The following is a 144,179-nucleotide window of genomic DNA, read 5'->3' as shown; positions in this document are numbered from 1 at the left end:
TCTTTATCCATTCATCAACCGAAGGACATCTAGGTTGCTTCCACAATCTGGCTATTGTGAACTGAGCAGCTATGAACATTGATGTGGCTGTATCTCTGTAAAATGCTGATTTTAAGTCCTTTGGGTATAGGCCAAGGAGTGGGATAGCTGGGTCAAATGGTGGTTCCATTCCAAGTTTTCTAAGGAGTCTCCATACTGCTTTCCAGAGTGGCTGCACTAATTTGCAGCCCCACCAGCAATGTATGAGTGTACCTTTCTCCCCACATCCTCGCCAACACCTGTTGTTGCTTGTATTCTTGATAATCGCCATTCTGATTGGGGTGAGATGGAATCTTAGGGTGGTTTTGATTTGCATTTCTCTTATTACTAGAGATGTTGAACATTTTTCCATATGTTTGTTGATTGCTTGTAGGTCTTCTTCTGTGAAGTGTCTGTTCATTTCCTTAGACCATTTGTTGATTGGGTTATTTGTAGTCTTGGTGTTGAGTTTTTTGAGTTCATTATAGATTCTGGACATTAGTGCTCTATCTGAAGTATGATTGGCAAAGATTTTCTCCCACTCTGTAGGCTCTTTCTTCGCATTGCTGATAGTTTCCTTTGCTGAGAGAAAGCTTTTTAGTTTGAATCTATCCCAGTTATTGATTCTTGCTTTTATTTCTTGTGCTATGGGAGTCCTGTTGAGAAAGTCTGGTCCTAAGCTGACATGTTGAAGATCTGGACCTACTTTTTCTTCTATAAGATGCAGGGTCTCTGGTCTGATTCTGAGGTCCTTAATCCATTTTGAGTTTAGTTTTGTGCACGATGAGAGATATGGGTTTAGTTTCATTTTGTTGCATATGGATTTCCAATTTTCCCAGCACCGTTTGTTGAAGAGGCTATCTTTTCTCCATTGCATATTTTTGGCCCCTTTGTCTAGTATGAGGAAATTATATTTATTTGGGTTTGTGTCCGTGTCCTCTATTCTGTACCATTGATCTACCTGTCTATTTTGGTACCAATACCATGCCGTTTTTGTTACTATTGCTTTGTAGTACAGTTGAAGTTCAGGTATTGCAATACCCCCTGCTTCATTTCTCCTGCGAAGGATTGCTTTAGCAATTCTGGGTTTCTTATTCTTCCAGATGAATTTCATGATTGCTTGTTCTACTTCTGTAAGGTACGTCGTTGGGATTTAATTGGAATTGCATTGAATCTGTATAGCACTTTTGGTAGTATGGCCATTTTGACAATATTAATTCTGCCTATCCAGGAACATGGGAGATCTTTCCATCTTCTAAGGTTTTCTTGAATTTCTTTCTTTAGTGTTCTGTAGTTCTCATTGTAGAGGTCTTTCACCTTTTTTGTGAGATTGATTCCCAAGTATTTTATTTTTTTCGAGGCTATTGTGAATGGGGTAGTTTTCCTAATTTCTCTTTCTGCAGATTCATCACTTATGTATAAAAATGCATTGGATTTATGTGCATTGATCTTGAATCCTGCTACTTTCCTGAATTCACTTATGAGTTCTAAGAGTTTTCTGGTGGAATTTCCTGGTTCCTCTAAGTATATAATCATATCATCAGCAAATAGGGATAGTTTGAGTTCTTCTTTTCCAATTCGTATCCCTTTAATTTCTTTGGTCTGTCTAATTGCTCTGGCTAGAGTTTCAAGGACGATATTGAAGAGAAGTGATGAAAGAGGGCATCCCTGCCTTGTTCCAGATTTTAGGGGGAATGCTTTCAGTTTTTCACCATTTAGAATATTATCCATGGGCTTAGCATAGATGGCCTTTACAATGTTAAGGAATGTTCCCACTATCCCTATTTTTTCTAGTGTTTTGGGCATGAAGGGATGCTGTATTTTATCAAATGCTGTTTCTGCATCTATTAAAATAATCATGTGATTCTTGACTTTAAAGTCTATTGATAAGGTGAAATACATTTATTGATTTCCTGATGTTGAACCAACCTTGCATCCCTGGGATGAAACCCACTTGATCATGATGCACTATCTTTTTAATATGTTTTTGTATGCGATTTACTAAAATTTTGTTGAGAATTTTTGCTTCGATGTTCATTAAGGATATTGGTCTGAAGTTTTCTTTCCTCAATGTGTCTCTGTCTGGTTTAGGTATCAGGGTAATATTGGCTTCATAGAATGAGTTTGGGAGGGTTCCCTCCTCTTCTATTTTATGGAATACTTTGAGGAGTATTGGAATGAGCTCTTCTTTAAAGGTTTTGTAGAACTCGGCTGAGAATCCTACTGGTCCTGGACTTTTCTTTGTGGTAGGTTTTTGATGACTTCTATTTCATTACTTGAAATTGGTCTATTTAAATTGTGTATGTCCTCCTCGTTCAGTTTAGGCAATTCATATGTCTCTAGAAACCTGTTGATGTCTTTGAAATTTTCTATTTTGTTGGAGTATAGATTTTCAAAATCGCTTCTAATTATGTTTTGTATTTCAAACGTGTCTGTTGTGATTTTCCTTGTTCATTCTGAATTTTAGTGATTTGGGTTTTCTCTCGTCTTCTCTTAGTGTAGCTAAAGGTTTATCAATTTTGTTTATTTTTTCAAAGAACCAACTATTTGTCAATTTTTTGTCTTGTTTCTTTTGTTTCAATTTTATTGATTTCAGCTCTGAGTTTAACTATTTCCTGTCTTCTACTACTTTTGGTGTTGGTCTGTTCTTTTTCTAGGGCTTTGAGCTGTAGTGTTAGGTCGTTTATTTGTTGAGTTTTGCTTCTTTTATTGAATGCGCTCCATGAAATAAATTTTCCTCTAAGTACTGCTTTCATAGTGTCCCAGATATTTTGATATGATGTTTCTTTGTTCTCATTTACCTCTAAGAATTTTTTAATTTCCTTCCTAATATCTTCTGTTATCCATCCATCATATAATAGCGTATTGTTTAATCTCCAGCTGTTGGAGTAATTTCTGTTTTTTATTCTTTCATTTATTTCTAGTTTCAATCCATTATGATCTGATAAAATACAAGGAAGTGTCTCTATCTTCTTGTATTTGCTAACATTAGCTTTGTGGCATAATATATGGTCTATTATAGAGAAGGATCCATGTGCTGCTGAGAAGAAAGTGTATTCACTCTTCATTGGATCATATATTCTATAAATGTCTGTTAAGTCTAAATTATTGATTGTGTTATTGAAATCTATGTTTTCTTTGTTCAATTTTTGTTTGGAAGATCTGTCCTGTGGTGAGAGAGGCGTGTTAAAATCACCTAGTATTATTGTATTGTGGTCTATTTGGTTTCTGAGATTGAGAAGGATTTGTTTGACATACATGGATGAGCCACTGTTTGGGGCATAGTTGTTTATGATTGTTATGTCTTGCTGATTTATGGTTCCCTTCAGCAGTATGAAATGTCCTTCTTTATCCCTTCTGATTAACTTTGGCTTGAAGTCCACTTTATCTGAAATGAGGATGGATACCTCAGCTTTTTTGCTGGGTCCATGTGCTTGGTAAGTTTTTTCCCATCCTTTCACCTTTAGTCTTTGGGTATCTCTTTCTATGAGGTGAGTCTCTTGCAGGCAACATATTGTTGGATCTTTCTTTTTTATCCAATCTGCCAGTCTATGTCTTTTGATTGATGAATTCAGGCCATTAACATTCAGGGTTATTATTGAGATATGATTTGTATTCCCGGTCATTTGACTCATTTTATTCATTTATTTGTTTATTTTTGACACTACTTGGTTCCTCTTTATTTGAGAGTTCCTTTAGGATATCTCTTCCCTTTGCTGATTTGCTTCTTTGTTTTTCATCTCTTCTTCATGGAATATTTTGCTGAGAATGTTCTGTAATGCTGGCTTCTTTTTTTATATTCTTTTAGCTTTTGTTTATCATGGAAGGATTTTATTTTGTCGTCAAATCTGAAGGTAAGTTTTGCTAGGTATAAGATTCTTGGTTGGCATCCATTTTCTTTTAGGGCTTGAAAAATGTTATTCCAGGCCCTTCTAGCTTTTAAGGTCTGGATTGAAAAATCTGCTGATATCCGTATTGGTTTCCCCCTGAATGTAATTTGGTTCTTTTCTCTCACAGCCTTTAAGATTCTGTCTTTATTTTGTATGTTAGGTATTTTCATTATAATGTGCCTTGGTGTGGGTCTGTTGTAATTTTGTGTATTTGGAGTCCTATAAGCCTCTTGAACTTGATTTTCCATTTCATTCTTCAGATTTGGGAAATTTTCTGATATTATCTCATTGAATAGGTTGTTCATTCCTTTGGTTTGTTTCTCTAAGCCTTCCTCACTCCCAATAATTCTCAAATTTGTCCTTTTCATGATATCCCATGGTTCTTGGAGATTCTTTTCATGATTTCTTACCATCTTCTGTGTTTGTTCGACTTTGTTTTCGAGGTTAAATATTTTGTCTTCAATATCTGAGGTTCTGTCTTCCAGGTGTTCTATCCTATTGGTTGTGCTTCCAATGGAGTTCTTAATTTGGTTTATTGTTTCCTTCATTTCAAGGATTTCTGTTTGTTTTTTTTTCAATATCTCTAACTCTTTGTTGAAATGGTCTTTTGCTTCCTGTATTTGCTCTTTTAACCGTTGATTGGTGCGTTCATTCAATGCCTGCATTTGCTCTTTCATTTCATCGTTTACTTCCCTTATCATATTGATTATGTACATTCTGAACTCCCTGACATTCCTTCTGCCATGCTGTCATTGGATTTTATTGATGTAACATCCAGATTTGTTTGAGGCATTTTCTTCCCTTGTTTTTCATGTCGTTCAGGTGTCAGTGGACTGCAGAGATGTTGCAGATTTCCTCTATTGACTTATAATGTCCCTGAAGATTGCTAGTGTATCCCCTCTTATCCTTCAGTAGCCTGAAGTCTTAGAGGAAGTTGATACTGCGGTGTTCCCCTAGGAAGCTGTCTCTCTAGGGTTGGTGACCCTCAGGTGGGGTATATTCCCTGATAGTGGGCAGAGGTGCCTCTACTTGTTGACCAATGGCCATCCAAAGGGGAACTAGGCTGCGGACTGAGGCAAGGCCTGTTTGTGCCTGTGTCTCTGGTTTTACCGTCCTTGTGGGAAAACCTCACCCGGTGAGGAAGACTCACCCGATGGGGAGGTCTCGCTGGTCAGTTCCCCTCCTAGAGGTTCCCCTCAGTCCACAACTACCACCTGGGCAGGGCAGCCTTCCCAGGCAATGTTCCCAGGGGCCCGGACCTACCTCCTGGACCTGGGAGCCCTGCCCTTCGCAGACGAGTCTCCCCAGGTAGCCCCTCCTCAGAGAAGCTGCCTGCAGTCCTGGAACCTTCGTTCCGCCCCTCAGCTTGTCTCTGTGTAGCTCTTTCAAGAAAAGGTGCCTAGGTCCCCAGACCGGACCGTGCTTTGCACCTAATCGCCTGGCTATGTGACCCCTCCTCTGAGCAGTCACTTGGAGCCTCGTACATATGCTCCAAGCCCCAGTGACCCGCTGCTCGTCTCTTCCTCCAGGCAGCCACCCGGTGTTCTGTGTGGGCGCTTGGAGACCAAGCAACTCACTGCGCACCTCCAACTCCTCAGGACAGCCCCCTTCCCATTGTTCAGGCGGTTGCTGGGTCCAAATAGCTTGCTGCCCAACTCTTTCTCTGGCAGCCGCCAGGGCCCCGGCAGATTGCTCCAAAAAACCAAGCGGCGGTGTGCTGCTCCGCCTCCTCTGCAAAGTTCCCCGCTTTCCGAGTTCACTGCTCCAGCGGGGGAGGGGTGTCTTGCCGCCTGGGCAGGGCAGCCTTCCCAGGCAACATTCCCAGGGGCCCGGACCTACCTCCTGGGACTGGGAGCCTCACCTTTCCCAGATGAGTCTCCTTAGATTGCCCCTCCTTAGAGAAACTGCCCGCAGTCCTGGAACCTTTGCTCCGCTGTTGTTTCGCCCCGTTTTTTCGCTCCGCTTTGCTGTCCGTGTTTACCGCTCCAGCTGGGGGAGGGGCGTCTCGCCGAGCAACTCTACTTCACAAAGTTCTCTGCGTTCAGGGGCTACTGCCCCATCCGGGACGCCTCCCCAATGGGAGAAACTCACCCGGCGGCTTTGAGTTGGTCCCAAGTCACTCACTATCTCCTCTTTTGAATCTTGAGTCCTGTAGCAACATGAAATGCAGCAGCCCTCTAGTCCGCCATCTTGAAAACCTCCCACCATGCTGTTTTTGTTACTATTGCTTTGTAGTAGAGTTGAAGATCTGGTATTGCGATACCCCCTGCTTCACTCTTTCTGCCAAGGATTGCTTTAGCTATTCTGGTTTTTTTATTCTTCCAGATGAATTTCATAATTTCTTGCTCTATTTCTGTAAGGTACATTATTGGGATTTTAATTGGAATTGCATTGAATCTGTATAGCACTTTTGGTAGTATGGCCATGTTGACAATACTAATTCTTCCTATCCAAGAACATGGGAGATCTTTCCATCTTCTAAGGTTTTCTTTAATTTCTTTCTTTAGTGTTCTGTAGTTCTCATTGTAGAGGTCTTTCACCTCTTTTGTGAGATTGATTCCCAAGTATTTTATTTTTTTCGAGGCTATTGTGAATGGGGTAGTTTTCCTAATTTCTCTTTCTGAAGATTCATCACTTATGTATAAAAATGCCTTAGATTTATGTACATTGATCTTATATCCCGCTACTTTACTGAATTCACTTATGAGATCTAGAAGTTTTCTGGTGGAATTTCCTGGTTCCTCTAAGTATATAACCATATCATCAGCAAATAGGAATAGTTTGAGTTCTTCTTTTCCAATTCGTATCCCTTTAATTTCTTTGGTCTGTCTAATTGCTCTGGCTAGAGTTTCAAGGACGATATTGAAGAGAAGTGGTGAAAGAGGGCATCCCTGCCTTGTTCCAGTTTTTAGAGGGAATGCTTTCAGTTTTTCACCATTTAGAATATTATCCATGGGCTTAGCATAGATGACCTTTACAATGTTAAGGAATGTTCCCACTATCCCTATTTTTTCTAGTGTTTTGAGCATGAAGGGATGCTGTATTTTATCAAATGCTGTTTCTGCATCTATTAAAATAATCATGTGATTCTTGACTTTAAAGTCTATTGATAAGGTGAAATACATTTATTGATTTCCTGATGTTGAACCAACCTTGCATCCCTGGGATGAAACCCACTTGATCATGGTGCACTATCTTTTTAATATGTTTTTGTATGCGATTTGCTAAAATTTTGTTGAGAATTTTTGCGTCGATGTTCATTAAGGATATTAGTCTGAAGTTTTCTTTCCTCAATGTGTCTCTGTCTGGTTTAGGTATCAGGGTAATATTGGCTTCATAGAATGAGTTTGGGAGGGTTCCCTCCTCTTCTATTTTATGGAATACTTTGAGGAGTATTGGAATGAGCTCTTCTTTAAAGGTTTTGTAGAACTCGGCTGAGAATCTACTGGTCCTGGACTTTTCTTTGTTGGTAGGTTTTTGATGACTTCTATTTCATTACTTGAAATTGGTCTATTTAAATTGTGTATGTCCTCCTCATTCAGTTTAGGCAATTCATATGTCTCTAGAAACCTGTTGATGTCTTCGAAATTTTCTATTTTGTTGGAGTATAGATTTTCAAAATAGCTTCTAATTATGTTTTGTATTTCAATCGTGTCTGTTGTGATATTTCCTTATTCATTCCGAATTTTAGTGATTTGGATTTTCTCTCATCTTCTCTTTGTTAATGTGGCTAAAGGTTTATCAATTTTGTTTATTTTTTCAAAGAACCAACTATTTGTCAATTTTTTGTCTTGTTTCTTTTGTTTCAATTTCGTTGATTTCAGCTCTGAGTTTAACTATTTCCTGTCTTCTACTACTTTTGGTGTTGGTCTGTTCTTTTTCTAGGGCTTTGAGCTGTAGTGTTAGGTCATTTATTTGTTGAGTTTTGCTTCTTTTATTAAATGCGCTCCATGAAATAAATTTTCCTCTAAGTAGTGCTTTCATAGTGTCCCAGATATTTTGATATGATGTTTCTTTGTTCTCATTTACCTCTAAGAATTTTTTAATTTCCTTCCTAATATCTTCTGTTATCCATTCATCTTATAATAGCATATTGTTTAATCGCCAGGTGTTGGAGGAGTTTCTGTTTTTTACTCTTTCATTTATTTCTAACTTCAATCCATTATGATCTGATAGAAAACAAGGTAGTGTCTCTATCTTCTTGTATTTGCTAACATTAGCTTTGTGGCATAATATATGGTCTATTTTAGAGAAGGATCCATGTGCTGCTGAGAAGAAAGTGTATTCACTCTTCATTGGATCATATATTCTATAAATGTCTGTTAAGTCTAAATTATTGATTGTGTTATTGAGATCTATGATTTCTTTGTTCAATTTTTGTTTGGAAGATCTGTCCTGTGGTGAGAGAGGCATGTTAAAATCACCTAGTATTTTTGTGTTATGGTCTTTTTGGTTTCTGAGATTGAGAAGGATTTGTTTGACATACATGGATGAGCCACTGTTTGGGGCATAGTTGTTTATGATTGTTATGTCTTGCTGATTTATGGTTCCCTTCAGCAGTATGAAATGTCCTTCTTTATCCCTTCTGACTAACTTTGACTTGAAGTCCACATTATCTGAAATGAGGATGGATACTCCAGCTTTTTTGCTGAGTCCATGTGCATGGTATGTTTTTCCCCATCCTTTCACCTTTAGTCTATGGGTATCTTTTGCTATGAGGTGAGTCTCTTGCAGGCAACATATTGTTGGATCTTTCTTTTTTATCCAATCTGCCAGTCTATGTCTTTTGATTGATGAATTCAGGCCATTAACATTCAGGGTTATTATTGAGATATGATTTGTATTCTCAGTCATTTGGTTCATTTTTTAAATTTAATTAATTAATTTATTTTTTTGACACAACTTGGTTCCTCCTTTATTTGACAGTTCCTTTAGGATAATTCCTCCCTTTGCTGATTTGCTTCTTTGTTTTTCATCTCTTCCTCATGGAATATTTTGCTGAGAATGTTCTCTAATGCTGGCTTTCTTTTTGTAAATTCTTTTAGCTTTTGTTTATCATGGAATGATTTTATTTCATCGTCAAATCTGAAGGTAAGTTTTGCTGGGTATAAGATTCTTGGTTGGCATCCATTTTCTTTCAGAGCTTGAAAAATGTTATTCCAGGCCCTTCTAGCTTTTAAGGTCTGGATTGAAAAATCTGCTGATATCCGTATTGGTTTCCCCCTGAATGTAATTTGGTTCTTTTCTCTCACAGCCTTTAAAACTCTGTCTTTATTTTGTATGTTAGGTATTTTCATTATAATGTGCCTTGGTGTGGGTCTGTTGTAATTTTGTGTATTTGGAGCCCTATAAGCCTCTTGAACTTGATTTTTCCATTTCATTCTTCAGATTTGGGAAATTTTCTGATATTATTTTATTGAATAGATTGTTCATTCCTTTGGTTTGTTTCTCTAAGCCTTCCTCAATCCCAATAATTCTCAAATTTGGCCTTTTTATGATATTCCATAGTTCTTGGAGATTCTGTTCATGATTTCTTACCATCTTCTGTGTTTGTTCAACTTTGTTTTCAAGGTTAAATATTTTGTCTTCAATATCTGAGGTTCTGTCTTCCAGGTGTTCTATCCTATTGGTTATGCTTTCTATGGAGTTCTTAATTTGGTTTATTGTTTCCTTCATTTCAAGGATTTCTGGTTTTTTTTTTTTTCAATATTTCTAACTCTTTATTGAAATGATCTTTTGCTTCCTGTATTTGCTCTTTTAAGTGTCGATTGGTGTGATCATTCAATGCCTGCATTTGCTCTTTCATCTCATCATTCAATGCCTGCAATTTCCCTTTCATCTCCTCATTTGCTTCCCTGAACATTTTAATTATGTACATTCTGAACTCCCTTTCTGTCATTTCTTCTGCCATGCTGTCGTTGGATTTTATTGATGTAACATCTAGATTTGTTTGGGGCATTTTCTTCCCTTGTTTTCTCATGTCGTTCAGGTATCAGTGGACTGCTGAGATGTTGCAGATTTCCTCCATCGACTTATAATGTCCCTGAAGATTGCTAGTATATCCCCTCTTATCCTTCGGTAGCCTGAAATCTTGGAGGAAGTTGATAATGTGGTGCTCCACAAGGAAGCTGCCTCTCTAGGGGTGGTGACCCTCAGGTGGGGTATATTCCCTGATAGTGGGCAGAGGTACCTCCACTTGTTGAACAATGGTCATCCAAAGGGGAACTAGGCTGCAGGCTGAGGCAAGGCCTGTTTGTGCCTGTGTCTCTGGTTTTACCGTCCTTGTGGGAAAACCTCACCGGCAGGGAAGACTCACCCGATGGGGAGGTCTTGCTGGTCAGTTCCCCTCCTAGAGGATCCCCTCAATCTACAACTACCGCCTGGGCTGGGCTGCCTTCCTCTGCAACATTTTCAGGGGCTGGCCCTACCTCCTGGGCCTGGGAGCCTCACCCTTCGCAGGCGAGTCTCCGTAGGCTGCCTCTCCTCTGAGAATCTGCCCGCAGTCCTGGAACCTTCGATGCGCCCCTAAGTGTGTCTCTGTGTGGCTCTTCCAGCAAGAAGTCGCCTAGCTCCTGGGACCCTGCTCTCCACCTAATCGCCTGGCTATGCGGCCCCTCCTCTGAGCCACCACCTGGAGCCCCGTACAATAGCTCCGATACCCAGAGACCCACCACATGCCTCATCCTCTGGACAGCCACCTGGTGTTCTGACACGGTCACTAGGAGTACAAGCAACTCACTTTGCGTCTCCTCCTCCCACCAACCACCTGTAGCCCTAGGCAGTCACTCCCAGTCCAAGTGACCCTCCCTGTTCCTCTTCCTCGGGGTAGCCCCCCGGGTGTTCAGGAGTGGTTGCTCCGAGACCAAGAGACCCACCGCGCTCCTCCTCCGGGCAGGCCCCCGGTGTTCAGAAGCGGTCGTTTTGAGTCCAAACAACTCACCACTTGCCGCCTCCTCTGAGCAGCCACCCGGAGCTCTGATGCAGTCACTCCTAGACCAAGCGACCCGCCGCGCTCCTCCTCTTCCTCCGGGAAGCCCCCCAGTGTTCAGAAGCAGTCTCTCTGAGTCCAAACAGCTTGCCACGCAGCTCCTCCTCAGGCAGCCGCCCGGAGCCCCAGTGGTTGCTGTGAGTCCAAGCGCTGTGCTGAGCCACCTCCTCTACGATGTTCCCAGTTGTCCATGTTTACCGCTCCAGTGGGGGGAGGGGCGTCTTGCCGGGCAACTCTACTTCACAAAGTTCCCTCCGTTCCAGGGCTACCACCCCATCCGGTACGCCTCCCCAATGGGAGAGACTCACCCGGCGGCTTTGAGTTGGTCCCAAGTCTCTCACTATCTCCTCTTTTGAATCCTGCGTCCTGGAGCAACATGAAATGCAGCCACCCTCTAGTCCGCCATCTTGAAACCCCCCTCCCCAGAAAAAGCATTTGATAAAATACAGCACCTCATTCTCAAAACACTAGAAAAAATAGGGATAGTGGGAACATTCCTTAACATTGTAAAGGCCATATACGCTAAGCCCATGGCCAACATCATTTTAAATGGAGAAAAACTGAAAGCATTCCCCTTAAAAACTGGAACAAATCAGGGATGCCCTCCTTCCTCACTTCCATTCAATATCATCCTGGGAACTCTAGCCAGAGCAATTAGACCAAAGAAATTAAAGGGATACGAATAGGAAAAGAAAAACTCAAACTATCCCTATTTGCTGATGATTCTATTTTTAGAGGAACTGGGAAATTCCACCAGAAAACTTCTAGGACTCATAAATGAATTCAGTAAAGTAGCAGGATATAAAAATCAATGCTCATAAATCTAATGCATTTATAGTTATAAGTGATGAATCCTCTGAAAGAGAATTTAGGAAAATTACCCCATTCACAATAGCCTCAAAAAAAAAAAAAACAAAAACTTGGGAATCAATCTAACAGAAGAGGTAAAAAATCTCTACAATGAACTACAGAACACTAAAGAAAGAAATTAAAGAAAACCGTAGAAGATGAAAAGATCTCCCATGTTCTTGAATAGGCACAATTAATATTGTCAAAATGGCCATACTACCAAAAGTCCTATACAGATTCAATTCAATTCCAATTAAAATCCCAGTGACATACCTCACAGAAACAGAGCAAACAATCATGAAATACATCTGGAAGAATAAAAGACCCAGAATAGCTAAAGCAATCCTTAGCAGGAACAATGAAGCAGTGGGTAACACAATACCAGATCTTCAACTATACTACAAACAATAGTAACAAAAACGGCATGGTATTGGCACCAAAATAGACAGGTAGATCAGTGGTACAGAATGGAGGACACAAACACAAACCCAAATAAATACAATTTTCTCATACTAGACAAGGTGCCAAAAATATGCAATGGAGAAAAGATAGCCTGTTCAACAAGTGGTGCTGGGAAAACTGGAAATCCATATGCAGCAGAATGAAACTAAACCCCTATCTCTCACCCTGCACAAAACTCAAATCAAAATGGATCAAGGACCTTGGAATATGACCAGAGACCCTGCATCTTATAGAAGAAAAAGTAGGTCCAAATCTTCAACATGTCTGCTTAGGATCAGACTTCCTTAACATGACTCCAAAAGCATAAGAAATAAAAGCAAGAATCAACAACTGGGATAGATTCAAACTAAAAAGCTTTTTTCTCAGCAAAGGAAACTGTCAGCAATGTGAAGAGAGAGCCTACAGAGTGGGAGAAAATCTTTGCCACTCATACTTCAGAGCACTAATCTCCAGAATCTATAAAGAACTCAAAAAACTCTACACCAAGAATACAAATAACCCAATCAACAAATGGGCTAAGGAAATGAGCAGACACTTCACAGAGAAGATCTACAAGCAATCAACAGATATATGAAAAAATGTTCAACATCTCTAGTAATAAGAGAAATGCAAATCATAACTACCCTAAGATTTCATTTCACCCCAATTAGAATGGCAATTATGAAGAATTCTAGCAACAATTGGTGTTGGTGAGGATGTGGGGAAAAAGGTACACTCATACATTGCTGGTGGGGTTGCAAATTAGTGCAGCCACTCTGAAAAGCAGTGTGGAGATTCCTCAGAAAGCTTGGAATGGAACCACCATTTGACCCAGCTATCCCACTCCTCGGCCTATACCCAAAGACTTAAAATCAGCATACCACAGTGATGCAGCCACATCAATGTTCATAGCTGCTCAATTCACAATAGCCAGATTGTGAAACCAACCTAAATGCCCTTCAATTGATGAATGGATAAAGAAACTGTGGTATTTATACACAATGGAATATTACTCAACCATAAAGAAGAATAAAATTATGGCATTTGCAGTTGAATGGATGAAGTTGGAGAATATCAAGCTAAGTGAGATAAGCCAATCCCAAAAAACCAAAGGACAAATGATCTCTGATAAGCAGATGACAATACATAATGGGAGGTGGGAGAGAGGCAAGAATGGAGGAAGGATGGAATGTATAGAGCAAAAAGAGGGGTGGGAGGCGTGGGGGGAAGGAAAAATAACAGAATGAAACAAACATCATTACCCTATGTACGTGTATGATTACACAAATGGTATGACTCTACTTCATATACAACCAGAGAAACAAGTTGTACCCCATTTATGTACAATGAATTAAAATAAATTATTTTTAAAAAGAATAAAAATTATCAAGAATATAAGCAACAACAAATGTTGGTGAGGATATGGGTGAAAAGGTACACTCTCACATTGCAAATTGGTGCAACTGTTATAAAAAGCAGTATGGAGATTCCTCAGAAAACTTGGAATGGAACCAACTTTTGACGCAGCTATCCCACTCCTCAGTTTATACCCAAAGGACTTAAAATCAGCATCCTACAGTGATGTAGTCATATGAATGTTGCAATAGCTAAACTATGAAATAGCTAACCTCAACTTGCTATAGCTAACTCAACTTGCAATAGCTAAACTATGAAACCAACCTGGATGCCCTTCGACAGGTGATGGATAAAGAAAATGTTGTATATATACACAATGGAATATTACTCATCCTTAAAGAAGAATGAACTTATGGCATTTGCCAGTAAATGGATAGAGCTGGAGAATATCATGCTAAGCTAAAAAAAAAAAAAAAGCCAAACCCAAAAAACCAAAGGCTTAATGTTTTCTCTGATAGGCAGATGCTTATTTACAATAAAGAAGGGGGCTAGAGAAGAATAGAGTTACTTTAGGTAGAGTGGAGGTAGGAGGTATCGCAGAATTAATCAGACATTATTACCTTATGTACATATATGACTACATGACTGCTGGGACCCTACATCATGTACAACCAGAAGAATGAGAAGTTATTCTCCATCTATGTATGATGTGTACTTTCTACTGTTATGTATAACTAATTAGAACAAATTTTAAAAACTTGAAGAAAAAAATGTGGAAAAAACAAAGCAAAACCTAAGAACAGAAGATGACCCTCATTTCCAGGCAGACTGGGAGTCAGTATCAGGCAAGTTTTTCTGAAGTAGTGTGATTTACTCCACTGAGCTATGACTGAAGGGGCAAAACTCCAAATTGCTCATCTATCTTCTAAATGCCTCATTAGTCTCTGGAAAAAGCTGCCACATCTGTCAATGCCAATCTAGTCCCTTTCCTCTTGGTTCACTAGTTACTGTAATTGTGACCTTTTTAGTTCATCAATCCCTGATCTGGACTTGGCAGATGTGGCCCACACTCTGCCTGAGTCAGTTAGTTTTGTAACAGACTCCTGGCTTCGACTTCGGTCTTGTGTCTGCTCACCACCCTGGTCCCCACCTCTCCTTCACTGTGATACTAGACAAGTCCCTAATGGCACTCAGTCCTCAGCCTGACTTGTCTCCCCTTCAACTGGAGGGAAAGAGGATGAGAGGGAGCCAGCAGGGATGTTGGATCCCCTGCTGACCCTCAGTCATGATAATGAAGTTCCCTTTGCCTTAATCCTTACCCATAAAAAGGTAACCTGAAGTAACCTGATGTTAACCAGTCATTTTTCTATTGTTCAATCTCCAGTTCCTGCATTACAGGGAAATAACTTTGAATGACCAAGCATTTCTTGCTCTTTGTTTCTGATTTTTACAAATTGTTTAATTGATACATTCTAATTATACCTAATAGTGAAATTCAGTATGCATTATTTGAACATGCACATAACATAATTTGTTATGCACATAACATTCCTCAACATGTTTCTGATGTTTTAAAAGCCTTGAACTGTGTATAAAACCAATCTCTTCTGCTCAGCCCATCAAAACATGTGTTCTATTTTATGTAATGAACTGTTGCCCAATTACGGAATTCAAAGTAGACCCAATAAGATTCATAAATGAAATTTTCATAATTTTGTCCTTGAAAACACTAAATACATTTGCTAAAATTTCAGCAATGTTTGATACTCAAGCAAACAGTGACATCAGCAAAGATACATTTGTATAGCTGGGTGCCTGTGGTGCACATCTGCAAACCCAGAGACTCAGGGGCCTCAGGCAAGAGGCTTGCAATTTCTGGACCAGCCCAGGTAAATGAGTGAGACCCTATCTCAAAACAAAACAAAAATTCTAGGGGTGTAGTACTATGAAAAAAACAAAAAAGCTCATATGCAAAGATATCTGATACCAGATAAAGTTAGCAGGGCTTGGTAAAGTTTCTGGGTAAATCTCTTTTTATTGGAATGAAAAGTTTATAGAAAAGTCTATCGATCATAGAGTGAGTTACATTTGGAATCTGTATGTTTTAGGGTCTCAATGACTCAGTATTTAGTGATATCTTTCTGTTTTATTTGTACCTTTTTTTTTTTTTTTGATACTGGGGATTTAACTCAGAGGCGCTTTACCACTGAACTACATCACCAGACTTTCCTACTTCTATTTTGAGACAGGGTCTAAGTTGCCCAGGCTGGCCTCAAAGTTGCGAGCCTCCTGCCTCAGCCTCCTCAGTAGTTTAGATTGCGGGTGCGCATCACTCTGCCTGGATTAAGTATTATCTTTTCTAGAAGGAAATGAATTGTGGTTTCATTAGTTTGCCCTCGGAATACCACAGACTGGGTGACTTAAACAACAGAAATTTATCTCTCATAGTTTTGGAGGAGAGAAGTCCAAGATCAAGGTATTGGCAGGTTTAGTTTTTCTTGAGGCTTCTCTTGGTTTGCAGATGACTGCCTTTGGCCTTTTCTCTTGAAGGTGACCCCTGGTGTCTCTTTGCCTGACCAAGTTTCCTCTTCTTATAAGGGCACCAGTCAGACAGTCTTATTTTAATTTAATCTCCCTGTTTCCATATAACAGGCACATTCTGAGCAACTGGAGATTAGGATTTTAAAAGTGACACTTGGAGAAGAGGAGGACACAATTTAGCTCACAAAAGAGGTCAAGTTTATGGGTTTTAGCGTCGGTGATACCTGGTGTCCAAAGTCATGCTGCAATAATAAACCACTACTAAATAGACAAAGATTTACTTCCTGCACATATTGCATGTCCAGTGTGAATGGCTGGGGTCTCTGCTCTGGCTTGTCCCCATTCCATAACTCAAGCTGACATCAATATCTGAAACACTAATGGCAGGTGAAGAAAGAACTGGGACAAATTTCACATGGTCTCTTCAAACTCCTACTCAAAATGACATATTTCTTAAGTTTACCTTTCACTAACCACAGAAATTTAGATGGCCTTGCCTATCTTCAGGGAAATGAGGGGGCTACAAAAATAAAATCTGACTAGTGCTTTATTCATTTAGTGCTGCCTTAACATAATACCAGAGCCTGGGTAATTTATGTGGAATAGAAGTTGATCTGACTCATGGTTCTGACGACTGGGAAGTCCAAGGTGAGGGGCTGCATTTGTCGAGGGTCTTCTTGCTGTGTTTGACATGATGAGAAGGCCTCATATGGGTGAGAGAAAAAGCAAAGGCAGAAGAACTCATCTCAGCAGGAATTCACTCCAGAGATAGTGGCTCTCAATATTGCTGCATTGGGGATTAGGATTCCAACACACGAACTCCCAAGAGCACAATCAAAACAAATCCTATTTTGAAAGAGACCTCAACTGGTATATTTATGAATAACCACAATATTAATGAAAACCACTCACTATTGAGTAACATAAGCAAGTTATTCAACCTCCTTAGACTTCATTTTCCTTAATTGAAATGTAAGGTAATGCTAATTTAATACCTACCATAAAACATTCTTGTGTAGATTAAGTAAGGAAAAGAATGCACTTAGCAGTGTCTGGGAAAAGGTAAGTGTTCAAAAACTGTTAGGCATTGTTACGATTACTAATAAGACAATGCTAGGATTTTCCTATGATATGGGAGAACTATGGAGTTGTGCTCATCCCTTCTTTTTGCAAATGAGGGAGCAAAAGCCAAAGCAGGTAAAAGACTATCAGATGGACAGAGCCGAGGCATGAGTACTCCCTACTGCAGCACTCCATTCTCCATGCTGCACTGCTGTTATATATTCATGTGCCTGAAGGACTGTAATAGTGATTTTGAGTTTGGAAAAGTTTCAGATCTTGCAATATTCTGCTGAACTGGAAGATGAGGTATGCTTTAGGCCCAGCCACTTTATCCATATGTCAATGACGATGCCCCACTTCTAGGAACCCATAAGGAAGAAACCAGAAAATGAGGGGGCAAATGAGAAGAAAAATGAGCTGCTGAATCTGCCCACTGGCACCTCTGTTCAAACACAAGAAGTCACTTGAGCTGACAGTTGACTATGAACTGGCTATAGAAAATACCAGTGTCCACAGCTGCCCTCCTTATATGCAGGATTCCTTCCCAAACATATTTCCTGACCTAATCACTCTCAGCAGGGAAGTGGTCTCTGTACTGGGAATCACAACCTAGGCATTCTCTGTAACTTTTGTACTTGGCACAAAGAACTTTTGCTTCGGAGGGTCTGCTCTCGCCTGTATTGTGCAGAAAGTGCAACAGAGGAACACTCAATTATCTCGTGCTTCTTCCAGCACATGGAAAATATTACTATTGTAATTTAGAAATAAAATCTATTGGAAAGAAGTGCTAGCAATAAAAGTTTAAGGAATGATGCTGCAAAATGCAGAGTTTCTTAGCTGGGATTATCTGGAATAGATTAGGCCCAGGCATCATTTCTCAATTGAGAACACAGATTATGCAGTCTGTCCAGGTGACCTGATCATAACTCTGGCTCCCACTCTTTCAATCATGTGACTTTGTACAGGTTACTTAATGTTCAGAAACCTCCGAATCAAAATGCAGTCTGTAAAAAAACTTAAAAAAATTTTTTTTAAATAAAATAAAATAGGGAGTGATAATAAATACCTTAGGGGGCTGCTAAGACAATTATCCTCGTCATTTCAAAGTTTTTCAGACCCAAACTGAATATGTTGAGAATCTGGTCTTTAAAATAAAATCTATCTTTTCTTTGTAAATTAAGAGGGTATAAAGCTCTTTGAGTCAATGCTCAATGTTTTTGTCAGTTGAATAAACTCTTTCAGCATCCTAAAATTATGTTGATATTCATAAAAATATTGAGCTGATTCCTTTGGTTAGAAATTTGAGCATGATTATAGTAAATTCTTCCAGCATGAAGGTAAGTTAACTCAGTGAAAACAACATGAAATCTGACCATCAAGAAACCTAGAGGAATGAATCGAACAAAATCATGCTATCAGGGAATTCCACCAATCAAAAATAAAGAAATAGCCAGGCATGATGGCACACTCCTGTAATCTCGGTGGCTTGAGGCAGAAGGTTCACAAGTTCAAAGCCAGTCTCAGCAATTTAGCAAGACTGCAAGCAATTTAGCAAGACTCCGTCTCTAAATAAAATGTAAAAAAGGGCTGGGAATGTGGCTCAGTGGTTAAGTGCCCCTGAGTTCAATCCCTGGTTCAAAACAACAAAACAAAAATAAATAAACACATAAGTGAAAGCAAGGAAGATCAGTAGAGGAAGGAGAATGGGGGAGGGTGGAGGAAAGAGGAAGCAGGGATGAGAACTGAAATGGAGTAAATCAAAGTCCATGCATGCATGATTTTGTTGAAATGAACCCAACTACTATGTATAACTACAATACTCTAACAAAAATAAATTAATTTTTAGAAAGGAACCTGGATTTTATCCAACAACCTTGTAGTTAACTGGTTCATCAACAAACTACAATGCATGCGTTACAAATCATCTTGTTGGGAATTGATGAGAAAATAAATGATGAGGAAGTGGAGAGAAAGCTGAGCTCAGAAATGAAAAGGACAGACCTGATGTGACAGCCAAAATGACAAGGCAGGTGAGGGAGAGAAACTGCAATGTATGGAGACAGAGAAGGGAGAGTGGGTTGAGGGGACAGTTGACATGAGGCCACAGGGCACTGTGTAATCAAGTGAAGTTAGCTTTGAAATGCTAGTCTGAAATAGTAACTATCCTTTTATTTTTATTTGATTTATTCTTTCATTCATTATTTATTTTTCCAGTACTGAAGACTGAACCCAGGGCCTCACATATGCTAGGCAAGAACTCTACCACTGAACTACAGCCCCAGCCCTCTATTTTTAAAATACTCACTTATTTGGCAGAAAGATTAACTTAGAAGCAAACTGTTAAAACCAACTCTCCATTTCTAGAATTTATTCTTATTATTTTAAATAAAAATAAACTGCAGACTAATTTATTAATGCATTGATGTTAAAAGGTGTGCAATTACCTTATTGATTTGAATGCATGGCCTTTATTCCTCTTAATTTTTAAATTTTATTTAGCCAGTTCTGTCAATCCCTGGGGAGGCTCGATTTGCTCAGCAGCTTCCTCTGATGCAGGCACAGGGTGACCTCTTCCCAACCTTTGGCATTCCGCCTTTAAGTAAAGGGGAGCTAACAAACTAATTAGACTGGCAGCTTAAGAAAATATCAATTGTGCTACACACCCAGGCCAAAAAGGCTTACATGCACAAAAATTGAGTACTGGGACCTCCCCAGCCATCCAAGACTGCTAACCTCCGATTTTATCTCATACTTGGAAATTGGTTTTGTTTTGCTTTGTTTCACACTTTGGCATAAGCCAGAGAACTTCAGCAAATTTGTGGAGTACAAACCTCATGTGGAATAATGAGGTCTATGCTGGGACAACCATGTCCAAGCAGATGTAGAGATGTTACTCAAGCATTTGTCTAATGGAAATATGCAAATGTGCAAACTAGCAAAATCTGCTTTGCTGCTGGAATTTTGAGACCAGTTTAAAAAGGGGTTAACTTTTTGTGCCACATAAAGAAAAGGCCACATTCATCAATGGTTGGCTTGCAAAATATGTTTTTCTGCTAGCTCCTGGCACTGCCCCAGACCACACATTGATGGAACTGGAATTTGAGGCCTGTGGCTTTTGATCCAAAGCTAAGATTGTTTCCACTACAACTTGCTATACCATATCCATCCCTAGCAGCCCCACCAAAGTAAAAAAATAAAATTAAAAAGAAAAGAAAATCCCTCATGCTGCTTTTGCCCCCTTTATCTAACTGTGTAGATTTTATTCTGTTTACTGTTATCCTGAGAGATAATTGGGGATAACAAAATTTGCTCCAACTGAAGACGAAATTTACAACCCAGGTTTTACTTCATGTACTTGTTACCATATAATATTGTTCAGTTTCACATAAGAGAAGATTTTAGAGTTCCCCTTCATTTAATCTAAATTCAAAAAAAACTTTGTCAGCAACTACTTTGGTAATGCAAAACTCTCACTCCGTGAGAAAATGGTTCTGGGTCAAAGTTGTCCATTTTGACTTAGTAGATTATATAATCAATTTTAAAAATAAGTCCGTCTTTCCTTACAGATGCATTACAATCCAAACGAACGCCATGTTTAAGATGAATTCACCTCCTGTCTTATAGAAGTTAACAATCTGGAACTGTGACCTAACATGTAGCCTATATTTCTGCCCTTACTCATTGGTATTTCACTCTCAAACCTTGGCCGCTTTGATTCTCTGACCCCAGAATTCTTAATCCGTGCTAGTTTCTCTGCCTAAAATTCTTATCTCCATATACCCCAATTCTACCTATCCTCTAAATTCCAATATAAATTCTATTTTCCCAGTGAGGTCTTTGTTCATGCCCACCATCACCTGGCTTCACCCTCTTTTCTCTGACATTCCCATGGCATTTCATCTGAATCATTCCTAGAGGTGTCTGTTTTCATTTTAATTATTAATGTATATGGTGTATCCTACCCCTAGTCCACAAGGTCCGCAGGGGCAAAGTCTGTATTGGATTTATCTCTGAATGTGAAATGATGCCTTTCCCTCTTTTAGCAGAATGTCTCAAAATAGCAAGCATTCCAAGATGAATTTGCTTTTCTAGATCCATTCTACGCCATTCTGTGCTTGTTCCAGGAAACTGACAAGTTAGGTGTGACTGGAGGAGGGAGGGTAGAGGTGAATTCGAGGTATTTATCCTCCGGCTTTCTCCCCTTGGAGTGACTAGAAGTTTGTCCTTCCCTTTATCAAAGGGCACAGTTCTTTTACAACAGCTGGTCCCCATAGCCTCAGGTCCCCATAGCCTCAGGTCCCCCATAGCCTCAGGTCCCAGCAATCACTCATAATCCTCCCTGTCTTCAGGTTCAGAGATGCAGTGATCCTCCTAGCCTTGTAATACAGCCCAGTCCTTCATGTTTTTTTGACAGCCGGTCAGAGCCGCAGTACAGGTAGACATGAGGGACTAGTATTACCGTATTTAAGAAGAGTTTGAAAGAGTTCTATAGAACAGAAATGGACCACACTTTGTTTTTCAAAATGAAGACCAAACTTCCTAGGAAAATCACATTTGTAGCCTGCAACCATCATTAAAATGACTCCTTTGCCAGGCATCGTGGTGCATGCCTGTAATCCCAGCGGCTTGGGAGGCTGAGGCAGGAGGATCGTGAGTTCAAAGCCAGCCTCAGCAACTTAGTGAGGCCCTAAGCAACTTAGCAAGACCCTGTTTCAAAATTTAAAAAATAAAAAGGGCTTGGATTTAGCTCAGTGGTAAAGTGCCCCTGGGTTCAATCCCTGGTACAGAAAAAAAAAAAAGAAAGAGAGGAAAATAAAAAAACACAGCATTAACTCAAAACAGAAAAGCAAACAATTCAAACTTCAACTGTAATCATAAATGCATAAAATGTGTCATAAAAGATTTTCATTCGTTCATTGCTAGTTAATGAAATGAATCACTACTTTGAGATTTTAAAAAATTGCCAGTATTTAAAATGAACCCCAAAGTAAAGTCGAACAACATGTTTTTTTCTCTTTTATGTCATGCTTGCTGTATTATCATTTCACTAAAGCTGATGTCTCCATTACAAGCATTGCTTTTTAGTTAAAAAATATAAAAATATGTAAGAAAAAAATGCACTGAATTTGTAAAATATAACGTGGAACTTAACACCATAAGAAATATGTCCATATAATTATCATTAGTTTGCTATAAATATGAGAAGAGTAGCATGCGGATGACTACATAGCTGACTAATATTAACCTCTCCTTGAATATTTACCAGGGGCCATGTTCTGGTTGCACTATTTGTATTATCTCACTGATTCTCCTGATACCATGATGAGATCAGTCTCTCTGTTACCATGACTTTAGAGATGAAGTAACTGAGGCTTGAAGAGATTAACTTATTTATCTGAGGTCTCCTAGGAGATAAGCAGTGCAGCCAGGATCCAAGTACTTGTGGGCCCAAGGATGTCAAGATGCAAAACTAGGACAAATCATTAACTCTGAATTGGGAACATGAAACCACATCCCCGGGTGGTCCTCCATCTCCCTCTGTCAGAATTTTGAGAAGCACTACAAACCAAACAAAAACTTCTACACAAGCCTGCCTATCTTTGTAGATTTCTATTCTTTAGGTCTGAGATGATATCTAGACACCCAGAATTTTCAAAGTTAGCAAAGGTGACTCTGATGTACACCCAGAACTGAGAACCACTACCATTATGTATAGTGTTTGCAGAGGTATGGAAACTTTTTTTTTTTTTCCTCTTTTGGTAGCAAGGATTGAACCCAGAGGCACTTAACCACTGAGCCACATTCCCACCCCTTTAATATTTTATTTAGAGACAGGGTCTCACTAAGTTGCTGAGGCTGGCTTTGAACTTGTGATCCTTTTGTCTCAGCCTCCTGACTGCTGAGATTACAGGTGTGCACCACCCAACATTTCATTTTAATTACATAAACATTACATGAGATTTCCATCAAAAGACTCAAACAATAAAGAAAAATACAGAACCAAACAAATATGCATACATTTCCATTGCATCATGCTTTGTTATTGTGTTTCTGATATTTCCATCACATATTCTTTTTTTTTTTTCTTTATGCAGCCCTGGGAATTGAACCCAGGATTGCTCTACAACTGAGGTACACCCCCAGCCCTTTTTGTTTTGAGACAGGTTCTCTCTGAGTTATCCAGGCTGGCCTGGAACTTATGTTCCTCCGACCTCGGCCTCCCAATTCCCTGAGGTTACAGGCATGCACCACCACACCCAGCCTCTAGCACATGTTCTTATATCCACTGATGAAACTAATTCTTATGATGTAAGAATTAGATTGATTAAAAGACAAAATGTCACTTCTGCCCAGACAGATCACACATGTCTATTGGTGGCTTTTGGATCTTAATTATTCTGTTCCCACCCCAAATTGCTGTCACTGTCTATCATACTCAAGAGCTGCAGCTGATGGTGCAGGTGCACAAAGGCTGCAGTCTGCTGTGTGACCTGCAGGAGGTTCTTTCATAAATTATTCCTTGCTAAGTCATTCGTGGCAGGACCCGTCCCTGCTTGCAGCTCTGCCTTTTCCCCACAGGCTGTTTGGCTTAAAATAACTTGCCTTTCCTCTGACAGTTGTAAGATGAATTGATTGGTCTGCCCAGCAGTCTCCCAACCTTTCTTGCTGAAGACCTGATCTTGATTTTTCCAGAACTTAAGCTCCATCCCACATTAGAACTGGGAATAGAGACATTGAGGTATATTTGCAGAGAGAGTCAGTCCTGAGGAGACTGTGACTGCACTGTCCTAGGCAGCCCCATACTGAACTGTGTTCCCTGAAAAGTTTTCCTAGTGCCATGGGGAGGGAGGGAGACTCCTGCAGCCCGCTTAGAGACTAATCTGGTAAGGGCTCAAGAACTGCCAGTTGATCACTTGTGACCTATTACTTCTGAGTGCAGTGACTCTGGGTCTTCTACAATTCACTCATTCATTCTACTCTGAAGGAGACTCTCTGGTATATTATAGTGCATCTTTATAGTAATATATGGTTAACAAACAAACAAACCTTGTTAAAACATCTTTCCGAAAGCAGTATGAAGATTCTTCAGAAAACTTGGAATGGAACCACCATTTGACCCTGTTATCCCACTCCTATGCAAATAGCCAAAAGACTTCAAATCAGCATATTATAGTAACACATCATTGTTCATGGCAGCTCAATTCACAATAACTAAACTGTGGAACAAACCTAGGTGCCCTTCAACAGATGAATGGATAAAGAAAATGTGGTACATATACACAATGGAATATTGCTCAGCCATAAAAAAGAATGAAATTATATCATTTACCAGTATATGGATAGAGCTAGAGGCTATCACACTAAGTGAAATAAACCAATCCTCAAAACCAAAGGCCGATGGTCCTCTCTGATATGCAGAAGCTGACTCACAATGGAGGGGGAGTGGAGGAATGAATTGGACAGGGGAGTATCGGGGGACAGGAGCAGGGATGGGAATAGGAAAGACAGTATAATGAATCAGACATAACTTTCTATGTACATGTATGAATTCATGACCATTGTAAGTCCACATCATGTACAACCACAAGAATGGGAAGTTATACTCCATGTAAGTATGACATATCAAAATATATTCTAATGTCATGTATAACTAAAAATAACAAATAAAAATAAGTCTTTTCAAGAAGTAATGAAGAGGCTCAAAGTGCTATTATCTCAAATATAAGGTAGTCTAATGCAATGAGGGCGTGTCCTTGCCCCATCCAGAGCTCCACAGCATAAGAGCTTCTAGCTGCCTCTCTAGACCCATTTTCCACCCTCCTCCACCTGCTCGGTGCCCTGGGAAGCTCATTGGTAGGACTATGTCCTAGCTTCCAGATGTCACTGTCCATGAGGACCACTGGTGGGAGAGCCACATGAAGCAGGATCAGGAAGGTGGGGCACTTACTCCCTCAGATTCTTCTCTTTGTACTTTCTATTATTTCTTTTTTATAAATCTAATACTGATCAAAAATAAAACCTATTCTTGGGTGTGGTGGCATATGCCTGTAATCCCAGGGACTTGGGAAGCTAAGGCAGAAGGATTTCCAAGTTCAAGGTCAGTCTCAGCAACTTAGGCCCTAAGAAACTTAAAAACACAAAGGACTGGGGATGTGACTCAGTGGTAAATTTACTCTGGGTTCAATCTTCAGTAACAAAAGTAAAAATAATAAGATAAGTGAAATAAAGACTGTTAATGTGTGGCAAGAATGAGCTGTATTTTCAACACGCTGAATGTGTCTTAGGGTGAAATGTTCTTAATATTGGTTTTACTGGGCTTCTCAGTTAACTTCACTTCATTTAGTCTCATTAAACTACACCTGCTTTAACACAGCTGACATTAGGGTCCATATCCCATAAGAAGACAAAGACCATTCCTTTTCGGTATCAGAACTGAATCACTAATGTGCACCCCTATGATGAGGGTTTCAAGAACTTCCTAATTAAATAAAAACAGTTTTCTTAAAATATTTTTTTGTTGTCCATAGACTTTTATTTCTATTTACTTATTTATATGTGGTGCTGAGAATCGAACCCAGTGCCTCACATACGCTAGGCAAGTGCTTTACCATTCAGCCACAACCCCAGCTCCCAAAGCAGTTTATGTAACAGGACGACCCAGGTTATTTGCCCTTGGAAAGATCAACATGGTTTTTGCATTGGGTGTCTCTGCTCTTCAACCAAAGACTCTTTCTGACAGCAAGTTCTAGCAGAAGGGAAGGTACAAGGTACACTGCAAGGGTAGTCATAAAATATCCATAATAGCCTAGGGCCCAACGCAGGAGTTATCAGGGACAGACTAATCCTGAGGGCCCTTGGTGACCTCTGTGCTCAGTAGAGCATATTTCCCTCATCAGGCACCTGTGTCAGGCTACAGGCACACATGGAAAGCCGGACATCTTTAAGCCATTAGCTTATTTCACTTTTCCTTTCAAAGTCTGGTTGAATCATGTACATTATGAATTGGAAATTAGAAAGAAGGGAGGAAAGTTAAAGAAGGAGACTGAGTGTCAGTTGAGAGAAACCACAGAACACACACTCACACTCGGGTCAATAAGATTTTGTCTGAGACATACTTAAAGACCCGCCTGAAATTAAAGGTTATAGGCATGGGGAAAGTGATGACAGAAGGTCAGAGGTGTTAAATGAAGGACTGGAAAGAAATAGGAAGATTCCATTATCAATGTTTTGGGGGTTTGTTGTTTGTTTTTTAAGCAGGGTAGGGTTGGGAGAGTGGGATACAAGTTCTTTCCTAAGTCATGTGCATTCTGCAGTGCTGGAGGGGGCTCTTGAGCTCTTTTTCAGTTCTTGGATTTCCAAAATATATTCTGTGCAGCCCAAGAATTTTCTGAAATTCCTCTAGGGTCGTTTTTCATGGACAAATCTAGGTAAAGTTAGTTGTGGGCCTCCATAGTCACACTTCACCCTGAACAGCTCTACTTTCTTGTTTTGGGTATTGAGGGTATGTAGAATTTATTTGTGTACTTGGAAAAGGTTTTCACCTCTTCAAAGAAGATTTAAAAAAAAAAAAAAAAAAAAACACCGGTTTAGTTGGGCTGGTGGTACACACCTGTTATCCCCAGTGGCTTGGGAGGCTGAGGCAGGAGGATCATGAGTTCAAAACCAGCCTCTGCAACAGTGAGGTGGTAAGCAACTCAGTGAGAAATACCAGGTGCGCTTGAAAACTGAAATTTTTTGTTAAAATGGTAAATTTAAATTTTAGGTTATCATCTTTTTAAGGAAATAGATGATTCCAGATTCTTAGCCTTAAAGATAAATTTACTTTGCCTCTGTTTGTATCTATTTTTTTAAGAAAATAAATGAGTAGTAAATACTGTTCATTTAATTCGATGAAATCTTGTATGAAACAAAGTCTTACTGTCTTCCAGTCCTCGCTCTGAAATCAGCCCCTGCTGTACCTATGTAGTTGTAAATACAGAAAATGAGAGAAATTTGACTAAATTTGTATTTTTCTTGGGCTATATCTTGCAAAGTGACTTTAAACCCATACAAATTCTTAAGAGTTTTTCTAGAATGGAAATGCTGATTATAGGACATTCTCATCCTCAAATTTACTAAACAAAGCAGCTAAATAGTTCCTAATTTTCTTTTTCCTAATGTATAGCTTTATTGTATTTTGAAAAGCAGATTTTTAAATAAAGTTCATTAACTTTTTTCTTTTGTACTTAATAATTTTTTGTGTGTCCTAAGAACTCTTAACCCCAAATATTTTCTTCCAGAAATTCTATTTTTTAATTTTTTATTTAAGTTTTTGATCAATTTAAATTAATTTTTGGCATGGTATTTAAGTGAGTCCAAGATTCATTTTCTTCTATAAAACTGATACCTTCTATCCAGTTATTTTAGCATTATTTGTTGACAGAAAAGAGAAATGAAGAGACAGAGAAAGAAAGAAAGGAAGGAAGGAAGAAAGGAAGAAAGAAAGAAAAGGGAAAAAAGGGAAAAGAAGAGAGGGAAAGAAGAAAAGAGAAACTATCCTTTTCTTATGAAGTACTTTGGTCTTATTGTCAAAAATTAATTATCTATACATATGTGGATTTACCTATGTCTAGTTTTTTTCATTCTATTTTGTCATTCTGTATGTTTTTGCTTTTGTTTTTTGGTACCAGGGATTAAACCCAGGGGTGCTTAACCACTGGGCCACCTCCCCAGTCCTTTTTAATTTTTCTTCTGAGACAGGGTCTCTCTGAGTTGCTTAAGGCCTCACTAAGTTGCTGAGACTGATTTTGAACTCCCAAGCCTCCTGCCTTAGCCCCTGCAAACCACTGGGATTACAGGCCTGCACCACCACACTCAGCCCTGCCTTTTTATTGACTTTCTCTACTTGATGAATCTTTCACATTTGTCTTAGTCTTTGTGCTGCTATAACAAAACACCGTAGCTTAAAACAACAGACATGTATTTCTCATAGTTCTGGAAGCTAGAAGTTCAAGATCAGGATGTCAGCATGCCCAGGTTCGGGTGAGGGTTCTCTTCAGGGTTTTAGACTTTGGACTTCTTGGCTGTGTCGTCCCATGATGCAAGGGACCAGGCAGCTCTCTGGGACCTATTTCATACGGGCACTAGTCCTGTTTACAAGGACTCTTCTTCATGATCTAATCACCCCAAAAGGCCCCCATCTTCTAACACCACCACATTTCTGATTGGGGTTCAACAAAGGAATTTGTGGGGAAAACAAATATTCTGGCCACAGCAGTATCATACTTCCTTTAATTCTTTAATCATAGTTTTCAGTAGTTTTAAATGTAATTTATAATAAAATTTTTTGAAGATTTTATCCAGCATCTGGTCCCCTCAAGACAGTTTCTATTAAGCATATTTTTCTCCTACAAGGGTCATACTTTTCTAGGTTTTTTTTCCTTGTTGTTTTTCATTTTTTGTTACATTGTTTTCATAAGTCTGGTTGGAAATTGGACGTTTTGGAGAGTGTATTATAACAACTTTCTGTTTGTATTATCTCCTTGTGGGAAGTGTTATTTGCTATTTGTTTATCTAGTGATTTCCCTGGATGATTTCTTTAGGTCTATCTCCTTTGGAGCATGTAGCAATTGATATCTACTTAGTTCTTCTTTTTTAAAACCTGCTTCCTAGGATTTTTCCTGAATATGTGTGTCTCAGTAGTTATCCCTTGATTATTTAGAAAGTTTGCTTAAATACCTTGAATCAGTAAGGATTCTACCCTTTGCCACTGGCTCAAGGGCTTGGTGATTTCTTTTAAACTTCAGGGAGTTTAGAGTTTTGCCCCAGATTTCACTTTCTGCATGCACAAGGCCTGACAGCCAATGACAGTTAAATTGCTGCCTCTCCAGCCTCTCCTGTGGGTTTGTGTGACCTTTGCATGCATGCAAACTTCTTGAGCCCCAGGGACACATGGGAGTTTTTCAAGGTCCTCTAAGGCTATCTCCTTCATTTCCCAAATCTCCTTTTAAATTTCTCCCTGATCTGCTGCTCTGTTACTTGTCCCAGTAAGCATGGCCTCCTGGTAACTGCATTGTTGCCTTCCCTACTCATTTGCCACAGAGATCATTAACATATTCATCAGTGTCCTTGGGCATGTTTTCCTGCATTTTGTTCCTCCCAGAGGTTACCTGTCCTTGTTGCCTGCCCCTTTCTGAGAACTCAGTGCCGTGGAGCTGATGGAGTGGGGTGCAGAAAGGCAGTAGCCCAAACTAAAAGTTGTGGGAGTTCATAGACTCCCACAGTTTTTATAGAGGCCCAGTAGATATTCTTTTCTTTTCCTCTTTTTTAATTTGTGATACTGGAGATTAAACCCAGGGGCACACAACCATCTGGGTCCTCTTTATTTTATATTTTGGGACAGGGTCTAAGTAAGTTGCTGAGGCTGGCCTCAAACTTAGTATCCTTCTGCCTCAGTCTCCCCAGTTGTGAGTATTATAAGTGGGTGCCATCATGATCAATTGAGGCTTAATAGTTTTGTTTTAAGTGCTTTTCAATTTGTGTCCTTGGTCAACATCCAGAATCTTAAAATTATTGTTTTTGAAAATTTTGTCCAGTTTTATCATTGTTTTGGGGAGTGAGTATGTGGCTAAGCTTCTCTCTCAGCCCTTCTGGAAGTCATATCCCTTCAAGGCCTTTTAAAATGGAGCCTTTAAGGCTACACAATTTTAATATTTTTTAAATTTGTTTTACTACTGGATATTAAACCCAGGAGTACTCTACCACTGAGGTATATCAGCAGTTCTTTTTTATTTTGAAACAGGGTCTTGCTAAATTCCTAGGCTGGTTTCAAACTTGCAGTCCTCCTGTCTCAGCCTCTAGAGTAGCTGGGATTACAGGTGGGCCCCACCACAGACTCATTACTTCTGTTTCATTCTATTAACCAACCCAAGTCAAAAGGCCAGCCAAATTAAGAAAATGGAGAAACAGACTTCACCTCTTCTTGGGGAAAGTGGCAGGAGGTCGAAAGGCTAAGTGGCAAGTATAGAGGACAGCAGAATTGACTCAATCCTCCTGCCAGCAATCTATCACAGTGTGAAAAGAGATGGAAACAGAACAGATGGAAATATGGATACAGATACGGATCTGGATACAGACACAGGCACACATTCGGATAATCAGAAACGTTGTGCCCTTACCAGTGAGAAACAAAAGACAAGTTAAAGAAAAGACAGAATAAAAGGAGTCATTGAAAACAAAGCTTCTATTTTAGATCTAGCATGCAAAGTTTTTGCGATGCCCAAATTAAAATAGATTTAAGTAAAACATAATGTACTTTTTTTTTTTTTTTTTTAAGTGAAACTGTTTGGGGCAGCAGAGTGTGCTTAGAAAGGGATTTTGTTTTTAGTTTAGTTTTTTGAACCAAAGCCTGCTTAACCACTGAGCTACATCCTCAGCCCTTTGTAATTTTTATTTTGAGACAGAGTCTGGATAAGTTGCTTAGGGCCTCAATAAATTGCTGAAGCTGGTCTCAAATTTGCAATCCTCCTGCTTCAACCTCCTGAGTAGCTGGGATTACAGGCATGTGTCACTGCACCCAGCAGGAAGGAATATTGATCACTAGAATTTCATATTCTGATTCACTAGCACAGTTGGCTGTAGCTGTAAGTAATCTGGCCTCCCCACAACCTGTCAATCTGTGCTCCGCCAGCCTCTCCCCTTACAGGAGTTTCCGGCCTCCCCATCATCTGTCAATCTGCATTCTGCCCGCCTCTTACATTACAGGAATTTCCAGCTTATGCTGCCGCCATCTTGCTGCCTCCCACGTTAAGTCCATCAGTCAGCCTGCAAGAATTCTCCTCCCCAACTGGTTCCTCCCAGCCCGCAAAATTCCAATATCTGGGAGAAGTCATACGCCATCTTTTCTTCTTTTCTTCCCTTCTTCCCCCCTACCCCAAGCGGATGTGAATCGCCCACATAAAATAAAGTCCCTTGTGTGAGATCTCGTGTCTGCGGAGCATTTTTCTGGGCGCTATCTACAAGCCACAACTGCCCCTAACAGTAGCATAATCCTAATAAAGCAAAATCATGAGATAGTCTCCTGTGCAGAGAGATCCTCCTCCCTCCTAAAAACTTGATGAGGTAAATACTGCCAGTGAGGGAACCAAGAGATGAAATAAGTTGCAGGCATTGCTGATAAGCAGTAGAGTCAGAATTCAAACTCAAGACTGTTTCTTCAGTCTATGCTGGATCCCAAACTGTATCCTCTATACCAAGCTCAGTCTGGATTCCTTTAGGTCCTTTCAAAGTCCCCCAGTCATATCTAGGGCTATGCAAGTATGTGGCCCACACCCACAGCACTCTTGTCTGTGGCATGGTGTCTACCACTTCCTCCTCTAATGTCTCTTTCTCTCTCTCTATCCCTGAGGTCATGGCCCTGAGGCAGACAGGCCCTATAACAGCGATGCTGTTGTGTTGCTCCTCTACAGCTGGCCCCAGCCTGCCAATGGCCCTCCATGCCATGCTGAGGCTGCCCACAGATGCAATTGCTAATGCCCAGCTGGCGCCGTGCTGCCAGCCCTGGCAAATCTTCTGTTGGTGCTATCCGATGTCACAGTCTGCCAGCAGGAGTGCTGCCAGAGCCAGGCCTCTCTGCTCCCTCTCCTGCCCCACAGGCTCAGGCTAAAGTCAAGGTGGGCAAGCTGAGCTAAGAGACAGAGAACTGCTGTCTTCAGAATTGGAAATCCTCTCCAGAGCCAAACAAAAGCTACCAATCAATTATCCAAAGCTTGCCTTGTCTCTTAGAGGTGTTATTCTTAAAGGAAAACAGTTTTCGTACGTTCAACTCTGACAGCAAGGGCTTTTAAACATACTGTAGATTATGAAACACTTTGTCCTTTCCCATGATGTTTTTCTTGAAAATTAAAAAAAAAATTTTAAAGCCCACTCCCTCTGCAAAAAAGAATTGGAAACCCTCCTCCTCTTCCCAAATATTAGTATATTTGCTAAGTTATTGTACTTTTAAGTCTCATGCTTTTCAGATTATTCATATAGAAATCTATTCTTTGAGTCTAGTGGGAACATTGAGAATGATATTTTTAAAAAATAGCTAAAAAGAAGGTAAAAGTTGGCATTTTTTCTTTGTGCCAGTAGGATAATTAGGGAGTATGGATTTTTTTTAAAATTTGCAACATGGTTAGAAACAATCTCTGTTGTAATGAGGTAGAAGACTATCAGTCAGAAAAAAGACTTACTTCAAAATTATAAACTGTTGGGATTCTTCCTGAGATTTGCATGCATGAGCAATTCTATTCAAAGTGAGGCAACCTGTCCTACCAACACTGCTCTCTCTTAGTCTCATTTCTTTCATGTGTATTTAGGGGGAAGAATTTTCATGGAACTAATGTTTTGCATGGATTCACATCCAGTTAAAACTCCTTTGTTTAACAGGTCCTAAATCATGGCATTCGAGTGTAAGCTTGTCTATGTGTCTGAATAATTAGGTTTTTGCAAAAGTCAATCCAAATGAAGTTCCATCATGGCATTTTTTGTTTTTGTTTTTGCAGCCCTGAGGATTGACTCTAAGGCCTAACACTCTACCACTGAGCTACACTCCCAGTCTTTTAAATTTATTTAGTTATTTATTTTGGTGCTGAAGATTGAACCCAGGAGCATTCTACCTCTGAGCAACATTCATGGCCCTTCTGTTTCTATTTTGTTTTGAGACAGGGCTTGCTAAGTTACTGAGGCTGGTGTCATACTTGCAATCCCTCTACCTCAGCCTCCCAAGAACTGGGATTACAGGCATATGCCACCATGCCCAGCTGGAGACTTGTTAAGTAAGCTACATTTAATGAGTTAAGTGGCTGTGCAGAATAGAATTTGACACATACTAAATCCATGTGTGAATTACCTTTGACCATTCAGAATATGGGAATAGTAGACAAAAATAACATAGTTAAAGTGTGGGTAGAGTTGGATAATAGTTACGTACTCATCCCAATAATCCCTCCTATGTCATAGTGCAGCAAGATGTCAAGAGGTGAGGTTAGTATAATTTGAAGGGGAAGTTTCAATTGGGAATAACTTCTAAAAGTTTTTATTTTAGTACAATTTGTTCTTGTTTTGTTACTTACCTTTAAATCATTTTAGCAGAAAAAGAGAAAATACCTATGACTTCCTCTATGTAACTGGTATGTCCATGCATCATTTGGTACAAAACTATCCCCTGGGAACAATCCAAAATATAATCCTCTGACTGCAGAACCTGGAAAAGCTGTTGCTGCTATTGATGCATAAGATATAGTTACCACTGGTCTTTTTATATAAATATAAATACACACATGTATATATTGAATTTTTGGAAACTTTAGCTGTGCTATCAGCTTTGGAAAAAGTATCCAAGTTTGTCTTTTTTTTTTTTTTTTTTTTTTTAGGTGCTAGGGATTGAACCCAGGGCCTCGTGCTTGCAAGGCAAGCACTCTACCAGCTGAGCTATCTCCCCAGACCCTAAGTTTGCCTTCTTGATTTGTCATTGTACAGCAATTAACAACCCCATTGGATAAGTGTGGTGGTGCACACCTGTAATCCTAGTGGCTCAGGAGGCTGAGGCAGAAGGATTACAAGTTTGGAGCCAGTCTTAGCAATTAAGCAAGGCCCTAAGCAACTTAGGGAGACCTTGTCTCAAAATAAATAATAAAAAGTCCTGGGGATGTAGATCAGTGGTAAAGCTCCCCTGGGTTCAATCTCTGGTACCAAAAAAAAAAAAAAATACAGAAAACTTATCAGTCTAGAAATACTAAACTTAATTTTTTTCCCATTTGTACAGGGGTTAACACCCTATATTAAATATATGTCTTATCTACAAGGGTTTGATTACAGCAATTAATAAGTTATCTCTACATAATGAAAAAAAAAGTATAACCCTCAAGCGTGTGTGTGTGTGTGCATATACACACATTCTTTTTTTTTTTTTTTTTTGGTTGTATTGGGGATTGGACCCAGGACTTTGTGTCAGGCAAGCACAGTACAACTGAGCTACATCCCAGCTCTCCTCAAGCACATATTAGCAGGAAGCAAAGATTCTCTTCCCCACTAACTTCTCTCTCCCTCGATCGGTCCCAGAATGCTCAGAATGCTTAATCATCAGGCAGGACCACCCATGTCTGTTTTTGGCTTGCTGCTAGAACCAGAACTCAGTTCATACCCTCTGAGAATGATGACCTCCATCATTCTATGAGAACTCCATGAAAAGCTGGGTGTCCGCAGCATGCTTCACTGCTCTGCTTGCTGTTGCAGCCGAAACCTAGGTGGACAGTGTGAGCAAGTTCTCCACTCACACAGCTGGCATCCCACCCTGTCTCTGCTCCCTCCATAGAGGTGGTTGCTGCAATCAGCAATGGTACTGCAAGGGCAGGATAGTTTCACCACAGACAAGAATGTTAGAATCAAAACTGAACCACGTCTCCAATGTGACAGTCCTTAGTGTCACTCAAACCTCCAATTTCTAAGTACGAAAATTCCCACATCCCTACCACCATGGTGGATGACTAATTTGGGAGTGATTCGAATTTCCAACTGCCACCTCATAAACCAGAACTCAGTTTCCCTGACCAAATGTCAGCTCACAAATTCTCTCTTCCACCCTCATGGAAACTTTTCCCTCAGAAGCTCAGCTTCGGGGTCCTTCCTCAACTTAATCAGGGCATGTGGGTCCATCAATTTTGGGTAGTTTCTATTGTTGTGTCTTGAAATTTACTATTCTTTGCCTCTATTATTCCTATTCTGTGTAACTTTGAGCTCAACTGCTGTAGCTTTCATCTCTAGAAGTTCAATTTGACTTTTGGTTCTTTAGAACAAACAAACAAAGAAACCAACTTCTTCCATGTCCACTTAACTTTGGGGAGAGGGTACTGGGGATCAAGTGAGCTACATCCCCCAGCCCTATTTATTTGTTTACCTATTTATTTAGGCACCGAGAATTGAACCTTGAGTGTTCTACCTCTAAGGTATGTTCCCAGACCTTCTGTTTTTACTTTATTTTGAAACAGGGTCTCACTAAGTTGCCCAGACTGGTCCTTGAATTTGCAGTTCTCCTGCTTTGGCCCCCACGTAACTGAGATGACAGGCATCTACTTAATTTTTTGAACCCAGAATACAGTTGTAAAAATTGTTTTAGTAATTTGCCTGCGTATTTCAACACATGTGGCAGTTCTGGTTCTATTGATTGATCCCCCCCCCATTTAGGACATTTTATTTTGCTGCTTCTTTGAATACCTGGTAAATTTTTATTGCATGTCAGACGTTGTAATTTTATTTTGTTGGATGCTGGATAATTTTGTATTCCTATAAATATTCTTGAACTTTGCTCTGGGGTACAGTTAAGCTAATAGGAAATAGTCTGATCTTTTGGGGTCTTATTTTAAAGATTTATTAGGTAGGATCAATGCCATGTTATTTTCCAGCTGTAATTATTCCCCTCTACTGAAGCTAAACCCTTCTGAGCACTCTATCAAATGCCCTGTGAATGATGATATTATCCAACATGGCTGATGGGAACAGGAACTTACTTAGTCCTGTGTAAGTGTTCAGAGTCTCCCCTCTAAGCTGACTGATTGGTTCTCTTGCCTCTGAGAATTTCCCCATGTGCATGGACTATTGAGTATTCCCCTGACTATGGGGACACCTTGTAGATCTCTGGGTTTCTTTGTCATTGAGTTTTTTCCTCTTTGGTATTCTGTGCTGTGACCTCTTGCCACATTGGTCTCCCTGGATTCCCAGCCCCATCCATTCAACTCAAGGAGTCTGCCAGCAACTCTTGCATTGTACTTCTTTGCACCACATTCTAGAAACATGCTCAGAAGGATAAAATGGGGAAAATATAGGGCTCATCTAATTTGTTTCCTGCATTTCAAGGATGTCTGTTAATTGCTGCCTTGTGTCTAGTATCCCCAAACCATGTACTTCAGATTCTCCCCACCCCCCCTTTTTTTTTTTTTTTTGGTGTTTCAGATAGAAGGATAAATCAGATCTTTGTTATTCCTTGACAAGAAGTGTGAGTCTACCCAAAGCCATGCAGACAGATCAATAATGTTTCATTTTGGAAAGGAGAATTAGGGGAAGCAGTACTCTGAGAATGTCAAAATAAGAGAGATTTATGGATGACAATTTATTGAAATAAATAACATAAAGCTATTTTTGTATAATACTTCACAAAATATTGGGGAAAATAGACATTATGCCAAGCAAAGAGAAAGATTGGGGGAGAAAACCAAACCTGCTCCTGGTGCTGGTATTAGATTGGAGTCTTAATTTTTTTCTGTCAATGAAGCTCTTGGAATTTTTGTGCAAAATTGTCCTAAATCTTCTCAACATGTTCAAATGCCATATTTGAAGTTTGTGTGTGTGTGGGGGGGTGGGAGGTTGAACCCAGGGGTACTTTACCACTCAGCTGTGTCCCCAACCCTTTTAATTTTTCATTTTGAGATAGGGTCTAAGTTGCCCAGACTAGCTTAGAACTTGTGATCCTCCTACCTAAGCCTCCTTAGTTGCTGGGATCATACCATGCTTCCTTATTTGAAAAGTTTCTACCCATACAATTAAGTTTCTACCCACCCTCCTCAACTCTTTAACCCAGGGGAAGGAGAATACCTGGTAGAATATTTAAAAATAATAGTAACAGCAGACCCTCCTGCTCTGGAAATCACATAGTCTGGCTTCTTACATGTGGATCTGGGAATACAGAAGGGAACACCGTCTGACATAGGGAAGGAGAGAGAGAAAACTAACAGTCACGCCCCAAGATGATATGTCATCACATTTGCCAGATTTATTGCACTATCTATATATCAAGTGGATATAAAGTAGTCTGGCACATAACTATGAAGCCTGGGTGGTTCTCCAGAAAAGGGTTATGGGAACCTTCAGAGAAAGATAGAGGACTTAGCCTCCCTTGTATAAGTAAGAATAGACTGATTCAAGAAATCCTTGTTTCCTGAGTTCTAACAGAGACTACTATTTCTGGTACCTCCAAAGTAAAGACCAGATATTTCAAAAACGTATACTCACCCACATGGAAATAAATTCAACTTTGAATTTTTAAAATAACTTTGTGAAAGTGACAGCTTTAGATGTTGTATGGAACATAGAAGGGCTGAAATGGAAGTACCTGTGATCTAGTGGGAAAATAAGTCATGCATTTATTATTAAAAGTTAATACAAGGGAAGGAGTAAGTCACAATATAGTCTCAACAGAAGAAAAGTCACAGGTTAGCAAAGAATAGTAGGGAAAAATCACAATATTTTGCTGAGTGTAGTGTTGCATGCTGGTAGTCACAACAATTTGGGGGGCTGAAGCAGAAGGATCCTAAATTCAAGGTCGTTCTCAGTAACCTAATGAGACCCTGTCTCAAAATAAAAATAAAAAAGATCTGGGGTGTAGCTCAGCAATAGAGGTTCAATCCCCATTTAATATTTTTAAGTTCAGAGGGATCAGAGAAATATGCAATCACTAGGTTAGGTGGTCTTAAAATGCCCCATAAAACTTGTGGGGTTCCTGTTGTGATTGATGGGATTTCAACGAGAATAGTCCCCCACCCCAAACTCATGGTGACTTACTCCCATATAGCTTTTTACTTCACGACAATACTTGCAGAGGTAAAGTTTCAGGAAAACAAGATGGCAACACGTGTAAACTTCAACATTCCCCTTAGCGGGAACTCTAAAACTTTACATCCTCCTCATGGGTTCTCCAACTGGGATATTGGCACAACACTACTTCTAAATTCTTACCTCATCAAGGAGGGGAGGGTGGGAGGGTCATCGCTCATAAGTCTGGCCTCAGTTCATTGAGTACATAATAGTGCGAGGAATCGCCCCTCATCTTATCATTACCTGGTTCAGTGAACATGACTAATGAATAAGCGATAAAGCTGTTTCAATACTGCTGCATGTGTTCCTGTAAGATTGGTAGATCATTTTCCTGCTGCCTCTGTAGAAGTAGTTTATAGATGGATGCAAAGAAAACTGCTGAATCTGGGATTGCTGCCAATGCAGCAGAGGAAGAGTGATGTTGACCCCTGCAAGGACACAGAAGAGCGATGGTCCTCTATGTCAAGAGAAAAAAGTTAGTGCAGTTGAAGACTCATGGGATTGGACAAATGAAGAAAAATTAGACCCATAAAGAGGGAAGATACAATGCCGTGTGCTTTTTTAGTGCAAAGGTAAATCAAGGCAAGTTAAGAGAAAGGAATGTACTCCCAGTGAGGTGGGAGTCGTGGCAAGTGGAATTACAGTTAGAACTAGTATCTGGACCCTCCATTTCATAGATAATAAGTGAAAAAACAATTCCCTGTAACCATTTCCTGACTTCATTGTGTCATTCAAAATAGAAAGCATAAATTTCAAAACATTCCAGATAATTTGGTGTTTTATTTTACAAAATTATAGTAACCATTATAATCACTCTTCAAAGATCAGGCATTCTTTATTTCATTTCCTACTTCCCATTACATTGTACTTTTAATATCTATTCCCATCACCCTGTGAATTTATCAAATAAATTCTTAAATACTATTATCACATGAGGCGAGAACTCAAATTTTTTTAAGTATGGTTCCAAAATCTGTTTTTTATTCTTTACTACTCATCAAAAATTTTTAAATATTTCTACCTGAAGAATATGGATTATTAATTTTTTTATACTGGGATGGAACCCAGGAGTGCTTGACTACTGAGCTGCATCCCTATCCCTTTATATTTATATTTAATATATATTTTATTTTGAGACATGGTCTTGCTAAATTGCTAAGACTGGCCTCAAACTTAGGATCCTTCTGTGTTAGACACCCAAATCACTGGTATTATAGGAGAGAACCACTCTGCCTAGCTGAAGGATTAATAATTAAATGCAAGACTTCCAACTTAATTTATTTTGTCAAAGGACAAAATTGCAATTTGGTTTTAAGGTCTTAATTGACTTTATTTTGCCTTTTTGCAATGAGAAAACACTTCCTTCTGTAGCTGAAAACTCAGTCCTTGTCCCTGATGCCAATCCAATAACAAGGACACAGTTTTTAGCAAAAGAAAAAAGATAATTTATTGCTTTGCTAGCAAAGGAGAAACACAGAGGACTCCTGTCCCTAAAATTGTGATTCTGCCCATCAGCAGGAAGAAGGGGCTTTTATAGAGGTGATTCAGAGAGATAAGATTAGGGAGGAGAGATGAGGAAGGAGAAGATCAGGGAGGAGAAGGTTAGGGAAAAGAAGATCAGGGAGACTGTCAGAGAAAAGATTGGGAAAAAGAAAAAAACCATGAAAACTTCAGAGCAACAAAGGATATAGTTAAAGCATCAAGTGAACCCCTGTTGCACTTCCAGAAAACAGAATAAATGTTCCAATGAGCCAAGCAGAGAGGTTGGTTTCATGGACAGAAAAGGGATTTTAAAAACAAAAGTGACTTGGTCATTTCAAAGTTACTTTCTTTGTAAGGTGGGGACAGGAAGACCAACAACAGAAAAATAACTGATTAATTAACATCAGGTTACTGTTTTTGTGTAAGGATTAAGGTAAAGATAAATTCATTATCATGCTGGTTGAAACTGACCAGTTTAGCAAATTTGGCTATCATCTCTCTAATCCTAGTTTCTAGGAAGGTCAGATAGACTGCTTAGTTTCAGGTTGGTAACACAGAATTTAGCATAAGTGATTCCATTTTCATATTTAGTCTGTTCAGTTAAGGCCAGTTAGAACTTAGTTTGAAAGCATGTTCTCCTATGTGAATTGAGCATGGTGGCACGCGCCTGTCATCCTAATGTCTCTGAGGCTGAGGCAGGAGGATCCCAAGTTTGAGGCCAACCAGGGTAACCTATCGAGATCCCTTTTCAAAATAGAAAACAAAAATGGTCTGTGGATGTAGCTTAGTGATCGAGCACCCTTGGGTTTCATTCACCCACAGCACTGTAAAAGTAAATAAATAAATAACATTTTTTAAAAGTTATTCCATAATTTTTACTTAACTTTTCATTTTAAAATAACAACCAACAGCTGGGTGTAGTAGTGCACGCCTGTATGCCAGAGGCTTAGGAGGCTGAGGCAGGAGGATCACAAGTTCAAAGCCAGACTCAGCAACTTAGAAAGGCCCTAAGCAACTTAGGGAGACCCTGTCTCTAGATAAAATATAGAAAGGGCTGGGGATGTGGCTCAGTGATAGAGTTCCCCTAGGTTCAATAAAAAAAAAAAAAAAAAATTACTGTAATATCCATAATGGAATTGCCTACATTGCATTGTAAATACCAAATTGGATACACACTTCAGTGTGTTCATTAAGCAGAGGAGACTATGGAATGAAGTATAGAGAGGTAGATAACCATACAAATTAATATTAAGTCACTGTGTAGGATAGTCATGCTTGTGTTTTACGTCCTCAAAAGTCAGGGATAAATGAAAAGTGAAGGATATGGAATACAGGTCCCAGGGAACTTCCCTTATATACAACTGTTCTCCTATCCTCCCTCTTGCCATATGTGTGGGGAGATGTCTGGTAAATCGGAGCTTTTGTCATTGCAGCGGGATAAAATAGAAGCTGAGGCCTCAGTGCGAGGGAAGGCAGGAAGGGAAAATGGGGAGAGCACAGGAGGGACTTGCACCTGGCTCCCACCTAAGGACAGGTCCCAGGGAACTTCCCTTATCTACATCTGCTTCCCTACCCACCTGCCTGCCTTGCCCTAAATGAGCCCACCACCAGTTGCCAACAAACTCCTCCCATGACCTGACCCTGCTAAACCCAGACCCTGGTTGTAGCCCATCACAATTTTCCCCTCTCAAAATTGTGCCCCTCCCTTGCTTAATAAAGCATCGCTGATCCATTGAGATCTACCTCCCTTTCTTTTTCTTTTTGTATTCTCTTTCATTTGCTTTCAAAAGCACCAAGACTCTATCGTCAGCATTCCAATTGAAGTCAAACCCCTAAACTTAAATGTTTTAAAAATCTTTTATAAAGTGTTGATTCATCAATTGCCAATTGACCAATTGCTATGGCAGAGAAAATACTAATATTGCAAAAATAGTTAGGCCTATAACTAAAAAACACTCAATTCAATAAAAAAAAAAACATTTAATTCATTAGATGTAATGAAAAGAGTACTGATCTGGGTATCTAAACTGACTCAGAGTGACCTTTGGAAGGTTCCTTAGGCTCACCCTGGGTTTAGTTGTCCTATCTGTTAACTAGATTATATCTAAATTGCATTGCAGTTCTATGTACCCATGTTCTTATGAAAGATAAACTTCTGTTTATTTTTAAATCAGTGCAAGTATAGGTGTTAAGGTTGAATACATTTTTAAGATGAATTAGAAAAACTGGGTAGGTCTTGAAGATGCTCTGAATTCCTATTCTGGTCCAAGATGTAAACCAGGCAGTACCCTTTGTCTTATTGACCAGCCTTGCCAATGAATAGTGATTCAAGGTCAGGGCAGAGGTGTGGGAAGAAATATTAAAGGAACTTGGCTAGATAAGAGACAATTTCCCTAAAAGCACAAACTGCTGATAACACTGCCATTTCACCTGTGTAGTCTGAAGGTCAACAGAAAGATTCATTGAGCAGGCTGATTTCCCATTACAGGGACTGGTAGGAATCTTTGCAAAAATCTGGTGAATGTTGGAGGGCGGGGGTGGAATCAAGGCCATGGGCAGTTTGAAAGTGGCCTGAAAAGTCACTAACAGCTTGAGAATGATGTCGAAGAGAAACCGAAGGAACTGGGAGGAAGGGCTTTCTCTGCTTAAAGGAGGAGGGAATCTTCTTATTCTTGAAGCCAGGTAGCCTTTGGAGGAGGACCAAGCTGAGTGTTGTGGTGCATGCAATTTAGGAAGGTCAGGTGCAGGTGATGTACATCCTCAAAGGTAGTTTTAATTTAACACCCCCTTCCTGCCAATTTTTATGTGCCTACTGTAAACCTGGCATACTTCCAGACAATGGAGATACAAGAAGAGTCCTCAATGAGTGAAACTTACATTCTAATTGGGGAGACAGATAATACACATTAAGAAAAGAATAGGCGAAATAACTTAGGATGGGGAGAGGGCTCTGCAAAATATAAAATAGGTTAATGGGGTGGAAGGTGCTAAAGAGAGTCAGGAGCAGAGGCAAATTCCTATAGTCCCAGCACTTGATTTGTAGGCTGAGGCAGGAGGATCACTTGAGCTCAAGACTAGCCTGGGCAAAAGTCAGAACAAAACAAAACAACAAAACAAAACAAAATGGGCTAAAGAGGAGGGAGAATGGGCAGTAATAAGAAAGTTAATGAAGGGGCTTGGTTTGTGGCTCAGTGGTAAAGCACTTGCCTAGCATGTGTGAGGCACTGGGCTTGATTCTCAGAATCACATATAAGTAAATGAATAAATAAAGGTCTATCTGTAATATACAAAGCTGCTCTCCCTGCCCTTTCTGTTGCAGCCATTTCCCCGCCTCCCAACTACTGTCAGTCTGTGAACATCCAAGCTAGCTATTGGTTCATCAGTCAGCTTGCAAGTATCCGTCTCCGTTATTGGTCCCCTGTAGCCCAGTGGAATTCAACTACTTCACGGTAGCTACCCCGCCATCTTTTCTCTTGCTTTTTCTCTCCTCCTCGCTTTTCCACTCTCTCTAGCATACGCCCTTTCTCTTTCCCTTTCTTTTCCTCTCATTTTCTCTCTTACCCTGCAGGGAGACACTCTGTTTGCTTAAAAAACTCCCTTATGTGATTTCCTGTGTCCAGTGTGGTTTTCTTGGGATCCCTTACACTATCAACATCTAAAAAATATTTAAAAAGAAAGAAAAGAAAGCTAATGGAGTCAAAAACGTCCTCCCTGAGGAGGTGACATTGTTGTGGGGCACAACTTAAGAACAGACTGATCACCACTGAGAAGTCCAAATTTGAGTGTCTTTTTTAGCCGGCCGGCTGACTGTCTCACACAATGCCCAAAATGGCTATAGGGAGAACAGCCCCAACCATAGGGTTGAAGGGTTTTTATACCGGAAGTCAGAACATCAATCATAGGTGTCTGTTGCTATGATTCAAAACAAACTAACATATGAGATCTAAAATTATAAGCAGAATGGGAAGTGGGTCAAAATGACCTTAGTAAGGTACAAGTTAAAGAATAGTTACTGGGGTTGGGGATGCAGATCAGTTGGTAGAACATTTGCCTCACATGCACAAGGCCCTGGGTTCTAATCCCCAGCACCACGAAACAAACAAAAAGAATGGTTACTAACATCTAGACAATCATTGCTGACATTGTACATTGTCCAAGAAAAATAGGAACCAAAAAGAGAACAATTTTACATTATATGAGAATTGCCATGCTATGCTAAGCAATTATTGATGGGTACAGAGGTGGAGTGGTCCCACAAGAGAAGCATTTCCTACATAACATGGAGTCTTAGGGTAAAATGGAGTCTGTTTAGTCATTGCCCATATAGCCTGGCCTATAACATTCCCATGGAGTCAAATATGTCAACCTGTCACAACATTTGAGATGAGTCACAGATGTTGGGGAAATATATCTTAAGCAAGCAGAATGGCCCAGAGATGGGACTCTGAGTGTTCAAGGAACAGAAGGAAAACTGAAGGGAATGGACCGCTGGGGATAAGAAGAAAAGGGATCTCGTAGGAAAGTGCAGGCCTCAGAAAAGGGTTTCCATGCTGCTCCAACTGCTTTGGGAAGCTGTGACCTGGTAATGGGTTCCTTGGTTCTTGTCTGATTCAAAGAAAGATTTTTGAGACACAGGATAAGCATAAAGTGTTTGTAAACGAAGTGAAAGTACACTCCAGCTGACTGGAGTGGGCAGCCTCAAGAGAGGAAGTGGCTCACCCCGGGCTTTCCACACTGCGGGTTTTTATATTTGGTCTGGAAATCTCCCTCCTCATGTATCATATGCTTGGGGCCCTTACCACTGTCTTCCAGTGGCTCAGTGGGCCTGCACTGATTTCACTGAATTAGAAAATTTCCTGTCAGCACCTAAGTGAAATCTTGTGGAGTTAGTTTTTTAAAAACTAGTATGGATGCTGTGTATATTATTTTCATAAAGCATTTCTTTAATTAAAAAAAGTCAGATTTAAAAGTATGAAAGAGTTGCTTTACCTGCTGATGTACCTGAATGACAGGCATCTATAATAAAGGCTTGATCAGTCATGTTTGTTGACTGACATGTAATCCATGCTCTAAATGCAATTTCCCCAAGAAGGAGTAATGGGCAATAATGTACGAGGCTCAGGAGGGACCGGGTGAGGTTGTGGTGGTGGTTGCGGGGGAGGTGAGAGAGATAATCAGAGGAGAGTAGCTATCTCCTGGAATGGGAATCCCAGGACAGGCTCTCCTGATTCCAGGAAGCCTTGTAGCCTTGGTAGGAGCAAACAAGGCACTGGTGAGGTGCTTTCCTCAAAGTTGAATTAAAAAGAAAAGAAAACAAAACAAAACAATAAAAAACAATTTATGGAAAATTGCAAAGGCAGGGCAGCCTAGATAAAGAATTAAATTTCCCTTAACAAAGGAAAAGTACGAGACAATGATGGGAAATGGATTTGTATTTTACTTAGAAATAGCGTAAACCTCTCTTCTTGTTTAAAGCGTCAAAATTTGGAGAAGAGTTATTATTACAATATAGGAAAGTGACAAATGCTAATTTCCCCAGAAAGTGACAAATGCTAGATTTTCCCAGAAGAATTTTACAAAGATTTTCCCAGAAGATTTATACAAAGATATATGTGTATGTAAGGAAAAGTATCTAAATCAAAGTAAAAGCAATAACATAAAACTACAAAAGAATGTTTCCGTAACTGTATCAGACACCAAAGAAAACCAGTTTTAACATTGTATGTTTTCCTGTCTTTTTACAACAGCAATTTCATATAGTATATATCATTTTGTTTTTTATCACTTTATTATGTATATTATATATTTACATTTTCTTCTTTTGTACAAAAATCTACATTTAGTTAGTAATTAAAACAGTTAAATGCAGCTTCACATTGAAAATTGGTTAATATGCTATAGAAAAAAAGGTGTTTAAATGCTGTTGTATGAACTAATTGTGGCATTGTTAAAATTTTATATATGGTGTTAAATGTTTAAATTTATAGCAAAAAGAGGAAGAGTTTTCTTTCAACTTAAATTTTATCTGGCCCTAATGTTATCCACTCATTCCACCTGTATAATATCTTTATGAAATTGGTGTCATTCAATGCAGAGTGGGGAGTAATGAAGAAATTAGAAAACCCACTAAATGACTCTGATCTCAAAATACTATATGGGGAGAAAAGATACATAATATGTCAAAGCAAAAAACAGATTTAAAGTAGCAAATAAGTCTGATACATTGTACACATAAATTCTATAGAACTTTATAAAGAGAAACTAATTCCAAGGAAGGGAGGTTAATTTCTTTGGCAAACACATGTGCACCAGATGCTCTATCAGATATCATGAACACAAACTAGCATGAGGCAAACCCTAGACCTCTGGAGCTATGCATCTGCTAGCAGCCAATAGCTACATGTTAATATTGAGTTCTTGAAAAATATACTCCAGGTAATGGTGGACTACCAAGTGGACATAGCTAAGCAAAGTTTTGACCTTGAATCTCAGGAGAAAATTTAGGTTAGTGATTGTTGGGGGCTATGCCATGCGGACTACGCCAAGATGGCGCCTGGCAGCCAGCCAGAAGTTGTTTTGATCACATCGGTGGTGAGGAAGTCGGTTAACATAAACACACTCAGGTGCTTTATCATTGACCGTATTCAAGTGAGTCCATGCATACAATGCATGCACATGTGTTCCCGAGTGCTCCTGCTCGTGCCTGCTCGTTTTGACCTTTGCTGTGATAGGGCAGCTGGCTCCTTGCCTGATCTTCGCTTAACTGGCGTGGCCCTACCCTCCACCTCCTGGAGGGAATATAAGCAGGCAGTAGGCAGAAGGAAAAAAGCAGCAGTAGCGGCAGAAGGCAGCAGGCAGATGGCAGATCGCAGAGCGGAGGACTAAGAACACACCTCTAGGTCGCAGATCACAGATTGCAGTACGCGGGACGCGCCACTAAGAAGCACCTCTGATAGACAGCACCTTTAGCACGCACCTCTAGCACGCACCTTTAGTTCGCAGGATGCACCTCTAAGAAGCAGCAGCAGAACTCTAAGAAGAAATAGATCTCTGAAAGTGTAGCAAGCTTTTTTCTCTAAAATTTCCTCTCGAAGCCTCTCTTCCTCTAAAATCAAGCAAGCTTCTCTTCCTCTAATAGCTAGAGAATAAGCAAGCAAGCAAGGAAGCAGCTCAGGAATAGAAGTAGTTTATTTCCAGTCCACCTCTGATAAATACCCGCAAGATTGTTGCTGCAGGCGGTAACAAATATCTGCGGGATTGTTGCTGCGGGCAGCGACAAGTGATGAAATCTGGCATTCTTTGAACAAATGATTGAAGTTGTAAGATGAAGTTATGGAAAGGTTAGAAAGAAGGAAGAGAAAACATCTGACTTGTGGAAGAAGATGTAGTGGACAAGAAGTAAGGATGTTGGAGCCGACAGAAGGGAGACAGAATGGGGTGAGAAGAACCAGAGCAATGTGGCATCAAGGAAGCTAAGGGGAGGAGAGCTGGGGCAAGGGAATTATATTATTTCACTCTTCATTCAGTAAATATTTATTCAATACCTACTCTATGCCAGGTATTGCAAGAATTTATGGAGATACAGCAATAAATATATGGTTTGGAAAATAAGGGGGAGATGACTGGGTAAGGATAGTTGTGGATGAAAGTAGGAAGAAGAATCTAGAGATCATTAAGCTTTGTACAAAATGACAAGTGGTCAAAGTTATAACATGACCAAAACAAGAGTCTAAATTAATCAGGCAGGAAACTCTGCTTTAGGCTGTATCTCAACTTTAGCACCATTGACATTTGGATTAGATAACACATGGAGAGGCTGTCTCGTGCATTGTAGGGTATTTATCAGCATTGAGAATTTCTATCCTCTAAATGCCAATAGTAAACCGCCCTACCCCAGTCATAATAATCAAAATGTCTCTGAATATTGCCAGATGTTCCCTGGGAGGATGACAGTTACCTTTAATGAACTGGTCTAAAGTAAAACTTCAGTGATTCAATAAAACTAATATGTATGGTAAAGAGTATTAAAGTCATGCTAGTAAGTAATTCCTTTGACTCTCAATAACTCAGTACTGTGGAGTTTTTATTTATTGCTTACATAAGGATCAGATAGTATGTGGAGTTGGAAGGGGGCTCTATTCGTTCAAAAACCCAGAATGCTGATTGTGGGCTCAGTGGTGTATATCTGTAGACCATGCAACTCCGCAGGTTGAGACGGGAGGATTACAAGTTTGACGTTTAGTGAGATCCTATCTTAAAATAGAATTTAAAAAGAACTGAGTGCCTCTACTGGATTCACTCACTCCCCAGTGCTTGGGGGAAAAAAAAAGGAGAAAAAAGGGGAGGGGAGGGGAGGGGGAGGAAAAGGAAGAGAGGAAAAGAAAAAGGAAGGAGGAGAGAAGAGGAGGAGGAGGAGGAGGAGACCCAGACTCCTTCTATCTTGTGACTCTTTCAACTTCACTATTTGCCTGTTGTGATTTTCCTGGGTATCAACATATAGCTGGCAGGCAGAGTAAGAGAGAACATAGAACTACAGAGGTGGCTTCACTGGACCAAATCTGGAAGACACTATTACTTTTCTTCACATTCCATTAGCCAAAATGGAGTTATAATTTCCACAGAAAAAAAGGCTGAGAATTGTCTTACTGTGAGTCTGGGAGGAGGGAATATGTGCTTCAGGAACAAATACCCAGTCACTACTAATATACCAAAGTTACCTTGTATCTTGATATCTTTTTTTTTTTTTTTTTGCAGTGCTGGGGAATGAACCCAGGGTATACCTTGATGTCTTTGATTATCAAATTTGATTGTCTATGTATAAATAAAATTAATAAAACTATAGATGAATCTTCATGTGTTTATTGCTATATAGACACTGTTTCTTTAGAGATAGCAATACTGAATTTCAGTTGCTAATGAAAAGCAAAAAAATAAAATAAAGAATTCTATACCGAATGATACATACTCATTATGCAAATTACTTCATTAGCAATGAGAAGAAATTAGCCATGCTGGCCTTCAGAGACACACAGAACAGAATGATTAAGTATTGAGACTGAAGTCACAAGATTGGTTCAGAACTTGAACTCATTGCCAGAGTCAACACAGAAAAATGATATACATGGTCTACCCCTTGGACATGGATATGGGTGAAGTTACTTGGTGTTTGAAAAATCAAACACCAAGAAAATGAAATCGCCTTTTTAAAAAATTATTTGAAATGAAAACTCATTTGACTTCTCAAATCACTGTCTTGTTTGAAAAAGAGACTAACAATCAATTTGTATTATACATGCATGCATGATAACTTTCTAGTCTTATTCTCTTGTTCTTTGATTAGGTTAACATTTGTACTCATGTACTAATAAGCGAGGCAACACACTACCTAGTTACAAGACTACTTTCTGAATACCGCAGGCAGATGGGGCACCACTGGAGTACAAAGAGTAATTTGATGTCCAGCCAGCTCAGCACATGTTTCTCAGGGTACTGAAAGACTTGATACCCAGATCAATGTCTTATATGTTGGATCTGGCAGTACATTCTTCTTTAGAAACTATTATATGTGTTATTTGTTAGCTAGGCTATCTGCAAAGGTCTATATAGGCCATAACATACCAAAACCACAAAATTATTCATGGAGAGGTCTGGAGTGGGCCATAAATAGTACCAAATTCCTTCTATTTGATTCGGAGTCAGCATGGTGTGGTAAGTGGCAGCTGGGGCTCATAATAACTAATTCATAGCATTGTTGGATATACTAAAAAGACAGCAAATAAAAGACATCTGGCCCCAAGTATGTACCAAGAAGGCTGGCTCTGTGTCATTCAGTCTCCTTTCTGTCTTCTTCCACCTGAATGCAATTACCTTTGCCTATATTTGTTTCTGTGGTATTCTGAAGTGCAAATAACATGATCTTTGGGAAAATAAAATGGGGAGCTGCTGTATCTAAGCCATCTCTAGAAGCAGTGTGGGGCCAGGGTAAATCACTTGGTATATTTCTCTCAGAGAAAAACAAGCCTGCTCCAGAAAGATCAAGTTGAAGTAATATGCTGTACAACCATAACGGAAAATAAATAAAGCCAGTTTTTCTATATGTGTAAAGAGAGTATATGTGTAAAGGACTTAGCGTGTTGTTGGGGCAGGCCCCAAATGACTGTAGTTAGGCTCCCTCACTGAGACTTCCAGTGGGCTATGTTGTGTTTTTATTGTGTAGCCAGGGTTGGGAGCTGGCTATGCTATGGTTAGTCAAGGCCAGAAACACTGATTCAGTGTACAGACTTATGGTCATTAACTTGTGAGCATGTCCCCGCTCCCACCGTATGTAACCTGTTGGCAGTGTGCCTTTTTTTTTTTGGCCTGTATATAAAAAGGGTCTATGGAAAAGACTTGGGACCAAGAGGGGTTAAAATGGGACTGACAGGGGACTGAAGCTGAAGCTGGGGGCTGGCTAATGGCTATGGCCACCACTGAATAAAGTACATCTATTATCCTAACTGCATCTTGCAACTTCTTTCACCTGAATCTGTTTCCTGGGTCAGAACCTCTGCAAGGCACTTGGATATGGCCTTAGGCTTCTATCTGAAGTTTAGCAGCAACAGCATTTTTCTATTTATGACTTGTCACTGCCCTGCGCCAGCAAAATAAGTCCTATGGTGACGGGAGGCCAGAATGTGGCAGAGATGACTAGTGAATCACCACAGACACAAGTTCCTCTCTCTTAGGATAGGTGTTTGAAGCCCATGTGTCTTGGTTCCCCTGATATTAAGAGCAATCCTATGACTAGTGTGGTCAGTGGGTACGAGAGAAAATAGTATCTGTGATTAAGACCCTTGCAGTGCATGCATATAAATATCTTAGGCCCAGATTCAAAAAAGACCAGATAAAGCAAGATGGAGTTGACTACCTGAAACCTCTTTAAATGTTAAATGGAAAACATGGCTTCAAAGGAAAGAATCTAAATGTGTAAGTCAAATAATTTGCCATGTTGGCCATTGGTGACAAGAGTAAAAATAAACGAGACCAAGCATTCAGAAATAGTGTTACTTGCCTTGAACTTTTAACAACATTGACCAAAAAAATTTAGAATTAAGACTTCAAAATCACAAGTGAATATAAATTTTTTCCAGATATCAGCTTAATAAAGGATTCAAGTAAAATCAGTGGAAGCATATTATTTATGTGGAACTACAAACATCCTAGTCACTGAACAAATAATTGATCAACCCTGTTAACAAAGATTCCATAGTGAAGATAATTGGAAAGAAAATGCATAAAAGTCCTTTGAAACCTTGAGCAAAATCTATTATGTTCCAAAGAACAAAAAGAAAACTCTGAAGGGTATCTGCAGAAAATCAGAAGCAAATGAAAGAAGAAGGTATACTTTTGTGTAAAAAGATAACCCTCTACCTTATCCTGACCCTCTTTCTACTTGAGAAAAACTACTGTCCTGAAAATGATGTTTTCACTTGTTTTTATTCAGCATCTTTTTACCAATTTAAATACCTAACACATTCTGGTTTCACTAAATGTTTGCTGAATTAATGTATAAAATATGTTGTATTCACTTCCTGTGACTGTTGTTACAAATTGCTACAAAAGTGGTGGCATATATTAACAGAAATTTATTCTTCCACACTTTTGAAGACCAGAAGTCCAAAATGAATGCTGCTGGGCCCAAATCAAGGTTTTGGCAGGACCACAGCCCCTTTGGAAACTGTAGAAGAGAATCTGTTCCTTGCTTCTTCCAGCTGCTGGTGACTGCCAGCACTTCTTGGCTTGTGGTCATACAGCTCCCACCTTTAAGACCCACATCTTCAATTCTCTTTCCACTCTGTCTTCACACTTCCTCTGTGTGTCAAATCTCTGTCTTCTTTTCAGAAGGGAGTATGAGGTGTTAAGGATCTACTCTGATAATCCAGGATAATCTCCCATCTCATGATCCTTAACTGCAAAGACGCCCCCTCCCACTTTTTTTAAACCATATAAGATAACAGTCACAAGTGCATGAGATTAGGACCTTAATCTCTGGGGGGAGTTGAAGGGCATTTTCTGGTTTAAGACAAAAGCAATCTTAAAATGCAATAAACTGAAAACAGAGGAGATGCCAAGGAGACCAACAGGATGATCATGCAGTTAAAATCTTTACTTCCGAGGAAAGCAGACACTCGAGACAACTTTATTAGTTAAAATTAGTGTGGAGCTGGATATGATGGCCCATATCAATAATTCCAGCAACTAGAGAGGTTGAGGAAGGAGGATCATGAGTTCAAGACCAGCCTCAGTAATTTAGCAAGGGCCAAGCAACTTAGCAAGACCCTGTTTCAAAATAAAAAATAAAAAGGACTGGGGATGTGGCTCAGCGGCTAAGCACCCCTGGGTTCAATTCCCAATACCAATAATAATAATAATAATAATAATAATAATAATAATAAAATAATTAGTGTGATAATGAAGAAAGCTCAAACAACAGCTAGCACTAATAAATAACAATTGGAAAAGTACTGGCCTTTCTTCTGAAGGAAATAATTAATATTACCTAAGGGGAAGAATAAGTCCATTAGAATGTTTATGGAGAACTTGATCCAAAACCTTTGTTGCTAGTATAATTCACTGGACTCTTTATGAAGATAAAAGAACTTTCAATGATATAGTTTCCCTACACCAACATTAATTTTGCTGACATCTGCAGATACAAGAGAAGAGAGAAAACATTGCCAAGAATTTGTACACTACAAAAGCTGAAAGGAAATGCTGAGGGAATTAAGCATTTCAGGAAGTTTAAAAACTCTCTCAAAATATAAAACTATTATTTAGTGCACTGAGAAAAAATATAAAGATAATTTTGAAATTCCTAGAATTACAGAAATCTAGACTATATTATCATTATTAATCTCCTGCTGTTTCTTTATCCAGCTGCTTTCTCCCAATGTAATGCACATTAGGGAGCTCACTATAAAGGCAATTCAAAATTATAGAAGTAATAAATCCTTTCATTTTGTTTCATTTGCTTTTTTGGATATTTTCAAAACATACACATGCTGAGAACAATGCAGAGGTTTACATACATGCCTTTAGATTATTTACTAATATTTCTTTTAATGTCCACATTTTAAAGTTTGCCCTAGAATTTCTTACCTAATAAATGTTCTTTGAAAAGTAAATGTTTATTGTCAATAAATATTTGTGGAGTGAGCAAATGAATGAATGAACGAGTGGTGGTCCAGAGACACTTACCAGGAGGATCCCTCTTCAGAGGGATCCAAATAAGTGACAGGAACAGGTTTCACGCTTGTGAATTGAGAAGCCCTGGCATCCGTGGAAGATAGACGTGGGAAGGATCATGATCACCAGTCTGTATATCCCAGAAAACCCTGCCGTACAATCAGTCTTGGAAACAAGAAACAGAGAAAAGAGAAACTTATTGTTTCACTGATTTTTGCTTTTTATTGAATTAAGTTGGGAGGTTTATTTTTCCTTCTCATCTTTGAAAAACTTCCTTCTTCTTCCTTTCTCTTTCCTTTGTCATTTATCCTTCTTTTGCATTCTCCTCTTTTTCATCTTCTTTAGTGCATATTTACCCATATTGTGTTAATCATTGGATCAATTCATCATTTAGCAACCAACACAAATAAGAAGTGGTATGCTGAGCATTTTCTATCTGAAAACTACTCCTAACATCTGTGACGACTTTCAGCTCTTAGAGTTTATCTAGTTCACTCAGTCTTAAAATGGACTGAACCTTTTCTAACAGTTGCTGAAGCCAAATAAAGTTGATGAATACAATCCAGGCATTATGAACATCAAATGATTAGACAGCATCACAAAGAGCATTGCCAATATGGATTTAGCACTTGTAGTTAGCTGAGTCAAAGGCAATGTCTCCTCCCTTCCGTTCTAAACCTTGGTTTCGTTTGTTTGTTATTTCCATAATCGCAGAGTGCTGGTCGAACCCGGGCCTCCAGCATGAGAGGCAGGCATTCTACGAGATGGGCTGTATGGCCTGCTCCATTCTAAACCTTTAAATTTGAAAATGTCTGGATCAACCATGGGAGTTTGTGGCATTTACATGCTTAATAACAAACATCCTATAGCAAGATGGAGAGAAACAGGTTTATATCTTCCCCCCAAAATACAGCTAAACAGTAGAAGATTCTGCTTCCTCCATTGTGAATCCAGCTTGCCATTTTTGTTTGTTGGTTAACCATGGGGTTCACCTCAGATCAACTGACAGAAGTATAGAAATAGCTGAATAATTACACTGTAGTGTTAGTTGTTGACAACACTTTTGGAGAAATGGTCCTGGTGCTTAGCACATCATGTATACAGAAAGCCAGGTAGCCTCTGTGCTTGGAGCTTTAAACTGAAGCTCCAAGTGACAAAATAAAGAGACAGGGGTGTATACTAGGTGTTTCAGTGTTGTGGTGTCTCCTACATCAGTGTAGCTGCTGTGTGAAGAAATTAGTTAAGGAGTACCTCAACTACTCCTGATATGACTTCCAGCTTCTTGCCTCCAAGGTATGTCTTTCCAGTTGTTCCTGGAATTTTCACTGATTTTATTTTATTTATTTATTTTTATTTGTTTTAACTTATTTTAAGTCAACATTTCTGATATACTATGTCCATGAATGCTTCCCATTCTGAATTCTTGGTGTCCTTTCCCCTCAACATTTTCTTTTAAATATATTTTTTACGTAGTGCTAAGGATCGAACCCAGTCTCTCACGTGTGCTATGTGAGTGCTCTGCCACTGAGCCACAACTCCAGTCCTCCTTTCATCTTCTTGTTATTTTATCCTTTCATTTGTTCATTCATTTTATTTTATTTATTTTATTTTATTTTTTGCCATGCTGAGGATTGAACCCAGGGCCTTGTGCTTGCAAGGGAAGCACTCTACCAACTGAGCTATATCCCCAGCCCCCGTTTGTTTATTCATAAGCCATCAATAAACATTTATGTGTCAAATGGAGAACAGATATTGGACTTTGTATTTGAAATAGAAGATGATATTGCCCAAAGCTATGAGAGATGTGATCTAGGATCTACAGTGAACAGCCATCACTGGCCTGGACCTAATAAGTGGAAACTGATCAGGAGTAGTCGTTTTTGAATTACTTTTATCAGGCTGAGGATGTAGCTAAGTGGTAGAACACTTGCCTAATATGCACAAGGTCCTGGGTTCAATTCCTTAGCACTAAAATAAAGAACAAAAATACTTCAAATTACTTTTAACTAACGTAAATTCATTCAACATAACTTTATCCAACATAGCCTATTTAATCTAGGAGGGTTTGTGTGATGGTTCATTGGTCTCCTTGTAGGAATAGATTCTCTCTCTTCCTCAGTAGCTGCCTCGATGGTCACTGTGGATTGAGTATAGAATGAGGGCTTTCAAGGTCATGGGCTGCTGTCACAGACTCTGTCTTCCAGTGTCAGTGACAGGAAGGACAGTAGGCACTGCTGCAATGAGAACACGTGTGAATTATAAAAGCTAATGGATTTGTATCTAGTAGATCCTAACATGATAAGCCTAGATATGTTTAGTGTACATCCTGGCTCTGCTGCCCTCTTTCCCACTTGTCTGACTGTGTGTCTTTTCTCTATCACATTTAGCAACCTTAATATGCTGATCCTGTTAGGATGTGGTGGCCCTCACTGAATGCCGACAGATAGGTACTAAGATACTATGGTTGGATCTGGGCCTTAGACTCAAAATTTACACACATGCACATATAACCTACATGTATTTAATGTATTTTCTTTATTCTAGGAAAAACTGCATTTAAATAATGAATCTTTTATGATGGAATTCCAGGCAGAGTAGGAGGTATGTTTTATAGCAGGTAGTCATTTTCAGACATCCTAAAATGTATTCTATCCCAAAGGTCTATTTTCTTCTCTGCTCAGTCCACACATAGGAGCTCATATTACTGTTTTTCTAGATGAGGTGGAATTTATATATGTTAGCTTCTCTGATCATTCTAAAAAATGCTTCTAGTTTAATATAATTTTATATGTACCTTCTTCCAAATGGTTTTTCTCTCATTTTTTCTTTCATTATGTTGAGGTGAATTTGATTCATGTTTTGCCTTTTGTTTTTGAAGACACACATATGATTTCCAGCTGCTTGCCTGGGAGCGCAAGGGTCAAAAAACATTGACCCATCAAACATTTAGTGAAATGTCAGACAATCTTTTCAACAGAAAGGGAATTTGAAGGGCTAACATTCAGGAAGTTGATTTGCCAAGTTTAAACATACTGTGATCTCAAAAAGTTTAGGATTTCTTCAGAATGTGAAATTAATGAATACAAGATAGACCTATAATTTAGAAAGTCAAATCTCCTCCTCCTGTTAATTCGTTTCCTTTTAGTAGTAGTTCATGATAAAATGCAAATGTTAAAATACAGTGGACTATTTTGCCTTAGATAAGTTTGCCCCACCCCATTCATTTGTTTAGTTTTTAATTCAGAATAATTTAAAGAAGTATTTCTCAGAGTGTGTTCCCTGACCAAAAAAGCTCTCTCCGTTAACTAAATGTGGAAATTACCCCCATAGTGTTTCCTCTCTGGGAGTCTCACAATGTGTGTCACCATACAGAGACTGAAAGCATGGAGGACAGCAAAGAAGAATTTAACTTACTATCTAAGTCAGCATTCCCTGTTTTGCCAGTGTATCTATTAATACCCATAGATTGTACTTTGGGAAATAACTGTTTCTCCCAGATACTTAATCTCTGAGTATTTCTCCTCTTTACAGAATAGAAGCAGTGTATTGTACAGACAACCTGGGTTCAAACTCCAATTTGTTATTTACCAATTGTGCTACCTTCAGCAATGACAACCTCTCTAGATGTCAGTTTTATCATCTCTAAAAATGGGCATCAGAATATCACCAATCTCACAGTGTTGTTGGAAAGATTTCAACAACTTCTATAAAGTTTGCATAGTGCATGGCATATAAAAAGTTGTCAAGATTTGTATTATTATTTTTGGAATGCTACTATTCCAAATGACTTGGGTGTCTACATGTAAGCTACCCCTAAATATAGAGATCATTGTGACTTGCCCCCATGTCCTGTCATTCAGATGCAATAGGTTTGCCTTGCAACTTGAAGAAGTGGTCCTTGGATTTATGAATCACTCCAAGCACCCAACTTTAAGGACAGAATTTTCCAGAGGGCAAAATGTGAATGTTTATATAATAGGAAGAAAAAGAATGGAAACACTTAGTTTCTTTGGCAAGTGACTGATAAAATAGTGAAATTCAAGAAGCCCTTCAATTAAGAGAGAGAGAGAGAGAGAGAGAGAGAGAGAGAGAGAGAGAGAGAGAGAGAGAGAGAGAAAGAATGTGAACACAACAGGAAGAAGCCAAAGACCTAGTGGCAAAGGTTGAGTTTTTCTCTCGTAAGCACACCTTTTACTCAAACGCTTTCTCTGAAAGCTGCTGACCCAGCTTTGGGGGGAAAAAAATCATCCTCCTGTTGGCTGATAAGCTAAGTCCTGTTTTATATTTAACTTGCTCCAGTGCAGGAGGGGTAGGGGTGCGGATGCGATGCTTATAAGGGGAACTGTGACAGTGTTGTTAGTCCTCTTTCTCCAATTCAGCTCCTCTTCTGGAGTCCCCATCCCACCCCCCTCGTTTCCGCATTCATCCTTGAGTGGCTGGTGGGAACTTGAAGGGAGTGGAAAAGACGCAAGAAGCCGGAGGGAGAGGTGTGGGAAAAGCGAAAACAGGCTGCCAAACCAGAGGACTCCTTCCAATTTAAAAAGGAAGTCAGCTGACGTTAGTTAGTTAAATTTAACATCCTTTTATGTGTAACATTTGACTTCGGAAAGAAAAATGAACTTTGCGGAGGAAGAGGGCTCTAAGAGATACTGCATTCAAACCAAACATGTGGCCATTATCTGTGCAGTGGTGGTGGGCGTAGGATTAATAGTAGGACTTTCCGTGGGCTTGACCAGATCGTGTGATTCCACCGACGACACCGGGCAGGGCACAGCTCCTGCTCCATCCTACGTTCCTCCCCCAGCTGGCCCTTCAGACCTTCCTCCCCAGGACCAGGACGTCTGTCCTGCCAGTGAAGATGAAAGTGGAGACTGGAAACATTTCAGACTGCCGGACACCATCAACCCCGTACACTACGACCTGGAGGTGAAGCCCGTGCTGGATGAGGACACATATACCGGCAGAGTGAACATCTCCATCAACGTGAGCGTGTCCACGCGTCACCTGTGGCTGCACCTGCGGGAGACCTGGATCACCCGGCTCCCGGAGCTCAGGAAGCCCTCGGGGGAGCAGGTGCAGATCAGGAGGTGCTTCGAGTACAAAAAGCAAGAGTATGTGGTGGTGGAGGCCGAGGAAGGCCTGGCCCCCGTCGTCGGTGACAGTGGTCTCTACCTCCTGACCTTGGAGTTCGCTGGCTGGCTGAACGGCTCCCTGGTGGGATTTTACAAAACCACTTACACAGAGAACGGGCAAGTCAAGTAAATATTATGTTTCCATTTACTTCCCCTAAGCCCGCATATCTCCTTTCTGTTTGTTTTCCTTTACTTTTTCGCTTTCCACTTTTTAATTATTTTATTGTTCTGATCTTTATCTGCCGTTGGTTTCAATTCTGCAGTTCTTCCTGTTACTCAGAGAAGCAAAAAGTCTTGCCCTGCTATATTTTAAACACCTATCATAAAATTTAATAGTAGTGAATGAAATGCCTGGGGGGGGGGGCGGGGGAAGCGGTAACAGTCCTTCATTCACCAGGAGAAACCATAACATATTGCATCCTATCCTTTTTATTTACACAAACTACTTTCATATTTTAAAGTACATGAGTTCAGTAAATTTCACTAGTGATATTCTTGAGCTGTAGGACAGTGATTTTATACTGAGCTTTTAAAGGGATATTACACTAAATTTAAGTGAGAAATCAGTAAATGATTATTTTGTCCATTTTATTAAAGAGAGACATTGAAAACTTGTATGAAATCTACAGTTTTTATAGCTTCAACTAGGAAGGAAGGAAGGAAGAAAGGAACGACCATGTCTTTCTTGAGTCCTATGACCAGAATTGTGATTGATTTATCTATTTATTTATTTATTTATTTATTTATTTATTTATTTATTTATTTTTGTACCAGAGATTGAACCCAGGGGTGCTTAACCACTGAGTAACATCCCCAGCCTGTCTTATTTTAATTTTGAGACAGGATCCTTGCTAAGTTGCTGAGGGCCTCACTTTTGCTAAGTCAGGCTTTGAATTTGCCATCCTCCTGCCTCACTCTCCCCAGAGGCTGGGATTATAGGCATTACCACTGGCCTGGCTTCTCTTCTAAAAATTTACAAGCTTCTGATTTTAAAGATTGTGTAATATCCTGTTGTAAGAAGGCACAGAAACTTTTTCCCTAATTCCCTGATGTTGAGTATTTGAGTTGCTTCTAGTGCTTTATTATTACAAACAAGTTAGAAATGGACATAGGTGTAAATACATTTTTATGTGTATATCTGTTTATTTCCTTAAGTTAGGATATTATCCTAAAAATAAAATTAGTAGGCCAAAGGGTACAAATACGTCAAGAAACTTGTGATATTTAGTTTATTCATTAGATAAATAATACAAATGCATTGCAGAGAACTTGTGAAATAGAGAAAATTATACAAAAAAAATTTCCCTGTAAATCCATCACCCAAGCATAGCATTGTTAATATTTAGGCGGATACTCTGAGTACTTTTTCTGGACACAGATAAACATGGTGTTATTGTGTTGCATGGTAGTATTATGTAATATAATTTTTCAATATGTCAACACTTAAATATGTCATTTGTATTCATCCTCAGATGGGATATTTGATAGGCCATTATATAATACTAGTGTAATTTTCTCTAATTTCTATTAAATGTGGGTAAATTGCTCCTACTTAATACAATGAATAGTCTAGTAAATTATTTATAAACATTTTCTAATATTTAAAATTCCTCAGAAGTTGGCCAAAATTATATACTTATAACTGCATATGTATCTGTATATATATATATACGTATATTGCATATATGTATATATGTACATGCAAGAACATGTGTACATATATGTCCCCAAACTGACTTTCAAAAAGTATGTTCCAAATTACATTTCCATTAATAGTATGTGGAAGGGCCTGTTTCTCTGAACCTCACAATTAATGTGATAGTTTTTAAATGTTTGCCAATTTCATAGAAGAAAAGGCTTAATATTTGGAAGAACAACCACCTAAAAGAGATTGTAAAACTTCATTAGTGTAAAGTGAAGAATGAGTCAAAACTTTTAAATCGTTATCACTAAACTTTTTAAACTGCTTTTTAGCTTGTAAAGATTATAGAAATTTTGTCTGAGGGAAGTCATCAAAATATTTATAGAACAAATAAGATAAAATTTCATAAAGACCCAAAAACATGGAATGAGTTTCCATTAATAAATCTCTGTCACATAATTTGTAAGTTTAAAAAAACATTTTATACTCAAATATGATCTTCACTCTGTCTCTTTGGGTTATTTTTCTGTACCAGTTAATTTTACCACAATATATGTACCTTAGAGCTGTCACTCTGAAACCCAGCTGACTTAATTTTGGGTTGGCAAATAGTAAATGGCCAGTGCTCGGCCAGGTTCTCCCTGAGGCTTGGAATCCTGAGTTTGCCTGTTTTCGTTGGTAGCAGTTGCTGCCAGTACTGTATTGCACACACAGCTTTGGAGGCGTTCTGGCATCTACTCAATAACCTCATTTAGGCTAAATGGAATATTCTTGTTTTTCTTATGATGAAATATTTCAGGCACATGAGAAAAGTGCATTATGTTTTGTTTTGTTTTTTCAAGCCTGTGAGTAACATTTTGACAATGCAGTCCCTAGGGGTTCTCATCCACTGAGCCATATCAGGGCTACGAAGGTAAGGTCACAGGGAAGCACCATTCTTTCATGCTGTACAGCGAGTTTTGTCTTATATGATGTATTGTCTCATACAATTTTAAATATCATCAATCTGATTCATTTTAAATATGCAATTAAAGTATATTTTCTTATTTATTTGATACATAAAAATTGGACATATTCATGGTATGTTTTTGATACTTGTATGCATTGTGTAATGTTCCCATAAGGGTGAGCAATCTGTCTCCTTAACCATTAATCATTTTATTGTTGTGGAAACATTCAAAATTCTTTCTTATAGCTTTTATGAACTGTGCTATACATAATCTGTAGTTACCATACTGTGCAGTAGTGTACTGAAACTTCTTGCTCCTATCTAGCTTAGTACCCATGACCAGTTTTCCTGCATCCCAGCTCCTTCTACTACCGTCGCCAGCCTCTGGTAACCACCATTCTACCCTCAACTTCTCTGAGAAGTTTTTTAGAATTGCACATATGAATGAGATCCTACTATATTTGCCTTTCTGTGCCTATTACTTAACATAATGTCCTCAGTTGCATTAATATTGCCACAAATGACAGGATTTCATCCTTTTGTGGGTGAATAATATTCCCTTATGTGTGTATATCATGTTTTCTTTATCTATTCATCAATTGATGGACACATAGGTGGATTCCATGTTTTGGCTATTGTGACTAGAGCTTCCATGAATGCAGAAGTACAGATATCCCTTTGACATATCGATTTCATTTCCAAATTCTATTTTCTGACCTTTCTACCTTAACATAAAATTTAATTCTGGGGTTGAGTACAGGTTTGGAATATCAATGTGACAATCTCAATGCAAACTAAGCATGATTGCATTCAGTGCTAACCAAAATTACTTTATTTTTGCAAACACAACCAGGAATTTCACAAAGAGGAGACGAGAATCCAAGTTTCTTTTTCTTAAGATTAAGAGGTGGGAACAAAAGGTGGAGCCACTATAGAATTCCTTTGTAATAATATCCACATTGTCTTGCTGGGGACAGACTTATTGTATATGAGAGAGGATGAGAAACATGGAGTCACTTTTCCTTTCTGATCCACTTCTTCCAACTCTCTATTACTTAAGAGTCTGAGAAATACCACTTAAAAGAAATGTAACCTTTGGAATGTTTTCCTCGCCACATTCTTTTCCTCCCACTTTCACTCACTGTGTTATATAGGATTTCCTGTTGTTTTCTTCTCAAAAAGTTTCCCTCTGCTTAAATCTCCAAAGTATGCCTTCTCCCAAATGCTCAGCATTTCCTTCTCAGCATTTGGATTACTTTTCACAGCATTTCCCAATGTACATTCTATAGAGTTCTAGTTGTAAGGAATCTTAGTAGATATTACCAGAAAAGAATCAAGGGAGGGATTCTGTGGCCAAATCAACCAAAGCAATAATACTAAATGCACAATTTGGTTTGTTTTTTAATCACGGAACTTTTCAGAAACTTTTATCTGATGCTGTCTTTATGATTCTTTGACAAACTGCCCTATACACAGTTCTCCCACTATGACTGTGGATTCTTCTGTGGGATTCTTGAGAAGAGGCTGTGGTTCTCCTATTTCCTACCTAGCACACAGCACACAGCTGAAACATTATTGAATGACTACACCAGAACATTTTCATACAGGCCCCCACATGATTGATGTTCCCCACACATGCTGGGAGATGCTGCAAAGTCACAGCCCCTTTCCCATTAATGAGTTCAGCTTTCACCAGTGACATTTCTTCACTTAGTCAGGGCGGAACAGCACCCTTAGTTCCTTTTCTCTCCACCCCTTGGAATGGAAAAGCAGTTTGTCAAATCATTTTTTGACTTTGGAATGAAGTCTTCATACTTTTATGACTGAGAATCATTAGAATTGACAGAAAGTACAAGGAGAACTTAAAAGAGGAGCAGGTCATCTCTAGTTTGGGTTTTCAAGGTATCCTTCATAACACTGGGCAGATTTCAACTGAGTTTTGATAGAATGGGGTTTTAATAGGCAAAAGTAGAGGAGAAGATAAAAGCAGGTGAAAACGTAGGATGCCAAGTCAGAAACTCATCAAGGGGGTAGGAAAATTACTTTGTGGTCTTTCATTTTAAGAGGCTAGCTAGAGATAACTACGGGAAACCTATATAGAAGAAAAAGAAGGCTAGCTATGATTGGAATTGTGAAGGAAGAGTTAATTAGTAACTCTTTGGATGTAGATGGTGGAGGAAAAAGATAAATCAACATCTAAGTATATGGGAGATACTGTAAATAGATGAGGATCAATCAGATAATGGTTTTAGGATAGAGAAAGGACAGAGGGTAAAGTAGTCAAGATTTCCAGACCAATTGACTGTGGAGAAGGGCTAATGTTATGGATCTAGGATGCTGGAGGTATATGATCTGAGTGACAGATCTTGCCTTTAGTTGATATTTCAAATGGAAAAGAAAGAACTGGTTTAGGAAGGAAGGTCAAGTTCAGTGTTAGGCCTGTTGGGGGCCTGTTAGACATCTGAGAAGGAATGACTAGCTGGCATTTGGATAAATATGTCTGAAGCAAAAGGCTGAAGTTTGTAATGAGATTTAGGCACTGAGTGGAAACATCAGTGAGATGCTTATAGTAAAGTGTGTGTGGTGTGTGGTATATTCTCATATGCACAGAGGTATATACTCAAATGTGTGTAGTTTTGATCTTGAAATTTTAGTTATACTCAGCTTATTATGATATTCTTAGACTGATGTCAAGCTATCAATATGCCCATTATCCATAAACAATAAGATTTGGAGGGAAGTTTTGTTTACTTCTTTCAGGAGGCCTAGTAATTTCCTTTATTTTGGAAATGAGGAAATAAAAAGAAAATTTTACTTGACTTTGAATATCTTCTGCATAGAAAATCAAGAAATTGAAAATTAAATTATTAGCTGGTTTATTCAGACCACCTTAAAACTACACTGAGGTCTGAAATCTAGATGAGCCATCCTGCACTGACTGATGAGCACCCCCACACAATTCTGGAATGCTTCACTTAGTCTGCATAGACATTTGGTGTCAGAAACCCTTTGCTTAAGGATTTCACCTGAACTTTGCTATTTATTTTGCTGGTTCAAGTTATTAAGCTGCTGGACATAGCCTGAGAGTCTTCATTGGTAAAAGTGTTATGCCAGATGATTTATGAGATGATCAGGTAGTTTTTGTTTTTTAAAGTTGATTCAGAGAGAACTGAGCTGTGACTTGTGTCTCCTCCCTCGGCTTTCTCCAGAGTCACAGAGATCGAATGTGCTTTGAGAAGTCAGAGGGATGTTCTTCCCTTGGATGAATTAATAAACTACAAGGAATTATTTTTAATGTGCTAGGTCTAGCAAGTGACTTATTAATGTGGTACAGAGAGGCCCTTATGGAGAAGGGTTTAACCTCAACACATTGACCTGGCATGATAGCTTTCAGGACATATCCAAGAGTCACTTCCAAATGTATTGTGCTATTTGTCAGGTTTTTCCATTAATTTGCAACACAGTTCATTAGATTTTTAAAAAGAAGAAATTTTAATCACTGAATAAAACCTCCTCAGAGAAGTTGTGATCTAAAATTGCTTTATATTGCTATCTCATATACCTTGTTTTCAAGTTTGCATAATATTTTTTAAAATTTAGTTATGTTTATTAATTTTGACTATATTAAACAAAGGATTTCGAGTTATTCAGTCATCCATGAGAAAAATAACATTACCATTTTAAAAAATGGTTTCATTACCTATAGTATTTACATACAAAGTAATTTGTTCTAATACATATTCTACTCAAATGAATGTATTATAAATACTTTAGATTGTATGAAGTGCTATATCAGAAAGCATAGTTAGCTTTATAGATTTCTAGGAAATACAATGAAGTATGTCCTAACCCTACCATATAAATTTCAAGGGAGTTTAAAATATATTACTACCTATGATCTTCCCCCACTCCATCCCCCTAACCTTGTGAAGAGGCTAGACAGGCTCTGGTGACTAGGCTTTATAGCTTGAGAACACTAAAATTTGGAATGTTTTATGACTTGCTTAAAATCACACTTAAGGGATCAAAGTAAGATTAGAATTTAAAAATTTTTAGTTTTAGAAGAGGGCTTTACCCTCAAATCACCTGGTCCTGCATTTTAACAAAGGAAAAAAATACATATTTTGCAGCCCTGCTGGTTGATGAATGTCACTTTGCTTGCACCAATGTCAATCCAGGTCATTGTTAAGGAGTTGGACTTGCTGTGATTTGCTGTGAAGGCCTCCGAGATGAGTCAACATACCACACAGAGCTGTCTTCAGCAGGTTCTGTCCCAGGTCCGTGAGCAAGCTCAGGAATACTCCAATCACAGAAGGCAGTTTTTGCCTACAATCAAGTAGAACCTCTTTTAAAGAGAGAACATTAAAGGACTGAGGAGCTGTCTCTCTTCTGGGTTCTTAGGAGTTTATCTAGCATCTAGCAGAGGGCAAAAGAGAGTATTTGGAAATCTGCCCAATGGCTATTGTTTGGAAAATGATCTACCCACTCCTTACCTTCACTCCCACGAGAAGTTTCCACCCTTTCCCAAGTTAGTTAGCTGGCTTATTTCTAAGGTGTGACTAACCTGAAGCATTTTTGCAGGGAGTGACTTTTCCTTTTCATCTGCTTCTAGAAAAAAAAATCAGATGCTAGAAGAATTCAGAAGAAAAAGACAACTGACTTATCATAGGGTTGGACCTTGGTGTATCATTTTATAAAACTTAACATTCTAGTAAAATGTTCAAGCTTATATTCTGAGGTATTTGCAAAAAAAAAAAAATTATAATCTATAAGGTGTTAGGAACAGTTTACTAAACTGTTAACACCACACAACTTTTCAGTAATTATTCTACTGCAGAATAGATGCTTAGTCAAGGCTTTTTTTTTAACTTTTATTTTGAAATAGTTTCAAACTGACAGAAAACTTATAAGATCAGTATATGAACTCCTAGAAATAATTTACCCAGATTCAGCAATCATTTACATGTTATCCTTTTCTTCTCTTTCTCTTTCCATCTCCCCTTCTTCCTCCACTTTCCTTTCTTTGTTCCTTCCCTTCCTTCCTCCCTTTTCTCCTCTCTCTCTCTCTCCCTCTCTCTCTCTGGCTCCCCACCCCTAACCTTTGGAGACTACATTGAGAGCTGTTTCCCTTTACCTCTTAATATACGGTGTATTTCTTAAGCACAGTGACATCCTCTAACATAATCATAGTACAGTTGTCAAAATCAGGAAATTTAACATTGATACAATACAATGATCTAATCCATGACTCATAATCAAATTTCCTCAATTAACCCAATTATGTTCCTATTGATTTTTTTTTTTTCTGGTCCAGTATCCAGCCTTGATTCATGTGTTGCATTTAGCATCATGCCTGTTTGTACTCCTTGAAACCAGGATAGTCCCTTAGTCCTTCTTTATCTTTCTCACTGTCAATATTTTTGAAGAGTATAGACATTGTTTTGAGAATGCACCTCAATTTTAGATTGTCCAACTCTTATGATTTCAAAATGCCAGTTAAGCACATCAGGAATATCACCGAAGCGACACTGTATTCCTCTCAGGAAATCGCATCAGGAGACACATCCTGTTGGTTTGTACTGTTATTTGTGATGCTACCTTTAATCACTTGCTCGAGGTAGAATCCGACGGGTTTTTCTGTTGTAAAGTGACAGTTCCTCTTCAATAAGTAATTTTCTGAAGATTCTTTGAAACTATGCAAATATCCCTCATCAAATGTTTATCCACTTGTTTGGGCTTCCACTAATGATTATTTCTTCTTCTTCCTCCTCCTTCTCCTCCTTCTTTTTCTGTCTTCTTCTTCATCTTCTGTGTGTATGTAGGTGTGAGTGTATGTGTGTGTGTGTGTGTGTGTGTGTGTGTGTGTGTGAATGTGTGTTTACTGGTGCATTGTAGTTGTACATAATTGTGGAATTTGTTGTTACATATCTGTACATGCACACAATATAACAATATAATTTGGCTAGTATCACTCCCTAGTATTTCCCCTATCCTTCCTTACCCCCAGGTCCCTTTACTGATCTCCCTTTCTGTTTCTTTTTCCTCTCCAGTTTCCACATATGAAAGAAAGCATATAATCCTTGACCTTCTGAGTTTGACTTATTTCACTATAAATTACATAATTTCATTTTTCATTATGGCTGAATAAAACTCCATTTTGTATATATATCACATTTTCTTTATTCATTCATCCGTTGATGGACACCTACACTGGTTCCATAGTTTAGCTATTGTGAATTGTTCTACTATAAACATGGGATGCATTGTCACTATAGTATGATGACTTGACTTCTTCAGGGTAAATACCAAGGAGTGGTATAGTGTGTCATATGGTGGTTCCATGCCTAGTCTTTTGAACTTCCACACTGATTTCCATAGGGGTTGTACTAATTTACAATCCCTAAACAGTGTAAAAGTGCTCCTTTTTCTCCATATCCTCACCAGCATTTTATTCTTGTTTGTATTTTTGATGACTGCCATTCTGTCTGGAGTGAGATGAAATTTACCACTGATGATTTTGAAAGTCCATTATTCATACTAAAATTATTGGTTTGCAAGCTAAGAAAGAGCTTTCCCTCCTCCCCTATTTATTTATTTGTTTTAAAAATCAGTTAGGATTCATGGATTTGTATTTTAATTAAGGGCTATAATTCCATTATTTATTTTGATGTTCCAGTTTCCCCAAGTTTGTCCAGTGGTGCTCACGTCAAGCAGGCTCTTGTGTCCTCTCAACTTGTTCCCATATGATTCTTTGAATACTTCCTGACTTTTTGGCACAGTAAGATATTCCAAGATCATCTTGGAATTTTCCTGACCCAGCCCCAGAATAAGCCATTTCTCCAAGGAGTCCTGGTTTCTTTCAGTAGACAATGATATTTTAAAATCATCTGGGAATTAATTGTGCTCATAGCTTGTCATTGCTTCTAGTCTTGTTCAGCAGATAGAGCAAGGAAATATATGTATGTGTATTTCTATATCATCTGCTTTTTCTACCTGTATTTAAAGTCACTGAATTCACAATGAAACATGTAATTACAATTCAGTACGACAGAATGCATTTAGTCTTCCCTCTACAAGTATATAACTCCTTTACCCAACAGTGAGGAATCTACCTATCATTATCCTCTACTTTTCTTTCATTTTCCAAGCTTAGAAACTGAAGAAGGGTGTTTCCAAATTGCTAACACATACCATTGCAAAAATACAAGCATACTTCATAGTATTCAACATTTATTACACTTTTTATATAAAATTTATATGCATTGAAATGTATAAATCTAATGATCACAATTCAAATTGACAAATATGCCCATCTTTATTATCCATATCTCTATAATGAAAACAAAGTTGTTCAGCCATCTGAAAATGTCCCTTCTTTTAGTCAACACTTTCCTGAAAGATGGCCAGTTTTCTGATTTTGTTTATTTTTAGTACAGATTAGTTTTCTTGGTCAAGTTTTTAACAAATAATTTTTTATATCCAGATAGTTTTTGAAAAAAAAATAAAATGTTATAATTTCTCCCTGATGGATATTGACCCATAGCATATTACTTTTTAGTTAAATTAATGTATGTAATAAATCCTTGAACCAAAATTAAATGCAGACTGTTCCCATGGCCTATTCTCCTCATATGACTGCACGAGATTCTTCTTTTGTCCCAATTGTTTGATTTACTGGGTTTCAGATGACTACCTTTCAGTTCCTCAACTATACCAAGCTCTTTTTTACTGGAGGGACTTTACACTTGCTGTTCACTGAACTAGAATACATTTTCCTTACTTTTCATTTGCCTGACTTTTTGTGAGAGCTCACCTGTGATTATCCTACCTGAAGTTTCTCATCATTTTTCCTCTCTGCCATCTCTCCTGGTTTGTTCCTGTATAACTCTCTTTGCTCTTCTAAATTACTGACTTACTTGGGTGTTTATTGTCTATTATCTCATGAGATATAAGGTACCTTATCTACATAGTCTTTGTTGTTTCCTCAGCACCTAAAATAATGTCTGTGCATATATGTAGGGACAATACCTATTTGTGGAACAAATGAATGATAACTTAGCTTGATTTTCTTCATGATATGCCTTCTTTAGTTTCTGGAATCTTGAAGAACAAAATATTTTCCTTTCACAAATTCTTAATGAATATAAATCAACATTATTTTACTTTTCCTTTCTTTTATACTTTTTACTTTGTTTAGTTTTCCAATGAGTAAATATACAACACTATTGTCTAACTGTAATATGTTTACATGTATAAAATGTATGTTTAACTGATTTTTGACAAAAATTATTCAGCAAAAATATTTTCATTTTGAAATTCTAGAAATATTAAACATTGACATTTTAGTGAACACAAGTAAATGCCTAGAGTCACAAGAGAATGCTGCTATCTCTTTTCAAAATTGGGCTTTTAAAATTAAAAAAAAAAAAATTGCTGGAGATTGAACTCACGGCCTTACTCATACTAAGCACCTATCTACCACTAAACTAAATCCCTGGATTTGTTTTAAACCAGACCAAAGTTTACTTTACCTGGAGGTTTGCTCAGTACTTCCTCTGCATGAAAATGAAACTGGAGTTCTGTCTGTGGTGTAACATAAATACCAGAGAATGTGCCTTTTGGGACAGGAGTTAGAGATGCTGGAAGATACCCCTCTGTTCTTTGACAGAACACAGCTGCTCAGAGCTAGAAATAAGCCTTTGAGTTTAGCTTTGTGTTTATCTCCTGTTGTTCAATGACTTTGGAGTAGAGAGAGTCATAATTCATAATTATACTTTATTTTAGCTATTAAACACATTTGTAATCATGGCATGAAAATGCATAAATATTCAAATAAAATATATAAAGTTGTTTGTCACAGGATTTTCACTTATTTGCTAATCTAAAAATTCCAGGAGAGACTTTGATGGTTATTTGATAGTTTCCTAGATGGAACCTCGTGTTAAGAAATGTAATAGTTATACTCACTTAGTTCATTTTTTTGTATAGGAATAGGAACATAGGGTCTGTAAGAAGAGGCAGCATGCATTCTGTCTGTGTGTTTGTTTCTAAGGAGCATAGCGGCCACTGACCATGAACCAACAGATGCCAGGAAATCCTTCCCATGTTTTGATGAGCCCAACAAAAAAGCAACTTACACCATATCCATCATCCACCTCAAAGAATATGGTGCACTTTCAAATATGCCTGTGGAGGTGAGTATTTCCTAATGTTCTGTTTATGCAGATGGCCTGTGTATAATATCAGCTAAAATACCTGGTTTGCTATGGAAAAGAACTCATTAAATTCTAGAACTAAATGAACACTAATTGTTTATTTAGAAGATTGAGACTACATTTTAACAGTCTCTTTTGCTTTGAGTTCTAGAAGTCACAGTCCAGTAATAAAGTCACTTTGTTGTTTCTGTGCAGGACAGAAAACAATAGACACCCATTGGCTGGAGCTTTGCTTAACTCACAAAATCCCCTAATCATGATGAATTCATTACAAACTAATGAAATTACAGACTTAGAATATTCCAGGGCCTTTTCAGTAGTTTTACTTTTCAGCTGAATATGAACTCAGTTTTTAAAAATAGATAAAACTACTGTGAAAAATCCTTCCCTAAGTACTGGGTTGTAGAAGCCAACTCCAGGGAAGACCATGCTCATAGATTTTTCTGGAGCACAGGAAGTGTTTGTCAAATGTTGGATAAAAAGCAGGCTACACTAATTTCTGCCTGTGTAATCATTAATTAACAGAACACTCTTTCCTCTGTTATTGTTCCTCATGTCTATAATGGGTAATGTAGTTAACTAGAATATCATTACCTCAAAGTTGAAGTTCATCATACTTTATATGTTTGACATGTAAAAGGGTAGGTCTCATCTTCAGGTGTAATTATCATTTATTTATTACTAGAAGGACACTGAGGCTGAAATTATACCTCCTATCTTTCTGATTCTCTGCTTGAGAATGTCACACTGAAATTCTTCTCTTTTGATAATAAAATATTCCTTGAAAAGGCAAAAACAAAACAAAAATGTCAGAGGGTTAAAATGTAAACTCTCATCATCCAACCATGCCTCAGTGTGAACTAGTTTCTAAACTTGATTTCTTCTGGTATCAGGCACATGAGAAGTTAAGTTTTAGTTGGAGAAGAAAGAGGAAAGAATAAAATTAAAGTGTGTCACATTGACCCAGAAGATTGGTTCAGGGTACAGTGCCATCAGAATGTCTTGGCATGAATGAAGGAAGTGAAGGTGGGGAAAGAAAACAAACTTACCAGTCTCACTCCTGGTCTCCCCACATTACCTGCTCACATTTTCCATTTCACAGAGTTATACTTCTGCACTTCTTCTGGATCCAGGTAATAGAATTGGAAAAAGGAGAATTTTCGGGTCATTAGAAGATCAAAACTAATACTATTTGTCTTTCAATGTGGAGTAACTACCTAACTGGAGCCCCAACACTTTTATATAAGGACATACACATAACGTCAATCATGTATCAATTTTAGTTCAGCCTCCCTCATTTAATGTCTTGTTAAAGTTTCCCACTTAGAGAGTAGCAACAAGAGGAAGTGGAAGCATTTAAACATGGTGCCAAGAAATGAGAAAGTTTTGGATTCATGATTGACAGGGAGGACAGTAGAGCTGGTGTGGGGAAAAAACAAAACAAAACAAAACAAAAATACCCCAGACACATGAGTAGTTTTGTCAAGCACTGGAATGCTTCTCTCTGTCCATGGTAACCAAGGCACTGCCTTAAGTGGCCATACCTTGGGTCTTTCCTGTAGATGACTAGACATGGCAAAGAGAAGCCACTGTTCTTTTATTCCTGATAGAGTGATTCCTCTGCTGCATGTAGTCAAGTCAGCAAATATTTACTAAGTTCTTTCTCCCTGAAAATGTTAAACAATAGTCTATTCTTCATTAACAGATCACAGCACACCCTAAAATATTATGGTGAGGAAAGTATGTTTAGTGTAGCAAGATAAACTCACGTCCAATTGACATCAAAGTCAAAATTTAATTTTTCCCTGAAAAACCCAGTACTGCATATAATTAACTCTTTCACAATACTTAAAATACTGTGGATTTTCCTTTAGTCTTTTCAACATCACCACAAAAATTTTTACTTCTGAGCTTTGACAGAGGACTTCCAACTAGAGAGAAGAGTTGGGGCCACCATTTTTTTGTCTTGATAGATTGATCTCTTGATAAATAAAAAAATGTCCTTTGTATTCTATAGAAAGAAGAGTCAGTAGATGATAAATGGATGCGAACAACTTTTCAGAAGTCTGTCCCCATGAGCACTTACCTGGTGTGCTTTGCTGTACATCAATTTACCTCCATAACGAAAATGTCAAACAGTGGAAAACCGGTGAGTTCCATTATATTTTAAATATATACCACCTGTGAATTTGTAATTACTTTTCTATATTTTTGAATAGTTGTTTGTTAGTTTTCTGCATACTAAACCAGAAAAGCCCATCAGACATCAGGGTCTGTTAGCTTGAAAATATATCAAGTAATATAGAAAAATGTTAGCTGAAAGGCCACAGACAAAAGTAAACAAACAGGAGAGACACAGATATGCATGGCCTTGAATTTTTTTAAGGGAAAATTCACAATGAACCAAAAGCTGGATCCCAAGTATACCAGCATAAATGTATTTAAATATCTTGGCATATTCAATTTAATAAAATGACTGGGTACCAGTGGGTGAGGTCACAGGAAGAGAGACACCAAAGAGGCAGAGAGAGATGGGAGAGAGCCAAATGTCCTTCAAGTAACCAAGCACTGAGAAGTTACATGTAGAAATGAAGCCATTTCTATATGTGTGACTTAAAATAGGATAGCAAAGCTACAAACACACTTTTTCAAAGTGTGAGAAAATGTAAACAATCTATTTTTTTTAAGTGGGTACTTAGTTCAATAATTTCATTTTGAAAAAAATCAAATACTTTTACCCATTTTTTTCATTTTGGAGGCCCCCATTTTGCTTATGCTCTGAACACTTACTTCCTCTATAAAGCAAGTTAATCCAACTTTGTACCATCTGTTTTATATGTGTATACGAACTTATGAAAGTATTTGCAGTATTATTTAATAAGGAAGGACTCACTACCCCATTATACAGATGGGAAAACTGAGACTTGATGAGTTCAAATAATTTGTTCATGATGTGACAGGCAAGTGGCAGAGACTCAAATTCCACTGTTTCCCTGATGAGCCTTCTGAGACGTGATGTTCTGAAAGTATCTTACCTTTTCACCAGTTGTTGGAAGAGAAGAGATACGTCCTTTATTTCCCATGAAATTAGCTACTGGAGCTTTATTTTGGGCTAGGAGCGTGGACATTGACATATGGTGAACCTGGGTTTCCAATAGGGCTACCTATACTGTATCCACATTATAGTGAGCGGGGAACATCCAAAGACCTTTCAAAAGGGCTCCATATCGTGATAACTTACCATCTTTGTTTTTTCCTAGCCACATATGTTGCTTTTTTGTCACTTTCAGTCATAGTGAAGGGCACTACCAGTGGCAATCAGATAATGTTAGATATGAAAAATAATTGGCATCAGAAAGAGGAAGTTGTTTTTTTCTAGATTGAACTGAATGCAGTCAATACACTCCTCTTGTTAGAGACAGAATTGAGTACATCCATCAAGCTTTTTTTTCTTTCAGTCTCATTGCAAACACGTAATTTTGTCTGAAGGTGCTTTCCTCATAACCCACAATTCAATGGCATTGCTATCTTTTATGCTGTGCAGATGTTTCCCATACCAATTATTTAAAAATTACAATTACTTCTAGGCAGGTTTTTCCATTTTGGGTAGAAACACAGAGCCAAAGTAGAAAAGGGAAAAATTCTACTAATCATATAATTTTATAAATAAGAACAATGCAATCAGCCAATCAGCAGAGGATATTAAAGTTCTTTTCTATTTCTAATTTTTTTTTAAATTTTATTTTTATGGACTGCATTTTGATTCATTGTACACAAATGGGGTACAACTTTTCATTTCTGTGGTGGTCCATGATGTAGATTCATTCACACCTTTTTATAATCATATGTGTACATAGGGATAATGATGATTTCCACTGTATTGGAAAAAAATACAGTAGATCATCAATAAAGCATTTATATTGCACATACCATGCAGGCGTCACTGCACCATGCCAAACATAATGGGCTGGGTTCAAAAGAATATACGACATGCTCTCTGCTCTCAAAGATCTACAGTACAGTTTGAGAGACAAAATTAACTACATAAAGTATTTATGGGCCTTACAGATTAAAGTTATTTTCTAATAGTGACAATGAACTTGAATTTCCAATATCACTCTGAGCAAGGACATTTCCTTGTGAGGTGGCTCTACTAGTTGAGCTTTCAATCTCATAGGTCATTTGGACCTGTACCACTCAGTTAGCTGGGTTCTAAGGATGGATTTTGCATGAAGGATTTAGAGTGACATAATGGAAAATACAATTTGGCAAAAGATCCCCAAAAGTCCTGTAAGTAGTAAATATTCCTTAAACGATTCTATGAAAAGTGAGAGCATAGCATTCTGTCTTAAATCAGTGAAGCTTTTCATCATTTGGATGAGGAACAACGATAATATTGTCGTAATATATTACTTTCTGATTGTTTATTTAATAAGAGAGTAACAGAAGCCAAATTCCCTTTTGAAACTTCCCAGATGCTCTGAGTCAGAATTCCAAGAAAGTATAATGTAGAACTGAAGTCAGTACGTGCCCCTTGTCTAGTAGGTGCCCTTAACCTTGCCCTCTCTTCTACCTCCATCACCACCCCCTTTTTATTCAATGCTGGGGGTCAAAAACAGGGCCTCATGCATGCTAGGCAAGTGCTCTCACTGAACCACATTTTCAGTCTTCTACCCCTTCTAAACAAAGACAGGCAACCAGACTTTTCTCCCCTGCAAAAATCTGTAGGACTGTGACCTTCAAAAGTTGAATAAAACTTCAAGGGAGAAGTTTGAAACATATTGTGTGAATGTTAGTGCTTCACAGTAAATTCCTCTTCCTCGACCTTTGGGAGATTCTCCCCTGGCTCTCTACCCACTTGCTCTAAATTAAAATCTAATAGTTGACATCCCAGAACAAAATGCTACCAGTCTGATTTCCCATTTCAGAGAGAATTACAGGAAAATCAACCTACTTAAATCTACTGAAATATAACATCAGAGGAAACCACACCAGGTTCATAGACCTACATTTTTAGAGCTGAACAGACAACCTAAGACACACAAGTATATGAAAACAAGTAATATAAAAGAGAAAGTCTGAGGCAAATAGAAACACAGTAGAAGTTAATTGCAGTAATTGGAGAAACAAAAGATAATTTTTAAAAAGCTATAATAATTAACCTATAACCTTTAATTAGTATGCTTAAAGATGCAAGAAGATATGATCATCTTAAAAAAGACAAAAAGTGATGAGAAAACTATCAGAAATAGTAATTAGAGTTTAAAAACATGATTCTTAAAGCATGACCTTGGTCCCACCCCTGCCTTTGCCAGGAACCTGGTACTGATCAATTCATTCCAAAACCAGAGCCTAAGAAGCTCAAAACTTCATTCCTGCCCGCTGCTTTGTATCTTTATTGACTCCATACTGATGTTCACATTGTTGTAGTCCTGATATGTCTGGTGAGGCTCCCATTTTTATACCTTATCAATCATTTCTGAATATTAGGAGCAGAGGGAGTTCATCAAAGCATTAATTTTTACTATATCATCTTGACCTGAAGTCCATACATTACATTTTCTGTTAAAAAATAAGTTTAAAAAAGTTAAAAATGTAGCTGGATAATTGCTGTGTACACCATTTTTATTTTATTTTATTTATTTGGTACAGGGATTGAACCCAGGGGTACTTAACCACCGAGCAATATCCCCAGCCCTTTTTTATATTTTATTTAGAGATAGGATCTCACTAACTTGCTTAGGTTCTCCCTAAGTTGCTGAGGCTGACTTTAAACTTGTGATCCTCCTACCTTGGCCTCCAGAGCCACTGGGATTACAGGCATGTACCACCACACCCAGCATGTTCACCATTTTTAAAAAAAATTATATGAATCAAAGCACCATCCTTATCCACACAGCTTCTTACAGTATTGTTCTTGTATATTAAACTCTTGTTATTCAAAGTCAAATTATACTATGCTTAGGTATGTGAACCCTTCTGACAAAGGTCTGTGTTCCTTCTATTGTAGTTTGAAGGGGAGCATAGCAGGTATTGTGGAACTATGCTTTCTACAGAAAATATCTTCGTTGCTCATGAGAAAGATTGATTTCGAAAGTAAACTTTTGATTCTGCCTATTTCCTTTTTGAAAAACTAGTTTCATTACATTTTGATTAAATCCTGAAAAAAATAGAGTAACTTGAATAAGTACTTAGCTTTGTAACAATTAAGGTCAGTCACTGATGGAAGGATTTTTTTTAAACAAATCTATTATCAAGAAATTTATTCCTGTGGTCTTTTTCAGGTTTTATTGATTGGGTAAGGGTTTTAAAGTAAGTGAAATCACTGAATTCTATCCCCCCCAAAACCAACCAACCAACCTTAAACTGCACAAAGTATAAAAAGACTCTATGACTCTTTAGTTACACAAACTAACCCCTCAGTTATAGACAAACAATGTGATCCTGTTGTTCTTTCAGGAGTCATATCATGGGAGAAAACAAACATATTATTAACTTGATATTTTGTCTCACAGTGTCCAAACAAATTGGTTTTCTTTTTCAAATGGGTTTCAAATCCAGAACAATGTGGGCTTAAGTATATTTTTATGATTTTTTAAATTGTAGGTTTAATATACATATAGTATAGAAAGTTTGAAAGAAAATCAGGGAAAAAAAAGAAAAATTCCTCATGTTTCCACATATAAAATCATTTTGAGTTATTTGGTTTATGATGCCTTCTCAGTATATTTGATCTATAGTAACTTTTCCAGAAATACATTTCCAAATAATCTGATTCAGGACAAGTTAAACAGCAAGGATGATTCTACTCCTGAGTAGCAACAATTTCTAATTTGGCCCTGCATTTCTTTGGGGAATTTGGCCCATGTCTTTTTTAAGGAGGGATGTGTGAAAGGAGCAATGACCTCATAGGAGATATTTCCACTCTAGTCAAATATTTCTCAGCTTTTATGAGCGGAGGAGGAAGGTGGGAAGAGAATGTTGGTTGGAATTATTTTCTATTTAATTAGGTTTATACTGTAACCATATTAACTCAGTAGATTATATTGTGCTTTCTTCCCCCAAAACTTTCCAGGATGATTCCTGAATACTTGTACCTAGAATTTCGTCCATGAGTGAATCCTTTCTTCTTGCTTATGTCTTCTTGCTTGTTTCCATTTTAATTTACAGTATGTCTGGATTAGAAAGATTAGTTGAGGGCTAACAGTATTGCAGTCCATGAATTTTTTAAAAGACTTTCTTTTTCAGGACGGTTTTAAATTTTATGCCATTGATTTTAATTTATGTATTTCCCTATTCGAAAAAGTCTTATTAGAAAAAATTTATTGTTTTGATACTCAAATATACTTTTAAATTTCCTTTGAGCAGGGTATGGTGGCACATCCCTATAATCCCAGGGGCTTGGGAGGCTGAGGTCAGAGGATTGCAAGTTCAATGCCAGCCAGCCTCAGCAACTTAGGGAGGCCTTAAGTAACTTAGCGAAACCCTGTCTCAAAATTAAAAAAAGTAAAAAGGGATGGGGATGTGGCTCAGTGGTTAGGTGCCCCTGGTTTCACTCCTTGGTAATGATGATGATGATGATAATAATAATAATAGTAAATAAAACTTTCTATGAGATAATTTTAGATTTACAAAGAATTGCAAAGATATAACAGATTTATACACTTAATTTCTTGTGATCTTAACATCTTATATAACATTTATTATACATTCATCAAAAGTAAGAAATTAATATTTGTACATTAAGTAGACAACAGCTTCTATATGGATTTCATCAGTTTTCCCACTATTGTGCTATGAGGCAACAGATGATAAATCCACATAGAATTTAGTCATGGTGTCTCCTTAATTTCCTCCAATCTATGACATTTTCTGTCTTTCCTTGGTTTATGACCTTGACACTTTTTGATTTTTTTGGTACCAGAGATTGAACCCAGGGGAGCTTACCCACTGAGCTATATCCCCAACCTCGCCCATTGTTTTTTTGAGACAGGTTCTCACTAAGTTGTTCAGGTTGGCCTTGAACTTGTCATCCTCCTTCTTCAACCTCCTGAGTCACGGGATTATAGGCATGAGCTGCCATGTCACTTTTTTTTTTTTTTTTTTTTTTTTTTTTTTTTTTTTTGGTACAAGGGATTGAACCCAGGGTGCTTACCCACTGAGTCACATCCCTAGCCTTTTTTATTTTTTATTTTGAGACAGGATCTCACTGAGTTGCTTAGGGCCTCCCTAAGTTGCTAAGACTGGCTTTGAGCTCATGATCCTCCTGCCTCAGCCTTTGGAGCCACTGGGATTACAGGCGTGCACAGACTTCAGTCTTCAACACTTTTTTTTTAAATTGACCATAACCTCAAGAATTTATTGTCTTCATAATAAAACAAAAGATGAGGCTGAGGATAGGATCATATGGCCCTTTCTCTTCTTATCTTCCTCTTAATGGCCAGTGTCCTCTCATGACTTTCCCTTCTCACACTGTGTCACTATATGAAGTTGGTGCTGGTCTCCTTCCTACAGAAGTCCAGGGACATGTTTAGGAATGTTCACCAAGTTTGTAGGAGCACTATGAACACAAAAAGTAATCCTGACACTTTTGAAAAGTTCTGGTCAAGTATTTTATAGGAAGTCTCAATTTGGGTTTCTGCAATGTTTTCTCAAGATTAGAGAAGGGTTTTGGATTTGGGAGAATACCTCAGAGGTGAGGGATCATTTATATCACATTGATTCAGAGAGTACATGAGATCAGCATTTCATTTTGGTGATGCTATCCAGTCATTTTCTCCACTGTAATTCACTATTCTTCTCTTCCATACTCCATTTGTTAGAAGCAATCACTAAGTAGAGTCTACATCTAAGTGAGTTATGTTCCACTTTCCAGAGGGAAGAGTAACAGAATTTATGGGTAATGTTATAAACACCACAGTGACTAATAAATATCTAGAAGGAAGTAATTAAAGGCTATGTGAACATCCTATTATTCTAAAGTTTTGACCTCTCTCTGAAGCATTCATCAGCAGATCTTGTCAGTTTCAATTACTCTTATGGTATTCTAATGGTGATTTTCTGTTGCTCTCTGAGCTATTTTTGACATAGGTTCATTATGTTATTTTAAAAAGATATCTTTTCTTGTAACTTTGCCAAGCTTTCAGAATGAGTTTGATATCACATTTTAATTATTTTAAATTAACTTCTTTACTATGATGGTTATTTTAAATTAAGGATTATTCATCTTCCTTGAATGAATTTGTTTAATTTAGGAAGCCAGAGAAGATTGCTAATGATTTTTATTCCTTTTTTAAATTTGCAAAAATATAAAACAAATTAATGAGAATAACAGAAAATCATTTGAAGAAAGTTAGGTTTTCTAAATGTTCACTTTTGGTTTTTAAAAATTCAACTGCAATAATAATCTTCAACTGTCAAATTACTTGTTTGGACTGAAGTGAGCTGCCAGTTAATGATTTGTGAAACTTAAGTGACCACACTGGGTTCTTGAATTCTAATAGTATATCCTCACAGCTCAGATCTAAGCTGAACATATTTTGAGCCTGCACAGTGGGGAAAGGGGAGGCCTTAGTTGCCCAAACTTCAAGCCAAGGTTTTCATATTTATACTCATTTATCTGTGGGTAAGGGGCAACTCCAAATCTGGGAAGAACGCATCACATTGAAAAGGTAAAACATGAAGAAAAAAAAAGAAAAGACCTGGTATACTGGGTTATTGCTGTTCTTTTCACCCCTGTCCTCTGTTTCCCTGCCTACTGCTAGGATAACAAGAACATAAACTTACAAATATCAACATATAGAAGTCATGTTCAGTTATTACTACCAACTATGTGCCTTAAATATGCATTTATAGAAATAGAAACAACATGGATTCTTTTTCTCATCCCTGTGACCTCAGGATTGATAGTGACACAGAGGATTCTTTCATTTAGATTATTTTATAAGTCTTTATTGAGCTCCTACTATGTGCACAGGAAGATGCTAACCCATGAAGGGAGTGAAAAATGCTAAGATATCTGTCCTTCAATTGAGGGTGAACCAGGTGGCCACCACTGCTCAGTGCCACCCAGGTGTGTTTCCAGGTCTTTCCTTGTGGCATCAACTGTCTGAGTGCCAAGAAACTCACCTTGTTTTAGAGGTCCTGGGACATTTAAAGTAGCCTGTGTGTCTGGAGCAGTTCAGAGGAGACCCTGCAAAGGTGAACAGTGCTACTCCTGCTGAATGATCAGCAGTCGTTAAATCAGGCTGTTAGAGATAGGCAGGGTGGCCATGTACTTATCATCTGTGAAATATAAACAATAGAGAAGGTGTTATTAATTATGCTGGGACAAAAGGTATAGACAGATAAGCAACAGACGTAAATTACTGGACATTCCTGGGCAAACTTGAATACTAATTCACCCTTATCGGAAGATGATCAATAGAGATAGACAAAAACAATAAAGACAGGGTAACTTTCATCTAGTCTTTTAAAACAGTATAATCTCAATGTCTCTCCATTCTCTCGCCAATCTGTGATTACAGTAAAAACTCTGGTTTGGTTTTTCCTGGCTTTCAGCTTTTATTGCTAAAAACCTTTCCAAACAAGGTTCTTGCAAATCAAAAAGTTTTGGCTTCCATATTTATTGTGTGGGCACCAAGAACCTTTGGATGTCCAAAAGGTAAGTTTTGCCTTTTCACCCTCCATTCTGTGACCTTGCTGTTGGCAATGTGGATACCATGTGAGATCACTCCCATACAAGGAAGTGCAGACAAGAACATCACAGAGGCCAGCAATTCAGTGTGTTATCTTTAGTGATACTTTCACTGTTTATGGACATATAGACACATACAGACATTATGTGTCTAGTGCTGTGTTTGTAGTACCTTATTTAATCCTTGCAATATCTCTATGACATTGTTATCTCTGTTTTGCAGCTGGAAGAGTTAGGTTTCAGTCTGATGAGTAGAGAGGAAGGCAGTGTGATATAGAAAAATGAACCTTGGTCTGAATTCTAGTGTCCACATGCCTTGGACTTCATTTTCCCCATGAGTACAATGAGGAAGTTTATTTTATTTTATTTATTTATTTATTTATTTATTTATTTATTACCAGGGATTAAAACCAGGGGTGCTTAAACACTGAGTCACATCTCCAGACCTTTTACTTTTATTTTGAGGCGGGTCTCACTACATTGCTTAAGGCCTCTTTAAGTTGCTGAGGCTGCCTTAAACTTGTGATCCTCCTGCCTCACCCTCCCAAGGCACTGGGATTAACCGCGTGCACAACGAAACTTGAGAAGAAGTGCAGTTTTTAATCTCCTTCAAACCCTAAACATTTAAAGAGAGGTCTACAATAAATATCTAAACCCCTATGGTCAGTTGTGTGTTGGAATTCAGTTTTTGGATTTATGTAAAGTAATATGTTCAAATATTGTGTATTATTGTGTCACTGAAGTGGCATCTGGGGCAGTACCTTATAAGCACACAGGGATGTTTCTGCCTAGTTTTTAATAGCACAAAAATCTGAGGACTATTAAAAATAAATTCTCCTAGGGAAAGACAATAGAGGGAATTGGACATGACTTTCCTACGTTCATATATGAATACCTGACCACTGTAATGCCACAAAAATGAGAAGTTATACTCTATGTATGCATGATATGTCAACATACATTCTACTGTCATGTATAACTAAAAAGAACAAATAAAATTTTTAAAAATACTCCTATCAGTTCAGATAAGATGATACCACCATACTAATTTGATTAAAGACATCAAAAGCTTTTGATTTTCAGAGCTCTGGGTTTTAAAATCATGGCTAAATAATTGTGAACCTGTGAAAGAACTAAGTGAGCACTGGTGATATAAAATATTATGTTCTATTATCTTTAATAGGACCAGATTCATAGAATTGATGTGTAGCATGAAAGAGACATTGCATGGGAAATGCTTTTCACAGTACCTAAAAAAATTTAGGTGTAAATAAGACCATTAAGAAGTCATAATAGTTCCATTGCTAAGCCTTATACTTCATTTTGGTTGCAGAGACATAAATAATTATTGACTGTAAAGATGGCACATGGTCTCATTACATTGTTCTAAGAAAGGTTAACCTGATGGATCTCGTCAAGTCTCGCAAAGAGACATATAAAGGGAGTGAGAGCATTCAACCAGGATTCAGTCAGGACTCATGTCCCATCTCTGAAATTGCTGGACACATTTTAATGAATATTAAGAACTCTAAAAACCTACTTTATAATAAGCTGCAATATGATAAAGGAAAAGCACTACAGTAATGGTAAAGCCTCCCAAAAGAAGAATCAACTGAATGTAGACTTTAAAAAGCCCAGACTTTCAGCACTGACATTCATCCAATAGAATCAGTGTTTTGAGATACAGCGAGTAGTTTCTGGTGGAGGTCTATCCAGATAGTATAATTTGCTTAGGGAACTTACTCTTTTTTAAAAATTCAATTTATGCTTAAAAGTTAGGTCCTTAAAGCCTTATAAACTTACATTTATCTATGAAGTTTACAAACCTTATGTTTATATTTATATATAAAGCTTGCAAACTTTATATTTAAACTTTTATAAAGTTCTTAAATATTGAAGGCATGTGTGAACTAGATTCAATTATTATTGAAATGTGATGACAATTCAGAGGTAGTTTACTGTACTTTGTCCTGAACAGAATGCTAAGACTTAGCAGATGATAGAGAGTGAACCATCTTCACCAAGGGCCAGAAGGACAGGGAGATGTGGATGGAGCTTATGTTGAAGACAAGGTCAGAGAGCAGGAAAAGCACATGGAGGGGGAGCAAAAGTGTGGGCAGAGGAGGGCAGATGCTTTCTAAATTCCCAAATCCAGAATCACAGAGGTTCTGTAGTTAAGTTCACACACACACACACACACACACACACACACACACACACTATTTGGGAGCTTCAAATGACAGACAATGTTGGCTCATTACAAAATTAATAGGCCATATCTATATAACCTGTGATTGTGCAACTCAGTTGATCAAACAGTGATCATAAAGTATGATCTATAGCTTTGCTTTGAAGGGTCATAGATCACAGATAATCTGCAGACTGTCTTGGCTGCAAAGACAGAACATTCTTCTGTGGGGCAGGGTTTCTCAGAAACAGAAGAGAAAGGAACTGCTTTGATTTGGATTGACTATACATTGATATCTTATTTCTGCTGCTGTCACCAGCAATACAAAGAAATATGGAGGAAGAAAAAGTAGATTTATTGTTTCAGAAGCATATTGCTTCAAAGGAGCCCATGTACCAGCATGGGAAATGAGGAAATGTGAGCTCTAAGAACACATGGGGTCTCTCTCCTCCCACTGCTTTGCCTATGACAGGAAGCCTCACGGTTGCCTGTTCCTTCTCTTTCTCAGCCCTCTTGAACTCCCCATCATGTGCACAACACAGAAGCACATAGTGTGTGGACAGTGGTGGAATGAATCAAGAGGACCTGCTACCTACTTATGTGTTTAATGGCAGAGAATAAATATGGCAGAAAATCTGAAAAAGTTTGATCACACTGATTGATTCACAGAGGAAAGATTCTGAGACTCTCATGGACAATGGCAATCCTGTGTGAGCACATTGGTTTTAGTTTCATATGGTCAGTTTCCTTGTTACCTTTGCTCCATTCAGTGAGCACCAACTGGATCCTTAGTTTCATATAACTGCTAGGAAAATTCATGTCACTACTCACCAAAAGGACAGAAGGGCAGGGAGAAAAATGGGTTATCTCATCATTTTTGTCAAGTTAAAAAAAAAAAAAAAAAAAAAACCTAGGTGTCCTTCAACAGATGAATGGATAAAAAAATGTGATACACACACGCACACACACACACACACACACACACACAATGAAATATTACTCAGCTAAAGAAGAATGAAATCATGGAATTTTCTGGTAAATGAATGGAGTTGGAGAATATCTTGCTAAAGCAAAATAAGCCAAACCCCAAAAACCAAAGGTTTTCGAATGTTTTTTCTGATATGTGGAAGCTAATTTGCAGTAGGGTTGGGGATTAGGGAAGAATAGAGTTACTTTAGATTAGGTCGAGGGAGTGAAGGGAGGGGAAGGGATATGGGGGTAGGAAGGACAGTAGAGTGAAACAAACATTATTACCTCATGTACATGTATGATTGCATAACCGATGTGATCCTACAATATGTACAATCAGAAAAATGAGAAATTATACTCCATTTATGTATGATTTATTAAAATGCATAAATGCATTCTACTGTCATGTATAACTAATTAGAACAAATTTTTAAAATTAAAAAAAAAAAATCAAGGAATGTTGGGATGAACATTGAATTAGTTGTGTTGTCCTTGGAGGTAAAGATGAGCATATATTTATTTTTCCAAATAAAGGGAGAATGTCACCTGGTGCATGTGAGAGTTGTGAGTCAGTGCTGATAATTTAAGGGATGCCTTTTCAGAATTTGTCCTTTATATTATCGGATCTTTCCACTGTTCTTCACTGCTGGGAAAAGATGGCTAATGATGTGTGCTGACATGAATAGCAAAACCAGCAATGCTCTATAAATAGTAAAAGAAAAGAGTAGGCATGATTTCTTTTATTTTTTAAATTCTTTTGCTAAATCTTGAGTCATCTGGTCTGGTTAGGTCAATGGTCTTGAACTTACTAAATGTATCTTTTGCTTTCCCTGAGGATTTTCAATCAGGTCTTGGGGTTAGCATGCATATTTCACTTGAATTTCTCACAAACTTTCAACCAACTCTAGCTTTCTGAAACACCTTTTTCTTTTTTGCATACTGAGAAGCACTGAACACCTGTGATATTCTTGTAGCTAAACCTAGTGTCTGGGAACCACATCTACTTGCATAACATTATGTTTAAGAGAATTGTTGATTTTTTAAAATGATACAAATTTAGAGTTGGGGGGGGGGAATATGCTTGGTTTGACTGGCAAATTATGTCACGGCATTAAGAAATAATATCCTAGCAACTTACAGATTTGATGTAGCTTATGAAGATGACTTTCAGGAAATTTTGGATCATTATATTTTAGACTCTGGGAATAGAATAGTTGAAATAAAGGAAAGATGATCTAGAAAAGCAGGATAGCATAGCACAAGCAGAAACATGTATTCAAGGGCTCATTAGATGAGAATAAAAATCACATGAATTCATTTCCTCAAAGACAAACAGCACACATGCAGAGAAAAGCAGAGACAGAAGACAGATGAGTGGGTGGGTTGAGGGATAAATAGATGCATAAAATCTAAGAAGAAAATATATTATAGATAGAAAGAGTAGTAACATCTTTTAATGTCTGAACACTGTGCCAGCCAATCATTGCATCTTACACTTTTTTTTTTTTTTATTTTGGTACCAGGTAACCACTGAGCCACATCCCTAACCCCTTTTGTATTTTATTAGAGACAGGGTCTCGCTGAGTTGTTTAAGGCCTCCCGAAGTTGCTGAGTCTGGCTTTGAACTCCCAATCCTCATGCTTCAGCCTGCAGAGCCACTGTGGTTATAGTCATGTGCCACTGGCATGTCATGTCTTACACTATTTGCAGTCACTAAAGTCGCTCAGTGAGTGATGCGATTACGTGAACCTTTTACCAGGTCAAGTGATTTGTCCACAATCACACATCCAGTATAAAACAGAACTGGGGTTCAAATTAGATTTATCTGACTCCAAAGCCCTTCTTCTTTTGACTATATTACATGTTATAGTTTGTGTTTTATCAAATGCATGATTTTCACTGAATTTCTTTTTGTATTTTATTAGCTCACTGTTTACGTCCAGCCAGAGCAAAAGCACACAGCTGACTATGCTGCGAACATAACTAAAGTTGTATTTGATTATTTTGAAGAATACTTTGGTATCAATTATTCTCTTCCTAAATTAGGTGAGTATTATTTTTTTCTATTGTTAATATTGCCCTTGTTTTCACCTGAGTTGATTTATTGCATCTAGTTAACTGCCATCCCTAAGTCTTTCTTATAGACATATCATATGTGTGTGATGCTTATGAGATGTTGAGAGGTCCATTCTGGATTCTTCTAAGAATAATGTATATATTGTGTCCTGATCTATGTACAGTGTTTTATTCCCATACAAAAATGAAAGTATATGCACCCAGCTGCAGAGCTTATTAATGATGGAGCAGAAACAACAACCCAGATCAGCTAATTTAAACAAATGGTGCCCATCCCAATAGCATACATGCCTTCCCATCATCTGTGAGTTGGAAAAGAAAAGGAATGAATGATGTCGCAAGAGTCCCATGTGCTTCCAATCTCCCCATTGTTGTGCAAGATTAATTCTAGATTCTCCAGCAGTTAAAATGAAATGCTGGTTCTCCTTCCAGAAACACTTTTTTTTTCTTTTCTGATATGGAGGGAGGCATGTTTTCCTTTTAAAACAAAAGTAGGACCGTAATCAGAATAGTGTGGTTGTTACATTTCTATAAATAGCAGAAATACCTTATTAGTAAATGTGAATGGTATTGGCAGAACTTTAAATGTAGGACCTTAGAGATGCTTGTCGTGATGAGGTGAAAGCAGTAGAACAACCAACCAACAATTGCCTTCTTTGCTCCTCTGTCTGCCCTTCCTTTAATAAATCATCAATGCAAAACAACTCAAATGCCAAATTCCCTACATGAGAACAACTGTGACTGAGCAAGTTCATATTTTCTTTTCAATGGAAGCAGTTCCCATTTGTTTTTATTGCTTAACAGTGATTAGAGAAGGAGACAGAAAAGCAACTTTTCATCCAAATCAGAAGAATAATTAATAAAATATGAAGCACCTGAATTCAAAGGATTTTTTCCCCCTTTGTCTTACTTGTACTGCCCAGAGTAACCTGGGAAGTGGGACTTTCATGAATTTCTCTGGTTCTTCTCCTTTCTTCCTTCCTCTCTCCTGCTCCCTCTTCATGCTCTTTTATGAACATTTTTAACCCTTTCAGAATGAACTGTGTCACAGACTCTTTAGAAATAAGTTCTCCATTCATTACACTCCCAAAGTTAAATGTACTGGTGTTATTTAATTATAATTCCAATACTCACCAGACATGACATTACAAAAAAATTTTTATTCAGTGATTAGGGGCAAATTATGATTCACAACATTATGAAAGATATCAGCCCTTCATAGAGATACTTCTGCATCCCAGGGATATTCTTATAACAAAACAATCAAAACTAAAAGCAAAGAAAACTACTACTGTATCTTGACCTCCACTTAAGATATATTGCTTTTATGAAAAGCTTTATGCTTTAGGAATCTTTATTTTAACCAGAAATAAAGGACTTTTTTGTTTTTATTTTTTTAAGGATCTTTTTATTGGTGCATCATAGTTGTACATAAGAGTGAGATTCATTGTTCCATATCTGCACATGTATGCAATATAACAAGAAAGGGCTTTTCTTATATATTAAATAAAAATGCAATTTATTTCCACTTTTGTGCCTCATCAAAATTCTATGTAGTAAAAAAAATTACATGCTGACTATGGTTCATTAACTGGGGAAACTGTATTTTCCACTAATCAACTGTGCATTTTCTATTTGGGGATTTAGCCTAGAACTGCTCAATGCTGTCTTCTCCTGTCAGGTATTATGTCTATTATCAGCTTCAGCAAACATAAAGAATAGAAACTCTTCACAAAATCCAATACTTTAGACCTGGAAGGGAAGGAAGAGAGAATATAACCAATTTCATGATTCTCCATCTTATTTAATACATATAAGTAGATGGTAAGCTATTAGATTGGTGGAGAATCTGATGGACCTCAAACTGTGTAGAACTAAAGGAGAAAGGAAGCTTTGTATTCTCTAATATTCTGTATCCTATTTCTGTGCACTTAGCAGTTCTTTATTTCTCAGTCGAATTGAAGACTCTCTTCTCTTACTCTTTACAGCTTATCCCCAAAACAGATACTTTTCATAAACTAAATGAAAATCATGGGGGAAAAAACTAATATAAATGAAGTATGTACAGAGAGTAATAAAAGACATAAAATTGTAGAGGCCTTGAAAAAAGAAGTCATGAATATCCTTCTTTTTAGGGAAAAAAAAGAAAAAAAGACACATCGATGTCTGGAGCCAAAAGGAAGAGCTTCATGGAAATTTTAAGAGCAAAATGTTTGCACAAATGATAACTGTTTTTCACTCTAAGAAATTATTTTTAGACTTTTACAAAGCATTCATCCGAAGAACTTAATTTGGTTAGAAATGCTATGAACAAATGGAAAGTATGTATTTCTCACTGGACTCTTTCTTTTTCCACAGATAAAATTGCTATTCCAGATTTTGGCACTGGTGCCATGGAGAACTGGGGACTTGTCACTTACAGAGAAACAAACCTGCTTTACGACCCCGAGGAATCAGCCTCATCCAACCAACAAAGGGTGGCCACTGTGATTGCCCATGAACTTGTACATCAGGTGTGCATAGGATATTGGCATTGAGTCAACTTGCTTTTGAAACAGACTTAAGATCATAGGAATAATTCAAATTATCTATGAGTTAGCAAATAAAAAATAGCTTACTCAGAAAATCCTACATGAAAATCATTCTTCGTGCTAATATGTTATTTAACCATAAAGAAACTTTAAAACAATCATTTTGCCTTTAGTAAATACACAGTCCTTCCTATAAGTTTATATATTCTCAGTAATATCCAAATAAAAGTAATAAGGAGGATTTAATATCATTTAAATATTGAGATAAATAAAGCAAGAAATGAACTGCTTGCCACTTCTCTGTTACCGTGTCAAAATTTAGATGAATAAATAAATGTTTTGAAATTTTCTAGACTCCTCTACCATAGGAATAAGAATTGAACTCTATCTTTGATGCTTATCATTTCAGTGGTTTGGAAATATTGTGACCATGGACTGGTGGGAAGACTTGTGGCTAAATGAAGGATTTGCTTCTTTCTTTGAATTCCTGGGAGTAGACTATGCAGAAAAAGAGTGGCAAATGGTGAGCCCTGAGCACATGCATCCTAGATTTCTTATTTTAGTCATATGAAGCGAAATAATGGGCCAGTGTCAGGGATAAAGGGCAGTATGAATTGGGAAATCCAATGTGGAGCTAGTTGACTTCTAGTCCTATCCCTGGTCCCTAAAAGGCAACTGACCACCACAATCTGGAGATATCCTTGAGAGAGTCACTTAATAACACATGTTGAGGCAGTAAAAAAAAAAAAAAAAGACAGCTAGCATAGAAAACGCCAAACCCTGTGTTCAAGAAATTTCTATGTGCTAACCTTTTGAAACATGTCTGTCTTAGTTTGTAAACTATTTACCCTAGGCAGGTTGCTCTAATAGTGTAGTGAAGAGATAAAAGAATAAACTTAATAGTTAGCTACAAGTTCAAATCCTGTATACATCATTTCTTAGATGCATGACGGGAAATGTGACCTTGGGCAAGTTATATAAACTCTCTGTCAGCTCTTTCTTCAGTGTTCAATAAGGACATTGTTCTCTAAATTGTTAGCTTAAAAACTTCCAAAATGTACATGTATCAACTATTAACATAAAGTGTGCTCCTGAGGAACCTGAACAAAAAACCTGTGTAAACTCTAGAGATTTTTTTTTTGTTTTAGAAAAGTCAACTGTGCTTTTTATTTATATTTAGATGGTGTTAGTATTCTTATCTGTACCCATGAAAGTGTGTGTCCACACACATATAGATGTGGGAGAATTAGGAGGTTGTGTTCTATGTAGAATACTGCCCTCTACTGGGAAAAACTAAAAATATAAATGCTTGAAGCTCTTGCAATTTCCCTAACCTACTTTTAAAGTGAAAAATCTAATGTACAACTATTGCTTCTTTTAAAAGTTTAACCTACATCATGATTTTTCAGCTATGGGACTGTTGACATCTGGAGCAAGATAATTCTTTATCCTGTGTATTATACATCCCTGGTCTCTGTCCACCAACTGCTAGTACCCCTCTCGCCCCAGTTGAGGCAACCAAAAATGTCTTCATGTACTTCCAAGTGGCCCCTGAGGGACAAAAAGTTTCCACAAATAGATGAGAATCACTCATCTACACTGAAAATTGCTGATTTCATAATTTATTGAAAATAAACTACATAAATGGAAAATCACTTCAGCTTTCTCCCAAAGGAATATGATCCCCTTCTTATATCAAACTGTTGTAAGAAATTATAATGTTTTAATAGTGTCTGATATTCCAGTTTTAGTGTTTCAAAAACACTGATAAAATTCCAGGAGGATTTGTTATGCAGTTCTTGAATTTCAAAGAAATTTAATCACACTGTATAATGTATTCAGTTTATTCATTCCTTCATCCATTCATTTGTTCATTCTTCATTTAGTAAAACTAGACAGGACCCTAAAATGAATAAAATGTATTCTTAGACCTTAATGCATTCCTAATTTGAGATCTTATTGGTGAAGGGGTCAGATAAAAAGAGAGAATTTGTAGTACCACAGTAGTGGAATCTTATTTCTTTTTTGTAATCTAGGTTTTTTTCTTCTTTCTTTTCCATATTGTTTATTGGTGTATTATACTTGTACTTAATTGTGGGATTCATTGTTACGTATCTGTACATGCACACAATAGAACAATATAATTTGGTCAATATTGTTCCCCAGCATTTCCCTTTTCCCTCCCCCAATCCCTTTCCTTTATTCTACTGATTTCCCTTCAATTTTTATGAAACACAACCCTTCCATCTTTCTTTTCCCTTTTCCTCTCTAATTTCCACATGTGAGAGAAAACATGTGACTCTTGACCTTCTGAATTTGTTTTTTTTCATTTAACATAACGTTCTCAGGTTTCACTCATATTCATGCAAATGACATTATTTCATTTTTTTGTGGTTAAATAAACTTCATTCTGTATATGTATGACATTTTCTTAAACCATTCATCCATTGGTAGATACCTAGGCTAGTTCCATGACTTGGCTATTGTGAATTGTGCTGCTATAAAAATGAATTTGCATGTATCACTATAGTATGATGACTTTAATTCTTTGGGATGAATACCAAGGAGTGGTATAACTGGGTCCTGTGGCAATTCCAGGCCTAGTCTTTTGAGGAACCTTCATACTGATTTCCATAGTGGTTGTACTAATTTACAATCCCACCAACAGTGTAAAAGTGTTCCCTTTTCTCTATATCCTCTCTGGAATTTACTGTTGTTTGTATTTTTGTTGTTTTTGTTTGTACTCTTGATGGCTTCCATTCTGACTAGAGTGAGATGAAAGCTCAGTGTAATCTTGATTTGCATCGTGGAACATTATTTTATCAGTAAAAAATTTGAGGGTCAGGAAGGTCATATAACCTTCCAATATCACATAGACAACAGACGGTGAAGCCAAGACTGCAGTCCAATTTCCAGATGCTGAGAATAGGATTCTTTCTGCTTACCCAAACTGCCTAAATGTACAAAAATCAAAATCCAAGTACAAATTATCTTGACTGGCAGTCATCATTCAACAGCAGTACCTTTCCTTTTATAAATGGAAACAATAAAACTAGAAAATGTAAATGAATATGCCATGTTCCCCTTTGGGAAATATTTTAAGTAGGCCCAGTAAAGTTTCTTATTTTTTAAATTACTAAGGACTTAATAAAGTTAAATTTCAGATTCTTATTCTTTAAGAAACAAAATCATAATAGCAGCTAAGGTGTTAGGTTTTCACTTCATGCCGGGAACTATGTCAAGTGCTTACCATGAATTATATCTTCAATCCTGTTCACAAGTCTACAAAGGAGATGCCATTATTACCTCTGTCTAGTGAGTGAGGGAACTTGCTTAAAGACAGCTTAGAACCAATAAAGTTGGACTATACCATTAGACCTCTCAACCACTCTGTTTTGTTGAGAAATATGAAATGAGAAGTGAGTATCAGAACTAAAGAATAAGCTAGTTCTTTTTATTAATTATGAGTCATTCAAATTCCAATGACAAATTCACAGGAAATAAAAACTGAACGTCAATTTTGGCAGATTGACCGGCTTCTTCACTTAATTCTCAGAACAAATCCATGAAATTATGTCACCATTCCCATTGCACAGAAGTGGCAATGGAACTTGAAAAGTTTGGCGTAGTCCAAAAGTCACACAAAAGTGGCAGAAACAGAATTCAAAGATGTCATGTCTGTTTGGCCTGTTTATAGGAGAATGAAGTCAAAGAAGTTATAAATAGAAGAAGGGTATGAAATCAGTACAGATCGATCAATGCAAAACATGATTGATTTGAAGGCCCACTGTTCATTTTAAATAATTTGAGTCATTTATGTTAATTTTCCTTTCAACTTTTGTTATATATGGTATTATAAAATATGAAGCAATTGGAAAGAAGTGCTCTATTTCTTTGGCTCATTCTGTCATTTCAGCATGACCAGATATTACTTGAAGATGTATTGCCTGTACAAGAGGATGATTCTTTAATGTCTTCACATCCAATAGTTGTCACTGTGACAACCCCTGATGAAATAACGTCTGTTTTTGATGGAATATCCTATAGCAAGGTGAGCTATGGCATTTCTCTAAACATCTTCTTGTTTACTGACTTTTCTTTCAAGTAGATACCTAAAAATGGTAAAAATGGTCAGATTATGCCAAGTGGGCTCTGGAAAACAGCATTTTGATTTTTATAATTAGTAGTCATTTAACAGTTATATTTCAGAATCTGATTGCTTAAGGATCAAGATAATAATAACTGGACGTTGCCACAGGATTTTTGAATTCAGTGTTTAAATTTTTTTCTTTTCACTTTTTCTTATACCCTCTTTCATTCTGATAATTGAACATTTAGTCTTTAAACATCAAATTTTAAATTGTTTTAAAGACAGTATATCTTAATTTTCTGCTAAGTCATCTGTCAATGAAGAATTCCGTATATGTGGGCACTTTTTCTAGTAGAATCCTTTAATGCTCCCAATAAACATTTAAATTCAATTCAGTTGGATGGAAATATTCTTATCCATTTTTACATAAAATTTAGACAACTCTGTTCACATGTTATAAATGAGGAATTCTTATCCAATAAAACTTTTTTATGAAACATTGCTGAAAATCCATAACCCAAAATTTTGTGCTACTGGTTCTCTTCCGCAACATCTCCTACAGTCCTTCCTTCAGATGTAGCCCATTCCTATATGTCACATCATTTAAAACTTTATTTTCATAATTTTCCACTCTGGCTTCTATGGTTTACCCACTACATTAAGGTACTCAAAAGCTACTGCCAACTAATACATTTTGGTTTGGGTGGTGTTGTTTTATTTTTATTTTTTTGCTTTTTTGTTTTGTTTTGTTTTGTTTTTGTACCAGTGTTGAACCCAGGGGTGCTTAACCACTGAGTCACATCGCCAACCTTTTTTGTCTTATTTCGAGACACAGTCTCCCTAAGCTGCTTAAGGCCTTCTTAAGTGCTGAGGCTGGTTTGAATTCACAATCCTCTTGCCTGGGACTACAGAGGCATGCAACACCAGGCTTGTTATTTTAAGTGATGCCTAAAGTATAGTTTTATTTATTTTTATCATAATTATTAAAATAAATACTATTAAAATTGACTTGAGTGAAAAAACTATGTTTTAGTATTTGAAATTTATAGCATCATGTGTTTTGGCTTTCCTTATATTATTCCCATAGTGTTCTTTTTTTTTTTTTTTAGTCTTCTTTAATTCATTTTTCCTTCATATTATCAAGTATTCTTTTATTCTTTTATCCTTCTGTTAAAATGAAAATTTCTAATTTACTTAACAGCCTATTTCACTAGCTCCCATGGGAGAAATTAGAACCAGTTCAAATAACTTGAGTTCTAGATACACCTGGAGCTTAAGATATTAAGTCAGAAATAAATAAATGTTTCTATGTCATAGTAACCTTCTTACTAGGTATGAAAACAATTTAAAATGCTTGATAAATTGTAGTAAAAATTACTAAGTAGGGTAAGGAATGTTTTTCTAGTCAGTTATTCAAAAATTTAAGGACTGGGGTCGTGGCTCGGAAAGAGCACTTGCCTAGCATATGTGAGGTATTGGGTTCAATCCTTAGCACCACATATAAGTAACTAAAGTAAAGGTCCATTGACAACTAAAAAAATTTTTTTTAAAACTTTAATAATCTTATAAATAGTGCACCTTAATATTAATCTTATAACATGTGAAAGAAAAGTAGAAAACAGGTATTCATCAGATTCTTCAGACAAAAGAAAAATGAGATAAACAACTTTTACAAAGATTTTTTAAATCTAAACTATATATCCATATTAAACAGATAAGATAAATCTTCAACTCTCTATGTCCCTCTCACAAATATAATTTTTTTTCCTGCATGGAGATATATTTTATAATTTGCCAGAATTTTACACTGAACTATTTCTTCATTCATCGAAGACCCTGATCTTTTGACCGTTTCTTTCGTTTACAAAGCTCCATCTGCTGGTTCATTTGGGGAAGCGCAATGATCCTTTGAACCTCAAGTTACTGAAATAATGGTCATTTTAGCAATTCCTTTACCTTTTGGTTATTTTAGAAATGTGTATACTAGGGTGTGCAAAATGGTACTTTTATCCTAAAATCATAGATCTATAACCATGTGATTTAACAGAATCATCTTCAAGAAATAATCTCACGAATATGGTATTGAAATACCAGCCACAGTAGTGATAACTGTAATTTATCAGTTTCATTTCTTTTCCCATCATAGGGAGCTTCTATTCTTAGAATGCTTGAAGACTGGATAACACCAGAGAAATTTCGAAGAGGATGTCAGGTATGATTTATTATTTTAAGTGGCATTGCAAGTAAGCTATACTGACCTGTGACTGATGAATGTTAAGAAATACAATTAAGAATAATTCCTTTTTTACTTTCCTTACTCAGGGATAAATGATATAGCAAAAGGTTATTTCATAATAAAAGGTTATTTCACGTCCAGTTAAATGTCTATATTGTATCTATAATTATCAAGTACCTGAAGTATCATGGAGAAGTTTAAACAGCTTAGTTATCTTTGATACACTTTACATGTGTGCTAGTCAACTCTGGTTGCCATAGCAAATAAGTCTTGATGGGCTCAAACAACACAAATTTATTTTCTCCCAGTTTTGGAGGCTGGAACTCCAAGACCAAGATGCTGGCCAATTCAATTCTAGTGAGGGTCCTCTTCCTGTCTTGCAGATGGCCACCTTCTTGCAGTGGCCTCACATGACGGAGAGGAAGCACTGTGGTCTTTTATAATAACACAAATCTCATCAGTACCTCATCTAAATTTGAGTACCTTCCAAAGGCCCCATTTCTAAATACCATCCTAAATACCAGAATTGGGTTCAGCATATAAATTTCAGGGGAACACAATCATTCGATAGTAATATGATATTTATATCATATTATATGATATAATATATATCATATATGTAAATATATATATGATATTTACATTTTTAATGTAAAATCTGTAAGGGTCTTCCCTTACAGTGAATGTAAGACTTTTTCCTTATAACTGGGTTGGAAAGTGATCAGTATAAATATCATTTTTATTATGGAATCAATAAATAAAGAAGACCAACTTCCTTTTGGAAAGAGAAATGAAAATTAATTTTCTAAATTTAAATTTTTCACACATCCCACTTAAGCATATTATTCCAGTGGATCATTTGGTTTCACTTTTGTTTTTCTTGAATACCATCATCCAATTGTCCCATGGTTGGTGTTTTATAATATGTACTATTAAAGCCATAATAGTGTGTCCCTCTAACTGTCCTATCTGCAGGTTGGTCCCCTACCAGCCTAGAAATGGGAACCTGTTCCTACCCCTTCTCTTCCATCTCCAGAGTCCCTACTGTGATAACCCAGGTAGTTAGGGGGAGCAGTGCTGATGGTATCCAGCCCATAAAGCAGAAGCAGAAGACAGTTGGAGCAGGGTCCCACTAACTCTTGCATGGAGTACCAGATCTTTTTTAGGATGTGATTATCCAGGACAGTGCTCCATTCCTAAAGCTTTCACTATGGCTGTGTCTTCTCATGTGGCACTTAACCCTCTCTATGATACCTCAAAAGGAAACAGTCCCCTTCAGACCAATACTAAGATTCCCAAGTGATTATTAAAGTAAGAAGACTAAGATTTAGGAAATATTTAGGGAGTGGACTACTATATTTTACTCCTTTGTTCATTAGTAAAATATTCTGTGTGGACATAAGATACAAAGGGAGAAGCATGTGCATGAGCTTACATGCACATGAGAACATCTTGTAACTTTTCCATCGGCTTCAAATTCAATTTTTTTTTTTTTTTTTTGTACGAGGGATTGAACCTGGGGATGGACATTTAATCACTGAACCACATCCCAGGAACTTTTTATTTTTTATCATGAGACAGGGTCTTCCTAAGTTGCTTAGGGCCTCACTAAATTGTTGAGGCTGGCTTTAAATTTGTCATCCTCCTGACTTTGCCTCCTGAATTGCTGGGATTACAGGCCTGCACCTCCTGGGCCAATGTGCCCAGCTCAAACTCAAATTTCATCACATCTTCTCTCTTGTGAACACCCTATGGAGGTACTCTGTCTTCTACATCTTTGCATATACTCCAATGCCCAGTAGAAAATGTTACACATATTAGGTGATCCATAAGATTTTTGTTGAATGAATGAGTGAATAGTCTATGATAAATAGTATTGTTCAACATAGAAATAAAAAAGAAATTTCATTTTCAAAAATTGAGTTAAAATTCCATTTGCAATGTTTTCATTCTAAATTAAATTTTTACTAGTAAGCCACACATCCTTGGTATCTTCAGAGCTGACTTTAAAGACTGACTTTAGAACTGATCTTTCTTATTCACTTATTTAGACCAGTGTCAAAAAAGTTCTTGAAAACAAATAGCTAATATAATAATTCAATCATACACATTTCTTTTAACCTCATGTCTATTATCATTAATTTTAAAAGTTGTCGCAAACTAATATTTCTCAAGTTAAAAGTCTTCCTCTATCCTGTGATTATGTGTAATACTAAAAACAAATTAGCATGAATAGATAACTAATTTTTTCATACCATTATAGTGCTATGGAATGAATTTGTAAAACCACTGAAGTATTTACCCTTTTTTTCAATCATCAAATACTAGCTAATATCTAAAAATAGCATATGATCAATATAGGCCACATTCAGTAAGCTCTCAGACCAACAGGGACATTCTTTCACATACATAGTTCAGGCACCTGAACAATAGTCTCCTTGGATTGTGATCACCACACAATGAATGTGGTCCAGAAGTCCCAGTGTGTTAGATTGGAATTCTAGTTCTTTCCCTTATAAATACTGACTCTGCCAGAAGAGGTTGCCATTAGTTAACCTGGTGGTGATGAATTAGGTGATGACAGATATCTGTTCTCTTTTGTACTCATAAAGCTCCCCCAAATCCAACCTCAGTCAGAAAAATATTTAAATGGTTTGGGGAATAAAAGCAAAGTCTTTAACTGGAAAATCCTATTTTTGATAAATAAATCATTGAAATTTATCTATTAAAAATAATAGGTTATGGGTCATTAGTAATGATATGTGGTTATGGAAAAGAAATAAACATTGTCCTTTCTTTTTCTTCTAGTATTAGTAGTATTCCTGGTAAGACAGGAATGGCTGAGCTGGACAATGTGCTCATGCGCTTTTCCTTCCTGGAATATTAGTAACAGAGACACTGTTCCTTCCTTTTGTGTTTACGAGTGTCCGCTTATGAGGGACTGTGACCCAGGTTGTTGTGTAACTTCAACAGGAATGACTACATTGTGATTATTTGAAGTAAAGAAGGAAATTTCTTAATATAGAATATGCAGAAGCAGTATTCCATATAAAATAAAAATTAAGACCTTTTAACATAATGTGTATATAAATTTTCACTCAGCCTCTAGTTCCCGAGAAGCAATAAATTACAATTAAAAAAAAAAAAACAAACCACCATTTTGAAATTCACACACGCTGATCCAGGATTCAGAATTCTCTTCACAATAATCTTGGGCAAATATTTTCACCTTTGTAGGCACTTAGGTAGTTAAACAGAGCAGTTTTCTTCATCTCAAAAAGGTGGGTATTGTATTAAGTAATATGTAAAGTCCCTTCTAGATTCAAGATTGCCTGTTTCTAAGCTCAAGACCTGTGAGAATACAAATAAAATCTAAAGTAATTTTAAGAAGATAGTCAATATAAATTGTCATTGACACATAGTCTTTGTTATGGTAATTATTACTATCATACCAAGTATACAATTTTTTAAAAGATACAATGAATGATTAATGCAATATTCTGGAATCAATACCTAAAAAAAAAAAAAAAAAAAAAAAAAAAATGATAGATTATTTCTTCTCCTTTCCTTTGCCTGCCCTCTGGTGGTAGTGCTGAGAAGTGAATTGATCAAAAGAACTTAAATGGAGGCCGTGTTCCAAATGGGCTTTCATGCTTTCCCAGGCTTCCTGGAGTTCTACTAATCTTGTTTAATCTCTCTGCGCTTGAAATGAAGAGGAGTTTAGAAGATAGTGTGACTTAGGTACAGCACCTACTGAAAATTATAGCAATTAGAGAGAAAATGATATGTGCAAAGTTAACCATGAAGAACAAACACCTAAGGAGTCAGAGATTCCAAGGCACACACCTATAATCCCAGAGACTCAGGAGGTGGAGGCAGGTGGATCCCAAATTTGAGACTAGCTTAGGCAACTTAGAGAGACCTGTTTCAAAATAAAAAATAAAAAGGACTGAGAATGTAGTTTCATGGTAGAGCACCCCTGGGTTCAATTCCAGTACTGAAACAACAACTAAAAAAAAAAAAAAAAATATTTTTTTTTTGAAAGAAGTTTCTATATCTAAGATTTTTGCATTTTAGGGTTTTTTTTTTTTTTTTTTTTTTTTTTGGTGGGGGGAAGGGTACTAGGGATTGAACCCAGAGTGCTAAACCACTGAGTCACATTCCCAACCATTCCTTCCTTTCTTTCTTTTTCTTTATTTCAAACAGGGTCTCATTAAGTTTCTTAGGACCTTGCTAAATTGTAAGGCTGGCCTCAAACTTGCTATCCTCCTACCTCAACCTCCCAAGTCTCTGGGATTGCAAGCATGCAACCACCATGTCAGGCTTAGACTTCTACATTTTAAATGGTACAATGCTGGAAAGTAACAAGAGTGATACAGCAGGACAGAAGAAACTTCAGAAAGTTTCCTGCAGAACCTCAAGCTCTGTGCAGTTATGGGATTAGGAGAAGACTGGGAATTTTCTTTGGGACTATGTCATACTATATCAGAAAGTTCATATACAGAGAAAGGTTTTGTGAACAGAATTATCCAAAGGGAGAGAGCCTTCTGTTTTATTTTATTTATTTATTTATTTATTTATTTATTTATTGTGGTGCTGGGGATTGAACCCAGGGCCTTGTGCTTGTGAGGCAAGCACTCTACCAACTGAGCTATCTCCCCAGCCCAAGCCTTCTATTTTAAAGATTCATATTTTTTAAACATTTGAAGAGTAAAGACTTATTCTTTAAATAATTTCCTCACTTCATCCATCATTATTATTATTGTTATTGTTAAAAAGACTGTACATTTATTTCCTTAGAGCAGAGGTCAGCAAACTACTGCCCACAGATCAAATCCAGTCAGTCTACCACCCAACTTTTTAAGTTTATGAAGTAAAAAAGCTTTCTACATTTGAAAATGGTTACAAAAAAATCAAAATAGAATATTTCATGACATACGAAAATTACATAGAATTCAAATATCAGTGTGCATATATACCTTTTATTGGAAAATAGCTATGCTCTTTCATTTATAATGTTGTCTCTGGTTGCTTTTGTGTTATGGAGATAGAATTGAGCAGTTGTGAGTAGGGCTTCAAATCACATTATAGAAGTTTGAAAAGATAGCACTGACTTCCAAAGTACTTGTATCTTTTACATACAGATTTACTTGGACAGATTCCAATTCAAGAATGCAAAAACTTCAGATTTTTGGGAAGCGCTGGAAGAGGTAAGGAACAGTATATCCCTAAATATTTCTTCTTCTGACTTACAAAAGATTTACTAATCATTTCTTTACCTGACTGTTCGATCCTTTTATCTTACCTTATTTGTAAATTAATTAATCTCTCTCTATTTTTTTAATCGTAGGCAAGTGATAAACCAGTGGCAGAAGTAATGGACACCTGGACCAGACAGATGGGTTATCCTGTGGTTAGTGTGAATAAAACAAGTATCACACAGAAGCGTTTTCTGTTGGACTCAAAAGCTGATCCTTCCCAACCACCTTCAGATCTTGGGTAATGCATTTCAGAAAAAAAGTAGAAATTTGGCAGAAATACTAGTCATTTGCTTAATTACTGCTCTCCAGTACATGATTGATGTGTGGTAGTTTAAAGGCACAGTGCTTTTAAGGGAACAAGAGATTCAAATAGCCAGGTGGTCTCCAGGTTCAAAATGGTAGACTGACCACATACTGATCTTTCCGAGATATCAGCAAGTAGAGGAATGAACGTACTAAAATAAATAAGCCCATAAGAATAACAAAAGTAGGACTGGAGATATAGCTTAGTTAGTAGAGTGCTTGCCTTGGGTACAGAAGGTTCTGGGTTCAATTCCCAGCACCACCAAAAAATAATAATGATAATAATGAAAGTAAATGGGTGGGATTGCATTTATTATAGAATTTTGTGAAACAAAAGCAGAAGGAGGAATAATGATAGAAAACCTGCAGCTGGGTAATAATAAAGGGACCTCCCTGTCCCTAAACAGGATCTGGGCTCAGTGTCAGCATGAAGAGTTCAGGACAGTAGTGAGAAGCCAACCTGAAAACAGGACAATTCAAATGATTTCTAAAAGCAGGACTTGTGTCCCTCCACTTTCTCCATCTAACGACCAGTCCTTTCTCTACACAGAACTCTCAGAAATCTTGTAGTGACCTCAGGCAAGAATACAGAGGGCTTATTTACTAAAGAAATAAACTAAAACAGTGGAGGAGAGTTAAAAATTTTCATTTCATCAGGACTCCCATTGGCAAGATGGGGGAACTGAAGCTCCCATCAGACCTGTTCAGTGAAGAAGCCTGTCTGCAAAACACATCTCCCTCCTCAATAGTAGGGAGACTGTGTACCAGCTGTCAAGAATAAACAACTTACTTCTTTTTCTTAAGTATGAATGGATAGTCAGGGTGGCAAAATATTTGAAAAAAATGTAGAAAAATGAAAGGCTAAAATCCCATGTGAACAAAAATGCAAATTTAAAAAGTGACTCTATAGGAAGTAGGCTGAGGAGACATAAAATAAATTCATGAAATATATTCAGAGATAAAAGAAGCTCTTATACCTACTAACACATAATGTCTTGGGAAGGACAAATGGAGAATACAAAAGAACTCTAAAAGTTTACATTTTGACTGTCAAAGAAATTAATAGGATTATTAGAAGTAAATTGGGGGAATTTTCCAAAAATAAAGCAAATACATATGCAGCTGGTAAATATGAAGTAGAAGCCAAACATGGAAAGTGTAGCACCTGACTTATAATAAGAGTTCCTCAAAAAGAATGGGCAAGTTATGTCAAAGACATAGCAAAAGATACAAGAATTCTGAATGGTCTGCTTAATACCCAGTACTTCATGCTTAGCATGTGGGAAGTCCTGAGTTCCATCTCCAGCATGAAGAAACAAAGCAAAAGCAGACCATACCTCCCTCCGGATGCATCCTCCGGAAATTTCAGAAAACAAAAAGACACCAAAGTTAGCATGGCATCACACTGTGACACAGCAGCCCTGAAGGCAAGAACAGAATGGAGCAATGCTTCCAAAATTCTGAAGCAAAAAAATATTTACAGCATCTGGTTGTACATATAGTGAAGCTACACCAAGTATGAAATTACAGTAATGACATTTTCAGACATGCAGTCCAGAAAATGCTTTCTAAATAATGCTTCTAGAAGGTTATTAAAGTGGGGTTGAGGGTTCCAGGGGATAGAGAAAGAGAGTGAGGGGATATGGGTACATTTTTAAAAAGAGGAAAATGTGAGACAGGGGATCCAGAAAACTGCATCCCACTGAGAGAGTCATGAAAGGATGTGCTCCTGGTGCCATGAGAGCGGGACGGCTGGGGCTGAGGCTGGCAATCTCCAGAGCCAGGGAAAGTCTCTGCAGTAGACAGTGTGGAAATACTTGCAGAGTTGGTGAAGGCCCCTCACTTTGGTCAAGTATAAAAATAGAAAATTTAAAAGACCATATGTGAAAATTATAATCCAAAAAATATGAAGAAAGTAGAATAAATGTATGCCACTAATAGAGTAATCAGAAAAAGGAGCCCTGTGGTGGTGGCACATAACCTATAATCCCAGCAACTAGGGAGGCTGAGGCAGGAGGATCTTGAGCTCAAGACTAGCCTCAGCAACTTAGGGAGGCTCTCAGCAACTTAGTGAGACCTTGTCTCAAAATAAAAAATAGAAAGGGCTGGGGATGAGGCTCAGCAGTTAAAAAGTCCCTGGGTTTAATCCCTAATATTAAAAAAAGAAAAGAGGGGCTGGGGATATATAGCTCAGTTGGTAGAGTGCTGGGTTCAATCCCCAGGACTGCCAAAAAAAAAAAAAAAAACCCAAAATAAGTAAATAAATAAAAGAAAGGATGAACGAAAAGAAAAAGAAAAAGGAATCCATTTGACCTTGATGTTAGGAATATGTTATTTAAGTGGTACAGGAGCTGTGAAATTGAAGCACAGAGAAGGAATATCACTGAATACACTTCTTAGCCAACAGTATGCATATTTCATAAGTATTATTTATTGGTTTTCAACTTTTATAATCAACCAATGAATAACATGTAAAAATGTTGTTATGGTGGCAGAAAACATTGTAACTATAACCTATCTTATCATTGTAATAAGAAAAAAATACCTGACCAGAGAGAGGAGATGGAAGAGGAAGAAAAGGTGGAAGAAAGTGTAGGGTAGTAACTCAGTGGTGGCAGGAACAGGCGCTCTTATCAGATTGGTGACGTCATGTTGTCTATGATGCTATGCTGGTAACTCAACACTGGAAACAGTGGGAGCATCAAGGGGAAATGGGCAAATGCTGTTTTGTCCTCTGAGAGCTAATTATTATGCAGTCGCCAGCACTCCAGGGCTGTCCTCACTTAACAGTTAGGAAAGTAGTAAAAAACGAAAACTCAATGAAGCAAGAGTGGTGGCATGAGCGTATTATCTAGAGGTACATTTGTAACCTATAGAAAAGCTAAAAATCATTTTCTTTTACTTTTTTAAAATTACATTTTAAAAGGAGAATGGAAAAGAAAGCAACATAAGTGCACTAAATCACCCTCTAGTGAATGAGTTAATACATATTGTTTAAACAAACAAAAATAAATAAAGTTAGGATAGAGAACTAAAACCAGAAGCACTTAAAAGGAGATGACACTGAGTGAGGTGCTGGCCTGTGGGGAGGATGGGAAGGAAACAGTGGTTTTCCCACATTGTTTCCTAGTTTTTGATTAATGGTGAGTTTATGTACAAATTGCTCAAACTACATTCTTCTGAGCATTTAAGCAGCACTTAGAAACTTAATCAAATTCTCTTGCACATAGCATTTATAAATACTTAGAATCAAATTCTTCTGATCACTACCAGTTATAATTTCATTTATTTAATTTCATAAATTTAAATTTATTTCCAATTTCAAAATACAAACACCTGAAGGCTTATAAATCTTTTTGGAAATTATTTCTTATATATTTTTAGAAATTAACAAAATTAAAACACAAATACTATTTACCAAATTTGAGTGACATTTTTCCTCATGTCAAAATCAAATCCTCCATTTTACCAAGCGAGATTTTTTTCTAGATCATTTAAACATGGATATTGAGACCAGGTTTTCTAAGTATTTCAATGAATATTACAAATCCAATGTGTTGTTTTCTCTAATCTGCTAGGTTTTTAAAAATGTTCCAAAGAATGTAAAAATTGATAAAGCATGCATAGCATAGCCAGAGATCTCAAAACTCATTCCATTTGTACAAGTTCATTCAGCTTGTACAAAGTCTTGATGATATGAGCATCTTTGCATAATTTATTTTGTATGCATTTCTGGGGTACCAAGCACCACTCCAACTGAAGGGTAAAAATCAGACTCTTGGGACACCCAAACTGAATACAACATTTTGGGAACATCATCCTGGCCCAGCTAACCCAACTGAGCCCCTCCTAGGTTGGATACTAGGTGAATAGCATAGCCTATTACTGGTCCCTGGACATTGTTCCAATTTCACTCAGTCCCAATTATTATTGACCCTTCTTGCAGCTTTTAAATATTTGGTTGGGGTAAAGAGCATTTGAACCCATCCCCACCCAGGTGGCCCCCAATCTCCACTGCCTGGTTCTCAATGGAGACACTTTGTCTTCCTCTTTCTTAATGATTTCCTTGGCATTATTTTATTATTACATGTATAAGTTCTTTGGTAAACTCAATGATTTAGGAGAAATTAGAATAACTTGAGGAAGGAGAATCTGAAGTTGTGAAGATAGTGTTTTGGAAAGTGTAATAACTATGAACCGGTTCCTTTATAGTTACTATTTTATGTTCTAGCAAGTTACATTTGCCAACTTTAATACTGTTAAAGCTGTTAGATATTAAAATTTAAAAATATTTCTCTCTTGTGAAACAAGCTTTCTTTTTGAAAGTCTCTCGGTAATTATTCTCTCTTGTCATACATGTCCACTGATTGACTGAGCCTGAATTAATTGGGAGAGGGGACAGGAGATGGAGATGGCAGGAGGCAGAGGGGACAGAAAACATTTTTTTACCAGGATGTGATATTGCAGGAGAGCAAATTGGTGTGAGGGGAGTGACTGGGATATGCAAAACAAACTAGAATATGGAGGAAGGCCTCAAAAGTTTAAAAGAAGCCTTGTACATATAATATGCAACATATACTGGGCATTGGCTAAGTGGCCAGCACTATTTTAAGCACTTTAGATGTGTTTTTTGAGAACAGTTGAAAAAATGAGGCAGAGAGTGATTAATTATTCAAGGTCACACACAGAGTAAATGACAGAGCCTTGATTTGAATGGAAGGCAAATCAAGAGACTTGACTGAACAGCAGAACAACTGGAAAAGTGGTGGGAGATGAAGGTGAGGAGGAAGGCAGGGACAGGTATGCAGGCCACATTAAAGATTTTGGACAAGAGCGTGCAGATTCAAGGATTTTAAGGAGAGGATTGGCAAGATTTGCACTTTTCAAAATTGCTCTATGGCAGCACTATGGGGACACAGATCCAATCAGGGGTGTCAGGTAAGATGACATTGCAGTGTGACCTGTGTGAGAACTGGAAATGTTGGGCCCCTAGTAGGAAGGTGGCCATGGCTGGATGCTGTGGCAGATAGTCCAAAGATTTCAGTTCAGCATTTTCAATTAAAAATTAAACAACAGCCAGGCACAGTGGTACACACCTATAATTCCAGCTACTCTGGAGGCTAAGGCAAGAGGATCACAAGTTTGAGGCCAGCTTGTGCAACTTAGAGACACCTTGTCCCAAAATTAAAAAAAAAAAAATAAGTAAAACAACTTAGGGTGTCGTTCAGTGGTGAGACACCCCATGGGATTGATCCCTAGTACTGCAGCAAATAAATAATATGCAAGTGATTTAATCATGAATTTGCAGAGAACAATTTCCTTTTAGACTATTGAGCTCATTTTGTAGGACAGTGGTCATAACCACATTTCTGCAGGACTGAAAAGTCTTTATAGACACATTTTTATGATCCATATACCACAACCTGTTTTCTATTTTTAATTCAGGACTTTGGGAATTTAGTCACACTAACAGCACATGCAGTGTTTAAAAAAATTAAAATCGCCAAAACATTTTACTGTCCAAGGTATGGGAAAATGGAGAGTACTCAGAATTATGAAATGAACTACTTCCAAGGTGCTGGTTGGCACCTAAGCTGGAAAAGCCTGAGGCATTCACCTCATTACCAGCCTGTGCTGGAAGCCTCAGGCACTCAACTCTGCCACAAACAACAAGGTTCAGAGAAGTGGGGTGTCTTGCTGTAATACAAGTTCTGAAAATCAATAGTTCACACCAGCACAAGGAAAATATGAAGATGCTCAGGGAGTATATGTGTATACTTCTTTATTTTTTATTTTAGAAAGGAAAGACTAAAATTGAAAAAAACTCTTTATTTTTCACTTTTTCCTCTTCATAATACATGATTGAAACATAGCTCTGACTTGCTTTCAGGTGATAATTCAATGACAAAAGTCGATGAAACAGTTTCTGTGATGGTTCTATTAACAACTATTTCTTTTGTAATTATTGTTTCATAGTCTAGTAAATTAGATTAGTCATATTAAATACTTCTAGAGTCTTTGGATATTAGAAAGAAAGAAAGAAAGAAACCCTTGTTGGGCTGGAGATGTAGCTCAGTGGTAGAGCACTTGCCTAACATGGGTGAGGCCCTGGGTTCGATCCCCAGCACTGGAAAAAACAAAACAAAAACAAAACATTCTCTCTTGCAAAATAAGTTCCATTGGGAAAGTTCCTCAATAATTGTTTCCTCCTGTCATGTGCCTACTGACTTGTTAAGCCAAAGACAGTCAACCAGTGTTGATTGGATTTTTTAACTACTCCTTAGCTATGAATTCCTCTCCACAAAAACAAAAACAAAAAATTATTACCAAGTGAACTAAATATATCAAGAATAAAATCATTTTTTGTTACAATAAATATTCAAATATTATTCATGAGGCAGAGTATGGAAGTGTATTAAGACATTTTTCCTCTAATATTTGTCTTTAATTCCTACTTTCAGATACTATTTCCATTTTAGATTCATAGAAGCATGATTTTGGGTGATCATTTGTCATAAAATCTGTGTACTTGTCCCAGTTTTATAAAACAAAAACAAGGGGATGTTATGCATGAATAGAAAAAGAAACCTAGAAAATAGATTTTTCCCTGTTGAGAATATTTGTTAAACATCAGCAGTAGCTCCTGAGAAAGTAAAAAAGAATACTGTTTTTTCACTTTATTTTTTAAAAAATCAGATCATAATAAACACCTTCATGTAACCAGAAAGAAATTGGTCCTTTCTCCAACCCTAAGGTTCATCTTCTCTCTGTTCAAATGTATTCCTGTTTGGTGGACCATGCGATCAGTTAAGTTGTACTGTGAGATGAATGGCCTTTTCTAAGTATGCTTCTCATTGTTTAATCCAAAATGAGGGAAGTTTTTACTGAACAGAATCTTTTTAAAATTCAAAGGACTCCCCATTTTAACATTATGGAGGCACCATCTCTTACAAATGGGCCACTTCCATATTTCCAGCAGGCAAGTTTACTTGCCTTTGAAAGTCCATGTGTTGTAAACAGGCAGAAGAAATGGGAGTAGTGTGTCATCCTGGGGCAATTAAAGCGTTTCCCTGGAGAAAACTAGATTGGCCATTTTTAGTGCTGATGGAGCCTGTTTCATGGTATACTAATCACACATTTAAAAAACAAATTTTGATACTCATGAATTTCAGGTAGCATAGAGAAGACTCTAACATTTCATTTATGTAATTTTCATTTCTTGACATTTTGTATTCCCACATCTGTTGCTCAACTTAGATTAGGTTAAATTATGTGATATTAAAAATCACCAAATTGAATAACCACAACCTTCTATCATTTTTATCTTTTGATACCCTGAAAGTCCTCAGGGAAGTATTTTTATACATGACCTTAGTAGTACAGCTTTTGCCCACTTTTAGGCATGGTGTAGTCCTAGCAACCATGCTTTAGGGTGAGAGCCAAGATGTGAAGTCCCAGTGCTGGGGAGAGAGCTCAGTCAGTAGAGTGCTTGCCTTGTAAGCACAAGGCCCTGGGTTCAATCCCCAGCACCAAAAAAAAAAAAAAAAAAAAAAAAAAAAAAAAAAAAGATGAGAAGTCCCATTGTGCTCTGCATCCTCTGTTGTTCCAGTCATGTTTGCCACTGGGAAAAAGATGCAGAAAATGTTAGTCTGTGTGGCAGCACAATATTAACAGGGATGTGGTTATTTAACAATGTCTGTCTTAGGAGAGGCTGCAAGTGCTCTTAGGATGGCTTCCCTAAAAGTAGACCCTGAGATGATCGTTTGAGTGAAAGCGACTCCTTAGGAAGTATCTCTAAGGAATGATGGTCAAGATGGGTGTAGGATAGGGAAAGGCGAAGAAGGGAAGGAAGTCCAGCAGAGGTGCTGTATGAAGCAGTCCAGCAGAGGGTACCTGGCTCAGTCCTGCACATAAGTTCTGGAACCTGTGCAGATCATACTTCAGAGTGTTCCTGATGCATGGGGTAAGAAAGGTTCTCACACCAATCAGTCATTGGTCAGGGTGGCATCCAGAAGAATGCAAATTCTCAGGAACTTCTGGCTTTCCTGCTCAGACAGCCTGAGGACAGCCCTCTGGCAGAAAGACCCAGGTGTTGGTTGCTGCCTGGGGAAAGCACAGTGGGATCTGGGTTTCTAGGGAATAAGCATCAACTGTGTCCACAATAGGACCCAAGAAATAATTTATGTACTCGTTTTATGAAACTTATAGTCAAAAAATTCCACTGCAATAAAATATTCCAAAGGAGTCAGTAAAAAGTCCTGCAAAACACTTCAACAGTATAAAGCAAAAAAAAAAAAAAAAATTACTGTTTCATGTAGATAGCAAAAATCTATTCTCCTTGAATAACAAATTTTAATATATTCTAAAAGGGAGAAATGCCAACCCTCATTCTCTGTTAAGGAATTGAATGTTGGCAGAAAAACCAACTCTGAGTAGAAATTCAAATCAGTTATTGGTACCTAGATTCATCTTCTCTCTAGATACATGAGATGATGCATTTGTGATTGATATGAGAACCATCAAATGGCATTGGTGATCTCTTTTTTGAGATTTCAAGACTAAAATATTAGGTATATATTTTATCCAAATACAAAGCTACTTCCCCACCATTCTGTAAGAAAATACTAAGTAGCTAAAGAGAACAACTGGAAACCCCTGAAACATCTCAAAATTTTTCCTTTAGAGCATGTGTTCTCATGATTCTAGTTAAAAGAGCGTGTAAACTTTTGGAAATGGCGGTGGTGTTATAATTTAAATGTAACTTCTAAAATGTAATTCCTTAATAGAATTTTGCAGACTGCTTTTGAATTTTAACAATGTCTTGTGTTCCTTGACAGAAACCATAGCATATAAGGTGTATGCAAGCATGTATTCAAATGCTCAATGTTATGTGTGATATTTTATACTTATGTAATTTATGCAATTTCTTTATTCCAAAGCCTCAAAGCACTTCATTGAATAATAATCATCCTTGGATAATTTTTTGATGCAAATTTTCACATTTTATGAATTTATAGAAATTAGGAGCAGTTACCTGACATATTTTTATTACTAAAGCACAATTTATTAACTGTATTGGTTACATAGTACACATTGGATGATTAGATAAGGAAAATATGCTTGTCTTGATTTTTACTTTTGACTTTTTTTTCTTTTAGTAATAAACAAATTTTTTTCTCTTTAAAAAATTTTAGCTACACATGGAATATTCCAATTAGATGGATGGAAAATGATGTGTCAAATATTGACATCTACAATAGGTCAGAAAAAGGAGGTAAATATTATCAATTGATTTATTTCTTCTTCGAATCAATGTTCTACATTAAAATAACTGTGAAGAGGCACACATAAAGCTAAAAGTTAAATGAATTTCAGCTTAAAGAAACCTCTTAAATAATTTATTGATGAGTCTAAATCTTTATCTACAATAACTTTTCTACTTTGAGATAATCTTTTTAATAATTTGCCATGACTGACATAATAATGAATACCCACACCCAAAGAAGAAGAGCTGCCTACCCAGCTTTGGGAGATCAAGGTATAAGTTGGCTTCATTCCCTCCATCCCTCCTCTCTCCTTCCTTTCTTCTTCTTCTTCTTCTTTTTTTTTCCTTTATATCAAATAAATATATCACTGAATTTCTTAAAATGTTTTGTAGCAGGCCTGGGTTTTTTTTAATGCTCTCATTAAATTAGACCACTCATTTTCTTAAAGTTTTTCTCTTGTTCTCTCTATTGATTTGTCTTTTTCTTACTTGAAAAATTCTAGAGTTATATAGAAACAAGGAGACATGATCACAGACTTCCATATCACCAAATAATAATAATAATAATAATAATAATAATAATAATAAATAAGGCAGGTTTTAGCACTAATCCCAGAAGAATCTTGCTTAATACCTTTACCAATATACTTTTTTTTATGTCTCAAAACTTGTCTTTTATTTTTATTTTGCAGTACTGGGATTTGAACTCTGAGCCTCTTGCATGCTAGGCAAGTGCCCTCCACTGAGCTACATTCCCAGCCCTTTTTATTTATTATTTTGAGGCAGGGATATCACGAAATTGTTGAGGCTGGCTTTGAAACTGTGATTCTCCTGTCTTAGCCTCCAGAGTCTCTGGAATTACAGGCATACATCACTGTACCCAACTCAAAACATTTCTTATGTAAGACAAACTAGACTGTCCTTTGCTCCATTCCATCAGGACTTGGTCTCAGAAGAGCACTGGGCATGTACTTCACCTATGGCTTCTTGAGGCTAAAAGCAGATCACTTGTCTGTTATCTATATATGACTACTTGCTCCTGCAAAGCATCCTAAAATATTAATTATGTCTGAGTTCACCAGGCAAGTGAATTTCGTTTCTAGTTGATTTTTTTCAAAAACAACTTTGAGATATAAATCACATACCTTTAAATTTACCCTTTATTTTATTTATTTTACAGTGCTGGAGATTGAACCCAAGGCCTTATACATGCAAAGCACACACTCTACCAATGACTTCCATCCTACTCCACAGTCCACCCATTTAAAGATTACAATCTGCTGTTTTTCTGGTATATTCACAGTAACATCAGCACAGGCAATTTTAGAACATTTTTATCACCTCAGAAAGAAACCCTTACCTTTATCTATCACCCCTCTATCCTTCCATGCCTCAGCCCAAATTGAACAATAAACAACTTTATTCATTTATAGATTTATCTCTTCTATACATTTCATATAAATGAAATTATATATGCATATATAATTTTATATATACATGATCTATATACAAAGCAATTTTTTCTTTTTTTCATTTAACTTAATGTTTTCATGGTTCTTCCTACTTGTAGCATATAGTAGCACTTCACTCCTTTTTATTGCTAAATTATATTCCATTATATAGATATATAATCTTCCTTTGTCCAGTTATCAACTGACAGATATTTGAATCATTTCTATCCTTCATCTATGGTCAATAGTGCTGCTATAATCATTTGTGTACAAGTTTCTCTGTGACTTCAGTAGGTTTTTTCCACCATTGTTTTTTTACTTGTATTATAAATTCTTTTGTGAGGTTTAGATTTACTCTAAACTCTACCAGCTTTGCTGTTATGGAAGTCTTGGGGGATCCTGTGCTCTGGACAGGGAATGTTAGCTTGGAAAAGAGAGAGGGAGCTCTCACTCCCCTTTCTGCCCTTGTGGCATTACATATAACACATTTTTTCTCTGTAACTATTGACTTCTCTTTGTCTCTTCTCCCACGGAATATTCCTTGAGGAAAAGAAACTTATCTGTTGCTGTTGTTTCTGTTCCTGGCCACTTAGCCAGAAACAAACTAGCATCTCTTCCTACTTCAAAGTGCCTGCTCCATTTTTAGGCTATGCAATAAGTTCCTGTTTCCTGTTTGAGAACATCTTCGGCTCTCAGCTTAGCGCACAGATGACGAACATGTCCTGAGTGTACTGAATGGGAAACCAGCTCGTGTTACCAATCCTGCCTCACTCCTCTTGGTTTCTTTGATGATTCATCAGTTAAAACTCCCCAGGCAATAGTGGGACTTACCCCCTCAAGATCTTTTTATTTACATTCATATCTTACATGATATTTTAAGCATTATAAAAAATTAAACATGTACTTTCTAACCAAAGACAAACAAAGGTCTCTATCACAAACCTTTTCAGGCTATTCCAAACTGCCCTAAAAATCTTTCCTTTTATAACTATAAATACTAACTACATTCTCTTTTAAATGAATTTATCTCTGTTAAAATGAATTCCTTCTTCCCCAAATACAATGTGTGTCTTTATCCTCACTGCTGTTATTTCCTCATTGGGACTTTATTAAAAGATAGTTACTCTTGATACTTTTTCTGTAGTATATTTTATGCTGTCAGTTCCATTTACCATTGTTCCTTTATATTTCCAACAAAATCATTGGCATGTAAGCTTCATATGCTCTTTCTCTTCTTTTTCAATTAAATTTTAAGTTTCTTGAAGACACAAACTGCACCTCATGTTTCTTGTCCCCTGTGCACTCTATTACCAAGAAAGGTGCTAGGGACATCCTGACAATTTGGTGAGTCCTCACTCAGTGTAGGGCTGTTGCCTGTGTATGTTTTAGTAACCTCTTTATTTTTAGTGTCAGATACTGTTTTGGCTATTGTTAATGCTTCTACATTTAGTGTTATACTGACATTTTTACTTCTAATTTGCCACTTTCTAATATTTAGTGTGATCTCGGGTTATCAACCTTGCTAAAACATAGTATTTTCAAATAGGCATCCCTAAGTACAAAGGATCTGAGGCCTATGAGAGATATAGACTCTGGGATGACAGGTTTTATAGTTCTAACTTTCAGATTCAACTATCACTGGATACTTTAAATAACCATTCTATCATAAAAATAGGGTTTACTGAAAATTTATAATGCCTATACTTAAATATTTATTACCAAAATAATGGTGAGCATGTAATTTTATACACAATGACAAAAAGCAAAGGTCTTCATTTTTTTTTTAAGCCGAGCCTCATGGAATGTGCAAACTTTGGATGATTATGTATTCCGTTGTGCTGGTTTAGAAACTCAGTTTGTTATTTCAACCATGGTCAACCAAGACTTGGAAATTTATTCATCTAAACCAAACATACAAGAGATTAAGCAAGAATGCTAATTTGTTAATTTACACAGATAAAATATCCTGGCCTAGTGAACCAGCACACTCACGTCAACTAATTGGTGTCTCTTCCCAGGGGAAAAGTTTACTTAGTAAGGATTAGGGCAGAGTTAAGGTAGATCAGTTATTTTAAGATGTCATCAAACTGTGATAGTCTGATATATTACATCCTCCAGGTGACCATAATTATTGTACTTAGAAACTATCAATAGTAGCTTGATGCAAAAAAATTTTCTTGTTTGTGCAACAATCTGAAGAAGGTATTTCTGACTTGCCTTCTCTCTTGGGTGAATCTCCATTAAATAACAACTTAGAAATCCTGTTTTCCTCCTCCTTCTGATTCTATCCTCCCTTTGGTTGTTGGAATCCCTTGCTAGATTTTTTGTATCTGGACGGAAACAGAGGAAGTTAATTGAGAGAATAGGCCTAGAAATACATCCATTGCTTCTGCCTACACTTTATGGCCAGTTCTCAATCATGTGCTGCTACCTCACTGCAAGGAGGCCAATACATACAGTTTAGCTCTGTACCCAGGAGGAAAAGGGAACAGTGTGGTGAATAACTAACAGGTCCCTGCCACATACACTGTTCTCTATAGGACCAGAACAGTCAATATGCCTGGAACACATGTGCCATCTCAGTCGGGCCCCTACCCTGGGCAAACTGGAGACACTGGCCAATCTTCACTAAGTCTCCTTTGCAATTTTTTTTCCCAGTTGCCGAAATCATCACCACTGATAATCCTTCCCCACAACAGGAAGGTTGCATTTTCTCAGACTCCTGTTCATTTCATATGAAAACTATACCTTTCTTTCCAGGAAAATTCTAATAAACTACTGAGATTTGGGAGAGACCCTATAATTATTGCTAATATAATCATTCATACTTTCTTGAATGGCATTTTGTTGTAAACATTATCCAATTCAACAATGGATCATGTTACCTTTAGTTTTAGAGACTGAAATTTTCTTCCTTAACCCCATAAACTGACAATGCATCCCCGTATGAATTTTTTAGCTCTTTAAGTATATTTTGTGTATTATGAGTCAAACAGTATAGCTCTTGAATCTTTCAGGTGTTTTACTAGTAAGTGATGCACAAAACTTAATAAGATGTAAACTCTGTCATTACATGCTAAAAATTAATCTGCTCAAAGGACTAGTGCAAGCAATACAGCCTTTATCAAGAAAAATGTTTCATTCTCTAGGAATCTCAGATTATTGCAAGCTGTCTTCTTGTCTAAAATTTGTTATAACTATTTATATAAAATAGTAACATTAAAGAATGGTTGTATCTGCTCCTTGGGAAAAGGTAATTATCAGTCTCCATAAAAAACAAACACTACTCTTACAGTCAGAAAAAAAAATGAATAAAAAGTAAACGGAGAAACAAAAAAGGAAACACACCCATACTTCTCTGTGTCACCAGGAATAGACTCAATATTTTAGTCCTACTTACTTCATTATGTAACTAAACCACCCAACAATATTTTGCTTCTGTCAACTGTTCTGAAAGTAGCATGAACTTGGAAAGTCCTTAACTACTAACTTCCTGGATCTCAGCTTCCTCATCTATAAAGTGAGAAAAATCACAGTGACCCTAGACAGGCTTAACTGGGTACATATAAAGCACACTAAAATACTGCAGTATTTAGATGGATTGCCAGGAACTTCTCAATGTTATTTATATTTGCTCCACTATTTATAGAACTGGCAGCATATCCCCTTTCATAATAATGGGGATAGCTACCATCTGTTGGACACATAACTAAGTGACCAACACTTTACCTATGTTATCTTATTTAATCTTTGCAAAAGGCCTGAGGGATTTTTATCTGTTTTCCTCCTGGTGAATGGGGACACAGGAGTCAAGTGATTTGACCAAGTTGACAGCACTATTAAACCACAAAGAAAGGACTTCATCCTAAGACTTTCAGACTCAAAAGTTCATGTTGTTTCTTCTGTAACATATGGCTTTCTGCTTAGCAAGAGAATCTCCTTCTGATACAAACATTCAAAGTGTAAGGTTGCCAAAAGATTAGCTTCCTTTCAACAACTTGTCCATGGGAGAATGACAAAGAAAGATTAATACTACGTGAGTGAGGTAAGGGTTTATAATTTATCAAGTACCTACTCTGAAAGTTCCTAAAGAAACATATTGTCTTGTTGAAGAGCCTACTCATATATTATGAAAAACTACTGTGTCCTGGATATCTTCCAGACCTTGCAAACACTTCCAAAATTTAAATCATCTTTCCTCCCAAACTGACTTACCTTCCTCTGTTCTCTAATGGCAACACCATTATTCATCCAATCATGCAAGCCCTTCTCCCTTCCTCCAACTGTCCACATCAAGTCAGAAGGGTTGTGTTGGTCTTCCCTGTAATGTGTCTCTTGACTCCATCACCTCCTGTTTTTATTATCTCCACATCAACATAAGCCCTTATCCTTTCTTGTCCTTCGTTATGACAGTGGATTCTGAATGAGTCTTCTTTTTTCTAGAACCCCTTTCAAAGTATTTCTCATGCCACTCTCAAAGTTACCTGTCCAGAAAACAGACTTGAGCATGTTATGTTCCTGCTTAAAAACCAGTCCTATCTTCCCCCTCTCAGAAGGTGGACTCTTGGTGCATGACCTTCATTGCCACCCTCGTCTTTGTTTTTGAGTATTACTCTCTCCATCGTCACTGCACTCAACCGTTTGAAATTCCTCAAATAGACTACGTGTCCTCACATCACTATTTAAATTGGATATTGTCCATGCAAACAAAAAGTATAGGAATTGGAAAGCAAAGAAGTTACACTAACAAATACTGGTCATGTCAGAACACAGCTATAATTTTATGTGGATATGTTTAACTTAAAACCTAAGTCTTTATTCCTTCAATGTTGGGCTTTCTAAAATCTCTGTATGAGACTATTAGATGCAACTTTAGAAAGAAAGTTAACTTGGTGAATTCACTATTGAAAAAAATGTTACAACCAATTGAAAGGAGAGAAAAGATTTTACCAAGATAAATAAAACTGCAAGAAAAAGAACGAAATGAAAAATCAAGAATGTTCCATTTGAACTCCAAATCAGTTGTAGGTCTTCTTGACACTTTAAAAGCTTTACTGGGACTGGGGATGTAGTTCAGTGGTAGAGCACTTGCCTAGAGAACATAGGCCCTGGTTTCAATGCCTAGGACTGCAAAGAAAGGGAGGGGGGAAAAAGGAGGACTATTGATTCTTAAATCATTATTCCTAGCAATAGCCATTTTCGTCAGTTTCAATGGCTGGTTTTAAATGTTTACATTTTTAATCACCTCCCCAGGCTGCCATGGTAAATATTCTTTATGTAATGAGTCCATTGTGATCTGGAATATATGCACTGTCCCAGAAGGCACAGGCTTCTCTGTCTTTAGGCGTTGTTTTCTTTTATTAAAGGATTGACCAGCATAGCATTATTTCATTCATTTGGCAAGCTTCTGCCAGTAAGAAGTGTAAGTCACAAACGACAGGACACTTACTGACATTACTTATTTCTTTTTCAGCTTATTCACCCCAGTGACATCCTAAAGTTAGGCAACTAAATAAGAATTAGGCTTTGGGGCTTTGGATCCAAATCAAAACTTGACTCCTTGAGCTAATATTTCTTTGCTTTGCTTTTCTTTTTGCCCTCTGGGTCTAATTTCTCTGTGTTTACAGTATATGCAAACATGTTTCTCATTAGTGTTTATTTACCACCACAGGAATAACTTTGAACCCTTCTGATCCTAGTGGAAATACTTTTCTCAAAATAAATCCAGATCATATTGGGTTTTATCGTGTAAATTATGAAGAACAAACTTGGAAGCTGATTGCTACTGATCTTCTCTCAAACCACAGGGTAAGAGACAGCAATGGTTATGAATTGTTTTTGTTCTAAGAACAGCATTTTAATGATACTAATTTTTCTCAACATTTGATTTAACAATATTTTTTACTTCTTTTTCTTCATTTTCCCAGAAATTTTCTTCTGCTGACCGTGCAAGTTTCATTGATGATGCTTTTGCCTTGGCAAGGTAGGTTTTATAATGAGATTGAATCACTTAAAATACTGTGGGTTTTCCCATACATCTTCGTTTAAATGAATTACAACAACATTTAAGTATTAATGAATTTTAGTTTAAAATAATCAAAGCCAATATTTTAAACATCATTTTTTTTTCTTGGCCCTCTTTTTAAAAAAGTTTATGTGATCCTCTTAACCAAAATACTGACATTAGCCCTTCACTTACACACAAAAACTCACATACCTTGTTGACTGAGTGTGGGTTGTTCTGGATCAGAGTCCTTGGGTTAATTAGGAGTGATATTTGCAAATGCTCAAAAGTGCACCTTCACTATTTGATTTAATAAAAGGATAAATAATGTGTTTCATTAATTTGGTTTGATGTAAAACTTGGCTAAAATTGTCAAATCTTATTCAGGTCATTGGGGAAAGAGCCATGGTATGCCTCAATTTTTCAGAATTAAGGTACCAGTTAAGAAATCTGTCTCTCTTTTTCATTTCTCATGATCTGAAGGTAATCTGCATTTAGAAAACGATAACAGATTAAGGGAAGAGAGGATTCAAAACCATGGTAACTCTAAATTTTTTTCAGGTAATTGGACACTAGTTGTTCAACAGGTATTTATTAAGTTCCCAATAATTTGCAGAAGTTGGAAACACAGCCCATTTTATTTCTCTAGCTTCGTAGTGACTTCACTCTAAATATGAGCAAGATACTAAGATTGAGATGTGGCTTCCTTATGTAGCCTCCAATGGCTCCTTTGTCTGGGTTGGGTGTACCTCTTCTGGGTCCCATCTTCTCCCACAGTATCAAATTGTCATTATTTCATAGTTGTCCATTCCACCCATGAAATTGGAAATTTCATGAGGGGTGGCACCCAAACCTAGCTCACGGCTGCAGGTGACTGTTAAAGTTGTTGCTCAATAAATACTAGCTACAGGGATGGCTGGTATAGATGGCTGGTAGGATCATATCACAGCAATGAAAGGCATGGGAGAAGTATTTCACATGGACTTCCTAGACAGCATATTAGAAGTTAGAACACCTTGGTATTTTCCAAGGAAGGAATGATAGGGTTAAAAAATAGAACTTTTGAACTTGATTAAAATCCTGGTTCCACATAAACTTAAGTCTTTTAACCTCTTTCTCATTCAATTTCCTTATTAGTAAAATGGAGATGAATTTATAAGGCTACTGTGAGGAATAAATGAGATATGGACATAAAGCACCCACTAAATTATTTGTCTTGCATAAAGTGCTCAGTAAATTGTATTACTTGACCGAAGTGCATCCACTATTGTTTATTATCAGCAAAGACAAGATCCAGGTAGAAAAGTGATTCTCCTTTTACAGAGGTGGTGTAGTGAATGCTCTTTAGTTAATTCTCAAGTTTAATCTGCCAGATATGTAATAGATTATTTTCATTTCATTTCAGTTTGCCATTTGATCATTTGATAAATATGTATTGAGCACCAACAAAGTACCAGGCATTGTGTACACCCTGGGAGATTAAGTGGTGAAAGAAGACGATTGATATATATTTTAAAACATAACAGAATTTTATTTAGATTTTTTTTCCTGGAAAACTCTCCAGATGCACCATGTACTATGACCTCTTCCAAAACTCAGTCTCTGTTAGAATCACAATGAATTGCATTACCTCTATCATTTAATTCCCATCACAACACAATGCAGATGTGTCTTTTTGCTCTAAAACGAAGGGAATGCCTCTTGAATACCTCTCTCAGGAACTGGGTATCAAGCAAATAACTCACACTATGGAAAGACCTTTTTGTATTTTCTCAACTCCTTGGCCATGACCCCATAAAAATTTTAAGAGCTATGGGAAAGAAGAAAGTGAAACAAATTTAAAAATCAAACCATATGTAGAATCACACAACAGAGCTGGAAATACCAAGCTATCACTTGGCCCCATTTCCTTCTATAACATATGAAGAAAACAGGATTAAGAGAGTAACACACTCCACCAGGGTTGGTGACAGCTGTATTCTGACACTCAGACACTTTAGGAGGCAAGAAAAGTAGAGTTCAGTAGATAAGTACCTGTGGAAGGATTAGAGTTTATTGAGGTGTGAAAAAAGAAATGGCAGGGCACAGAGGTGCACACCTGTAATCCCAGCAGCTTGGGAAGCTGAGTCAGGAGGATCTTGAGTTCAAAGCCAGCCTCAGCAAGAGCAAGGTGCTAAGCAACTCCGTGAGACTGTCTCTAAAAAATACAAAATAGCACTGGAAATGTCGTTCAGTGGAGTGCCCCTGAGTTCAATCCCCAGTACCCACCCCCCAAAAAAAGAAAAAGAAAAAAAAAATGAAGTTTATGTTTAATAATCAAACTAACACGCTGGGCACAGTGGCATCCACCTGTTATCCCAAGGATTTAGGAGGCTAGCATAGGAGGATCACAAGTTCCGGGTCAGCCTCAGAAACTTAGTGAGACCCTGACTCAAAATAAAAAATAAAAAGGACTGGGGATGTAGCTCAGTGGTAGAGTGCCCCTAAATTCCATCCCAGCACCGAAAAAAAGGGAAGAAGGGAGGGAAGGAGGGAAGGAGGGGAAGAAGGAAGGAAGAAAGGAAAGAAGGAAGGAAGAGAGAAAGGGAGGAAAGAAAGAAAATTCTCAACTAAGTCTGGTCTTCAAACCCAGTTTGTCTATTGACTTAAAAAATGGGGTTTGAAACCCAATGTTGAGTAAGAATGCTTTCTGGTGTTGAGTTCTATAGAAAGGGACACTGAAGTGGAGGTTCTTGCACAGTTGGGTTTTAGAGTCATTTCTTGATATTGGGAGTAGGAAAACAGGGAAGGGCTGGAGGAAAGTGGTCCTCAAGATGTTCTCTTATCTGAAATTTGGCTTTGCTAGATTCCACCAGGAAGCTGTGATTGTAGGGGAGTGAACCCAACTTGAGGGAAGTTGGTTGGCCTTCTGTATTTCTGAGTTGATAACTGTTGGGAAGGGGTGGCTGTTGCACAACCTCTTGGGTGAGATGGAGATGGATGTGTTTGGCTAAGGGCTATTCTCTGGAGAAGGCAGAGCCATGAACCAACAGAACACTGTGAAGGAATCAGGCAGGCCTTTCAAATGTCTTTGTCTTTTTTTTTTTTTTTTTTTTTTTTGGTAACAGATTCAACCAAGGGGTGCTTAACCATTGATCAACATCCCCTTTTTATTTTTTATTTTGAGACAGGGTCTCACTAAGTTGCTTAGGGTCTTACTAGGTTGCTGAGACTGGCTTTTAGTTCCCAATCCTCCTGCCTCAGCCTCCTGAGCAGCTGGGATTACAGGCATGCACTACCACACCTGACTGTCTTTGTCTTGAAAACCATTTCTAGAATAGAGCAAGCAGATTGGGGGAGGGACAGAGGAGGGAAAGGGAAGGTACTGCAGAATGAGATTGATCAAATTACATTATGTATATGTAGGAATATGGCATAATGAATCCTCCTATTATGTATAATTATAATGCAACAATTAAAAATTAAAATAAAAAATGTCTTAGCACGTTTCCTACCAGTAGTATCAGCATTGCCTGGGAACTTAAGGGATATGCAAATTCTTGGGCCCTACCCAAAATCTACTAGATCAGAAACTCTGGGAGTGGGGGTCAAACTGTTATGTAATTAACAAAGCTTCCAGGTGTTGCTGATGTGTGCTCAAATTTGAGAATTCTGGCTCTAAATGATACTGCTCTTCTGATTCAGTGAATGGAAGTAACATGCTTTGAAGGAAATGAAAAGTTGGTTGTCAATTCAGAAATACAAAAGGTCAACCAGCTCCCTTTCTTTGAGTATTATCCTTATTATTATCAACCAACAACAATTCACTCCCTGTCCAGTGTTCTGGTTCTGTGACTCAGACGTCAAGAAAATCAGTGATACCAAAGTAGAACCATTGCATATCAACTGTATTGGGAAAAAAATGATAGACTAGGATATTAATTTTTCAAAAACTTGAATATATTTGTATTTAGTCAGGGTCTTTAGATCCTTGGTTTTCCTCCTTTTACCCAGTTAGGCAATTCTCTTGGCTATTAACAACCAAGGCCCATTGCTCTGAATCTTTTCACCTTCTAGAAATGTGCAGCCCACTTGGTTTCTGACCAGAGTCTATTATTCTTCCTAATCTTTTCTTAACCTCTTCACTAATTTGATCCTCAGAGTAAAAATTATTCTTTAGAAGTTTCCTAAGAAAATACTGATTAGGTCTAGATGTTGCTCTATCCACTTGGGAAAGTACAGAATCATTAATGTTAGAAAACTGTAAATTAAGCTATAAATCTCAACACAAAATTCTTACAATTTTTTTACTTAACAAACATTCTTTTTAATAAACTACTCCATTTCTCAAAATTCTTTATGCTTTTGTTAAGGGAGGCTGAATGCTCTTGAATAGAATTCCTTCTAGATCAGAGCAGAACTAAGAAAATATGAAAAGGAATCAGATCTTTGAACTAAAAACAAACAATATTCCTGTCTCTCCAACACTCATACATTCTCTAAGCAAACTCTTAAGGGAGGAATCAAGACATAATTACATTATTCTTTATTTTTAAAATGACCTCAAACATAATAGCACTCAATACATCAATATTCCTAAATTTAATAATTTTTAAAAATTAATCTTTAATTTAAACTTTCAAAATGTGATCTGGAAAGACAAGATTTCCATCTAACATCTGGAAATTGAGGCTAAAATTGAAGATATAACAGTCCTGAGAATGTTAATTTCAAAAGGTTCTAAAATTCCTTAGAAGAGGAAGAAGTTACATTCTTTAAGCTTTGAAATGTCATAGTATCTTCAAATTTTTTGGAAGAGAAAAATCCATCTTTATTTATGCAGATTACTGGGAAATGTAAAAAAAAAAAGGATGTTACAACTGAAAATATAAGCTCAGTTTTAAACATTCATGATTCATGAGTACTATTCTTCGTGTTTCTTCTTCATGTGCAAATGTAAATAATTTCAATAAAATATACTTATGCTGGGCATGGTGGAGCATGCCTGTGATCCCAGCTGTTTGGGAGGCTGAGGCAGGAGGATGGTGAGTTCAAAGCCAGTTTCAGCAACAGCGAAGTGCTTAGGAACTGGGTAAGAGCCTGTCTCTAAATAAAATACAAAATAGGGCTGGGGAGGTAGCTCAGTAGTTGAGTGCCCCTGAGTTCAATCCCTGTTACCCTCTGAAATGCACTTATAATGGAGAATTTGTATGTTGTAATCCGTTTGTGAACTTAAAATTTAAAAGTTTTATTCATCCTTATTAACCACATATTGAAATGACTTTGGTTTCATCTGAATTTTTGCTATAGTGATTTTTTAAAATGTACATCTTAATATTCTGTTTTTAAAAATTCCTATTAAATGTATGACTATACCATTTCACATTGCACTAATATATCATTTTGAACAAAACTTTTGGATTGATCCTGAACAATAAGTGCAACTTCTTAATTGTTTAATAGAAGAATTCTCATTAACGTGGAGTGCTGGGGATCCCCATATCGTTTCTTTTAGCCAAATGTAAACTAAAGTCTGTTTTCTAATTAATTATGCTATTTTATTTTAGAGCTCAACTGCTGGATTATAAGGTGGCTCTGAACTTGACCCAGTATCTCAGAATGGAAGAGGATTTTTTACCATGGCAGAGAGCCATTTCAGCTGTAACTTACATCATTAGCATGTTTGAAGATGATAAAGAGCTATACCCCATGATTGAGGTGATGTTACTGCTCTAATAAAAAGAGTAAATGTTTAGTAGAATAGGATTTTTTCTGAGGGAAGAAGCTCCTAGGGGACATATCATCTCTACCTGTCAAGTGAAAACAAAACAAAATGTATCGTGACTAATCAACTTAAAGAGATGCTGTCTATTCTTTTTCAATTTGAAGTGTATCAGTATGCATGGTTCTGTATATTGCATATTTGAGTATTAGAAGAAATATAATAATGAATATTTTATTTAAAATTTACAACATTTTAAACTGTAAATATTAACTAGATCCTATCTTAAATGGATTTATCTGTTAAAATGAATTTATTCTTACCAAAATATAATATTTCCTTATTCTTGAGACTGTTATTTCCACATTAGGATTTTATTGTAAAATAGTCATCCTGAATTGCTTTGTTGTTTTTGTGGCACTTTGGCAATTCACTTGTAGTTTTAAACCAACTCTGGATTTGAATTTCTAGCTCTTTCACTTACTAAATGAAAGACCTTGAATAATTAATTTAATATTTGTGAATGTTAACATCCTTTTGTATAATAGGAACATCAACACTTGCCTGCCTTTGTGAGGATCAAAAAATATGAAAGTTCTTTGTAAATCCTAAATATCAGTTATTTTTATTATTTCATCAATACTTGAACAACTTTCTTAATGCTGAAACTGTATCAAGTGCCTTCTACTAATTTCATATATTAAATAAGAAATGGAAGTTAAAAAGGGCTTACTCAGCCAGGTGTGGTGACGCATACCTGCAATACTAGCAATTTGGAAGTCTGAAGCAGAAGGATCACAAGTTCGAGGCCAGCCTGGGCAACTTGGCAAGAACCTGTCTCAAAAAATTAAAAAGAGCTGGGGAAGTAGCTTAGTTGTAAAGGACCCCTGGGTTCAATTTCCAGTACCACCCCCTCAAAAAAACCAAAACACACACAAAAAAAAACACCTGGCCATGGTGGCAGAGACCTGCAATCACAGAAAATTGGGAGGCTGAGGCAAAAGGATCACAAGTTCAAGGCTGACCTCAGCAGTTTATGAGTCCTTAAGCAACTTAGCAAGACACTGTCTTGAAAAAAAAAATAAAAAGTACGGGTGATGTTTCTCAGTGGTTAAGTACCTTTGGGCTTAATCCCTTGTACAAAAAAAAAAAAAAAAAGATTACCCAAAGTTTTGTAAGACATTAGATGTCTTTTTTTTTTTTTTTTTTTTTTGTACAAGGGATTAAGCCCAAAGGTACTTAACCACTGAGAAACACACATCACAAGATGGTTTCTGTTCCCATGACTGAAGCAAAATTGTGATGTGATAAAAAAAAACTGAATACATTCCTAAAGTCAGGCCCAAAGTTCTCAGAACTAATAGGAAATGTTTACAATAGAGGGCTGCAGATTGCAGAATTATAATAAATGGGAAACTGTTGATAGGAAGCAAATTATTACTCATGGTAATAACCTGATGTTTTTGTTTCAGAAATATTTCCAAGATCAAGTGAAGCCCATTCATGACTTGCTCGGATGGCATGATACTGGTGACCACCTCACAAAGTTATTTCTCACCTTTTTAAGATTAATCTTCATTTAGTATTTGTTTGTGTGTTTTAAGAAATATTGAAAAGTGCTTAAACCCTGGCTTTGTGCTTGTCTGTTTTACAGGTTACTCCGTGCCTCTGTGTTAGGGTTTGCCTGCAAGATGGGAGATGGAGAAGCCTTGAGCAACGCTTCTGAGTTATTTAAAGACTGGCTAAGAACAGACAAGAGGTAACTATTCACCTTGTTTTTATTTCTAGATGACTTTAAACTGAGAAATGAAACATCTCTAAAACCTTGCTTCTTTTTCTAGTATTCCTGTAAATCTCCGACTTTTGGGTTATCAGTATGGAATGCAGAACTCTGGAGATGAAATTTCATGGAACCATACTCTAGAGCAATATGAGAAAACTACATTAGCTCAAGAAAAAGAAAAACTGCTCTATGGATTAGCATCAGTGAACAATGTTACTCTTTTGGCAAGGTAAGTGTTTTGTTTTGTTTTGTTTTTAATGTTTTTGGGTTTTGGTATTTGTGGTACTAAGGATCAAATCCAGGCTTCATACATTCTGGTGAAGTGCTTAGCCACTGAGATAAACCCCTAGTCTAAGTTGGAATTTTATTTCATTTATGTTAATGTATTTAGTAGTTTATATGTCACAATGTCTTAAGAGTCTGATTAACAAAGTCTTTCCCCAAAAAAAATTCATTAAAAATATTCTTCATGTAAGAAACAAAATATCCATCTTGAGATCAGCCAAAAGAATAAAGAAATGTAATCTCATATGAAAATGTTCTGGAGGTAGGTGGTTTCTAGTGGAGTGCACTGACATTTTTATCCAGGACCCAGGCTCCTTCCTTTCTTTGTGTTCTGCCATGCTCAGTGTGTGGGAGGTCTCATGACTTCCAGAGCTCCAAACATGTTGTCTTCACATAAAGATGTCCAGGAGAGGAAGAAAAGGATGAAAGAACTTCTCCTCACACGATTCTGTCTTTTATACTGAGAGGACAGATTATGGAAATAAAAATAAATAAAACATAATATCTATCCTTGAGCACCTCATGCTTCTTGGGAGAGGCAGAATGTAAACAGTAAACTACAGAACAATACAGTTTGAAAGGACTACAAGAAGTGGTTTGCTTATGCCTAGCAGGGCCAACAATATACCTCCATCTCCTTAACTCAGCGCCATGTGTGAATTCTCCTGCTCCCCGCTATAAGATAGCCCATTAGCAACTTGGTCATTTTAACATCACAAGTACCCCATTAATATTTTGTACAATTTTGTGTTTTTAATCTGTTAAAAAGAAATTTAATTTAGATTTTAAAAAGAACTTGATCATCCTAACATACCTCAAAACATTATACTTGTCCATGACTTTCATAGCATTGTATTGATTATATCTATTAAGAATATTAGAAAGTACATTAGATGCTTTAGTAAGGTTCTTGTGGGTCAAGTGGTAGAGGACAAATTTTGCAAAAATTTAGAAGCCCATCACTTTGGTGCAGTTCCTAGAAGTTCAATGGTTTAGAGTATGTTGAGATATTCCCTCTAAGGTAAAAGACAAATTGCCACACCTTGTACTATACACACACACAAAAAGATTATTTTAGTAAACTTAGTTAACTGATTTTATTTTATTTTTTAAGTGGTTCTAGGGATCAAAGCTGGGGCTTTGTGCATGCTAGGCAAGTTCTCTATCACTGAGCTACAATGCCAGTCCAGTAAACTTTTTTTAAAAAATCAAGGTAATAGTCCTACATTTGAGTGTGTCACTTCAACCATCTATGAAACCCTTCAGTACAGGTTTACTTCCTCCACTGCAAGTATAAAAAAGGTAGTATCTTTATTTTCTATCTGATTATTTCCAAAAGTTCACATGCTGTTGAAAGATGAGCCAGTAAGGTGGGGAACCAGCTAACACTAATTTTGTCTGCCAGTCTAGTTTTTAAATCAGTTGTTAAGCTACAATTCTAAATTTAAATGGCCTCTTGGAACAAATGTTCAGTCTTCTCAAGTTCCTTTTCTTCTACAAGTTCTTCCTGTACAGGGAGACGTAAGTCATCTTGTAGTGATGGAGAAAGAGAACTCTGGTCCTTCCTGGTTTTGCCCTAAGGTGTTTACCTATTTTGTTCCTGAACCAGAGTCCACTGGGTTTTTATAGATCACATTTTACCTGCTGGAACAGTGTATGCTTTCCAGATATTAAAGTTGTGTTCCTGGGTTCATGAAGTACCTGTGCTGTGTGGCCTTTTTGTTTTCCCAGCAGCCCTTTGGCAATCCTATATCTTATTAGTAGACTGAAGAAACTTCTAGGTTCCCCTGTACAGTACACAAGTTAAGGGAACCAGAATCATCACCTTGCACCTATTTACAAATTCACCTCACTTTGCCTAAGATGCGCTGTCACTCACCCACATGATAATGAACTTAGCACAAAGGTGGATACTGAACTGTAGGCCCTTCCTCTAAGGACTGGAGAAAGTGCTATTGTACAGTTTCCCATGTGGCACAGACTTCCTTTAAAGTTTGAGTTTTCTCCAGTCTCAATTAGGGCACATATCTATGGTCGGTATGTTAGCCTGTTTCTTGGCTTGCTAATAAAAACAAAAGAAATGTAGAATTATCTTTTCTATTTGACATAGGCTGATTCCCAAAACTGTCTCACAATTCAAATTGAACAGTCATTCCTTTGTTTAACTGTTATCTTTTATCTTCCTAAAGATATGAATGAGCCACACCAATTGGTAGGAGGCCATGGAAACACAAGACTAGAAGAATATGAAAATTCCTTCAGCAATAGATATCTATTTTTTAGTGGTCATAGTGAATAAAATATGTTCTGATCTTATTTGGAAACACTATTCTAATACCAATATGCCTTTATGTAGAACCTCAAGTAGAAATACAACTCTAGGTACAACCACTGCATAAATATAATAAGATCTATCCATTTGGCCATTTATCCTTACCTATTTGCATCATGCTATAACTAGAGCTAAATAATCTAATCATATAGATTACATTAGAAGACTGTTTCTTATAATCTAGGGAAAAGCAAACAAGATTTGTGTTTTCCTATAGCAAATAAGAGCATAAAACTATTAACAAATTTTAAAAAATAACATAAATACTTTCTCCTAATTTACTAACTTCTTTTTTTTTTTAAATGGGACAACAGGTAAGTGAGTAAAGTATTTATGTTCAATTCAATAAACGTTATTTTTTAAAGCTAATCATTCAAATACTGTGGGGCTTTTTTTTTTTTTTGCTATTTTTTAGTATTTCAAAACAATTTAAAATTTTCATGGAGGGGGAGGTACTAGGAATTGAACCTGGGTGTGCTTTGCCACTTAGCCACATCCCCAGTCCTTTTTTCTTTTTCTTTCTTTCTTTCTTTTTTTTTTTTTTTCTTTGGGAGACAGTCTCACTAAGTTGTTCTAAGTTGTTGAGGCTGGCCTTGAATTGCAGTTCTCCTGTCTCAACCTCCCTAGTTGCTGGAATTACAGGTGTGTGCCACTGCACCTGGCAACAAGTTTTTTTAATGTCCCTACAGTTTATATTTCTCAGGTTCTCAAAATCACAGGCTAATCTTTAAAAACATTTTAAAATACTGAAACTTTTAAAATTGTGTTTCATCATTTATCATATAAAACTCACTTTATCAGTTAATGCTGTAAGAACTGAATCAAGGGAATGAAAGCTGTGTTGTATTGGAATTTAGCAAGTGGTGAACATTTTGAATTGTTTTTGTTTGACTTCTCTTAGGTATTTGGATATGCTCAAGGACTCAAATCTTATTAAAACTCAGGATGTGTTTACAGTCATTCGATATATCTCCTATAACAGCTATGGGAAGACCATGGCATGGAACTGGATACAGCTCAACTGGGAATACCTAGTAAACAGGTGTGATGAACAGATAGTGGTCTATGTTGTCTTTATTTGATATAATCTACAATTTCTTTCTTCTTCTCTTTGGTGTACTTCCACTGACATCTATATAGTATCTAAAATAACTCATTATCAGAGGTAAAGGAAAATGGTATTTACCTTCCAAGTAAGCAATGTGCTAGTAGCTAGCATAATGCCAGGCACATATGTAGGTCTCCATTACTGTTTTTTTTTTTTTTTAAACACTTTAAGTGTTTTTTTTTTTTTCTCAATTAATATTTGATAAAAACTAAATGAGAATTCTTGAACCTGGGCTCAATTTAGTGCCCTATATCTTTTTGAGCTTATGTGGGTGATAACTTTTATCTCCTCTGACCAGATAATTAAACTTGTATTCTGAATAGTTCTTTAAATAGTTCTGAATAGTTCTTCTCAGACCTTAGCAGGTTTCTGGGGGGTGGTGGGGATGACGAAGAACAGTTGGAGGATTTTTTTGTACTGGAAATTGAATCCAGGGCCTCAGGCTTGGAAAGCATGCACTCTATCACTGAGCTACACCTCCAGTCTGGCAACGGCAATTCTAAAATGGGACAAGAGAATAACAAACTCAGTGGAAGAGATACTTTTCCAAACTTCTTATTTCTTCAGCTCCATGAAGAAGAAATATTGCTATTCTTGATTCTGACCCTCTAAATGCAATTTCCATGAATAAAGCATTTTTCAAAGCATAAAATAAATGCATGTCTCAAATAAGTGTGCAAAGATTGGTGCACATTTACCACCTGTAATCCTCAATTTAGGAAATAGCCTCTGTTTTCCCCTCGTACTCTCTCCTGTCATCCAGAGGTACCATCAGTTGGTAATGACCGCCTTGTGAGAAAAACCAACTACAACAATCATGGCTGTTTCCTTTCTCTTTTCTATTCTACTACTAGTGCCATTGTGGCTATTTTTATTTTTTTTTCCTTCTGAGATCCACATTATATATCTCTAGCTTGCAACTAAGGTATTGTACATTGCTTTTGCCTATTTGTGATAAGATTTTTGCCTTTTCTCTTCTTGTGATTAGTGACTGTAATTGTTCATCCATCTCTGAAGACTGGCTGGTGTGTATGTGTGTGCATGTGTGTGTTTGTGTGTGTGCATAGTTCATTTGTTTATAATTGTTTCAATAAAATACTTGGTTTAGAATGAATGAATTTACCTATTAAGAAAACGCCATTGCCAGGCATGGTTTTGCAGGCCTATAATCCCAGTAGCTGGGGAGGTTTAGGCGGGAGGATTACAAATTCAAAGTCAGCCTCAGCAACTTAATTAGACCCTGTCTGAAAATAAAAAAATGAAAGGGTTGGGGATATGGCTCAGTGGTTAAGTGCCCCTGAGTTCAATCCCTGGTACCAAAAAACAAACAAGCAGAAAACCCCCATGTTATTTAGTTATAACTGTTCATATCATGCACGGTACCATGTTAGTCTTTTTCTTCCAAAGATGAATGCTTAATGACATACACTGTGTATTTTGTTTTAGTTGAAATACTATAAAATGACATTTTCTTTTTTCTTTGGTGTAAGAAGCCTATGTAAATAAAGCACAATGTTTACTTTTGAATTATTATGAAAAGATAAGTAAAGAATGTTTTATTTCCCAAAATAAAATGGCTATTCCATTATTGTTTATTAAACAGAGTATTTCTCAAGGCCTATTTGAACACCTCTAGTGTAACATTTCAAATACTGTATTTTTCATTTTTAAAAATTAATTTATTATTTCTTAATTAAAAATTAAGAAATAGAAACAATAGATTTTACCTATCGTAGAGGTCATAAGCATCTAGACTAAAATAAATGTATTAGACCTAAAAAACTGAATTTTTTCCCTAAGGAAAATAAGTTGATAAACCATTTCCAGAACAATTCTAAAACCCTTGCCTAAGGCTTTTAGTATTTCTTCACAGTTTAATGATCTTTCATGAGGCATTATTTTAAATGGCCCCAAACATAAAATTGTATAATAACCACATGTCTGACAGTTACACAAAAAAGGAATATTAATTATGTTTGGTTTGAATAAATAGAATTTCCCCACGCAAAATTATATGACAAATTAAGTAGAAATGAGCCAAATTTTATCCAAATATTTCTAAACCATTGAGCCTTTTCCAAATTTTAGGATGAGTAGTTTTACTGTCTCCATTTCTGAACAATTTATTGTCATCCTAAAATAAATAATCTGCTTTTTAAAATAGAGCTTTTTGTCATGTGATTTCTACAACAACTAATCACCAGACCACTAATTTCCTTGCCAGTTTGAGCCTCAATCACAAAGTCCTAAAGATACTTCAGAAATTATTATTTGTTTCATCTACTAAACTGAGGTAAAACTATGATGTCAAATGAACCCTGTACGTCAATAGTGTGGTATAAAAAAGTCTGATTTTAGTTTGTAGCAATGGATGAAAAATCAGGTCAATAACATGACCAAACATGACTAAAACTATCTAAATACTATCTCATAAACAAAATAATTTAATAAGCACTTAATTAAAAGTTCTCTGTGCATCAAAATCATTTCTTTTGGGTAACATAGTAATACATAAATATAAAGTCCAAGAAGATAATTTTTATATAATTTTTCTAACTACTTGAAATATTATTACATCCTTATTTTAGTTTTAAAAATAACCACTATGATAAATACACAGCATATTTTCCCTGACTTTCTTTTTCTTTCTTTTTGTAGAAAAAAATCAGTTTATTGGTCTAATACATTTATTTTAGTCTAAATGTTTATGATCTGTATGATAGGTAAAACCTGTTGTTTCTATTTCTTAATTTTAACTAAGAAATAATGATATGGTATTGGTTTCTAGGGATAGACATTTGATTATCTCATTTCTAGATTTATACAGATACTTGAAATTTTTATTAATCCATTTATTGTCAACTCCCAAGTATTTTCTTTCACTTTTAGTCACTAAGAACAAAACAGAAAGGAATATTATAGAAATTGTAGGTCATTGAAAAATTTTTATTACCTGCAATTAGCAAACTTTGATTCTCACTGCAATAATTCAGTATATCTTCCTTCTTAAAATACTCTCTTGTTAGAAAACTGATTTTGTTTTACAAAAGGCAGATAAGCATTCTTATATTTTTAATAATGCCTTTTATAATGCAGTTACCCAGAAATAATTTTTGTTGTCACATTACTGTTTTTCCTTGAGTCATTTTTCTATGGCTATTTATTTATTTTATAGAGATGGAATCATATCAAACATGTTTGTAACTTTGTAATTTGATTTTTTATACACATTATTCTATCTTGTGGATATCTTTTCATATCTTGAGGTTGGTTTTTCAGTGTTGCTTTTAAGGGTCCAATAGTATTTCAATGTATCTTAGTTTACTTAGCCATCTCTTAGACAATGTCATTGTTCCTCAACTACTATAAAGAATGTATTGTGAATAACACCTTTGAAACTGAGTTTTTGTTCTTTTCAAATGTCCTTGACAATATCTTTGGGATACAATTAATACCAGTAGTATTACTACTGTGTTAAATGATGCATCCATTTCTAGAGTTTTTGATAAATATTATAGACTCATGATACAGAAAAATCTTACTAACAACTCATTTTTTCAGTCTTTTCAATACTGAGTATTGATATTTTTAAGTATTCTTGATAACTGAATAAATAAAAACTAGTATCTTATTTTAAACTATAAATCTTCCATCCAGTAAATCATGTGGAACACCTACCATGTGCTAGGAATTATGATTGGTCTTGGGAATACAACATTTAGGAGAAGCAAACCTAGTTCTCCGTCCTCACAGAGCTTAAAGTTTAGTAATGGACACCAAGATTGTGTAAAGAATTATATGAATGCATGCGTACTTAAAACTGTAGTAACTACCAATAGAAGTAGTTCGGGGTGTGCCAATATAACAAAAAGGGGAACCTGACCAAGTGGAAAGAAATTGGAAGAAAGGGCTTCCCTAAGGATGTGATGGTTGAGCTAAAGGAAGTGCAGGAGTGAATTAGGTATATAGGAAGTGAAGCATTCCTGGATGAAGACCTATCAAGAGAGAGAAAAATAAAGACCAAGACTTGCCAAGTCATGTGAAAAATTGAACTTGTGTTCTAAGCAATGATAAGGCACTGAAGGTTTTTAAGTAAAAAAGTGAAATTATGGATTTTACTTTGAAAAGAAAACTCTGGTGATAATTTGAAGTGTAGACCTAGATGAGGGCCAGAGTGGATTTGGGGAAAGCAGTTAACTGTTGTAATAGTCCCAGCAAAAGCCAGTGACAGATGGGACTATGGATGTAATGGTAATGATGAAGAGACAACAATAATATCTAGAACTTGGTGGTAGATTAGAAATGGAAGATGAAAGTGAGATGACACGGGTAATGCCTAGATTTCTAGAAAGGATATTGTTTGCAAGAGAATTGTGAGTTCAGTTTGCTGTGTATGATGTTTTTGTTTCTCATCTGAAGGGTGAAAGTGGAGATTGTTTCAAGGAGGGTATGGTCCTTTCAGTAAATTTTAAGACCAAAAAATGTCCATTATATTTATTGACTTAAAAGTTCCACTGATAACACTAGAAAGAGTTTTTCAGTAGAGTAACTGGGCATATTCCAACTGAAAAAAAAAAAAATCAATAACTGAATCAGTGAGAAAATCTTTTGGAAAGTTTGACTATGATTGGGGAGGTGAGAAAGGATATTAAAAGAGATGTCAGATCAAAGAAAAGGGTTTTCTTTTTTTATATGGAAGACATTTTATATATTTAATATATTTAAAGGCTGATAATAAAGATCCAGTAAGAAATGAGAAAATTAATATGTAAAATAGAAAAATATTTTTTAAATAAAGTTTTTAAGACAGTGGGAAGAAACAGCAAGCAATAGATGTGCTAGGGTGAGGCAGGTGTGTTTGTACATTTCTCTGTGAAGCAGAGACAAGGACATCGTTGGGAGGGAAGAAGCAGAGTGTTCAGAGATTGGAAGAGAGTGAAAAATCTTTGAAAAAGGCAATGCAGAGAAGAAGAGGGTAATGGAGGAGCATCATCAGGGTGAGGGCCCATTTCAGAGTTTGAATTCATGAATTTATTATAATGAAACAATAAGAGGAGAAAGTTCAGTGACTCTTTGACAGAACTTGACCATCTGATATAAGCTCAGAGAAAATGGGCAGTTGATCTCATCTGAAGTTAGGGTTTTGCTGGACATAAGCTATTAAAGAATAGGGAAGTTGAGAACATAGGGTAAAAAAATGTTATTGAAAATGGTAGATCATGGTATCTGAACTACATCAAGAAATAAGTTGAAAAGAAGTAAGATATAATGGTCCAGGAGAAAGTAGAGGTGGGTATAGTCAAGGGGGCAGAAATTCAGGAATGGTTAGTGGAAACTGAAGGGTAGGTTATGTCATAGAAGGTGCACAAATTAATAACTTTAGATGCAAATTACTTATGGGTGATCACAAAATATCATGGAGATTTGGTGACTGGAGTGGAGAAAATATCATTGGAAGTAAGGCCAAGAAACTTAGGAGCTAACATGTTGCACTGATCATCCCTGTACACCTTAAAATCACCCAGGGTGATGGGATAGCCTGGAGTAAGATGAGTCAGGTTCCAAAGTATATTATATAGAAGAGGAAGTAACCAGAGGGAAGTGTTTAAAGGGAGCGAAAGAATAATGGGAGCAGCAATGGTATGCAGGAACACTCATCCTGTTTCCTGACCTGGTGAGACAAAGGATGGGGGAAAATAAGCAGACTATAAGTGAGAAGCAGTATTCCCAGCAAAGGGATGGTTCTAGATGGCTGGGCAAAAGGGTTCAAGAGACACAGGTGTATTTTGGATAATGACTGATGATATTAGGAATGAAATGTGTGTTGGAATTAAATTCAGTGATGTCTGTGGTAAATAAGATTGGGCATGGGCCTTACTATACAAAGATCATGGTTGAATACTAGAATATTTTAACTTTTTCCCAGAGGCAACTTTTCATCCCTTTGCAAGTTTCATATTAGCATGTTTCTCCATCATACACTTGTAAGATTCTTTATATAATTAAAATATTTGTTCTATATCATATCTGTTACATGATTTTTCCCTAGTTCATTTTTTACTTTTAAATTTGTTTATGGCAGATTCTCTTTTAATTTTGTGTAAAACAAACTTTACCAGTTTTTGTCTTCATATATTTTGCTTTTGTTAGGCAATAATTTTTAAATATTAAAATGTTTCCTCCTATTTTGTATGTAGATGAATTTTCCTGTATCCTTCCCCAACATTCCAGTGAACCAACTTTATACAGAATTTTGTGGTTGTTTTTCTTACATTGTGACTAACAGTGATTATATCTGTACCTGTGTCACACCTATTTGTATTAGGATCTGTAAGAAAATTTCCGCATCTTGCTTTTAAGGAGAGAAAATGCAAAAATGACAGGAAGAGAATATCATCTCTACAATTTTTTTGGCACTTAGCTTTAACCATCTTGTTATAGATCATATAGATCTATACTATATTACTAAGAATTTCTCCTCAATAGCATTATTTTCAGTTTAATTTGTTTTCTTACTGTGTATAACTTACTTTGAAAATTACTTTGAAAATATATATAGATCATAACCCCCAAAATGTGAATAGCTACTAAAGCTTCTGCTTTCCAAAAACAGAGTAAATAGCCTATGTTCAAAGTTCTGCCCCTGCAGGAAGATGCATGAAGTAGCTGAGTTTCCACACTGTTGATAAGAACTGAGTCCAATGTCTATACCTAGCTGTGAGGAAGACTGAGAAATGTGGTCATTAGCTGGGTACTTCTGTGTGCAAGAAAAAAAGAACCTATTTGGAGAATACAGCAAACAGCCCCATCTAAGGAAGTGGTGTGAATCTGTCTACAAAAAACAAAACAAAACAATAACAACAACAAAAACCCACAGAAGTTACTATGAATTTCTCCTGAATAGAATTATTTTCAGTTAAATGTGTTTTCTTACTGTGTTTAACTTACTTGAAAACTACTTTAAAAAACCCAAAATATAAAAAGGAAATATTTACATCTACAAAAAGACTGAAAAGCTCAGGCACTTATACTCCCTTTTATTCCTCTACATTTCTCTTCAGATTTACACTCAATAACAGAAACCTTGGCCGGATTGTCACTATAGCAGAGCCATTCAACACTGAACTACAACTCTGGCAGGTACAAAGATTAATTCTTTTCTATGTGTCTAGAAAGTAACATGATTAAACATTTTTTTCAAACAGAAGTGGTATTTTATTTTCTTCATTCAAATACAACAAGACAGAAAGAGAGAATGCTTGTATCTAATAAAATGTATACCTATTATTTTTTTTTCTAAACTGAAAAAGCTCAAAAGAGCAAGAAACAGTTTAAAAGTTGAGAAATGTGAGGCCTTAGGTTCACCAAAGCATGAACAGTGTGCCTCCCCTTTCCTGGTAATGGTAACTATGATCCAGATTTGATTCCATTCAGAATTCATAGTTTTGTAATTTCAAAACTAATCCCCAATTTCTGAATTTCCTGGGAGGAAAAGTATCCATTAATACTGGACAAACAGAGACTGTTTGAAGTTTGAGGACTCATTAGTTATTATGATTTTAAGATTCTTGCTTGTGTTAAGAAGCAAAATAATTATTTTTTTAATGGAAAATACGACTAAACTGGGTTTTGAGGAGAGTTTTGGAGGGTAGAAGGGAGGATAGAACCAAGTTGAACAGAGACCATTTTTATGAGTGAACTGAAATAAGTGAACTGAAAGCACATTAAAATACTCCAGACTCTCAGGGCGAGAAACTAGGTAAACAACCACTCCACAAGCCAGATTTTCCAGGTAACACCTGAGGAATGCACAGAAAATACAGAAGTCAGCAGGAGCAGAAATAGGCATGCCAACCACTGGCATGCTGCCCTCCTTCCCCAACCTGTCAAAGCCTCTTGGCTTGGCAAGCCGTCAGGGGTCCAAAAGCCGGGGATCATGATTACTAGTAGAGCAGAGTGTCTCAGGACCTTGCAATGATATTGAGTGGCCAGGTAGGAAGGAAGCATACCCAGTTTGTGAACGAAATTCTTGAAGAATAATTGGACTTTAAAATGACATTCCTAATTATTTCCCTGTCTTTTCTAGATACAGAGCTTTTTTGAAAAATATCCAGAAGCTGGAGCCGGAGAACAACCTAGGGAACAAGTGGTAGAAACAGTGAAAAACAATATTGAGTGGCTAAAACAAAATAGAGAGACCATAAGAGAATGGTTTTCAGACATACTGAAGAACAGTTAATATGTTCAAATGTCATATTTTAATTTTGTGAAGTTGTTGTTTTTCCTATTAAGCATTTGATGGCCTAATTTACAAGCACTAAGGAGCAAGCCTTATGAATGGATACTGCTTTTGCTAAGTACTGTGTTGATGTCTTGCAAAGCTTTTAAATTGTTCCTCTTTGTTTATGAAGGAAGATACTAATAGAGTATTTAATATACTCAGGGATTTCTTCTAAGTGTACTTCGTAGGAGATTCTTTACAAACTGAAGAGAATTTAATAGTCATTTTAATGTCTTTAAATATCATTCTTTGTATCTTAAATCTGTGAAAATAGAACAATTTGGTCTTAGCTTTACATTTTTAGTACCAAAGAAACACCACTTAATCTTCTCTCTTGATTGATTTTTAAAGTTTAAATACCAGTACTTGAGGGACATATTACCATCTTAATCTTTATTTTATTATTCAGAGTTACACAGACCTAATATCATTTTATTCACATATGTCTTACTACTTTAAATCCTACCAAAGAAACCTGGGCTTAAGTTTTGCTCGAGGATTGCATGAATTAGCCAAAAAATGGCTGATTGTTGGGGTTGCTGTTATAAAATCAACAAGAGAACTCTTCTTTCTTTTAAAAATAAATCTAAATTATTACCTTGAAAAGAATCTTGTTTTCCGATGTCACTTTACTCTTGAGTAAACATGTCAGCATTATTCCCCAAATAATTTTGCAAGTTGCAAAGTTGATTCAGGAACTTGGCCTTTTTCATGCTTGGTGCTCTCTCTTCTTTCTCCATTCCTTACAAAGCTCCTTCAAATATGCTATGAAATTAGAGGGAACAGAGTGCTTAACTGTGCTCCATGGATTTTAGAGGGAGAAAGCTAAATAATTGGAAACTGTTCAAGAAAGAGAGAAGGTGGATTATTCCATAAAACTAAATGGAATTAGAATTTAGCTTTGACCTCACCTAGCAATCTAAGTGTGAAAATGGGGAAACACATGGACATCTCCAACATGACTCTGCATATCTGAGGATATATCTTCTTATAGTTATGTTTTATATATAAACCCTTAGATCCTATTCCATACAGAATAGCACTGATCAAATTTATATGCATGACTTGATTAAAGACATCAATTTCATAGAAGCTGGTGGCTGGAATATGTTTAATGTGGCACTTGATGCCTAGTAGATCCACAATGTAAGTCCAACAGGCATTTATCTTTTGATAAATGTCTATGTGCCAAAGTGCTATATTGAGAAAATCTAAATTTATCTGTAAACTTTGAAAGTATAGGGCAATTTAGAAATGGCTTGATAAAAATTGAAGTATAGGGATATAGTCAAAATCTTAGCAATTACTTTATTTACACAACAATGTGCCCTAATCATGTATTCCAAAGTGTGTGAATTTTGCTACCACTGTTTCTTATCACTTCTCAATTCATACAGCTAAATGAGCAAATTTAAATGCAGACTGAGGATAAAAAAATACAAAATAAAACATTTCCAGACAAAATTTTTAAATATATTTATTGTAAATTAGTTCAGAATCAAAAACACATAAACCTTATAAATCATCAAGAAAACCCCATTAGCCTCATGGGGATTAACATCCTAACTTCAAATTCTGATCCCAGTCAGAGCCAGCACTTGAAGTCTATGTATTGTTTCAAGGGACAAATAAAGAAGTAAGATGGTTTATTCTTCTGCTCTGTGAAATAAACATTTTAAATGAAAATATAAGTTTGAAGAAGATGGCAAATAAGACAGTATCTAACTTGTCAGATAAATATGTATACATGTATAAATGGAAATTCATTTAACTTATGTATAAAAAAGGAGATATATAAAAAGGAGATTTATTATGAGGAATTGGTTCATGTGATCATGGAGACTGATCAGTTACCATCTGCCATCTGCAAGATCTGGGAAAGTCAGTGGTATAATTCAGCTTGACTCTGAAGTTCTCAGAGCCAAAAGAGCTAATGATATAAAGCCAAGTTCAAGGGCAGAAAACGATGAGATGAGATGTCTCAGGTCAATCAGTTAGGTAGAAAAGCAGGGTTAGAAAATTCCTTTTCTTCCACCTTTTGTTCTATTTAGGCTCCCAAGGCATTAGATATTGCCACCACATTGGAGAGGGCAATATACTTACCAAGTAAGTGATTCAAATCTAACTTCTTCTAGAAACTTCCTCACAGACACACCCAGAAATGAAACTTAATCTGGGTACCCTGAAATCCAGTCAAGTTGGCACATAAAATTAACCATCACAATTGAATAAGGTCCTCATTCATTCATTCGCTCATTCACATAACTAATACATGAGTTTCAGTTATATAATAAACCCCATTTTATGTTCTCATCATCTCAGTTTAGTAATGGATTTAAAAGACAAGTGGGGAAAAGAGCGAGTTGAGAGGACAATGGAGGAGGATAGGAGAAATGAGGCAGAGAATGTCAACTAACCAGCAATCCATGTTCTACCCTGATACCCCACTGGAGAGTCCTTAAATGTTAATATGGCCACAGATATATGTCAAATGTTGTGACCTACAGCAATTTAGACTATATGATTTAAAGGTGTGCTAGATACTGCCCACTGGCACTGGACCACCATTTGTACACCCCATTTGTCCCAGCCTTCTGTATTGCAGGGCTGAAAACACAGTACTCCCCACACTTCACATGTTTGAGGTCCCACCAATGATGTTAACTTTTATGAGATTTGGAAGGAAATGAGAGAAGAGGCAGAATCCAACCTTCTTTCCATGACAGTGCAGGAGAAGACGGTTTTGTGGGAAGACATGAGTTGGCAGCCTTTGCACTCCAGGCCCCTATTTACCATCCCTGTGTAGCATGATGTGTTATAGCTTTCTCATTTCTGGGTGTCATTAGCAGTTTTCAATTTTTGGATCAGAAAGACATGGATGTATCTATCACCTTGAAACCAGCAGCTTGGCATTGACACTCTTATTTCTATTCTTCAAGCCCTTTTAATAGCACATAAGTTTCGAACTCCCTCAAGAAAATCCTTCTCTATTTGGAGAATATACCTAGAATATTTCTTGAAATGATGCCTGAATGATACACAATGAAAATGCAGATTTTATTTAATTTTGCATTTTCATTTAACTCAATGATCCTTTCTTGCCTATTGTCCCTAGTATGTAAAAAAAAAAAAAAAAAAAAAAAAAAAAATGCTGGCCAGGCATGGTGGTGTATTCCTGTAATCTCAAGAGGCTGATGTAGGAAGATCATGAGTTCAGAGCCAAACTCAGCAATTTAGTGAGGCCCTAAGCAAATTAGTGAGACCTTGTTTCAAAATAAAATTTGAAAAAGGGCTAGGGCTATGACTCAGTGATTAAGCATCCTTGGGTTCAATCCCCAGTACAAAAAAAAAAAAAAAAAAAAAAAAAAAAAAAATCTGCAAGCTGGGTCCTATGCTTGGTGTGAATTAATGACATGGATTGACTCAAAAAGCCCACTCCAGTTCTACTAATTGTTAGAAAATGGGAGAAATTGTGATGGGCAGCACTTCAAACAGGTTCTTCCCTGTGGTGAAGGAAGGTGTTTCACTTTTGAATATGATACATACACATATTAGAAGGCACTAGTGATAAAACCATCACTGTTGATTTCACAGGTTCCTCAAATGTTAAATGTAGAGTTACCAAATGACACAGCAATTCCACTCCTAAGAGTATACCCAAGGGGATGGAAAACTATGACCACACAAAAACTTATACATGAATGTTCATAGAAGCATTACTAATAATAGTCAAAAAGTAGAAATAATCAAATGTCCATCAACTAAAAAAACCAGTAAAAAAAGAGCATAGTCATAAAGCACAATATTATTTGGCCATAAAAAAGAATGGTACAATGACACACTTTAACATGGGTGGACCTTGACAGCATTATACTAAGTGAAAGAGGCAGTAACAGTGGGCAGCATTTGATATGATTCTGTTTCTGTGAAACGTCCTGACTAGGCAAATCCACAGAGACAGAAAGGAGATTGGTGGTTGGAGAATCTGGGGAGGGAATATGGGGAGTGACTGCTGAAGCTTTCTTTGTGAGGTGATAGAACTGTTCTAAAATCAGACAATGGTAATAATCGTACAACTCTATGAATGCACAAAAACAATGATATACTTTAAAAGGGTGAATTTTATGGTATACGAATTCTCTCTCAATAAAGCTGTTATTTAAAAAGTTGCCTTTCCTCCCTTGGAATGTCACTAAATTACAGAGGAGCTGTGGCTCCTGAGGAAGCCCTATATTCCCTACAATGGACAGTGACAATTTTCCTTTGCCAAGGTGTTTACAAAGTTTGTCTCTTTTTAAAACTGTTTCTACCTCCAGATTTGAAATGTTTGCAAAAAGATCCTTATATTCTGATTCAAAGGTAAAACTGACTCTTATCAGGACTTGAGTTGTTGTTGGCCTTCTTACTACCCACATGGAGAGAGGCCAAGTGGAAATAAGCAGAGCTAAGAGAGGGAGGAGTGAGGCCTGGCTACGTTATTTGAGCACCTGGATCTAGCTGCTTCCATACTGTGTAGACATCGCCTTGATCTTGAGATCTTATGAGCCTATACACATCTCTACATTGAAGGTATTGTAAATTGTATTTCTCTCACTCTCAGTGAAAAGAGACCCCTAATGCAAGTTCCACTATATTCTCTCAAGAAAATTTTATATTGCTAGGGGGAGAATGTTATAGAAAAGAAAGCATTAAGGCTAACAGAAAGGGCCAATAAGTATTATTGGAAAGAAGGAAGAAGGAGGGAAGGAAAGAGGGAAGGGAAAAGGAAGATGAGAGAGAAGAGACTAAGAGAGTCTTTATTGAAAATGAAAGGAAGACAATAAGATTATCATAATTTTCACCATATATCATCCTGTGAATGGGAAGGAATCTTTACATTTGTTTTGCAATAGTTCATTTTCTAAAGGGAAAACTTCAGGCATTTTTTTCCCCTCCATTTGAAAACAGAAAAATAATAGCCCCAGTAAGTGAGACCAATGTTATATTCATTATCACTTAAAAAAAGGCAATCAATCCTTCAAATTCCAAACATTTACACTGTTATGTGTAAAACAAATAAACGAACTTCCCTCCCTCTCCACCAATAAACAAAACAGCATTGAGGGAAGAAGGTGTAAATACAGGAAGGAAAAATAATAAAAACAAAGGAAGCAAGATAAAGCATATGGCCTAAAGGATACTGGATAGTTAATTCAATCATGTCTCATATTAAATTATGCATTTTAAAATGCCTAGGGAGAATTTTAATTATGGCAGTTACCAATAAAAAAATGTTTTATAATATGTTGCTTTTCCGTGAGAAGAAAAGAGGTTGTCAACTGCAAAGCCTCCTTGTCTGTCCTTGAATCCTCACCCTTTTCTGGTATGTACAGACTCGTCTAATTAGAACAGGACCTTAATCATTCTCAGATGATTGGATAAGGTTCAGAGGTGAGGATGAGGGCAACGTAGTCTTTAAGGAACACTGACAACTCTTGTTTCCTAGACATTTAATGTACCTAACCATTATTCCTCTCAACCAGAATTGCTCTCTTTGATTTTTGTAGTCTAGTACTTCTTTTTCTACATCCAAAGGATAATTATTAAAAGGGAATGCCACTAACAGGCAAGTACAGAGCCCTGCACCCAGCCATGGTTCAATACACGTTCTTCTCAAGTGCCCAGGCCATGTTCTCTAGTGTGCTAGGTGCCAGCCATCTTCATTTCACTTCACAAAGCATTGCACTTGTAAGTCTACCTTCTCCCTTTCATATAAGCAATATTCCCTTCTCCTCTTCTCTTTGCATCAGTACAGATAGGAGATATTATTTCCCCAAAAGACAAAAAAAAAAAAAAAAAAAAACACTCTGTGGATCCCCTTTTCTGGTCTTTCCTCATCTTTATTGTAAAATTTCTCTGAAGAGTTATGCTCATCCAAAATTTCATCCTTGAGTTCATTGTAATAAGGCTTTTATCCCTACTCCATCACTAAAACTGCCCTTGCTGTAGTTACCTTTATACATTCACTAGTCAATTCTCAAAGCAACTACACAGAAAATCAAAATAATAGCATACAGATACAGACCTTACTGATATTGGCTTAATCTAATGTTAGATTTCAGAAGAGCTAGACAAATGAGTTATATCCTTCAGAAAGCCTCTGTAAAAAACTATTTTCACGAACATCATTACCCTATGTACGTGTATGATTACACAAATGGTGTGACTCTATTTGTTGTACAACCAGAGAAACGATAGTTGTACCCCATCTGTGTACAATGAATCAAAATTAAAAAAAAAAAGAAAATAGAAATTTAAAAAATATAAAAACAAAACAACTGTTTTTAATGGAGTTTTGATAATTTTTATTAAAACAAGTAAGTTTGAATATAGATGTTCTCTCTTGCTACTTTAATAATCAGATGAACTTGAGGGAAATGTTGGTAAATTCTCAAGGAAGTTGAGACAGCTGTGTTGATAGAATCCATTCTGAAGTTTGTACAAGTGTGAGATTTTCTCACATCCCCCTCTTCTAACACATACACCAATTTACACACACATATATACACACAAATATATGTTTGTATATATATATATACATATACATATATAAATATATATACATATACATATATATAAATATATATATATTTGTAGTTGTTGATAGGTTGTTGATAGACCTTTATTTTATTCATTTATTTACATACAGTGCTAAGACTTGAACCCACATGCTAGACAAGTGCTCTACCATTAAGCCACAACCCCAGCCCACATGCACCAATTTTTAAGATGCCCAGAATTATAGGACATAGAAGGTGACTCCAATTTTTTTAAATCTGTAAACAGTTTTAATAAAATATTGTCAAACTGCTTCTCAGTCATCTCCCCTTGGAGGAAAATAAATAAATAAATAAAACAACTCTGATTAAATAATATAAAATCTATACATTTAATCAATGTATCTTTGTAATTAACACTTCAAGATAAATTGAACATGTATTCTAATTGGAAGGATCTATTTCAAAATTATAGCAATGATTATGCCTGAGTGGTGTAACTGATTCTTATCCAAGGAGTTAAAGGTCTAGATCTAGGGATCAATAAAAGCTCAAATAAATGTAAGTGCTTTGTAAAAGATTTATATGTGACATAAGAAGAAGAACCCATGTTCGAAGTTTTCAGAGAAGTTAAAACTTGAAGTTTATCAAGAAGGAAGTCATAAAAATGTAGATAAAAGTTCTGGTAAGCTAACAAATCCATAGTTGGGGGTAAATTAAAAGGTATGCTTTTTAATTTTTCTTTTTTTTTCTTTTAAATATAAAGTGATAGTCTACACTCTGAGTCCACAGGAAACTTCTCTGAAAGCTTCCTCTTGCTAGTCAAATGTTAGGAGTGAACTTACTGCCAACTCCTGATGTGCTCTTCAAAGTGGAGGCATCATCCAACTGGGTAAATGTCCTGTCTCTAATTTGCTGGTCACTTTGTTCTCTCCTTCTCAGGAGAAGGAACTAGGCACACATGACTCAATTCTCCCCTTCCCTCTTCACCCAAGGAGCCACCTCTCCTGATAGTATGTGTCCTGATATACTTTTAACAATGAAGCAAACTTAGCAACGAAGGTTCCCCATGTCGTAGAAGTGGAAGTAAAGGTGCTGAGGTGGCGGTGACAAAAATAATAAATCCACCTAATTCTTTGTGTTCATCCTTATTGCCACACACCTAAACCATGTCTTCCAATCTAACCTTCTATCTGTAATAACTTTTTTTTTTTTTTTTTGGTACCAGGGATTGAACCCAGGGACACTTAACCACTGAGCCACATCCCTAGCCCTTTTTTGTATTTTATTTAGAGATGTGGTCTCACCGAATTGCATAGATCCTCGCTAAGTTGCTGAGGCTGGCTTTGAATTCGCAATCCTCCTACCTCGGCCTCCCAAGATGCTAGGATTACGGGCATGCACCACTGCACCCAGATGTAGTAACTTTGTTTAATTCTCCATTGGCTAGGAATTCATCTGGGGAAGAGGGGTTGATGCACTGAAAACCAACATGAATTTGGAGTTTCACCTGAGACTGCAAAAAGCTGTATTTGCTCAGCTGCTTCTGCTAATGTACTACCTGAGATTTTTGGATAAAGGTAGGATTGTGTTGTTACAGTAGGTAGCTAGACGTGAATAAGGGAGAAGGGGAAAGGAAATTCAGACTCTGCCTTTGGTCTGCAGCCAACTGGTCAGTACACTGGTC

The 144,179-nt window shown here is 37.0% G+C and overlaps 1 protein-coding gene across 1 annotated transcript; it reads left to right on the top strand.

Annotated features, from left to right (window-relative positions):
* The first annotated feature begins 56,898 nt into the window (after positions 1–56,898).
* Enpep (glutamyl aminopeptidase) lies at positions 56,899–139,125 on the top strand. Its single transcript, XM_047567329.1, has 20 exons — positions 56,899–57,716; positions 69,234–69,375; positions 71,414–71,545; positions 85,175–85,295; positions 87,684–87,838; positions 88,266–88,379; positions 91,773–91,907; positions 94,093–94,158; positions 99,327–99,392; positions 99,533–99,681; positions 108,941–109,020; positions 116,134–116,270; positions 116,390–116,445; positions 122,013–122,163; positions 123,640–123,713; positions 123,822–123,926; positions 124,009–124,179; positions 127,469–127,609; positions 134,737–134,815; positions 135,762–139,125. Exons 1-20 carry the CDS (start codon positions 57,073–57,075, stop codon positions 135,912–135,914), a joined length of 2,871 nt encoding a protein of 956 aa, XP_047423285.1. The 5' UTR covers positions 56,899–57,072; the 3' UTR covers positions 135,915–139,125.
* Positions 139,126–144,179: the final 5,054 nt, after the last annotated feature.

Source organism: Sciurus carolinensis, chromosome 10 (genome assembly GCF_902686445.1).
Source record: "Sciurus carolinensis chromosome 10, mSciCar1.2, whole genome shotgun sequence".
Classification (NCBI taxonomy): domain Eukaryota; kingdom Metazoa; phylum Chordata; class Mammalia; order Rodentia; family Sciuridae; genus Sciurus; species Sciurus carolinensis.
The sequence above is the reverse complement of the archived record's forward strand: the minus strand, read 5'-3'. Positions and strand labels throughout refer to the sequence as shown.

Excerpts from the sequence above, each read along its gene's own strand:
- Enpep (XM_047567329.1), top strand. The coding sequence starts at position 57,073 with ATGAACTTTGCGGAGGAAGAGGGCTCTAAGAGATACTGCATTCAAACC. Across the intron at positions 57,717-69,233 it reads ACAGAGAACGGGCAAGTCAA|GAGCATAGCGGCCACTGACC; the intron begins GTAAATATTATG and ends TTTGTTTCTAAG. Across the intron at positions 122,164-123,639 it reads AGCTATACCCCATGATTGAG|AAATATTTCCAAGATCAAGT; the intron begins GTGATGTTACTG and ends TTTTTGTTTCAG.